At 47.4% G+C, this 143,434-nt stretch overlaps 2 protein-coding genes and 2 long non-coding RNA genes across 12 annotated transcripts in view; 1 reads left to right on the top strand and 3 right to left on the bottom strand.

Annotated features, from left to right (window-relative positions):
- URI1 (URI1 prefoldin like chaperone) overlaps nucleotides 1–11,895 on the bottom strand; it is an 88,015-nt gene extending 76,120 nt beyond the window's left edge. Inside the window, exons 1-2 of one of the 3 annotated variants that reach the window (XM_082711211.1) lie at nucleotides 11,749–11,895; nucleotides 9,162–9,273 (exon numbers count right to left, since the gene is read on the bottom strand). In XM_082711211.1, coding sequence (XP_082567337.1) covers nucleotides 9,162–9,215 — 54 coding nt within the window. In that variant the 5' untranslated portion in view covers nucleotides 9,216–9,273; nucleotides 11,749–11,895. Of the gene's footprint in view, nucleotides 1–5,217; nucleotides 5,305–9,161; nucleotides 9,274–11,655; nucleotides 11,729–11,748 lie in introns of those variants that run through there. The other 2 variants (XM_082711210.1, XM_082711209.1) reach the window with 2 other exon arrangements.
- Nucleotides 11,896–38,523: 26,628 nt separating this feature from the next.
- Nucleotides 38,524–85,948, bottom strand: LOC309853249. The gene is made up of 3 exons (XR_014305598.1): nucleotides 85,820–85,948; nucleotides 39,958–40,827; nucleotides 38,524–39,233 (listed from the first exon to the last, which is right to left on the bottom strand). It is a non-coding gene; the product is annotated as an uncharacterized lncRNA (long non-coding RNA).
- On the top strand, nucleotides 85,701–100,147 carry LOC309853248. Of its 5 annotated transcripts, XR_014305596.1 has the most exons (9): nucleotides 85,701–85,962; nucleotides 89,478–89,575; nucleotides 90,058–90,138; nucleotides 91,001–91,170; nucleotides 91,553–91,848; nucleotides 93,305–93,513; nucleotides 94,830–94,935; nucleotides 95,703–95,769; nucleotides 98,703–100,147. It is a non-coding gene; the product is annotated as an uncharacterized lncRNA (long non-coding RNA). The 5 variants fall into 5 exon arrangements; XR_014305593.1 differs by lacking the exon at nucleotides 93,305–93,513 and having other exon boundaries at nucleotides 85,701–85,824; XR_014305595.1 differs by lacking the exon at nucleotides 93,305–93,513.
- Nucleotides 97,841–107,917, bottom strand: CCNE1 (cyclin E1). Of its 3 annotated transcripts, none has more exons than XM_082711093.1 (12): nucleotides 107,607–107,917; nucleotides 107,089–107,140; nucleotides 106,890–106,977; nucleotides 106,596–106,664; nucleotides 102,639–102,784; nucleotides 102,385–102,520; nucleotides 100,098–100,244; nucleotides 99,627–99,722; nucleotides 99,268–99,402; nucleotides 99,053–99,164; nucleotides 98,816–98,973; nucleotides 97,841–98,521 (listed from the first exon to the last, which is right to left on the bottom strand). In XM_082711093.1, the coding sequence occupies exons 2-12, from the start codon at nucleotides 107,109–107,111 to the stop codon at nucleotides 98,399–98,401; spliced, it is 1,233 nt and encodes a 410-aa protein (XP_082567219.1). In that variant the 5' UTR covers nucleotides 107,112–107,140; nucleotides 107,607–107,917; the 3' UTR covers nucleotides 97,841–98,398. The 3 variants fall into 3 exon arrangements, with proteins under 3 accessions (XP_082567219.1, XP_082567221.1, XP_082567220.1); XM_082711095.1 differs by having other exon boundaries at nucleotides 107,547–107,839; XM_082711094.1 differs by lacking the exon at nucleotides 107,607–107,917 and adding an exon at nucleotides 107,467–107,486.
- Between the last annotated feature and the right edge of the window lie 35,517 nt (nucleotides 107,918–143,434).

Below are 143,434 nucleotides of genomic sequence, written 5' to 3'. Positions count from 1 at the left end.
TTCACAAAATTTGCTAACGGAAGTCTGCTGAAATAAAAGAACACTAGACAATAACAACTCAGTCATATGAGAAATAGAGAACACTAGAAAAGTAGTAGCTACATAGGTAAATATAAAAACCAGTATTATTGTAGGTTTGATTTGTAATGCTTTTTACACCTAGAATTTAAAAGATAAGTGCATAGAACAATCATTATAAATCTATGCTCATTGGGTACACTGTGTATAGAAATGTGATCTGGGACAATAACAATGTAAAGGGAGAAGGGCAAAAACTGTAGAGGATCCCAGTGTATACCATTGAAACCAAGTTGGTTTTATTCAAACCAAGGTGTTACTAGTTTAAGATGTTAATTGTAGTTCACAAGGCAAGTACTATGACAATTACTAAAAATATATACAAGACAAGGAAAGAAGGGAATCAAAATGATATACTACAAAATAATAAATACAAAAATGTACAAAGTGAGGAACAAAAAACATAAAAGGTACACAAAAACAAATTGCTACTTGGCAGAATTAAGAATTAAGTCACACCTTATCAATAATTTCTTTAAATGTAAATGGAGAGGTTCCTGGGTAATGCAGTCACTTAAGCATCCAACTCTTTGTTTCAGCTCAGGTTGGGCTCTCAGGGTCATGAGAATTGTTATGCTCTGAATGTTTCTCCAAAACTCTTACATTGAAGTCCTAACCCTCAATGTACTGAATTTGGAGATAGATCTTTTATGAAAGTAATTAATTTTAAGTATGATCATAAGAATGGGGCCTGATCCAATAGTATTAGTATCCTTACAAGTTGTACACCAGAAAGCTCATTCTTGCCACATACATGCTGAGGAAAGGCCATGTTAGGACACAGTGAAAAACGGTCATCTCTAAGTTAGGAAAGATCTGTCACTAGAAACTGAACTTGCTTGATCGGGAACTTCTTGCTTCCCAAACTATGAGAAAACAAATTCCTGTTGTAAAGCACCCAATCTATAGTATTATTATTATTATTTTATGTAAGACACCATACAGTATGTCATTAATTGTTGATTTGGTGTTCCAAGATTCATCATTTATGGGTAACACCCCGTGCTCCATGCAATACGTGCCCTCAATATCCATCACCAGGCCAACCCATCCCCCCACCCCTACTCCCCTCTAAAACGCTCCGTTTGTTTCTCAGAATCCACAGTCTCTCATCATTCTTCTCTCCCTCTGATTCCCCCCCTTAATTTTTCTTTTCCTTCTCCCAATGTCCTCTGTGTTATTCCTTATGCTCCACAAGTAAGTGAAACCATTTGATAATTGACTTTCTCTGCTTGACTTATTTCACTCAGCATAATCTCCTCCAGTCCATCCATATTGATGTAAAAGATGAGTATTTGTCTTTCCAATTCTACCAAACATTCAAAGAAGAAATAATATCTATTCTCCTGAAGTTCTTTAAAAAAAAATAGAAACAGAAGAAAAACTTCCAGACTCTTTCTATGAGGCCAGCATGACCTTGATCCCCAAACCAGGCAAAGACCCCATCAAAAAGGAGAATTTCAGACCAATATCCCTGATGAATATAGATGCCAACATTCTCAACAAGATCCTAGCTAATAAGATCCAACACTATATTAAAAAGACTATCCACCATGACCATGCAGGATTTATCCCTGGGAATCAAGGGTAGTTCAACATTCACAAATCAACCAATATGATAGAATAAATTAGTAAGAGAAGAAAGAACCATATGGTCCTCTCAATTGATGCAGAAAAAACATTTGACAAAATACAGCATCCTTTCCTGATTAAAACCCTTCAGAGTATAGGATTAGAGGGAACATTCCTCAACTTCATAAAATCCATCTATGAAAAACCCACAGCAAATATCATTTTCAATGCAGAAAAGCTGAAAGCCTTTCCCTTAAGATCAGGAAAACGACAAGGATGCCCGCTCTCACCACTACTGTTCAACATAGTACTAGAAGTCCCAGCAACAACAAAAAGAAATAAAAGGTATCCAAATTGGCAAAGAAGAAGTTAAACTCTCTCTTGCAGATGACATGAAACTTTATGTGGAAAACCCAAAAGACTCCGCCCCCAAATTACTAGAATTCATACAGCAATTCAGTAATGTGACAGGATACAAAACCAATTAACAGAAATTCATTGCTTTCCTATACACTCACAATGAAATTCTAGAAAGGGCAATTAGAGAATCAATTCCATTTACCATAGCACCAAAAACCTTAAGATTCCTTAAGATAAACCTAACCAAAGAGGTGAAGGATCTATACTCTAGGAACTACAGAACACTCATGAAAGAAATTGAAGAAGACACAAAAAGATGGAAAAACAGTCCATGCTCATGGATCAAAACACCATAAGCATTTTTCAAAGTGCTGGAACAAATAATCCTAAAATTTGTAGGGAACCAGAAAAGACCCTGAATTGCCAAGGAAATGTTGAAAAAGAAAAATAAAGCCAGGGACATCACATTGTCTGATTTCAAGCTCTATTACAAAGCTGTGATCATCAAGACAACATGGTACTGGCACAAAAACAGACACATAGACCAATGGAACAGAATAGAAAGCCCAGATATGGGCCCTCAACTCTATGGTCAAATCTTCAACAAAGCAGGAAAAAAATGTCCAATGGAAAAAAGACAGTCTCTTTAATAAATGGTGCTGCGAAAATTGGACACCTACATATAGAAGAATGAAACTCAACCCTTCTCTTATACCATATACAATCTGTGGTATTTTTTAATAGTAACCAAAGAAGATTAATAAAATAATACTCCTCAAAGCAATCTATCGATTCAAAGCAATCCCTATCAAATCCCAATGACATGTTTTGGAGAAGTAGAAAAACCCATCCTAAATTTCACACGGATTTGCCAGGGACCCTCAATAGCCAAAAAAAAAATCTTGAGAAAGATCAAAGTTTAAAAAGACCTCACACTTGCTGATTTCAAAACTTACTGCAAATCTATAGTAATCAAAACACTGTTATTAGCATAAGGATAAACATATAGACCAATGGAATTGAATAAAGAGCCCAGAAACGAACTCTCCCATACATGGTAAATTGATTTTTGACAGGAGTTCCAAAATCATTCAGTGGGGGAAAGAAAAGTCACTTCAACGAATGGCACTAGAGAAACTGGATATCCACATGCAAAAGAATGACATTGTACCTTACACCATATACAAAAATTAACTCAAAATGAATAAAATGTAAACATAAGACCTAAAACTTTAAAACTCTTAGAAGAAATCATAGGGGAAAATCTTCACGATTTTGGAATTGGCACTCTCTTAAACAAGAAACCAAAAGCACAGACACAAAATATATAGGTATATTTGACTCCATCAAAATGAAAAACTTTTATGCATCTAATGACATTATCAAGAGAATGAAAAGATAAATAGGGGGGAGATATTTGTAAATCATATCTTATAAGGGTTTAATATCAAGAATATCTACCCATACCTATATTTATCTCTATATATCTCTCTATATAATTTTATATGTCTCCTACAACTCAACAAGAGAAATCAATTCAAAAATTGCCGAAGGACTTGAAGAGACATTTCTCCAAAAAAGATGTACAAATGGCCAAGAAACACATGAAAAGACACTCAATTACCCTAACCATTAGGGAAATGTACATCTAAACCACAATGAACTACCAATTCAAGGTCACTAGGATGAATTCTGTGAAGGAGGAGGAGGAGGACGATGAAGGAAAGAAGAAAGGAAGGAAAGAAGAAATAAGTGTTTGCAAGGATGTAGAGAAATTGGAACACTCTTTCATTGCTGTTGGGAATATAAAATGTTATAGCTGCTATAGGAAAGTTAGGCAATTTCTCAAAAAAATAAACGTAGTGTTACCGTATGAACCAATAATTTCACTCCTGGACGTATACCCCAAAGAAGTGAAAACAGATACTCAAATACATCTATGTTCATAGCATTACTCACAGCAGCCAAAAGGTGAAAAAAAAAAAAATCAAGTTTCCATCCATAGATAAATGATTAAACAAAATGTGGTGTATATATTTATACTGTGTATGTACATATGCATATGAACATTATTTAGCCATCATAAAGAGGAATTAAGTTCTGATACATGCTGCAACATTGATGAATCTTGAAAACATGAAATAATGTCAAATGAATGTGAAGTTCATACGTAAATGAACTAACCCAGATGCAAAAGTACCAATACAGTATTATTCCACTTATATGAAATATCTAAAGCAGGTAAATTCATGGAGACAGAAAGTAGATGAGAGATTACCAAGGCCTGCAGGTAAGGAAAGTGGGGGTCATTGCTCAGTGGTTGCAGAGTTTCTGTTTGAAGTAATAAAAGAGTTCTGGAGCTAGTGGTGATACAGCATTGGTTAAATGTTGTTATGCAACATTGCAAATGCAGTCAAAGTCACTCAACTGTATACTTAAAGATGACTAAAATCATGCATTTTATATTTTCCCACTGAAACAAAGAAAGGAAGGAAGAAAGAGAGAAAAGCTGAAAGAAAAAAAGAAAGAAGGAAGGAAGACAGACAGACAGACAAGGGGTGCGTCTGTGTGGCTCAATCCCTTAAGTGTCTGCCTTTGGCTCAGGTCATGATTCTAGAGTTCCAGGATGGAGCCCTACTTAGGGCTCCCTACTTAGCAGGGAGTCTAGTTCTCCCTCTGCCCATCCCCCACTTGTCCTCTCTCTTTGCTCTCTGTCTCTCTCCAATGAATAAATAAATCTTTAGAAAAAACAAAAAGACAAAGGAAGAAACAATGGGCTTTCTTGCCTCGTGTAACTGAAAAGTTCAGTGATAGTTGTAGATAAGGCTAGACCCAGGAGCCCAATATACAGCATCATGGATATATCCCTCTGCTCCTCCTTGGACTTTCTTCTGCATTGCTTTATTCTGAAGCAATTTCCTTAAACATGGAGGCTCCCAACATTCTTTTTTTTTTTTTTTTAAAGATTTTATTTTTTTTATTTGACAGAGAGAGAGATCACAAGTAGGCAGAGAGGCAGGCAGAGAGAGGAGGAAGCAGGCTCCCTGCCGAGCAGAGAGCCCGATGCGGGACTCGATCCCAGGACCCCGAGATCATGACCCGAGCCGAGGGCAGCGGCTTAATCCACTGAGCCACCCAGGCGCCCCAAGGCTCCCAACATTCTAAGTCATCAATGTACGTACTGAGCAATCTTTGCGAAGAACGTACTTTTTTCTTCCTAGATAGGCTGGCTTCACTGTCCACAGCTCCAGCCCAAGAGGAGGGGATGGTCAAGTCCATTCCAAACATAACAACTATGGCTATAAGAAGGTGTCTTCCCAAAGACAATCTGAAGACATGGGAGAAGATGTTATCAAGCAAAGCCTCAATTGCCTACCACAAGCTTTAGGACTTCAACAAGGGCTGCTGGCCCTCAGGAGCCTGGATATTTCTTCCTTTTCAAAATTTTTATTTTTTAACCTACTCTTTTCCCTGGTGTAGAAGTTAGCCAACCATAAAATGGTAAGTAATACCAGAAGAAGAAAGATGAGAGTCCTAAATGATCCACTTAGTGGATGATCAAAAGCCTGTGTCAATTAGGATTTATTAAGTTGCAAATGTGTTACAAACTGCCTTAATTTAAAAGACAATTTATTGGCTCTTAATACTGTAAAGTTCAGGAGTGGGTCAGCTTTCAGGTGTGGCTTGATTAAGTGGCTTCAACAACAACAGCTGGGCTTGCTTTCTCTTCTCTGAGCCCTGCCTTCTGCTGCATCTACATCTTTCTCAGCTGTCTGGGAGCTCCAAGCTCTCAGCCTCTAGGGTACAGGGGGTAACTCTGCCTGCTCTCAGTGAGAAAGAGAAGCTTCAGTATCCTGGTTTTCCCAGAAAAAGTCTCAGAGCATCCCACTGACTCTGAACCGGGTCACATGCCCTGTTCTGAGCCAATAAGGTGTCGGAAGGACATTGAAAGTTGAACTAGTCCCAATGCCATGTACCCCCAAAGCTCAAGCCCTGGTTCCAAAGGAAAGGGAGGGATCCTGGGTGACAGAAAAATCAAGCAAATGTCTGGGATACCTCATGTGCTCACAGGAGCTTGGTAAGGATGGTTAGTTGGGGCATTTAGTTAGCAAATTGGGACTTTAGGCTTCATGGTGGTATATCTCCCTCTCCTGCCCACCTCAGGCCCTGAGGTTTCTCTGAGTCTTTCCAACTCAGAATGGTATCAGCATGGGGAAGAAGAAAAGCCAGGGCAGGGTGGGGGAGATCTGTGGTCCAATCCAATTCTATCCTTTACCAGTATACGATGGGGTAGAATGAACCTGTTGGTCAAGGTCTCTGCATTACTCACACCCACAGCTCCTTCTCCAAGAACCCGCTTCTGTCATACCTGTCAAGTGATCCCTGACCCTTGTTAAACCTGGTCCTCTGAGAAACAAATGCCAAAACAAGACCAAGATGTGCAAGATTTATAAGGGAAACACCTGTGAGGGCAAATGGGGAGGGAACCGGAAGAGGCCGGCCGTCAGGACGTTGGCCCACAGTGTAGGCCTTGACACCAAAGGAAGGAGAAAGGCTTCCTTCTTAATTTTTCTACCCAAAACAGAAATTTGGGCAAAAGCACTCAAGACTGCAGTGCAGTTCTAAGGACAGCTCAGCAAGGCTGTTTTGAGGAGTCCTCAAGCCAAAGAGGACCATCAAAGGAATCCGATGCATCCTAGAAACAAGCCTAACTCAGGATCCCCACCAGGCCCAGTGATATTTGGGAGGCACAGCCTTCACAAAGGCCTTCAAACACACTGGCACCTCTGGCATTGCAAGGTCCAGAGTCAGAGACCTGAAGGCTGCACTCCACTGCTCAGTTACTCTACTTGGATGTCTGTGTCAGACAGGAACCCTGAAACCTGAGGCCAGAGGCTGCACACTCAGGGCTGCAGCGGACAGACCCTTCCTTAAATGAGCAAGGGCGGAGGGGGGAGGGTTGCTGGAGGAGGTGGCAGACTAGAATTCCTGCTCATCTCAGGGACCTACTGCTACTTAGCCCAGCGTGATCCCATTCTCCGGGAGAAGCCAGATTCCTGAACTTCTTTGCAAATTCACCCAATTTTTTAAAATATTGGCTATGAATTCAACTTTAAGAAATAAAACTGTATGCTAGCCAAAAACACAGGTTGTGTGGGGTTTGTGAGAGGTGGGTCTGTGTTGAGGGCGGTCTGGGGCTCTGGAACCAGAGGTGCTGAGACAGGCCTGCAGAGAGTGGAGAGTGATACAAAGGCAGGGGAGGCTGTAGGGATGCTGGGCTATGAGGCTCAAAAGCAGCACCCCCAAGAGGACCAGCTGGTGTTGACTCAGCCCAGGACCAATCTTGGGAGAGGAGGTGACCCCTCGCTACAGCCATCTGAGAAGTCCCTCGTTCCTTTCAATCAAATCTTCTTCTCTTCTTGAGCACACTTAAAGTGAGTCCCTCATCCTGACGACTATTCACACTGCTGAGTTCAAAGATACTCTACAGGAGTATACTGTTCCTTAAAGCTACAGTAATGCCAACAATGGGGAGATGGCAAAGGCATAGGCACACAGATCAGTGGGGCAGACAGAGAGTCCAGAAAGAGTTTCATACAAATACAGTCAACTGAGTTTTTACAAAGGTGCAAAGGCAATTCAGAGGAGAAAGGATAGGTGTTTTTTTCCCCCCAATTAATGATGCTAGAACAGCTGGGTGTCTATTTGCAAAACAAAGAAACAAAAGTATACCCACCTTGTATTTTACACAAAATTAACTCAAAAAATTAAATCATAGACTTATATCCAAAATACACAACTATAATACTTCTAAGAGGAAAACATACCCCCAAATCCATGTGATCATGATTTGGGCAATGCAAACATGGATGAATTGTGCTTTATCAAAATTAAAAACATTTGTTCTACAAAATACACTACTGAGAGAATGGGGGGAAAAAACAAGCTATAGACTAGGAGAAAAATATTTTTAAATCATGTATGTGATAAAGGACTTGTATCTAGAAGGTATCGAGAATTCCTAAAGTTCAGCAATAGGAAAACACACAATCCAGTTTAAAAATGGGCCAAAGATCTGAATGGACATTTCACCAAAGATACACAGATAACAAAGAAGTACATAAAAAGATGCTCGACACCATTTGTCCTTGGGGAAATGCAAGTTAAAATATCAAGGAGACACTACTGCACACCTATTAGAATGGCTACAATCCAAGCAAGAGACAATACCAGTTGCTGGCCAGGATATGGAGCAACAGGAAGTCTCTTTTATTGCTGATGGGGACACAAAATGGCGCAGCCACTATGGAAAACAGTTTGGCCCTTTTGTACAAAGTGAAACACAGACTTAACATACAACTCAGCAATCATGCTGCCAGGCATCGCCCAGCAGATCTGAACATTTATGTCGACATAAAAACGTGGATGCAAATGTTTATTGCAGCAAAGCAAGGACACAGAGCCAATATGTGTGGGTTTAGTTAACACTATATTGTGCAAATCAGGAACGGCCCTGTTTTGGATTTATTACTTATTACTTGGGGTCTCACCATCCCCCAACACGGGGAGTGACCTGAGGATTTCCGAAGTATAGCCTACCCTTCTGTTGAGGGACTCAGGAATCTATAGACGTCCCCAGGAGAAGCCTGAATATCACCTTGACCTGGCTTCACACTTAGGGTTGCCAGATTTCACAAATAAAAATATAGAACACTCAGTAAAATTTGAATCTCAGGTAACAATACATAATTTTTTACTACGTCCATGCACTATTTGGAACCTACGTACTAAAAATAAATTCGTCGTTTATCTAAAATTCAGCTTTAATTGGGTCTCCTGTATTTGATCTGGCAATCCCCTTCATACTACCACCTGTGGGAGCCTCCCCGCTCTCCCTCCACATCCATTTACCTATGTCACTTTTAAAATAAACACCTTGGGGACGCCTGGGTGGCTCAGTTGGTTGGACAACTGCCTTCGGCTCAGGTCATGATCCCGGAGTCTCGGAATCGAGCCCCGCCATCGGGCTTCCAGCTCCATAGGGAGTCTGCTTCTCTCTCTGACCTTCTCCTCACTCATACTGTCTCTCTCTCAAATAAATAAATAAAATCTTTTAAAAAAAATTTAAAAAAATAAAATAAAATAAACACCTTGGGCACCGGAGACTGAAGCACTGATTTCAGATCCCTGCCGCGTAACAGCATCGGGTTTCCATGTGCCAGGAACAGACGATGCAAACCCGGGCCCAAGGACGAAAGGAAGCTGGGGGCGGGGAAATGAGAGAAATAGGAGGGCATCTTCAGTTTGGTCTTCGGTTAGATTCTCAACTTCAGCTGAACACTGAAATACTCGAAACGTTAATACTCACAAGAGTATTAATGCTTGGATCTGGCCTGGGTGCTGGGGATTTTTTAAGCCCCCCTTCAGCCACAGCCATGTCATCCCAAGTCCCTGAGGCCACCCCATGGGAAAAAGGTGGATGATTAGACTCCCTCTCTTGGTGGGATAAATGTCAAAGAACTTGTCATTGTATGTTAAAACCCCCAACGGTGCCATTTGAAAAAAAAAAAAAAAAAGAGGTCTCTGGGATTTATTCCCTATTGTACACTCCACCAGCCCCCCTCCACCAGCCCTCTACCATCACTGCTCACCTAGAAAAGTCTGGTGGCCTTTCCAGCAGCGAATCCCTGCCTCCCAGTGCCCACCTCATCTATCCCACCCCTGCTACTGGAGCTTCGAACTCACAACCATTCATGGCAACCCAAACATCCTAGGCCTCCAGCAGGGGCAGAACCACTCTTACCCACAAGCCCATGCTCCCCTGAGCCATCCATTCCTGAGCTCCCAAATTACAGGCATGTCTCTCCTTTGCAAGGGACAGCCCCGCCCTTCCCTCTTGCTCCCTCCTTCAGGACTTACTTTGGACCCTCCTCTGGGAAATCTTTTCTGAGCACCCAAAGGTGGGTCAAACACAGCACCCTATGTTTCCCTTTACTATACATAGGCCCTTTCACAGATTTTCTCTTAACTTGGTATTGAAGAATAACATTCATGCAGAAAAATGCACAAATCTTGTGCATAGTTTGATGAATTTTCAGGAAGTCAGCATACCTACATAACCAACTTTTGGATCAAGAAATCAAAACATTTCGGGGCGCCTGGGTGGCTCAGTGGGTTAAGCCGCTGCCTTCGGCTCAGGTCATGATCTCAGAGTCCTGGGATCGAGCCCCGCATCGGGCTCTCTGCTCAGCGGGGAGCCTGCTTCTTCCCCTCTCTCTGCCTGCCTCTGCCTGCTTGTAATCTCTTGTCTGTCACATAAATAAATAAAATCTTAAAAAAAAAAACAACATTTCTAGAACCCCAGAAGGTGAATTTCCTCCCTCCCACCGTGGGAACAGGGGGACGAGGCCCTCCCTCTTCCAGCTCTAGGACAGCCCAGAAGTGGGACCTTGACCTGCTCCTTTAAACAGACTCTGTCCTGGGCCTGTGAGTAGTGACCTTGACCTTGTGCTTATGTGAGCCAGGCTGGGGTCCCATTCTTCAACCTTCAGCATGCTGGCAACATCTGCCTGCCCTTAGTCTCTTGTCCCTACAGACCTCCCCAACTGATTCCTATTGTTCGGAGAGACAAGAGAGCACCTGTAGTTCTTAAAGCTACCAGGCCCCCTTGAAGGAAGAAATGTTTTGGTTAATAATTTTCCATGCATGTAAGTCCTTTGTTTTCCACTTAGATTGTAGGTTCCAGTGGGCAAGGAGGCTTTCTTCCCTTTACCTTGAGTCCAGCACTTGGCACATAGCAGGGTTTCAAGTAGCACTAGGCGTGACTTAATGACAAGAGGGGGCTCTGGTGTCAGAGGGAGGAAGGTCCTGAAGAAACCCTCACTTTTCTATGCTCTGTTCACAGCAGCCACACCATCCCCATTGGACCAGCTTCCGCTCCCCACGAGGGGATGCACAAGCAAATAGATAGGCCAGCTTCGGGGCATGAGGCTTAAGAGGTCCCACGGACATCAGAGGGGCCCCAGGCTTAATGTACACTCCACTGTCACCCTTCCCAAATTCTTAATTTTCAAACAAGGGATCCTGAATTTCATTTTTCCCTGGGTCCCACCAATTCTATAGCCAGCTCTGAGGAACGTACCATCTGAGGTAACGTGACACTGGACGAGAGAAGCCAGACCCAGGGGTACATCTTGTGTGGATCGATCTTATGGAGTTTAAAAGGAGGTGACGCCCATCTAAAGGGTTAGAAGTCAGGATAGTGTTATCGGGGCTAAGTGGGATCGGGGGACTGAACAGAAGGAGTGAGTCCCCCTGGCTCACACAGGCATGGTTTGGTCCCCAGTCCAACACCATCCACTTCTTGCCCCTACAGTGTCTGAGTCATTAGCTCCCAGTTCCAGGACAAGGTCGGATTAGTGGAACTGCTCAGGAAACCAAGCCCTGGCTGTCCCAGGACTGGGAGAGGGAGGCACTGACCCCTCTGGTTCCCACAGTGGCATGGAGGTAATTCACCAGAAGGAAATCAATGTCATTAGGACCAGGGAGTGGAAGCTGAGTGGCTAAAGTGTGGCAAATATGGCCCGCAACGTACCCCTTTCCCTACAAAGCCGGTACTCGGAATAAGAGCGAGGAGCTCCCGACCTTGCATGAAACTTTGCCTCTGTCTGTGGAGAAAGGAGCGGAGCCGTGACAGAAGATGGGTGCAAACACCCCACTGTTTGGAGAAGGACTCACGTGGTCCTCTTGCCGAGGAGAAGCTGTAAGGCAGGTACGCTTCAGCTCACCAACGCACAGGCTGAAACCACCTCAGGGGCATGGCATCCCAGGGAGAAGGACCACATTAACATCCAGGGCTGATCTTCGAGGAGCCCAGAGAAGAACTGGACGGTCGCCTAGAAAAAACCTCCTGTGATGCAAAGAGGGCTCTAGAATCCGGCAGACGTGAGGATTCCAGTTCTCTGTCTCTCCTGTCACCCGGCCTCACCTAACATTCCCAGGACACCTCACTGCCCCAGACTCTTATCCTGCCCCGGGCTTAGTCCCCACCAGTAGGACTGTCTGCCAAGAAGCAGGTGGTGAGGGACCACGGAGGTTGTGGAAGACAGCTGCCTCTTATTCCTGGGACTGAGCCAAAAGGGCTCCTTTTAGCCTCACTGTTCCCGCTCACCCCCGCTGGGCAGACTAATGCTGGCTCAGCCACGGGGCACGTTTGTGAAAGTATGGACATGCTCGATTCCCTTATGGAAGCATTTCCTGCCCTAGGTCTGGGTGGAGCATGGCCACTGAAGAGGGGGCAGGGGGAGGCAGCCAGGTCCTCCGTATCCAAGAATCAGTTAGCTTGTGCTGCGTGCCAAGACACCCGAAGCTCAATGGCTTGAAAGAACAGTAATTTTAATTTCTTGTTCGTCAGGAGTTTGTGGGTGAGCAGGGGCCCTCCTATGGGTCGTGCCTGGCTGGAGCGCCTTAGGTGGGTCAGGTCGGCTCAGGTGGCTCCTGTCTCTCACTTCCTCCTGGGACCAGCATCGGCAGAAGTGCACAAGAGAGCAAGCAGACAGGCAGGACCCCTAGAGGCTTGGGCTCAGAATGGGCGCACTATGATTTCAGCCTAATTCTTTTGGCCAATACAGATCTTGTGACCCACCGAGAGGCAGCAGGAGCGGGCACTGCAGTTATGGGGCAGAAAGCGTGGTAGAGAATGGGGTGATGAATGCAGTCTCCCCGCTGAGTGATCGGAGCTTGAGAGGAGACTAGGAAGAAAGCTTGATCTAAAGTGGGTTGCACAGGCTGGCTGTGGTCATGCACAGAGGAGCAGTCCCAGGCAGGAAGCAGAGACCAGGGAGGAAAGAGGCCGCCAAGCTGGCTGGCCGAAAGTGGCCTGAAGCAAGCATGGAGTGCGCATGGACCCAAATACCTTCTCATGCCGGGGTCGCGCTTGTGACAGGGGCCCCTGACTTACAGAGGAGACGACCGGGGTCAGGACTATTCCAAAAACCCAGAGCAGTCTTAGATGTATCTGTCTTTACTTAAAACCATGTTTCCTGAACTTTATTCACATTCCAGTGGGATCAGTAATTTTTTTTTCTGCCATAACCATTTGCCACCTGTACTAATATTTACTTGATATTTTTTCAATCTAACTCAGCTCATATTTTTAATGCAAAGATTTAATTTAGCAAAAATGTCCATGAAATCATGAGCTCATGTGCTAGTTATGTATATTTCTATCTAATGCCACAGTAAAGTAAGCATAGAACCTCTAGGATACAAAATGTATTACATTGTTGAAGAAGGAGAAGTCGTGGTAGAGTACCGAGAGCGGGAATCCATTTCTAGAAATCAAAACCAGCCCAAACTGAACAAGATCTCTATCTGTCCGAGGCGACGTTCAGAAAAGTCAGCCCCATGAGAGACGCACGATTCAGGAAAGCGGACACTGGACATGGGGTCAGGGGAGTGGAGGTGGGGCAGCCACACAGTGTCGTATTCTCTCTCCTAAGCAGGATGGCTGGTACACAGTTCTTCACACCCTTCAAATCTATGAGAAGGAGCGGTTTCAGATGTTCAGTATTTAGAAAGAAGGAGCAAAACATTATTGCTGCAAGAGTGGTTATTAAGCAAAAAGCAGAACAAAACAGGGACAAAACCTGCCTTTCTATAGCACACACAAAATCCTCTATCTCGCTGCACTTGGGAAGGCTCAGTCTGAAGGGCAAGACCCACCTGTGCAGACCCTCACCCAGGTGCAGAGTGTCTCGTGGGAAACTGCTGAGTTTTCTGCATGGAGACTTCCAGTGCTGGGCCCCGTGAAGCGTGGGAAGGAGGCACATGCGGAGCTGTCCGGGAACGGCGGGGGACAGGCAGTCACATCTCCTGCACAGCATCGAGCTATCAGGGGAGAAGGTGTGAGCAGCTTGGGGAAGCACATGGGTTTCCAGAGGAGGCTGTTTGTTTCCCAGATCTGTGTCTCCCTTTTCTAACGGGAATTGAGGTCCCTGGGTTTCAAGCAGGTGTCGCAATTCCACGGGAACTCGCCTGTGGTTGCTAGCACGCTGAATCCTCGGGCTGGACATATTTCTTTCCAGGCCCTACTTCCCTTACGTGGGCCTCTCCTGGGCAGCACTACACTTAGTAGAGCTGCCTTTGGGGACTTATCACACAAACCCCAGGCCCTTTGTGAATGAGGATTGTTGCATCTTCTGCCAGGTCTGGGTAGCTCCTCTTAGAAACCCATCCCTCAGGGGACAGTGAGCCCAAGAATAAGCCAGGATCACAGATGCTAGTGTTTTGATGGCCTTCAGTTCTGATGGGGTCCTGACTTCACAATGGGGGCACTTGTAACTCCCAGAGTAGTGGAAAAGGGAGCTGGCCCAAAGGGTCCTTTCTTTTCTAGAATAATGAAGCTATCCATGTATGCCTGGGTTGGGGGTATGTCTGTGTGTGCTTGTGTCTATGTTTTATCTGAACTGTTGTGTCCAAAATGATTTAGGCTCTTTCAAGGCACAGAGGGCATACACTGATACTGAAATGTACCAAAGAAGGAAAGAATGAGTGGGAAGCCCATATGACGACCTTCAACTCCACGGGAGCCAGTCTCCTACTCTAAGACCAGAGCATAAGTGAAGCCCTGGAATCAGACAGACCTGGCATCTACCCCTTCCTAGCTGTGGGACCCTGCAAAAGCTACCAGACCTCTCCTGAGCCTTACTTTCCTCATATGGAAAATGGCTTGATAGCAACCACACTCATCTGCCAGAGTGACTGTGAGGAGTCAGTGAGATGATGCATGGGAAGAGCTTTGAATACTGCTCGGCACAGCAGAATTGTGATGATGCAGTGGTGGGTGGCGATGAAGATGTTGATGACAATGAACATTGTTTCCAGTCCTTTGCCTCCTTCATCTCTGTGTTTCCGTAGAGCAGCATTCTCAAATCTATCAGTCTGAGCCCCTTGACGTGGTTAAAACGAGGATACCAAAGACCTTTTGTTTACATTGGTTTATCCATTGATATTAACTATAAATTGAAACAGAGAATTTATATATATATATAATATGTTTATAATTCACTCAAACATAATAATAAACCCACAATATGTTAGCATACCAAGGATATTTTTATAAAAATATTACTTTTTAAATGTATTGTTTCACTTTTGCAAGTTTCTGTTATGCCTGGCCTAAAAGAAGACAACTGGATTCTTATATCTATTTCTGCATTCAATCTTCTTCCATCTGCTATTTCTGTTAAAGAATATGAAGAAAATCTAGACTCACCCTGATAAATAATTGCAAAAGGGAGAAGTATTTTAATAGCCTGTTCAGATCATTGTCAATAGTCTTTAATACTGTACGAAAACTCTTAATTTCTTTTTTTAAAAAATATTTTATTTATTTATTTGACAGAGAGAGAGATCACAAGTAGGCAGAGAGGCAGGCAGAGAGAGGGGGGAAGTAGGCTCCCTGCCGAGCAGAGAGCCCAATGTGGGGCTGGATCCCAGGACCCTGAGATCATGACCTGAACCGAAGGCAGAGGCTCAACCCACTGAGCCATGCAAGCGCCCCAAAACTCTTAATTTCTTAAACGAATTTCTTTAAGGAAACTTACCATGTGGAATTTGGAAACACACTGATAAACTTTTTCATGGAACTCTGCTTTACCTTGTGCTGTGGATTTCAAGTGGATTTATTTTCAGATAGTGTATAATTAATGTCTTGCTTTTTTATCCAATCTGACAATCTCTGTCTTTCAGTAAATGTGTTTGGATCATTTGCATTTAATTATTAATGTGATTAGGTTTAAGCCCACCATCTACTTATTTTCTCCTCTTTCCATTTGGTCTTAGTTCTTGTTTTTTTCCTCTTTTTTTTCTGCCAACCTTAAGCTTGACTATTTTTTATTCCATTTTTCTTTATTATTGAGTTATATATTATACTTCTTCTAAAAATTTCATTTTGGGGCACCTGTGTGGCTCAGTTGTTAAACATCTGCCTTCAGCTCTGGTCATGATCTCGGGTCCTGGGATCAAACCCTGCATCGGCCTCCCTGCTTGGTGGGAAGACTACTTCTCCCACTCCTGCTTCCCTCTTTTGCTGTCTCTCTCTCTGTCAAATAAATAAGAGCTTTAAAAAATAAGAAATAGAAAAATAATAAAAATTTCATTTAGTAATGCCTGGGTGGCTCAGTCAGTTATGTGTCTGCCTTCATCTCAAGTCGTGATCCCAGGGTCCAGGGATTGGGTCATGGGATGAAGTCCTGTGTCCAGGTCCCTGCTCAGCAGGGAGCCTGCTTCTCCCTCTGCCTGCTCAGCCTGCCACTCCCTCTGCTTGTTCTCTATCTCCCTGACAAATAAATAAATAACACATTTAAAAGATAAAAATAAAATTTAAAAAATTCATTTAATGTTTTCTTTAATGCTTATTTACATATGCATCTTTATTTACTTAAAAAAAAAAAAAGATTTTAGGGGAGCATGGGTGGCTCAGTGGGTTAAAGCCTCTGCCTTTGGCTCAGGTCATGATCCCAGGGTCCTGGGATCAAGCCCCGCATTGGGCTCTCTGCAAAAGCTACAAGACCTCTACTGAGCCTTACTTTCCTCATATGGAAAATGGCTTGATAGCAACCACACTCATCTGCCAGAGTGATTGTGCTCCGCAGGGAGCCTGCTTCTTCCTCTTTCTCTGCCTGCCTCTTGGCCTACTTGTGATCTCTGTCAAATAAATAAAAATAAAATATTTTAAAAAAGATGTTATTCATTTCAGAGAGAGAGAGCAGTGGGAGTAACAGAGGGGGAGGTCGAGGGAGGGGAGAGGAGGGAGGAGGGGAGAAAGAAAATCCCAAGTGGACCCTGGGCTAAGCATGAAGCCTGATACGCGGCTTGACCTCAGGATCCTAAGATCGTGACCTGAGCTAAAACCAAGAGGACACTTAAAGCGACTGAACCATCCAAGCACCCCTACCTACCCTAATTACCAACAGTCCTCCCCTTAAATATTATATCATTTTACTTATAATGTAAGAACCTTACAACAATGTTCCCTCTCACATTTTGTACTATTATTATACATTTGACTTTCCCATATGCTCTAAACTTTTAATAAACTGGTACTGCTTTTACTGAAGATGGTTAATTATCTTCTAAGTGACTACAAGTAAGAAAAAATGTCTTCTACATTTATCTTCATTTTAATCTTTCCCAGTGATATTTATTGCTTAGTGTAGATGGGAGATTCTGTTTGGTTCTGAGCCTCTGAGGTTCTTTCTGACACTAAAAGTGTGGTATCTTTCCACACCAACTTCTCTGCCACCAACTAGGTGAATAACAATTGAATTTAATTCTGATGCTAATTCCTTAAGTCAACAAAGATCCCACAGATTAAGGCTCAGTTTCCACTTCATAGGCCAGCTGCAAAAGCAGTACTGAGCCTACCCACACTCTACCAACTACAAATTTGGGGGTTCCCATGACCCCCCAGATTCTATAATTTCCTAGGACGGGTCACGTAACTCAAGAAAATATGTACATTTGCCGATTTATGGTAAAGAATGCAACTCAAGAAGAGCCAAAGGAAGGGTTACATAGGATGGGAGATGATGGGGGGAGGGTATGAAGATTTCAAGCCCTCTTTGGTGCCGTCCCAGCATCCTGATGTGTTCAGCACCCAGGAAGTTCTCCAAATCTCACTGCGCAGGTGTGCTGTAGAGCTCAACCTCCAAACCCCCTCCCCTGTTGGAGGTCTGTGGATGGGGCGGGAAATTCCAGCCCTCTAACCACTCAGCCTTTCTGTGACCAGCTCCATCCTGAGAATTCCCACAATGAAGACATCTCATTAACATAAACTCAGATGTGATCATAAGAGGTTCAATATAAATTAAAAAAAAAAAAAAAAGAAAGGGTTTAGGGAGGTCTGTGCCAGGTACTAAGGATAAAGACCAAATTTTTAAAAAAAATTTTTAAGACTTTATTTATTTGTGAGAGAGAGAGAGAGCACAAGCAGGCAGAACAGCAGGCAGAGGGAGAGGGAGAAGCAGGCTCTCTGCTGAGCAGGGAGCCCCACACGAGGCTCGATCCCAGGACCCTGAGATCATGACGTGAGCTGAAGGCAGACGCTTAACTGACTGAGCCACCCAGGCACTCCCAGACCAAATATATTTTTTATTACACCGTGATGCTATGTTCCTTTTGCTTAGAGAACTTTCTTTCACAAGTCTTCTGATGAAGGTCGGTGGGAATAAATTCCCTCAGCTTTTGTTTGTCTGAAAAAGCCTTTCTATTAGAATAAAATAAAAATACTGGAAGATTTTTAATGAGTAGCAAAAAGCTGATTCTGTTGATAGTTTTGTATCTTGATGGTGGGTCATTTTTCTCTGGCAGTTTTTTTTTTTTTTTAAGATTTTATTTATTTGAGAGAGCAAGAGAGAGTGTGAGCAGTAGGACTTGAGATAGAGCATGAACGGGTGGAGGGGCAGAGGGAGAGGGAGAAGCAGGATCTCCACGGAGCAGGGAGCTCAGCGTGGGGCTCTATCCTGGGAGTCTGGGACCAGACCTGAGCCAAAGGCAGATGCCTAACTGACTGAGCCACGCAGGCATCTCTCTTCTGGCATTTTTATGTCTCATAATTATTTATTTATTTATTTATTTATTTTATTTTTTAATTTATTTATTTGTCAGAGAGAGAGTGAGCGAGAGCGAGCATAGGCAGACAGAGTGGAAGGCAGAGTCAGAGGGAGAAGCAGGCTCCCTGCGGAGGGCAAGGAGCCCGATGTGGGACTCGATCCCAGGACGCTGGGATCATGACCTGAGCCGAAGGCAGCTGCTTAACCAACTGAGCCACCCAGGCGTCCCATGTCTCATAATTTTTTAAATCGAAGCTGGACACCTTGTACAAGATAGGGGAGGCTGAAGAATGAGCAAGCCTGGCTGGAGATGGGTACCCCTCTTCTGCTCGGCCGTTATGTGGACGGTTGAGGCAGTCAGGTCTTAAGTCAATCTGGGTTTGGGTTTCCTTGTTAAGGTGTGTGTTCAGGCTCTGGTTCTGGTTCCTGAGCACGGACTTGTGCTTAGGGCAGGGGTGGGTTTCTCAGAATCCTGGCCTCACGCTCCGTCTTTGGCCTTCCCCGTGTCCCCACACATCAGAAGGGCTCCCTGCACTCTGATCCTTCACTGCTATGACTTGTGATTTGAAACTTCCTGCATTCTCCAGTCTCCGAAGGAGAGCTTTCACAGTGATCCTTCCCCACTCCCCCGTGGCAGCTTAGGGTTTTTGTTCCACAGGGAAGTCAGGAAGAAGGATCTGGAAGGTGTTTTATGCCTTTTCTGCAAGAGTAGCCAATGCTCTCCTCCAGGCCTGTGACACCAAGGACAGCATTCTCTGGAATGCTCAGAGCATTTGCTCTGCCCTAGACCTCATAATGACCTCCTGAAGCTCTGTAGGTACTTCCCATGGGTCTCCAGTGCCCAGGGTTCTACATTCCCACAGAGTCCACACTCGGGCTCTAGCAATTTGCTAACAGTGATAGCTGAATAGTTTTTCCCTCTTGTGTGATACATGGAGCTTCAGGTGAGTTAATGTTCATTTCCCAGATCTGGCGGTTCTTTTCTTTCCTTCGATTTCAGGCTACTTTGTCGTCCTGCGACCTCAGCTCTCTGACTGATCAAGAATGTTGTTGTCTCGTGCGCCTGGGTGGCTCAGTGGGTTGAGCCGCTGCCTTCAGCTCAGGTCATGATCTCAGGGTCCTGGGATCGAGTCCTGCATCGGGCTCTCTGCTCAGCAGGGAGCCTGCTTCCTCCTCTCTCTCTCTCTGCCTGCCTCTCTGCCAACTTGTGATCTCTCTCTCTGTCAAATAAATAAATAAAATCTTAAAAAAAAAAAATGTTGTTGTCTGTAGTTCACCAGACTTCTTCTTGTGTTAGGTTGGGAGCGATGCTATTTCTCACTTTTCTATATTCCAGGTAGAAGCAGAACTCCATAATATCCATCTTGCACTTTGAGTTGTTTTTATAACATCATGCACCGATGATTGGGAAAATATGGGTTCATTCACTTATTCAGACCTTCCAAATTTGATGTGATTATATGATATCAAAAATCAAAAAATTTTAAAAGATTTTTTTATTTATTTGACAAAGAGAGAGGGAGAGCATAAGCAGGGGGAGCAGCAGGCTGAGCGAGAGGGAGAAGCAGGCACCATGCTGAGCAGGGAGCCCATTGAGGGGGCTCGATTCCAAGACCCTGATATTATGACCTGAGCCGAAGGCAGGTGCTTAACCAACTGAGCCTCCAGAAGGTGCCCCAGAAGTCAAATTTTTTAATATTATTACTGATCTCACCAGAAAAGCCTTTAAGTATTTAGAAGTTGTCAAGCTCATGGTTTTCCCAAAATTCCAATATTTAACTTGAAATCTTGACTTTTATTCTCGGCCACACATACTGCCAGTTCTTTTTTCTTCGATCTGACAGGCTTATTTTATTTACTTCTGAGGAAATGTCTGCCAAACGCCCCAGTCTGAATAACCGTAGTTTTTTACATGTCAGGCTCTCCACAAGAAGGAAGCAGCCAGTGCAGCTCATGATGTAAACGTTTGCAGAGTGCCTTAGCTGGAGACCGTCATCGTCATCCTGGCGTGGGCAGATCGGGTCCGTAGTGTACTCTGTGTCTGTCACACAAAATCTTCAAAAGGTGAGTCCTCGATGACTGAAATTTACCAACAGTGTTCACTGCTTCCCTGGAGACTTTCTTAAGTAAAAGTGGATTATAGTTGTTGTCGTTATGAGCTAGGGGCATGAGGAACACAGTGATCGCCTGTACTTTGGGTATTGAGGGTTGGTGAGTGCCCAAGCGTCCACAGCTTTATGCACTTGGCTTTTGCCCTCATCAGCACAAAGATCAAAAGACCGTAAAAGGCAAAAACCATCTCAGTATTACCATAAATCGTAAAATAGTTTTTTACCTTGTAGACCCCTTGACAATACCTCCGGGAACCCTCAGGGATCTACGGGTCACACACGGAGAACCATTTCAGTCGAGCTTGGCCCCGTGTCTGGCACAGAGTAGGCATTCAACAGATAGCTGCTGAATAGAGAGGTGAACTAGTAAGAATTTTTTATTTATTCTATTTTTCAAAATAAAACATGTCTTTCAAAATAAAACTATCATTTTATGGGAAAAGAGGCCATTTATTTAAGGAACAATGGAACATTGACCCAGAATGCCAGCCCCAGTTGAATGAAGGTCAGGTGAGAGCAAGGACCTATGTGTCTGGAAGTTTTCCCCCAGATCCTTTTCTTGTGGCAGTATCTCACGACTCCTCCTCCAGGCTTCCTCCAGCTGGGGCACGCCCAGGTCTGGCTCATTACCCTAACTCCTGCCCTACAAGGGTCAGAAAACAGTGAACCCGGAAACACATCAGCCAAGCCGGGGGTTTCCATCTCAGGCTGATCATCAGAATCACCTGGGGAGGTTTTTTTTCTTTCCTTATGGAGCATTTCAGATCAGTAAAGCAGAACAGCATAATGAACTCCACATTCCCTTTACCCAGCTTCAACCATCAGCTCATGGCTGATTTGTTTCATCTGTGCCCTCACTTACTGCCTCCCCACCTAGTTCTTTTGAAACAAACCCCTATGTTACATCATTCCACCAGCAAATAGTTCAGCATGTATCTCTGAAAGGGAAAGACTTTGTAAAAACATAACCAGGGGGCCCCCTGGGTGGCTCAGTTGTTGAACATCTGCCTTTGACTCAGGTCATGATCCCAGGATCCTGGGATCGAGCCCCGCATCGGGCTCCCGGCTTGGCAAGGCAGCCTCACTTCCCCCCGCTGCTTGTGTTCCCTCTCTCGCTGTGTGTCTCTCTCTCAATATAAAATAAGTAAATAAAATCTTTTGAAAAATAAAAAATAAGGGTGTCTGGGTGGCTCAATGGGTTAAAGCCTCTGCCCTCGGCTCAGGTCGTGATCTCAGGGTCCTGGGATCGAGCCCCTCATTGGACTCTCCGCTCAGAAGGGAACCTGCTTCCTACTCAGTGTCTCTCTACCTACTTGTGATCTCTATCAAATAAATAAATAAAACCTTAAAAAAAATAACCAGAATATCATCACCTCTAAGGAAACATAGTTATAATCCCTTTTGATAGTAATATTTAATAGTAACATTTATTTACAAATATAAATTTACATATTTATAAATATTATTAATTATAAATTATTATTCTTTTATTATCTATTGTTATAAATAATAATATTTAATAATAATAATAATTCCTTTTTAAAATTGTGGCGAGAACATTGAATACAAGCTCTGCCCCCCAACAGATTATTCAGTGCACAATACAGTACTGCTAAGCAGACGCACTGTGTTACACACGGCTCCCTAGAACATAATCGGCTTGCACAATTGAAACTTTATACCTGTTAAAGAGCAACTTCCCATTTCCTCTTCTCTCCAGCCCCTGCAACCCCCCCCTTGACTTCCTGCTTCTACATGAGGTTTTTTTTTTTTTTTTAAGATTTTAATTATTTATTTGTCAGAGAGAGACAGAGAGAGCACGCACTGCATGGAGGAGGGATGGGCAGAGGGCGAAGCAGACTCCCCGGTTGAGCAAGGAGCCTGACACAGGACTGGATCCCAGGACATCATGACCTGAGCTGAAGGCAGGTGCTTAACCAGCTGAGCCACCCAGCCCCCCCCCCCCCCCCCCCCCCGCTGCTGTGTGTTTGGCTGTTCAGATCTCTCATATACGTGGGATCAGGCGGTATTTGTCTTTCTGTGCCAGACTTACTTCTCTCAGTACAATGCCCTGCAGGTCCATCCAGTTGTTTCAAACGGCAGGACCTCCTTCTTTTTTAAAAGCTGACTATTTGGCTGTATGAATACACCACAGTTTCTTTATTCCTTTATCATTAGATGGCCACTTAGGTTATTTATGGATCTTGGCTATCGGGAAACGTGCTGCAATGAACATGGGCATTATCTCCGTTCTCTCTGAGATCAGATCTCGAATTCAATTCTGTTACAATTTTTGCGGAAGCTTCATACTGTTTTCTATAGCAGCTGTACCATTTACATTTCCACCAACAGTGCACAAGGGTTCCTATTATTCCACATCTTCACTGACACTTGTTATTCTTCATTTCTTGTTTTGGGGTTTTTTTTTGAGAGAGAGAGAGAGTGCAAATTGGGGCAGACGGGCGGAGGGAGAGGGAGAGCAGAGAATCTCAGGCAGGTTCCGCGCCAGCATGGAGCCCCACGTGAGGCCCCATCTCGACCCTGAGATCATGACCTGAGCCGAAATCGAGAGTTGGACGCTTAGCTGACTGAGCCCCGCAGGTGTCCCTGTATTTTGATAATAGCCATCCTAACAGTCCGGAGGCAACACTTCATTGTAGTTTGGATTTGCATTTCCGTGATGATTCGTGATGTTGAGCATTTTTTCATACATCTGTTGGTCGTTAGTAATGTCCTAATATCATCCAATATCCAATCAAGATGTAAATATTATGAAATTTTTATTTTTATTTTTTTTAAGATTTTATTTATTTATTTGACAGAGAGATCACAAGTAGGCAGAGAGGCAGGCAGAGAGAGAGAGAGGAGGAAGCAGGCTCCCCGCTGAGCGGAGATCCTGATGTGGGACTCGATCTCAGGACCCTGAGATCATGACCTGAGCTGAAGGCAGCGGCTTAACCCACTGAGCCACCCAGGCGCCCCAATATTATGAAATTTTTAAAAAATCTGCTGGGCCCTCCTTCACACCTGGTAGGCCATGATTTCTGTATTTCAGTGAGCTCCCGGTGGTTTTTCCACTGTCCAGAATGGGTAATTGTGCTGTGTGCAGCAGCTCCAACCGGACACATCTCCAGTGAGAGAGAACTAAACTCCAGTGAGAGAGGCTAAAGTGTCCTTGGACCACAACTCCTTAGTGCTGGCCCCAGCCCCCACCCTCAGAGGTATCAGCATTTGGTGAATACCTTTCCATACTATTTTCTGTACTTTGAGCATCTTTCCTGAAGTTATGCACCAAATTTGTCTCCCTGGAGTTCCCAAGCTTTTTTTTTTTTTTTTTTTTTTTTTCCTGTTCCTTAATTGTCTTGCTGAAATTTAAAGATGGCTCTTGCGGCTTCTCAGGTTTTTCTTCTCTAGCCTGGTTTCCCCTTGTTCCCTTGCTTTGACGAGTTTATGGTCCTGTCATGACTCAGGCTTGGCTCTCTGGGTTCTGGAATCTCGCACATGGTGGGATTTCTCCCCAAGACACCCAATTCCCCAGTCCGTGACCATGGAAAGAGGAAGAGGTACAAGTAGAAACGGGATGAAGCAAACTGGCCATGAAGGGAGAAGGGAATATCATACTTTCCCACCTACTCATGTATATGTTTATTGTTTCCATAATTTTAAAAAAAAAAAAAAAAGAGGAAGGTGAAGCAAGATACCACTACATAGCATTAAGATGGCCAGAATCTGAGAGCCGGACAGCACCAAATGCTAGCAAGGATGTGGAGCAACAGAAGTTCACCTTCCTTGCTGGTGGGAATGCAAATGGTAGAGCCATTCCAGAGGACGATTGGGCAATTTCTTGCAAAACTAAAGATATCCTTGCCATGCAATCCAGCAATCATGCCCCTTGGTATTTGCCCAAAGGATCTGAAAACATAATTGAAAACAAAACCCACACACAGATGTTGATGACAGCTGTATTCATAATGAACAAAATTTGGAAGTAACCAAGATGTCTTTCAGGAGGTAAATGGATAAATAAACTGTGATACATCCAGATGATGGAACTCAGAAGAGGTGAGCTATGAAACCATGCGAAAACCTGGGAGCAACTTAAGGGCCTGTTACTGAGCAAAAGAAGCCAATCTGAAAAAGCCACATACCATATGATCCCAACTATATGATGTTCTGGAAAAGGTGAAACTATAGAGATGGTTAAAAGACCAGTGAGTTCCAGGGGTTTGGGGAGTGGGGGAGAGATGAACAGGGGATCACAGAGGATTTTGTTTCATATGACACTGCTAACAAGGGATAAGTGTCATTATATATTCGTCTAAACCTAGAAAATGTGCAACACCAAGTGCAAACCCTAAAAAAAAAAGACTTTGGTGTTTGTATGTCATCGATTTGGTGTTCATATGTTCATCGATTGTAACAAATGTACTACTCAGTGGGGAACATTAATGATAGGGGGGATGCTGTGTGTGTGGGAGGGAGGCTCGGAGCAGGTGGGAAATCTCTGTACCTTTCCCATTTAACTGTGGGCCTAAAACTGCTCTAAAAATTGTCAGTTAAAAAAAAATTTTTTTAAGTGTCAGGGAAAGCATCCGTGGAGGTCATGATCCTGCCCTGGCCCTGTGCTCTGACCTAGCATGGGAAATACAGGGCCCACAAAGGGCTCTCTGTCCTTCACGTGTTTGAAAAAGCAAACCAGGAGCCTTCAGGTTCAGCCGGCCCTAGGTTGCTGCTTGTAACCAGGCTTAGAGAGAAAGCCCAACTTTGCCGAGTCACACACCCTCGGGGGCCTTCCCCAGGTGCTCCCAAGGGGGTCAGATCATCCTGGGGTGACAGCTTCGTGCCAGACAGGGTTGCAAAGCGCTCCATTGTCAAAAGCTGTAATCGATGCATCAGTCTTCCTCCTGAGAAGCTTATTATTAATTTTTCATTACTTGATAATCATCATCTCAAGAATTTTTTTTTTTCCCTACCTCAGGTATAGAAACATGGGAATACTGGACTGTGTTTCTAGAGAAAGCAAAATTAAGCTGATGAATTATCCTTCTTTGCACAGATCTATAAGTGGTGCCCTCATATTTTTCTAATTTGTCTTTCTCGCTCTTGTCTCACTCTGTCCTGAACGATGCAAGCAGCCAAGTGGTACCCTGGCTCATTATTTACATGCAAACCAGGACTCCAGGGTCATAGCCCTCTATTCTCGGGAGGAAATGGGGTCAGTGTTCTCCTCTGCCAGCTGCATATATTACAGACCTGGGGGCCCTGCCGGCCCTCAGAGCTTCCTGGTCTATCCTCCCCATGAGTGCACCCTGGGCATTGTAGCCGCATATACCATATATCATTATAATATAAAAAAACCTCAGGGACTGAAGAATTACTTTCCCTAGCTCCCCTCTGATGCTTCCTGACTGTGCTGGCCCCTGGAGCCCAGCACAGGCAAACCCAACCTCATACAATCTGGCAGGATCAGACACAGGCAGAGGCAAAGCAAAAATAAGCCCATTTTTCAGATGGCAAGACCAAGCCTCTAAAATCGGAATGACCAGTCATCTGGAGGGGTGAACCACCTGCCTCCCTAGCCATGTTTAGAGTCTACACATTTGCTTCTCTTTTCTAAATTTACAAGTAGTGTAACAGCTCCTTCTAGGAGCTGTCATTTGTAAATATCTTCTACCATTCAATAGGTTGTCTTTGCGTTTTGTTGGTTGTTTCCTTCACTGTGCAAAAAGCTTTTTATTCTGGTGTATTCCCAATGTTTATTTTTGCTTTTATTCTCCTTGCCTCAGAAGACATGTCTAGAAAAAATGTTGCTACGGCCAATATCAGAGATATTATGGCCTATGCTCTCTAAGATTTTTATGGTTTCAGGTCTCACGTTTAGGTCTTTAATCCATTTTGAGTTTATTTTTTGTATATGATGGAAGAAAGTTGTCCAGTTTCATTCTTTTACATGTAGCTGTCCAGTTTCCCAACACCATCTGTTGAAGACTTTTTCCCATCACAAATCCTTGCCTTCTTTGTCTAAGAGAAATTGAATATACAACTGTGGGTTTATATCTGGGCTCTCTGTTCTGTTCCATTGATGTATGTGTTTTTTTGTGCCAATACCATGTTGTTCTGATTGCTACAGCTTTATAGTATATCTTGAGATCTGGGGTCGTGATATCTCCAGGTCTATTCTTTCTCAAGATTACTTTGGCTATTTAGGATCTTTAGAGGTTCCACACACATTTTAGGATTATTTGTTCTAGTTCTGTGAAATGCTGTTGGCCATTTTGATAGGGATTGTGTTAAACACATAGATTGCTTTGGGTGATATGGACATTTTAGCTCAACATGATTCATCATCAGGGAAATGCAAATCAAAACCACAATGAGATGTCACTTCACACCTCTCAGAATAGCTGAAATCAAACCCATAAGAAAGAAGTGTTGGCGAGGACATGGAGAAAAAGGAAACCTCCTGCACTGTTGGTGGAATTGTAAACTTGTACAGCCCCTCTAGAAAACAGTAGAGAATTTGTTCAAAAAATTAAAAATAGGGGCACCTGGGTGGCTCACTCTGTTAAACTTCTTCCTTTGGCTCAGGTCATGATCTCAGGGTCCTGGGATTGAGCCCCACATTGGGGGAGTCTGCTTCTCCCTCCGCCTCTCTCCCTGCTCATGCGCTCACTCATTCTCTCACTCTCTCTCTCAAATAAATAAACAAAAGAATATTTTTTAAAAATTAAAGATAGAATTATTATGTAGTCCAAATTCCCCCACTGGGTACTTACACAAAGAAAATGAAAACGTTAATTTAAAAAGATCTATGCATTCTTATATTTATTACAGCATTATTTACCATAGCCAAGATATGGAAGCAGCCCAAGTGTCCATCAGTAGAGGAATGGATAAAGAAGATATGGTGTATGGGGCACCTGGGTGGTTCAGTGGGTTAAATCTGCCTTCGGCTCAGGTCATGATCTCAGGGTTGTGGGATTGAGCCCTGCATCGGGCTCTCTGCTCAGTGAGGAGCCTGCTCCACCCCCCACTTCTCTGCCTGCCTCTCTGTCTACTTGTGATCTCTGTCTGTCAAACCAATAAATAAAATCTTAAAAAAAAAAAAGATGCAGTGTATATATACAATGGGATATTACTCAACCATAAAAAATGAAATCTTGCCTTTTGCAACAACATGGGTGGAGCTAGAGAATATTATTAAGTGAAAGAAGTCAGTCTGAGGGGCACCTGGATGGCTCAGTGGGTTAAAGCCTCTGCCTTAGGCTCAGGTCATGATCCCAGGGTCCTGGGATCGAGTCCCGCATCGGGCTCTCTGCTCAGCAGGGAGCCTGCTTTCTCCTCTCTCTCTGCCTGCCTCTCTGCCTACTTGTGATCTCTGCCTGTCAAATAAATAAATAAAATCTTTAAAAAAAATATTGTATTAACAGAAGACTATGAGAGATCAGCGGAACTGGATGAAAATTCTAGAAACAACTCATAAATTTAGTCTTAACTTGACATTCCAAATTAAAGAGGAAGTAGTAATGGAGTATTTGATAAAAACAATCGGAATAATTACCTGTTCTTTGGAAACAGAGCCTTGTGTGTAACTCAATATAATAACCCCAAACTAATGTCTTTATGACTTAAAGATGTAAAACAATAAAAAGTATTATAAAAATAACAGAAGTAAATATGATACAATTTTTAAAGTACTTTTTGGCTGGGAAAGTCATTCCTAGGGAAATCTAGTAGATATAAAGAAAAAAACTGAGCAGATTTAACTGCTTTAAACTTCTCACCAGCAAAAGATACTATATAATTTTTTAAAACCCTCAAATTAATGTTTCTGTAATATTTTTAACAGATAAAAGGGTAATATGAAGAATATATAAGAATATCTTTGGGGCAGCTGGGTGGCTCAGTCAGGGAAGTGTCTGCCTTTGGCTCAGGTGACCCCAAGGTCCTGGGATCGAGCCCCACTTCCAGCTCCCGGACTAGCAGGGGAGTCTGCTTCTCTCTCCCTCAGCCCATCCCCCTGCTCATGCTCTCTTTCTCTCAAATAAATAAATGATATTAAAAAAAAAAAAAAGAATATCGGGCGCCTGGGTGGCTCAGTGGGTTAAGCCGCTGCCTTCGGCTCAGGTCATGATCTCAGGGTCCTGGGATCGAGTCCCCGCATCAGGCTCTCTGCTCAGCAGGGAGCCTGCTTCCTCCTCTCTCTCTCTCTCTGCCTGCCTCTCTGCCTACTTGTGATCTCTCTCTCTGTCAAATAAATAAATAAAATCTTTAAAAAAATTTAAAAAAACATTAAAAAAAAAGAATATCTTACAATTCAGGAAAGATGAAGTATTTATTATAGAAGTGAACAAAGAACATGAAGGGGCAATTCAGAGAAGAAATGTAAGCAGCCAATGCATACATGGAAACTATTAAGCCTTTGCAATGTTCAGGGAAATGCAAATTAAATAGATATTATATTCCATTTATTAAGGCTATGAAAATTAAGGATTTTAACCTTTAGTGTTGGAAACTATGAGGAAACACAGATGCTTATAAACTGCTGGAGGGAATGTGAATCAGCATAGCTTTGATGAGCATAATTCAAGAATATTATTTAAAATGTTTCAATGTGGGGCACCTGGGTGGCTCAGTTGGTTAAGTGTCCTACTCTTGACTTTGGCTCAAGTCATGATCTCAGGGTCATGAAAACCAGCCGCAAGTCAGGCTCACGCTGAGCATGGAGACTGCTTAAGATTCTCTCCCTCTTGGGACACCTGGGTGGCTCAGTGGGTTAAGCCTCTGCCTTCAGCTCAGGTCATGATCTCAGGGTACTGGGATCAAGTCCCGCATCAGGCTCTCTGCTCAGCAGGGAGCCTGCTTCCTCCTCTCCCTCTCTCTCTGCCTGCCTCTCTGCCTACTTGTGATCTCTCTCTGTCAAATAAATAAATAAAATTAAAAAAAAAAAAGATTCTCTCCCTCTCCTTCTGCCCCTCTGCTGCCCCCAACTTGACCACATGTTCTCTCTCCCTAAAAAAATAAATTAATTAAATAAAAGTTTAAATGTGCAAAACCTGTGACTGTACAGTTCCTCTACAGATAAGTCTTACAGAAGTGCTTTCTAAAGATGAGCCAAGCTTTGTTTGGAGTAGTTCACTTTGTTTCATCAGTAGGGAACTGGTTAAACAAAGGGCAATACCTGTAAACTGTATCAGCCAGCCATAGCTGCTTGACAGACCACCTCCAGAATTCAGTTACTGGAAACAGTCATTACCTATTCTCACTCCTGTATCTGTAGACTGGCTGGCAGTTGGCTGTCCTGAGCTGGGCTCCGTTGGTTTGCTTTGCATGAAGCTCCATGGCCACTGAGCCTGGAAGAGCCTGGGCTCTTCTCTGTTGGTTGGGTTCACGTCTGCTCCGTAAGAACTTCTTTTGGTTCTTCGGAAAGGTCAGCAAAATTGATAAATATTTAACAGACTGATCAAGATAAAAAGAGAAGTAGACGAACAGCTTTGAAAATAACAACTTGCCAAAATTAACACAAAGCTGTAACAAAATCTGAATAGTCCTAACCATCTATTAATGAAATGGAATTGGTAGTTAAAAACCTTCCAACAGAGAAAACTCAAGGCCCAGATGGTTCACTGGTGACTGCTACTACAATTGAAAGGAAGAAATAGCACCAATCTTACACAAACCCTTTTGCAAAATAGAGGAGGTTAACACTTCCCAACTAATCTTCTAAAATCAGCAAAATCTAATAAAGACATTTGATTTAAATTTAAATATCAATCACTGTAATTCTCCATAGTAACAGAATAAAGCAGAAAAAACTAATGATAATTTCAACAAATGTAGAAAGAGCATTTGGCAAAATTTAATATTTATACATGATTTTAAAAAAAAAAACCTTTCAGCATTCTTGCCCTCTACGCCCCAGTTACCTGAATTATTGCAGGAGCCAGTTCTAACATTATCCATTCACCCTGCTAGCAACTCCCCGCTAGCAACTCTCCCTCATTTCCCTGCAGAGCCACTGCAACCCTCCACCCAACCTGTACACCTTTGGCAGGTGCCTCTCTGAAGTGTCTACTACCAGGCCACCCTGGCAGCAGCCCCCATCCAGTGCCTCTCCAAAGCAACCCCTACCCTGGGGAAAGAACCCACAGTGTACCCATAATTCCTGCAGCCACAACTCTTAGCCAGCTACCCATGGAGCAAGCTCTTCCCTTTGGTGCCCTCACAGCTGTGGCATTGGCTCATTGCAGACATCCAGGAAGAGTGCCAGCTCCACCCACTACCATGCCCATGTGGCTGCAGTTCTCTCAAAGCTCGGAAGACTCTAAGACTTTGGTGAAAGAAATTGACGATGACATAAACAAATGGAAAGATATACCATGCTCATGGAGTGGAAGAATTAATATTGTTCAAAGGTCTACACTAATCAAAACAATCTACAGATTTCTGCTTTTAGATTTTATTTATTTATTTATTTATTTATTTATTTATTTATTTCTGAGACCAAGAGCATGAACAGGGAGAGGGAGAGGAAGAAGCAGATCAGGGCTTGATCCCAGGACCTTGAGATCACAACCTGAGCCAGAGTCAGAAGCCCAACTGACTAAGCCAACTAGGCACCCCAAAACAATCTACACATTTAGTACAATCCATATCAAAATACCAACAGCATTTTTCACAGAACTAAAACAAATAATCCTAAAATGTCTATGGTACTACAAAAGACCCTGAATAGCCAAAACAATCTTGAGAAAAAAGAACAAAGCTGGAGGTATCACAAACTCAGATTTCAAACTATACTATAATGCTGTGGTAATCAAAACAGTATGGCACTGACACAAAAATAGACACATAGATCAATAGAACACAATAGAGAACCCAGAAATAAACCCATGTTTAGATGGTCAATTAACCTGTGACAAGGAGGCAAGAATATACAATGGAAAAAAGACCGTCTCTTCAACAAATGGTTTTGGGAAAACTGGACATCTATGTGCAAGAGAATGAAACTGGACCACTTTCTTACACCACACACACACCCATGCACCCACACACCCCTCAAAATGGATTAAAGACTTAAATATAAGACCTAAAACCATAAAAATCCTAGAAGACAGCAGAAGCAATAATGTTTCTGACATCAACTATAGAAACTTCTTTCTAGATACATCTCCTGAGGCAATGAAGACAAAACAAAATATTGAGACTGCACCAAAATAAAAAGTTTTTGCACAGCAAAGGAAACCATCAACAAAATGAAGAGAAAACCTACTGAATGGCAGAAGATATTTGCAAATGATATATCTGATAAATGGTTAATATCCAAAATATATAAGGAACTCACACAACTCAGAAAAATATATAAAGAACTCACCCTTGTGTGTTTAAAAATGTGAAACAGGAATCCATCAAAATCCTTGAGGACAGGGGCGCCTGGGTGGCTCAGTGGTCTGAGCCTCTGCCTTCAGCTCAGGTCATGATCCCAGGGTCCTGGGATGGAGACCCACATCAGGCTCTCTCCTCAGCAGGGAGCCTTTTTCCCCCACTCTCTCTGCCTGCCTCTCTGTCTGCTTGTGATCTCTCTCTCTCTCTCTGTCAAATAAATAAATAAAAATTAAAAAAAAAAAAATCCTTGGAGGAGAACCCAGGCAGCAACCTCTTTGACCTCAGGAGCAGAAACTTCTTCCTAGAAACATTGCCAAAGGCAAGGGAAGCAATGGCAAAAATGAACTATAGGGACTTCATCAAGATCAAAAGCTTTTGCACAGCTAAGGAAACAGTCAACAAAACCAAAAGACAACTGACAGAATGGGAGAAGATATTTGTGAATGACATATCAGATAAAGGGCTAGTTTCCAAAAGCTGTATAGAATTAATCACACTCAACACCCAAAGAATAAATAATCCAATCAAGAAATGGGTGGAAGACATGAACATGCAATTGACCAACAGACACATGAAAAAGTGCTCAACATACTCGACATCAGGGAAATAACAAATCAAAACCACAGAGAGATACTACCTCATACCAGTCAGAATGGCTGGTTGCTATTGAAAAGACAAGAGAAAATAAATATGGGTGAGGATATGAAGAAAAGGGAACCCTTGTGCTCTGTTGGTAGGAATGTAGAAAACAATATGGAGTTTCCTCAAAACGTTAAACATAGAAATACCATATGATCCAATAATTCCACCACTGGGCACTTACCCAAAGTAAAGGAAAACACTAATCCAGAAAGTTATGTGCACCCTATCTTCTATGTTTATTACAGCATTTTTATAAGATATGGAAATATTCCAAATGCCCATCACTAGATGAATGAATAAAGAAGATGTGGTATGTACATACAATGGAATATTACTCAGCCATAAAAATGAGATCTTGCCATTTGTGACAATATGGATGGTCCTAGAGCTTATCATGTTAAGTGAAATAAATCAAAGACAAGTATCATATGATTTCACTTAAATGTGTTATATGTGGAATCTAAAAAACAAAACAAATAAACAAGCACCTCCCCACACAGAAACAGACACTTAAATACAGAGAACAAATCGGTGATTGTCCAAGGGTAAGTGGATGGGCAAAACAGGTGAAGGGGAAACTTCCACTTATAAAAGGTACAAACTTCCACTTATAAAATACATAAGCCACAGAAGTGAAAAGTACAGCATAGGGAATATAGTCACTAATATAACATTGTATGGTGGCAGGTGGTGACTCCAGTTCTTAAGGTGAGCCCTGAGTGATGCATAGCATTGTCATATTACTATGTTGTGTACCTGAAACTAATATAACAGTGTATGTTAACTGTACTTCAATAATAAAAAAAATAATTAAAAAAAACCTTCCAGCAAACTAGGAATACCAGGGAGCTTTTTTAAAGTTCCCTATAGAAAATCTACATTTAAAATCACCCAGGGACACCTGGGTGGTTCAGTCGGTTAAACATCTGCCTTTGTCTAGGGTCATGATCCCTGGGTCCAGGCATCGAGCCCCATGTTAGACTCCCTGCTCAGTGGGGAGTCTGCTTCTCCCTCTCCCTCTGCCCCTAACCCCACTTGTGCTCTCTCACTCTCTCTTTCTCTCAAATAAATAAATAAAAACCTTTTAAAAAATAAAACAAAATAAAAATAAAATCATTCTTGATGGTGAAACAAATAGTGAACACTTTCCCCCAAGACTGGGCAAGAATGATTTCTTCTGCCACTTTTATTCAACTACACTGGTAGTTCCTGCCATTGCAGTAAGATAATAAATAAATAAATATAAAGTAAAATAAAATACAAATAAAATTAAAATAAAAATGAAATAAAATACGTAAAAGGAGGAATAAAACAATTTGTATACAAATTTATATAATTGTTTACATAAAAAATTCCAAGTAATCTACAAAACAATTGCTCAGACCAAGAAGAGAAGCTAGCAAGGTCAAAGGATAGAGGAATAATATATAAAAACCAACTATATTTTGAGAACGAATAATTAGAAAATGAAAAATTTTAAATCTCACATAAAATGGTGTTGTTAAACATAAAATACCTTGGCATAAATAGAACAAAGGACAGCAAGTCTTCTGCAATAAAGACTACAGAACATTGATTAAATCGAGCCATATACCATTTCTGAATTGAAAGTCTGAATACAAACTTGAAATGTCAGTTGTCCCCAAACTTATCTACAGATTCAAAGCTATGCTAGTAAAAATTCCAACAGGATTTTTTTTTATAGAAATTCACCAGGTAATTGTGAAACACATGTGGAACTATAAATGACCTACAATAGCTAATGCAATTTTTTTAAAGATTTTATTTATTTGCCAGAGAGAAAGAGAAAGAGAGAGAGCAAGCATAAGAAGCAGGAAGGGCAGGCAAAGGGAGAAGTAGGCTCCCTCCTGAGCAAGGAGCCCAGTGTGGATTTCCATCTTAGGATCCTGGGATCAGGACCAGAGCCAAAGGCGGATGCTTAACTGACTGACCCACTCAGGCATCCTGAAAGCAATTTTTTTAAGATAAACAAAATTGGAATATTTGCACATGATTTCAAATCATACTCTAATCTGCAGTAATCACACAAGGAGGTGTTGGCAAAAGAATAAACAATGAAACAGGATATACAGTCCAGAAATAGACCCACACATATATTTTCAACTGCTTTTTTACAAAGATGGCAAAGCAAATCAGTAAGAACAAAGGAAGTTCAACAAATGTAACTACTGGGCATCCATTAGAGAAAAAGAACATCAACCTTACACCATACATAAAATTCACTTGAAATGGATCATGCACGCACCTAAATGTAAAGTTACAAATGCTAAAAATCTACATGAAAACGTAGGCGAAAAATCTTTGTAACTTTAGTGCGACCAAAGATTACTTAGAATACAAAAAATATAAATGTTAAAGAAAAAATGATAAAAAAATTTATCATAATTAAAAAGTTTAGCTCTTGGAAAGTTAGAGTTAATATAATAGAAAGGCTGAGTCATAGACTGTAATAAAATGTTCTTAATACATATATCTCCCAAACCACTTAATCCCAGAACACAGAAAGTACACTTAGAATCAGACATAAGGAGATAAAGAACCTGATTTTTAAAAATGGACAAAATATTCAAATAGTTTATAAAAGAATATATACAATACAAATAACCAATAATCACATGAAAAGGTTCTTAACACCACATGTCATCAGGAAAATGCAAGTTAAAACTACATATTTAGAATGGCTAAAATAAAAAATACTGACAATTCCAAGTGCTAGCAAGGGTATGGAACAAATAGAACTTTCACATACAAACTGACATATTTCTTTTTTGTAAAGTTAAATACACACCTACCTTGCAATGTAGCCATTCCACTATGGTATTTAACTCAAGATAAGTTAAAACACATATCCTGTGGTATACAGAATGACCTACTCAATGTTCATACTCAACATACCTGAGATGTTCATACTCAAATGAACATACTTGAGATGTTCATACTCAAATCCCTTGGAATCTATGAGTACGGCAAGAAGGGTTTTGCAAATGTAATTAAGGGAGATCATTCTGTATCATACAGGCCAAGAATAAGCAAATGAGCTCCTCAAAGCAGAGAATTTTCTCCAGCTGGAGAAGAGAAGTCAGAGAGATTCTGACTATAAGAAAGATTTGATGTGCCTTTGATGCTTTGAGATGTAGGTGACCATGAGTAAGAACCAGAGATCAGTCTCTAAGCCCAAAGACTGGCCTGGGCTGGGAGCTTCCCTTAGTCCTACAGCTGAAAGGAAACAGATGAACTTGGACTCTCCCCAAAGAGCTTCCAGATGAGAGCCAAAGATGTCCAACACCTTGATTTCAACCTTATAAAACCCTAGGCAGAGGATCCTGGTGAGCAATGCTGTATATCCAGACTTCCAGCATACAGAATTGTGGGGTGATAAATGACTATTGTTTTAAGCACTGCATTTGTGGTAATTTGTTCCAGCAGCAATAGAAAACTGATGTACACCCACAAAGACTCATACACGAATGTTGTATTGTAATAGTCAAACCCTGGAAGCAACCTAAAAGACACAACAACTGGTGAACAAAATGTGGTTTATCTGGACAATGGAAAAGTACTTGGTCATAAACATGAACAAACCACGTGGATAAGTAACAAGATAATTGTGCCAAGCAGAAGATGCCAGACACATAGAATGCATCCTGCATAATTCCACTAATGGAAAAATCTAGAAAATTCAAGTTAATCTCCAGTGACAGAAAATAGATCAGTGGCTGCTGGGGCTGGGGCAGAGTGATGGGGGACTGCAGGGGTCCATGAGGAAACATCTGGAGGTGGTAGAAATACTCTGTAAGTCAATCGTGGTGCTGTTTCCAGAGGTGCCAACATCCACCAACTTCATCAAAGTGTCTGCTTTATGTGGATGCAGCATATATATATATATTTTTTGGAATGGAGATTATACCTCAATTAAGTAGATTAAAAATGAAATTCAAAGGCATTAAGGGGTGTCTTCTAGGAGTTTTTAAAAGAAAGGCATAACAATCCTGACAAAACAACTTTTCCTTTGATTGGGATTACATTAAATTTGAAAACTAATCCAAAGGGAATGACCATAAATTCAATAGCAAGTTTTTCTTTTTAGGAACATAGTAGGTCTATTTTTTTGTGCTCTGGGACAGTAGGCAGCATGGTTATGGTCTGGTCCTTAACGATTTAACTGAGTTCACCCACAAAATAATCTGGGCTGGATGCCAGGGAGAAGGGCTGGATGGTGGCTAGGACGAGCAGGTGTAATTTCACTTTTTTTTTTTCAAAGATTTTATTAAAGATATTTACAAAGCAATATACAGACTCCATATCCAGCTGCCAAGGAGACACTATTATGCTGTGAGTACAGGTTGCAACATTGCAGGTGGCTCTGGCTTCCCCCACTTCTGTTCCAACATGGGGGTGGTGGGCAATGTCTCATCTTTGGGTTCCACAATGCTCATGTGCTCAGGCAGGGGCTTCTTGAGGCCAGTCTTGGCACTTGGGTCCCAGGGAAGCACGATCTTCGCTTTGATGCCCAGCAAGCCCTGTCTGAGTAGCACATGGCCCACAGCATTGTCAACAGGTCCCCACTGTGAATCATCAGGCCATCCTCACACTTCCTGGATTTAACCCTCTGGCCTTGGAATTTCCCAGACATCAGGACATTACAACACTTGGCCCTACTCTCCATGATGCACCGGACTCACTGGAGCAGGCCCTCTGCACAGCAAGGCCTTCTAGGAAGGAGCCTGTGACATGAAGACTGGGCCTGGGTGATAGCCCCCAGACCTCTCATGGCCACCTTTTCAGCATAAAGCTCTCCCCATCATCAGGGAAACCAAACCCCTTCTGAACCACAGCAGTTTCCAGATCTGCTAGCCCTTCTCACCAAGAGCATTCTGTGTACTGGTAGCCAAGATAATGATTTCTGTCCTGGCTGGTGTAACTCAGACCTCAAGTCTGGAGTAGCCATCTTCAGCCAGCTCCCCATCGGCCACAAACTTCCTCTTCCTGGAACTCTGCATTGCCATCTTGCTGCTGTGCACCATCCCAAGGAAAGCAATGCTTTCACGGGTAATAACAAGGGTAGAGTTTGGATTCGGTTATTCCCAGTCCCTGGGTGATCCACACCCTCCTGAACAGCCTCCAGGTTAGTCATGTCCAGTCAGTGTCAGCACATTTTCAGTCAGACATTTACAAACACAGACCTCCTAGCGAACACTGTAAATGGTCACCCCGCATCTCCTCAGCTCACGGCTAAGCTCAGTGACAGTAACTGTGGCTCCTTCCCACACAGGTGAGAGCTTCCGGCCACGGTGTTGACTCCTCACTGCTTGCTAGACTTAAGGCTTTTTCAGTGCCTTCCAATGCCTTTCCAATGTCCAACATTGGCTTAGCCAATGTCCAGGAGAGCCCAGAAGTGGTGGGAAGTTGACATCCATGGGCAACTCCCAAGCAAAAGAAGACAAGTGTCCCAGTGGAAATTTTCCTAGCTTCCCCCTCCCTCAATAGGACAATCGGAACACATTCCACGTGATGCCTCATGTACCCTCTGTGGGAGTGAGCCAGACCATCCCTAGTGTACCCCTGTCTCCCTCCCCAAGGCTTTCCACCTGCTTCCCCAAACCACCTCCCTAACCAACAACCTGCATCCAAGCCCTTGCCCACGAGTCTGCTGTATCCTATGGTATTATCTCACTGTGTCTATTATAAGACATAGACAAAACACACATTTTACAAGGAGAAGATAGAGATAAACAATATTTAAAATAACTTATTTATTAACAACATAATCTTTTTGCTCTCATCCACATATTAATTATGATATTCTTTGTGAGTGGCAATGTGATTAAATGTGCTTCATTATTTTTGAAAGTCTTGATTAACACTTTGTGAGGCAACAGTTCAGAAGCCTGGTTCTTGATCCTCGGTTTAATGACTATAAAGACACTTCAGACAGATATGTGGATCCAAGTGGGGAACAGGCATTACTAAGTCACCGGCTCACTTTCCACTCTATCGGCCAACTATGCAAAGGTTTTCTGTTAAAATCCAGCCAGCAGACACCGGTCTTCACTAATGTGGGTCAGAGTTCTCGCTCACTGATTAGGAAGACTTGCAGTTTTGTATTTTCTACAAATAGGTTCAAAATCCATGGAAATGATGCATTTTGGAAGGTATAAGTTTGCTTAGACAAGCGTGGATGTTTGCCAAAACTCATCAGATTGTACCCTTGAAACCGATGCTTTTGAAGGTGATTTGATACTGCTTTCTGGGTAACTCAAAATTTAGCTAACTTGATGGGGACTTGATGGCTGACAAATTGCTTCATGGTGTTCCCAGGGAAATTTTCCAAGGAAATTCAGGCAGTCACTTAGATGGTTCTCTCCTGTCTTGAGTGGAGCAGAGTTTTTCTGCTTTTTGGGCCCGGGAGGCCTTGCAAAGCAGAGATAAGACGGGGCTTTTGGGGAACCTAAGGCAAAAATAAATCACCTGTCACATGCACTTCCCACAGCAGGTGCTTCCTTTTGGTGATGTCAGCTGACCTGACCCTGGGCCCTGCCTCCCCTTCACAGGCCTGCCAGGGACCCCGAGTAGGAGAGGTCAGTTGCCTGGGCTTCATGGAGGACAGCCTGCTGCCAAGAGGCAACAGGAGCCTCTGCAGTGCAAGTTCTCCCCAGCCCCACAAAATGGAGCTCTGAAGGTGGCCCTTGTGCTCCTCCTCCACCCCTACCTTCTCCCCAGCCTCCTCCGGGAGATGGCTCACTGTTCTCTGCCACCCCAGTTTACGGAGAAGCTCCGCTTGAATTGAAATGGCACTCTGGACTCACATCTTTTGGACAAAAATGAAAGCATCATCCTAGGCCTGATTGCTGAAAGAGCATGTCTGCATGGTCTAAAACTCATGAATGAGCCATTACTTGGTGCTTTCTCAGACAAGGACATGAAGGCTAAGTTGCTTACCCGAAACCCCCAATGGCTGCTGTTGCCTCCAGTAAGGACCCGATCTTGGGAGGGAGGCCAGCAACCTGATGACAGGGGGGGGATGAAAAATCACCTGAAAAGGCACATGGGGCATCTAACAATTGGGGAGATTTGCCTTAAATCAACCATGACCTACTATTCACACCCATGAGAAAAGAAAAAAAAAATCAAGTCATAATACCAAGTGTCAGAGAAGATCTGGGAAAACTCACCCGCATGATGGTGGAATGAGAATTTGGCAATGAAGAGCAAAGCTGCTTCCACATGTGCCCGAGGAGACGTGCAGAAGGACACTCAAGACACGCCGTGCCTGTCATTGGGCAATGAATACACCACATCATGTCGTCTGCTACTTTTTGTATTTCAAAAAAAAAAAAAGTCCAAGGAGGAAATGGCAAAAATGTTAACTAGTGTTTATGATTTTGCATGATATCTGATTTTTTAAAAAATATTCAAAATTATATGCAGTACTTTACGAAATTTCAGCTTAGCCTGGTGCAACAAGGTACCAATGGCCCATAAATGTGGGCCACATGCAGACCCAAAACTAAATGTCAATTAGAGCCTGGTCTCAGAGGTCTAGAGGGGTCTCAGAGCCTCCAGGAAGTCCTCAGAGTCCAGAATTGTCCACCAGCCAACTCTTCCTATGGTACTGGGAGGCTGAAGAAACAGGCCAGCTCCCCACTTGCCCGTGGGAGCTTGTGGTCTGGTGGGGACCCAGGTCACAGCCCTGGGTCAAGGGCATCGCCCCCTCCCTGGAGATTAGAAGTGTATGGTGTGAACAGCACTCCCATGTCCTTATGAGGAGTCTCATGGCCCTGCTGCTGATTCTCCTGCTCATCTCTGGCGGAAGTATGTCAGTCTAGCCCTTAGTTTCTGCTGCTGCCCCCATCCAAATGTGGATGTAGCTTCTGCACCAAGATATCCCCTCCCCACTCCAATGCATGGAAAGCCGAGGTCATGAAAGATCCCAGGGCATCTGGGTGGCTCAGTGGGTTTGGTGTCTGCCTCTTGATCTCATCCGCTCAGGTCTTGACCTCAGAGTTCAAGCCCTGTGTTGGTCTTCACGCTGGTTTTGGGGCCTATTAAAGAAAAAAAAAAAAAAAAAAAGAATGAGGAGAAATCCAGCAGAGCTAGGAAGAACCACGGCAGGCTTCATGGAGGAAGTAGCAATGGATGTGGGACTTGCGAGAGGAAATGACAAAAACTGGAGGCTTCCAGAGGCTGAGGAAGGTGCTTGAGGGCAAGCAAATTGAAGAACAGCTGGACCAGGGGAACTAAAGCCACAGGTGTAGAAGCTACCCCCAGGAGGGCCATGGTGCCAGGCAAGAGGGAGCTTGTCCGAAGGAGCTTGCATTTTCAGGACTAGTGCAGCATGGAAACTTGCTGGAAATCTATCCACCTGCGCACATCTGCAACTCCTCATTGAGCCACATGCTGGGCGTTGCACCCCACCATGATGCTCAGTGTGTCCACATCCTGACCACCTCCGGCAGGGTGACCATTGACTCCAACTGCCATCTGTCACGGGTGACAAAGGGGCAGCCGGGGGTGAAGACGCAGCCCTGCCAGTGCTTCGAGGGCCAGAGGCAGATTTCTGTCCAGCTTCCTGTCGCAGAAGCGGCGAGGCTGTGTCCTGCTACTGACACCACCACCACCCCCCGCCCCCGTCTCCACATTGTCTCTCAGAGTCTAGACTGTATCTCTTCTGTTTCTCTCCTATTAGCCATGACTCTTTGGGTTGCAAGTGACAGGAAACACAACTCAAACTGGCTAAGGGGAAAAAAAGAGAGAAAGAGAAAGAGGGGAGATTTATCGGCTCAGGTAAGTAAAAGCTCAGGGCACAGCTGGATTCAGACTCAAGCAATGTCGTAAGGATTTTCTCCTCTGTGAACACATCTCTGTTCATGCTGTGGCCTCAACCTCTGCTCCCAGGACACCCCAGCAGAAAAGGGGTGTCTTTCCTTGCACTTCCAGAGAAGCCCTCAAGATTACCCTCCGCTCACATTCCCACCTACGAGCGGATCACAGGGATGAAGGGATGGAGTATTGCTGCCAGGCCTGGGTCACCTGCCCCACTGTGAGTCCCAGAAGTAGAGCAGCCCCCAAGCCTCAGAGGCTGAAAGTGGGGGTGGGTGCTCTTTGAAGGAAAACAGAGGTGCCATTATCTGAAGTGGGAGCTACATGATGTACAGGAAAAAGCAACATGATTTACATAATTTCTGCTCATTTCTATGCTCCCCAAGTTTAGAGCGGAAGGTCTTGCATGCGGCCTGGGATGTACACATTCTTGGTAAGTGTTTGTAGGATAGATGGATGGGTAGATGGATGGAGGGGGCGGGGGTTAGGGTTCTGGGACTCTACTTGGGACGTTTGGCCAGAGCTGGGCCCTGTGCCCTAGGACCACTCTCGCCCCAGAGCTGAGACTCCAGCATGAGAGGCAGGAGGACAGTGTTCTAGAAAGAGGATAGGAGAGGGGAAAGCAGAGGTCTGGATGGGATACTAGGATAGGGTAAGGGCCAGTAAGGTGAAGTGTGAGGCTTGACAGCCTCCTTTATGAAGGGAAGTACTGGGAGCCAGCCCGCGGTGAAACTGTCACACAGGCATGCGTGGATGCTGGTCTGGGACCATGCAGCCTTGCTTGAAATAACACAGGATGGGGGGAGGTCTCTGCAGGGGGGATTCCCACATCCCATGCTGCCTTCCTGCTTTGGCCCAACTCCCAGGCCTGGAATCTTTTCCCACCAAGATCCCTCACAGGCCAAGACCAGAACTTCCCTGGGCCTTTGAGCATCCTTTCCTGAAACCTCACCTATGGGAGGATGTGAGGAGGAGGACACCCACCAGCAGTAGCTTCCCTGCCTCATCCTGCCTGGCTTTGCCCTGGGGATGGTAGTGAGGAGGGAGGGTCCTGCCTGGCCCCAAAGGGCTGTGTCTACCTCTCCATCAGCTTCCCCAAGGCCTCAAGACTCCAGATCTACCCTTCCAGCAGGCCCTGAAAAAGTCAGAAAACAAAAGAACAAAAAAAGTCTCTGGATGCAAGAGTGAAATCCTGGGTCATGAATATGGTAAGTCATCTTATTAGAATTTGCTGATTGATTGATTATAGACTCGCTAATCCCCTGGATTCAAATGTACCTGAAGAATAGGTGAAAACTTGTGAATTCCAGTCAAATATTGTAGGACACTGCCTAACTTGTTTTCTTTAAAGGGACTTATCCGACAATTTTGGGCTTTAAATTCCACATGAATATTTCATAAATATCCCATACATTTAATATTTTAACAATTTTACATCATATCTACAGTACTTTAGTACCTGACTTGTATATTTATGTGACTATTGTTAGAAGTGACTAATTGGGTTTGATTAGCTCCATCATTAATATTCTGTCCATAATTTAACATGCTTCAATAAAATACCCTAAAGCAGTGTAATGATTAGATTTCAGGAATATGTGTTTTGCAATTAAGTCCCTCTTGATTTTGATATGCAGATGAAGAAATGGTGGTCTCATTTAAAAAAAAAACTGCCCTTATTAACTCAGCAGTATACTCTGAAGATTAGGTAAGAAATCCAAGATTTTCTCTTTGTATATGCTAGTTAAAATGTATTTCAATCAAGCCTATGTGGGCAAATCAGATTTGATTAGTTTAAGTTCACAGTCATTCTATCTAAATGAATAATGTGTCACCTAACATTGCAAAAATTTGATTAATAGTTTATCAGTTAATTAAAAACGGGGTTTAATTTTTCTTTTTTAGGAAAATGCAAGGTAGATATTCCTTGTGTTCATCATAAATGCAAATTATTTCAGCTTGAATCTATTGTTCCTTTTTTGCTTCTTAACCAACTGGCAAGAAAAATAAAGCTCTTGGAAAGATCTCTGGGAGAGAGGAGTCACGAAACTTTCTTCGCTTCCACCGGTGGCTGTCGCTTTTTTTGTCCCAGCTGTGAAGTTTGTTCTGGATGGAGCTGGTTCCCCGGCCTTTGCTTCTCCCAAGCACTTCAACTCCAGCAACCCCTGCAGCCTATGGCCACAAGACTTTTTTCCAAATGACAACTTTTTTCACGCTGTTTGATTTAATTTGTCCGTGGGGCAGGAGCCAGGAAACCAAAGGAGCCATTTTCCCCAGGAGCCAGAGATCTGACACCAGGTTGAAGGAAACCACCTGCTCTCTGCTGTCCTCTTTGGGGCATGATATCCACATCCAGTAATTAGAGCCTTAGGGCGCCTCCTTTGCCCCAGGTGGATTCATCACTGAGAGGCTGCTGGGCAGACTGAGCAAAGGGGGGGCTTTTCCAAACACTCTGGTGGGCTGGGGGAGGAGGCTGGCATCATGAGGCCAAGGTTTGCGGAAGGAACCCAGTCCAGCGTGGGGGAATGAGCCGGGGCCGCTGCAGGGACCCTCACCCCTGGGACCTGGGACACACATAGAGCAGTTCTCAGACCCCCGCGAAGGGCAAGGGACCTGGGCTGTTGATCCACAACTCCTCTTGTCATCTGCAGAAGGCTAGTGCCTGAGACGCATGCAGGCCCCCTCGGCCACAGCCCGTCTCCAAGCGGAGCGCCGGGCACCCACTCCGGGGCACCGTGGAACATGACTACCGTGTGCTGGAGTTTGGGAACCTCCACGCCATTCCAAAAGATGTCTGGGCATTCAGTTCCCTGAGAGCAAGCGGAGATGGAGAGACTGGAACCCCAGGCTGCTCCTGCTGGCATCACGCTCCCTGTCCCTCTGGGCCCAAGACCATGAAAAGATGTGTACCTTGTTGCAAGAAAGGAAGGGAAAGAACGCCTGAGCAGGCACTCGGTCCACAGTGGTCCACAGGCTGGCTTCGGAGCTAAGTCTTGCTCCATCCGACCCACAGCCTTCACTGTGCAAAGAATCTCCGGGCCCTGACGCCCGTTTTCCCAGGCTAGCATTTCTCTCGTGGCTGCACTGGAGAGTGGCCTCTCTCCACCTTAGTCCTCTGCTCAGACTGGCTCCGGGAGCAGCCCCTAGCCTGGGCTGAAGCTCTGTAGTGGGTCAGATTCTGCAACGGAGCCACACCTGGGCCTGACTGGTTTAGCAGGTGCCGCTGCTCTGGAGTGGGGAAAGGAGCAGGTGTCCGCATTTTAAAGTCCGCCCCCTCCCCAGGTGACAGTCATGCACAGCCAGGATTGAAAGACACAGGAGCTAGGTGGGGGTTCTGGGAGGAAGGTGAGAACCAAATTCTCCCCGTCCTGCCAGCCAGGTACTTCCTGGAGGAGCCCTGAGACACCCGTAGGGCGGGTCACACAGGGGGAGAACTACCCGGGTCCTGTGGGGTCAAGGAGAGAGCCAGGCGGCGAGGGAAGCTGGAGCTTCCTGTCCTATTCTGAAGGCCGTGTGTCGACTCGGCTGCTACAGCTGAGCTCCAGCCACTCAGTCCCAGGGAGCGTGGGGACACACCAAGAACTGAGACTTTTCAGAGTCATTAAAGCTACAGGTCATTTTAAAACATCCTGCACGGGCTCTTGGACCACCCTGGGATCGTTGGGGAGCAAGCATGTGTCCCAAGGAGGCTGGTCCCGCAACAAGACCCTGGCTGGCCCCGTGTGGCTGTCCTGGCTGGCTCCCCATGGTCCCTGGGCGCACACCTGTGTGGGGCAGCCCGCTTGCTTCCCCTCTGTGGCTGCCCAGCATGTTAGCATGCTCCAAAGAACTCCCTTCATCTCTGCCTCTGCCTAGGCTGGGAGCCAGGCTGTTTCTGTTCTTCCTACCTCCCCCCAGAAATGCCTCCAGGCAGGCCCTGTTCTGGGCAGGCTAGGGCAAAGGGAGGGCGGGCCATTTTCCCCAGGCCACTTGTTCCTGATGAACATGGAGTGCAGACTGTTGTCACTGTGTCCACAGAGGGTTTCCAGGGAGTCTCCGTCGTGTCTGTTGAAAGCCATTAACTTGCTTTATGTAAATGTATTCAGTTTACCTTAACTTATGTAACCTTGCCGTGGCATTTTGTTATGACTTAATATACTGGAGGCTTCCACAAGGGGAAGTAAGCTTGGGCTTCTAACCCTTGGGAGGCCTGGTCTTGAGGGCAAGGGCTGTGTGCTAGAGAAGAGTCTGGGTTGAAATAGGACCCCGCTAGAAGGAGGCTGTCCTGGTGGAGCTCCGGGCCCTGGGTGTCAGTCAGTACCTCTGTGTATGAACTCGTCTCGTCCTAACCCAAACCCAATGATGTCGTATGATCCGTCCCCACTTTATAGATGAGGACACCAGGGCATGACAACTTACAGAGCTCCACCGAGGTCACCCGGCTGGCAGTGGGCAGGGCAATATTCAAGCACAGACAGCTGGTTCCGGAGGCCACGTGCTTATTCTGGCTGCTCCCCACCTCCCAAGTCAGAGCCGCAACCTCTGTTTCCCCAGTCCTCTGCGGAGATTTCCACCTCTGGCCAGCAAGGGCACAAATACCATTCCCAGTTTCCTGATGGGCAAGACAGGATGAAGAGACTCCCAGCATCCCGCCTGGGCTGTCTGTCTAGAGCCTGTCCTGGCTCCCCGTCTAGGGTTCCTGTCTCCCAGCCTCGGGCTGTGTGTCCTCTGCTCACGGCCCTCGTGGACACTGATGCCTCATTTTCCAGCATGTAGCAAAGGCCCATTCGTATTCAAGGGCCAGACCCCCCTGCTGCTGGGAAGAGAAGAAGAGACAAATTGTCAGGGGTGTGTGTGTGTGTGTGTGTGTGTGTGTGTGTGTGTGTTTGAAGAAAGCTCTCTAAAACTCACCAGGAACAAACACCAACGACGCCATCTCTCCCGCAAGTTCAGGAAGGGCCCTGAGCATTTTGAAAGTCAGGATTTCATGTGCAGGGCGTGGGGCATGTGAGTGTCTGTGTGTAGCTGTGTTTTTCAGAGCAAGTTTTCCTGTATGAAAACAATATCAAGAAACCCCATATGTCAGTGTCTAGACACTTAGAATTTGGGCTATTTCTGCTTCCACGGGAACTATCTGGAAAGATGGCAGACTGAGCCAGCTTATCTCTGGGGAATGGGACTGGACCGACATCAGAGGGGCCAGATTTAAAGTGAGAATCTCAGCCCTCCGCCCCCGGGGCCCTGGCTGTCAGGGCTGCCCAGCTCCGCGAGTGGCAGAGACTGGTTCCCCACGGGCAGCCTCGCTAACGAAGCCATTCTCGGGCATCATGGATGCTGATCGTTGGTCCCACATGAGCAGGCGTGGGAGCTGTGCCGGTGGCTGCAAACCTCCCATCTACTGGATGGTCCGCAAGCGGAGGAGGCTGGGGGCCTCTGCAGTCTCCAGGCTTCCCCAGAGCCAGGCCGAAGGTAACTGCTCACAGGAGGGGCCCAGGGCGCCCCTGTGGGAGCATCTGGGGGTGGGTCCTGCAGCTGGGGCTCCAGGTGTGGGGCTCCCTGCCTCTCCTGGTGGGGAGTAAGGGCCCCCTCCTTGCTGAGGGAGGTGGCAGATAGTTTGGGGGAAGTTAGAAGATAGTTCAGTAATTCCACAACATCAGTTGAATTCCTGTGAGTCATTCACATGTCGTTCATTCATTGAATGCCTTGTGGGTACCAAAAAGGCACAAGGCCCAGTGCTGAGCCCTCGACAGTGAGGAGGGAGGAAGAAGAGCAACCAGGGGTACCAGGTCCTGCCTCTCAAGACATATGACCAGACAGGGAGGTAGAGAAAGCAGCGGCTCCCTGTTGCACTAGGGGCTGGAGCTGCGGATGCTGTGGAGGCCATGAGGTGGCCACGGCCAGATGGCCTCACAGGGGAAGAGGAGGTCTCCTCAGGGCCCCAAGTGTCCATAGGCTCCTCCTTCCCCCAGGGGTTTCCTCAGGTGCAGGAAGTGGATGAAGTCAAGGGACTCGTCCACACCGCTCACCACTAAGTGGTAAAGTTGGATTCAAACCAAAGCCTAATGGTCTACACCTCTCCTCTAGTTAGAACCAGCCTCATGTCGGGGGACCCTGGGGCCAGCCGTGAGGTGTGACTAGTGCAGGGACGAACGGCTGAGGTGGCCCCTGCACTCCTTGGTTGGGTAGAGTCTTGCTCCATTGGGCTGCCCTGCCCACCCCCACTCACCACAGGCCTGTACGTGGGCACTGCACACGGGACACTTGGACATTATGCAGATGCTTTCTAAACACTCACAAGCCAAGTCCTGTGGGTGACGGGCATGGTTAGTCACCTGCCACGCAGACCAGCCCTGAACCAAACGACACGGGACGGGCGGGGGGCATCGCAGCCGGTGTCTGTCCCGGGGAGCTGACTTTCTACTCAGGGAGACGGGACCCAGGAGCAAAGTAGCAGGTGAACACGAGCCAGGAGCGGATAGGATTCCCCCTTCTCTCGTTTCTACATTTCCCTTCAGTCCCCTGTGTTGCAGCCACAAGAGTTTGCCCAGGGAGCATTTCACCCAGCAGGCTTCCTGTCTTCTTCTCAGAGCCCTGGGCTCTGAGTCGGGCCACCCTGGCACTCCACATGCTCTGCCTCCTGCCGTGGTTCTCTGGAGGCCGGGGTCCGCCTCTCAGCCCTCACCGCTCCAGGCCCCGGATGCCCGGCCTTCCGCTCTGCTGCCCTCCAGCACCAGGCCCGGGCCCTGGCCCACTCGTGCCCGCCCACTCGGTCACTCCATGGATGTTTCTCGAGGGCCCACGGTGTGCCAATCCCCGACTTCGGTGCCGACACACATTAGGAGAAAACCAATAAAAGTTTCCATCTTCTGAGACCTGAATGATTACTGGAGAGACAGTGGTGAGTCCAGTAAACAGGACAACCACTGAACAATGATAAAGGGTGATCTCTGCTGTCTAGGAAAGCAGCAGGGCACCCCGCGAGAGAATATCAGGGAACCAACAGCCCATGGGAAGTGGGATGTCAGGTGCCTACCCGGTGTGGACAAGTTGTTGTCACCTAACAACTGTCGGTGATCTCACGTCACCCCTAAGCCAGCCTGGTGAACGGGGCTCAGGCTGTGCCCACCCGGTGTCTTACAGACGCTCACAGTGACTATGGTGGAAGGTCAGAAAGGAAAGGGGACGACTGCAGCTCACACCCTGGGTTCTGAGAGCACGGGGGTGGGGAGGGGGCGGCAGGGGACAGGACGGTCAACCCCCACCTCACACCGGGCAGGAAGTGGAGGCTCAGCCCACTGAAGCTGCTAGCTGGTTGTGCCATTTGGGGACGACCTCCGGGGGGCGGGGGTGGGGGCGGCAAAACAGGAAATCAGGGCGTTAACAAATGCTCCTGAGCTGCAGCCCTGAGCCTGTGCCCTGGTGCCCGCTGCCTCCTCTGGCAACGGACCCACCAACCAGCTACCTGAGCCATAGGCAGTGGCTGGGCCCAGCGAGAGGGAGGCGAGGTGGGGGGCCCTCATCCCGACTTAGCATGCCTGTTTGCTAAGTCCAGGAGCCCTGCACCCAGGGCTCGCAAGGTACGCCAGATCCCAAATTCTCCTGAGAGGCCCAGCTGTCCAGCTCCTGCCCCTTCTTCTCCTTTTTCCTCTTCCTCCTCCTCCTCTTCCCCCTTCTTCTCCCTCTACCTCTCCTTCTTTTTAAGTAACCTCTACCCCCAGCATAAGACTCCAACGAAGACCCGAGATCAGAGTCGCATGCTCTCCCGACGTAGCCAGCCAGGCATCCCCGTTTGGCTTCTCTCTGAAGACAATTTCTTCCTAATGTCAAAATAGTTCGGGCCCTAGGCTGAGCTTCAGCCCAGGAGTATCTCAGGAAGCAGTTCCCGGTGAGCCCCGAGAAGAGTTCTGACTGTCCAGGCTTGGCTCCCCGCTGGGGCACAGACTGGGTCCATCCAGACGACCTGGGCTTCCCAAAGAAAAGCAGATACCTCAGCCCCAACAGGTCAGGAAGGAGGTCGTAGAAGGGGTGACCTTGGGATGGTCCCCCAAACCGGGGAGTTCTTGTGACGAGTAACCGCTTGGCCGTTTTCTGCCCTGTGCTTTCTCTCTCCTGCAGGTGTCTCTTTCTTAATTACACCCAGCGAGCACAGGAAAGTGGATGCCAGCGATATTTATTTTCCGCTCTGAACCCAGCACAGGTAACTCACCAGGGGCATCTTTCTTAATGAGGGAAGAAAAATGTCAGAACAGCGATCAGCCGCGATGCACCCAACGGACTTAAAAAATAAGCAAAAATAACATGAAAATTCATTTTGCCTTAGCCAGCTGTCTATATCATCCTCAGATTGGGAGAGTAGAATATTCTTTGTGCCATGGTGAGATCCATTAGTAGGGGTGCCCTCACAAGGGGACATGCCTCGTAGAGACGATATTCATTCTGGGAGTTATTTTATCCCATTTAAATCCAGAGACACGGCTGGCCATCTGGGCCCACATCCGTTCCTCCCCTGGCTGTCTGAGGTCCCACATCCTCCGTTACTCTCTGTGTGACATCCTCAGCCTCCTCCTGGGAGGTCCCACCTTTCATTTGAGGTTTATGGACAAGTTGCTGTCACCTAACAACTGCCAGTGATCTCACATCACCCCTAAGCCAGCCTGGTGACAGGGAATGTCAATCCTATTTAACAGAGAAGAAAGCTGAGGCTTCGAGGAGTTTATCCACTATGCCATGGCCTCCCTTTCTGTATCTGTCAAGAGTAGACACTAAATCCTTCCCTGCCGTGTACACAGCCGGGGTCTCACCCAGAGCCCAAGCACCGGGGCTCTGGGTCCCTTACGCCAAATGTCAGAGTGAATGGGTGGTGGGTCCAGCCTCCCCTGACCCGTGCTCCCGGAGCACAGACACCCCACCGCCTGTGTACAGGCCGGGTGCCCAGGAGGGGCTCTCACTGGGGGCTTTGTGGCAGCTAGAGGTTCGGCAACTCCTCCTCACTCGGTCCAAGCCAGCATGGCACACAGGACAAGAGGAAGCAGATGGGGAAGTCCTTGCAGTGATACATGTTAGTAGTCCTGATCGGCCTCATTTAGAGCAGTTTAGAGAAGGAAGAGACGAATCCTCTGACGCCAGTGTCCAGGGTACAGAGGCTCTCCCTGCCCTGGAGGTGGCCAGTGATAGGGGGTGAGCTGCTGGGCCCACTACAACCCCATCAATCAGGAAAGGGGCATGGTGCCCACCGCCCCCATCCTGCCTCAGGGCACGGGCAGTGGAGGAGATATCGCTCAGGGGAACCAAAGAGAAGGGGAGTTAGGAAGAGATGCAGATGGTGAGGTCACGAGAGCCATAATGACTGGGTCAAGGAGAGCCAGGAGGACTCTCGGGAGGTGGAGAGGTCCCAAGAAAGGGACAGGAGGCTGAACATCTCATCCTCTGCACCCTCCCTCCCCTGCTCTGTGTACCTCCCCCTGCAGCACCCCTACTAGATACATCGACATGCTGCTCTGCCTTCTGGGTGGGTTTGAGTTTGGGGAACCATAGCACAAGACTGGGGCGTGCTTGGGTGGCCATGCTTCAGGCTTTCCCCTGCCCCCAGATCACTACTGTGGTCAGATGCCCCACCCCCCACAGCCATCTTGGCTTCCAGACTCAGGTAGCTTCTCCCCTCTGGGCCCTGTAACCTGGGGGGATGAGGGGGAGAGCCCCACTGCTGCTAGGCGCGGGGTGCTGTCCCTCCTTCCCGGGACCCCTTTGAAAATAAGTCCCTTTATTAAGCTCTCCCCAGTGGCCCGAACCAGCATGCCACCTGCTTCTGGCCTGGTCCTGGCTGCTACAGGGACATCCTGGGCTTCTAATGTTTCGGAAGAAAAGGACCTGTATGTGGAGCATAAAGGACCTTGCACTTACTTCCCTCAGGGGTCAAAAGCCAGGCTGGGTGCGGCATCCTTACATGTGGATCACAGCCTCCTTGGGAAGGCAGGGGCCAGAGCAGACATCCCGGGAGGACCCCCACCTTCTGCACACACTGGCTGTCTCATGAGTGTGCCTCTGGGCTGTCGCAGCTGCCCCCAGAGGACAGCCCTCAAGATAAACAAAACAGTGCCCGCTGACCGTGCATGCCAGTGTCCGGACTCCAGGGCCTATTTTTAGAATGTAGGACAACTTTCTCCCAGAATAGACGAGACGCGCTAATCCAGGAGGGAGGCCTGGGAGAGATGAAGACATCGAGTCTCGATATGAATTAGCCGTGAGTATATTATTTGAAGAAATGTTGAACAGCTAGGCAAATATTTGATACCTTTGAATTGGAGCGGGCGCTTTCCCAGGCCGAGTGGCGGCGGCTGGAGACGTGCCCCTCCCTGTGGCGTACCTGGCTGTCACGCCCGGTTCTGTAGGCCCCTTCTGGCTGCTTGCTGAGAAGTAATTAAAGCTGTAGCCTACTGGAATGTGTGTAAGACCCGGCGTGTACATACGCACCAAACCCAAGTCTTACGGACAGTTCCCCGTGTGTGAATGGCTCCAAACAGCCTTTTCTTTTTTTTCAAGGGAAGTTTATTTTCCTCAATTACTCCACCGTATTGTTAAAGGGGTGAGGCAGCTGCTTCAGTGAGGCCTTTGTGAAAGGGGGTCAGAGATCATGACCCCTGATTTGGACCCCCAGGTCTGTGATCTGGGAGGGAGCGAAGAAAGTCCCCCAGATCCCCTTAGCTCAGGAAATAGGCCCTGTCCTCAAGGCTCTGGACAGAGCCTGCAAGTTTAAACAGCAGCTGGGAGGGTCTTTTCTTTTTGGCGGAGAATTAACCTCTGGGAGCTTAAAAGTAGAGCCTCCAGAGACCTCTGAGGCCAGGTACACCTGTCCGCAGAGAGGTGGAGCCATTTTTATACCCCTTACCTTATTTGGGAGTGGGAGATCGGCATTGGCATCCCCAGTTTACAGATGGAAAAACCGAAAATCCATGCCATGGCCAACTTTGCGCCCTGGTGAGAGGCAGAGAGAGATCTGGGGGTAGGGAGAGAAGAAGGAGTCTGAGAAGCTGAGAATCAGTTTGGGATTTTATCAGAGTAACATCTAGGATTTACCCTGGGCAAGGGTTTTACAAGCATCTGCCCAGGCTCCTTGCAAGGCACACATTTGGCTCAGCCCCTTTTACGCAGGACAGAACGATCCAGACACTGAAGAGCCCTGCTGCACGATACCCAGCTGGGATGCCAGCCGCGGGCACCAAAGCTCCGGCGCCAACCATTCGACCACACTGCCTCCGTCCGGACACCGTTTCGCTGGGGAAATCTGGAGCAGCACTGAGGGCGGAGGCGGGAGGCCTCCTGGCTACGGGGCGCGGAGGTGCGAGGCTCCAGGGACAATGGCAGATCCGTGAACCCTGGCCCCTCGCCCCTGGCCCCGCCGCCCGGCGCTGCGCACGGCTGCCCAGGCGCCGCCACCAGATGGCAGCAGACGCTTTGTGATCGCGCCGCTGGAGGGAGCGCACGCAGGGGCCGGGACGCAGGCCCGGGGATCCCACCCGCGACGCAACTTTGGAGCAGGGCCCTCTCAGCCGGGGGCCTCTGCCCTCTGTGGCGGGTAACAGGCTGCTGAGGGGTTGGCCCCGAACCCCGTGCCCAGTCCTCGGGGCGCCCCCTCGGGCGGCTGTTCCAGGCAGAGGCCGTTCCAGGGGCGGGAGCACTGATCCGCTTGGAAGAGGCCCGGGACGCTCGGCAGCAATCAGGCCTCAAGGGCAGCGGGCGCCGGGGACCCCCAGGGCTGAAGGAAGAGAGCGAGCCCTCCGGCCAGGGGGTTCACAAGCTGGCCGCTCTGTCCTGAGCGGAAGTGGGAGGGGGTTGTCACCTCTCCAAACTGACAACTCCAGGGTCTGATGGCAGAGCTGGAGCCTGCGCGGCTCTCCCGGCTGCAAGGGCCACGCCAGACCCCACTCCCGAAGGCGTCCATCACACCCGAAGGTGCCCAGAGCCTGGTTGGAATGCTAGACATGACGCCTTTGGCAAGGAGTGGGTGCAAGGCCTCATAAGCAAGTCACGGGCGCTTTCTGAGCTTGAGCAAGGTGGGGTGCAGTGGCCAGGGGGCTGTCGACAGAGGGACAGAGGGCTGGGCTCCCCACTCAGAGCTATTGGAGAAAGCCTCAAGTCTGCCACCAAGAGCAATGCACATTTGGCGCCTAATGGGCTGTAGGGTCTGCTAGGCCAAGGCCATAGTGACCAGGGAGCCAGAATCCTCTTCCCCAGGGAAGGGGCTGCAAATCGGGGTTCCCAGGGCCATCACTTCCTGCGCACTCTTCAGAGAGCAAAGACCCTGGGAGAGATCAGCACCAGGGACTTGAGGAGAGGTGGGAGGGGGGTCATAGTGGAAGCCAGGAGGCCGACTCCCGCTGAAGCCTTTAAGGAGCTAGAAATAAAGTGTGTGATCAGTGTAAAAGCCACTATTAAGAATGACCTCCCTGGGCCACGCTATAAAAAGTGTGACTTGGCCAGTCACACTTGTGCCCAGCCCTCACTGCCCTTTGCTGCCGGCCCCCCACCCACCCACCCCGGGCCTGCAGCCAGGATGTCCAGCTAGGGAATGTCCCGCAGGCGCCAGGGCTGGGCCAGCCAGCCAGCAGCTGCCCTGTGGCCCCCGAGGGTCTCAGCTCAGGCCCTCGGCAGGGCGGCAGGTTGGGATGGGGGCGGAATGAACAGTTTCGAAGACCTGTTGACTAGACGCCTCTGGGTCAGTGCCTGAGACAGTGATTAGGCACCTACTGTGTGCACATTGCTGAGCCACACATTTCTTTGGGAGTCCTTAAAAAAACAAAGACAAAATATAATGAAGTACAACAAAAACAATGAAGGGAAATAAGAGAACAAGTACTTCTGAGTGATGTGGAGGGCAGCCTCAAACCCCATTCCTGGCTCTCCCATCTACTTCTCTGCAAGTCCCTGCATTTCTCCAGGCCTCTCTGGATCAACCACTCAATGGGAAAATGATTTCTCACGGAGAGGACTGCCGTGCGCGTTAAAAGGAAGTGTGGGAGAGGGTGTGGGATTGGGAAGGGGTTGTGGACTGTCCCAGAGCATCACTGGCTTCTCTTCTCTTCTCCCTTTACTTGTGTTTTATTGGACCTAATGCACTGTTTTGTTTTTTGTGTTTTTGAGGTGGGGGAGGGGCAGAGGGAAAGGGAGAGAGAGAATCTTAAGCAGGCTCCGTTACATGGGGCTTCAGGTCACAAGGCTGACATCACGACCTGAAATCAAGAGCTACTCCCTGAACCCACTGAGTCCCATGGGCGCCCCCAATTCATTATTTTTATTCTTTCTAAGGATGTTAGTGTGATGCTGGTCCAGCCCGCTCCACCCCACCCCCGCCACCCCGTTCACTACCGTAGTCCTGTACATTCTGTATGCATTTGGGATGCGGGCTCTTGACCTGCTGCATCTTTCAGACAACCCGGTGTACCCCCTGGGGAGAACCCTGATCAACTCTATTTCCCAACCCTGCGCGACCTGAGGTTAAACAAAAGCCTCCTGCAGATGGGAGAAAAAAGCCCGATTCAATTGAAAAATGGGCAAAGGTAGGACACAGTTCACAGAAAAGGGGTTGCAGCTCTTGAAAGACTCAACATTTCTAAGTGTCGGTACATTCGGATGAGAACAGCACCCACTAGGGGGACAAAAATCCAAAAGAACAGTAGCATTTGGAGCAGGTGAGGTTGGAGGGAAATAGACAACTATGGAAGTCGCTGTTGGTGGGAGGGTGAATTGCTATATATTTTTGAACAGTTCACTATTTATTACAATGTATAAATGTCTGGAGCAGGAGTTTTTTTGTTTTTGGTGGTTTTTGTTTTTGTTTTTGTTTTTTTTTGTTTTTTGTTTGTTTGTTTTTTGTTTTTTGGGTTTTTTTTTTTTTGGTTATTGCGTGCTTTCTTTCCACTTATTATTCCCTCCCTCCCCCAGTTCCCTCTGTCCTTCCTCCTGCACCCCCATCTGAGGCAGGCACATCACCATTCTCCCCTTATTAGCTCAGGAGAGAAATTGGGGGTTGGGGGGAAGCCTACAAGTGTTTTTACAGCTTTGGGTTTTTAAAACTAAGCCCTTACATAAATAGGGAAGGCACGGGGCCCAGAGAGCATGTTGGAGAAATATTAGGAGGGCAAGAAGAGATTTAAGGAGAGGGAAGCTTCCCTCCAGCCCTCCACCCTCCCTTTCAGAAAAGATTGCCCTGGACTCGGGTCCAGATGGGGGGCCTGCAGGGGACAGAGAAAAAGGCAGAGGATGTGACAAAAGCCAAGCCCTGAGAAAGCAAAAAATACTGCCAGGTGTCTGTGCCTTTCTGTGGGAGGCAGGCCCTCTCCTGAGATGCTGGGCTCTGTTGGTAAGGTGGCAACAGGCCCTCGGGACTGCCGTAGCCCAGCCAGAGAACTGCCTGGACTTCCCAGCTAATCCCAGTCCCCCATCCCTTTCCTCACCCTCCCCTTCCCCAACACAGAGCCAGGAGAGAGAACTACCTGGGCATTTTGGGGGACTCAAACTTAGACTCACACCCAGAAGAAGGGGAATCCCAAATTAACCAAGCTTTCTTATCTACATGACATTGAAATAAAGTTTTAGTAGAAAGATCTTTTTCTTTCTTGTGCATCCAAGGGTCTCAGACCCAGTGCAGATGTCTTCTTAACCCAGTAACCCTCCTCTCCAGACTCTGCTGAAAATATCAGCATATCTTGATATCTGGGCAAATATGTTTCCTGAATCATTACGTGTAAGGTGACAGAATTGGAAATAATTCAAATGTCCATCAGTATGGGGAAATAAATTATAGTGCTATCAAGAATTAACTTTACATGAAAATGCTAATTTTTTAAAATTTAAATGAGATATTCATAGGTTCTCAGATTCTGGATAAATAGATAAAAAACCAATGGTTTTCTCAATATCCACAATAAATGATTATAAATAGAAATGGAGGGGAGGGGAAATAAAAGTACAATGTTCACAAAATCCAGAAAATAATATGGAATAAATTTAACAAGAAAAGTTCAATATTTATAAACAGACAGCTTTTAGATCTTATTAAAAGGTTAAAAGCATTATTTGCACAATATATCATGTTTTTAGATAAGAAGGTTTACTATAATAAAGTTATATTTCAAAGTAATTGGAATTATATTTGTCTCTTCTGTGTTTTATGTATACCACTTGTTTCATTTTCTTCTCTTATTGCATTAGCTTGCATTCAAAACAATGTGGAGTAAATAGGCTACCTTCCTATGGCAGATTTTTGTTTATGCTACTTAAATCTTTATGATTTTTGGTCAACATAGATTTCTTTTTCTATGTATAATTGAATAAACTTTGATGATCAGTCCTTTTCTAGAAATTATCCATTTTTCCTCTGAATTACAAAGTTGCTGCCATAAAGTTGCATACCATGAGGTCTGTACTTGGAACTACTTGCTAATTTTTAATAATATTTTTTGCTTTTATCTTTTCTTTTCGTTTTTCTTTTTCCAAAATTTAACTTGAAAAGAATTCATTTTCTTAAAGGCCATATTTGGGTTCATTTATCTTTATATTGTTTTCAGTTTTCTATCTTATTATTTATAAATTTACCTTTAATATTTCTTCCTACTATGTGAATGTGTGTAGTATGGTCTTTTGTATTGTTCTTTTTCTAATTTCTTAAATACTTAGGTGGGTTTTTTTCACTTCATTTTATAATACTAAAAAAGTTTCTTTACTACAAACATCTGATTTTAACTCAACCCCTAGATATTGGTGTGAAATGTTCTTCTTAATTCCTTTTTGGTCCTGATAACTTGGAAAAGGTTATTTAGTTTCTAAGTATTATAGATTTGTTTTCCTTGGTGATTTTTTTGAAGGGATTATTTTTTTTTAATTGTGTTTTTTTTTTTTTTTTCTTTTTTGAGAAAGCCAACACGGGGCTTGCGCTCACAACCCCGAGATCAAGACCTGAGCTGAGATCAAGAGTCGCATGCTCAGCTGACTGAACCACCCATGCATCCTTGCTTCATTTTCAGTGGGATATAATCAGAGAATGTGACATGTAAAAATCTTGATTTCATTGAGATTGCCTAAGGTTTTGCTGGTGGCCAAGCACATAATTGATGTTCACAACTGTCTAGGAGACATGAGAGAAGTTCTCATGGAGAAGTTCTCATGGAGAACTGTAAGTTCTCCATGTACAGAGTAAAACCTATAACAATGAACTTTATTATAAAATCTTCTACATCTTTATCTACAATTTCCTGAAAAATATACAGGACATCATCAATATTCAACAACTACTGTACTGGAGGGGGAAAAAAAAACACTTAAAGTGAATCCACTTTGGAATATGGGCAGAATTTCATACAAAAAGTAAAAAGAAGGTTTTATTGGCATTATATTGTGGGAAATAACACCAAGTATTATGAAAAGGGCATTTATGTTATGGGGTATTTACCAAAATGTAGGTTATAATTGCAATAGTAATGTCATAATTTTAGAACAAACAAATATAAATCAAGTGTACTTTCCCATATGTATATAGTACTTGGATGAAAAGTTTGCTTAAAAACAATAAATCTAATGTTGACTTTTTGGAAGTATAATGTTTCTAATAAAATTGTGTGATAGCATGACAAGACACCCTTCATTTCACATTTGACGTCTGCAATGCTATTATGTTTTGCAAAAGGTAATTGATGGCTTCAGCTATCGTCCTAAGGGTCTCTCTTAATCCTTTGCTATTTGTATCAGTCAGGATTGCATTTGACAGAAACCCAATTTAGCAACTTAAACAGGCTAAGAGCTTATTTTTCTCATATGACAAAAACTCCAAGGGCAAATAGATGTGCTAGGGTGCCACTGCTGAAAGAAAGCATTGCCGATGTGTCTCCTCTGGTTTCCTGCTCTGTCATCTTTGGGGTACTGCTTTCTTCCTTGCATTCTCAAGAAGGCTGCTGCTGCAACCCCAGGCATCATACCCATGTCTCAACTCAAAGAAGGGGGGCAGGACACAGTGGAAGAATGTTCTCACTAGTTTAGGCTATCCCTAATTAATCAGGAAGACAATAACTTCCACAGAAATCCCACAAGTAGACTTTCATATCCCATTGGTCAAAATATCACATGGCTATTCCTTGTATCATAGAAATCTGGGACGTAAAATTTTTAACTGAGCACATTACGCTGAACAAAATTATGTTGCTGTTGATAAGAAGAGAATGGCTATTAGGTGGCCATTAACAGCTTCTGTCACAATAATCAGAACATATTCTTTCTCTCTTTTTGTTTTTTGATAAAATTTCTCTTGTCGGGCGCCTGGGTGGCTCAGTGGGTTAAGCCGCTGCCTTCGGCTCAGGTCATGATCTCAGGGTCCTGGGATCAAGTCCCGCATCAGGCTCTCTGCTCGGCAGGGAGCCTGCTTCCTCCTCTCTCTCTCTCTCTCTGCCTGCCTCTCCATCTACTTGTGATTTCTCTCTGTCAAATAAATAAATAAAATCTTTAAAAAAAAAATTTCTCTTGTCCATTGTTTACTACTCTTACTCGTTCTGCATGTGATTCTTGTAGTTCTCCAGTATCACTTTTTAAAACAAATTTTGAATGTTTTAAAAAAATTAAAATCCTATATATTTGTCCTATTGCATAATATCCTATATATTTTTTGTGTATTTGTATATGCAAATATATTTGTAGTTTCACTTTGCAATTGAATGGCATTGTATTCTATTATAGCATTTCTAAAACCATCAAAAACGTTGGTGCGTTTGTCTAGGATAGATGGAAACTGCAAATTGAGAGGTATGTTTGAGTGGGGATTAAAATCTTATAAAAGCTCAGTTCATTGGTGCCTAGATTCAAATCATGGCTTAACCTCATAACACCTGTGAAAATTTGGGCAAAGCACTCAACTTCTCTGTGCCTGTTGTTTCTTTACTTGCCAAATGGTTTATCAGTTATCTCTCTATATAACATAAGCCACTCCAAAAAATTTTAACCAACTATTTTATTTTCTCATGATTCTGTGACTGAGTAATTTGTGTTAAACTGGATGGTTTCTTCTGCTACTCTTGCCTGAGGTTACTCATGCAGCTACAGCCATCTGGTAATTCATCTGAGGCTGGTTATTTGAAAAAGGGCTCACTCAAGTGCCTGGTGACTGGTGGTTGGCCACAAGTCTTCAGAAGGCTAGTTCAGGTTTCTTCACATGATGATGGGAGTGTTCCAAAAGAGCAAGAGTGAAGCTTCAAGGCCTAGCGCTTGAGGCCTAGCTTAAGTGTCACAAAAAGTACTTTGGCCACATTCTATTGTCAAAGCATGTCACAAAGCCAGATGAGAGTTAATGGACAAAAAAAAAAAAAAAAAAAAAAAAAATTAGACCATTCCTCTTTAAAGGGGGAATGGTAAAGTCACATTGCAAGGCTTATACGTACCAGGATGGGAGGAATTATTACAGCCATTTCAGCAAACAGTAATAATCATGGCATGTATTTTGTGGTAAGGATTAATATATACAAAGTGCTTAAACCTTAGCTGGCACATTGTAGGTGCTTAATGTCTGCTGCTTTATAAAAAAGCATTATTCCTGTTGTTGTTGCATTAAGTCTACTTTTGTTTGCCAAACAATCACTTAACTACAGGGATTTGAATGATGGATATTCAGAGAATTAATCTTTTGTATTATAAATGATAGTATTTGTGTATTTATCATGCTCTCTGTGTATTCCTAGGAATTTTGCCCTATGTGTTTGACTATTACATTGTTTGTTACATATGTGTTTATGAAAGTTATTTTTTCTGTGAATTGTACCTTCACATTTCATAATTTCTTTGTCCTTCAGTATTTCGCCCCTTGGATTATATGCTGATTAACGTTCATATCATCACTATGCTTTCTTTTTGTCTGCATCTATCTGATATCTCTTTGCTCAATAATTAACTTTCAACCTTCTTCCGTATCTTTGCTTCAGAGCTGTCTCATGCAAACAGTATCTATTTGGATTTTATTTCTATTCCTCACATTTGTGAGGAAAATTCATAATTTATTATGATAGATGATATATATTGGGTTTAGCTTCTTTAATCTTATTCTATGTTAACTAATTTTATTAAATGTTTTTCTAGTTTATGTTTACCTTATTAATTGTTATTTTCCCTTTCCCATTTTGTTGCCTCTGTCGATTTGCTTGGGTTTTTAATCACTCTTTCCTCCTATTAATTTGGTAATTCTGTGATGCTTTTCACTTCCACTAATGGCTACCTTCCCATCTCTAACAATTCTAGAAAGCTGTATTTCTTAACAGATTGCATTAGTTAACTATTGATAGCTAACAAATTATCCCCAAACTCAGCAGTTTACAGGGAAAGACAATCATTATTTCAGTTTCTGTGGGTCAGGCATCTAGGAGTGGCTGAGGTGGGTGGTCTGGCTCGGGGTTTCTCACAAAGCTATAATCAAGTGTCAGCCAAGGCTATGGCCATCTGAAGCTTGACTGTTTCCAGAGAATATTCTTCCAAGCTCATTTGTGTAACTACTGGCAGGGTGTTTCAGTTCTTTGTCACATAGACTGATGTCCACAGGGCTGCTCTGGATACAGACAGTCGGGGCAGGAAGTCCAGTGCCTGTGATGGCTTAGTCTTGGAGTCACACCCCATCACTGTGTTGTCTGTCGGTTAGAAGTCAGTTACTAAGTCAATTCCACACTTCCTGGAAGGGGAATTAAGCTCCATCTCTTAAGGGGAAGATGACTAAAGAATTTGTGGGTATTATTTTTTAAGCCACCACATAGCCATATCAGTTTCAAGTAACTATCCCTCTATCTAAATGTTTTCTCTCCTAGATGAAAGCCTTCGAGTCACTTTATTATGTGTTTTCTTCTCACCATTCTCCACCTTCTTCCTCAGCTCCAATGTCTGGATTTTGTTGAGATCATTCTGTATTCAATTTCCATGCCATTTTTTGCTTTCCTGATCCATCCGGTTTGGGCTGAGGCATCTCTCCAGCATTCTCCTCAGATGGAGGGCACCCTGACATGTGAATGATAAACTTGTGTGGATATGGGATTCTTGGGTCATTGTCCTTGTCCAGCAAGACTCTGAAATCACAATTGTCATTGTATAGCAAGGAGGCAGACAAGAAAGCCAATACCAACCTGAGCTTTCCTTCCTTTGTCAGTAATCCGTTTTTTTTTTTTTGGAAGTTTATAATTCAGAAATTACACTAGGGTCTAAACTAAGTATATGTCTTTTTAATTAATCCTTCCTAGAACTCTATGAGCCCCTTTAATCAAGGCTTTCTTCAGCTCAGAAAATGTTCTTTAATTAATTGTTCAATTATTGTTTTTCCCTTTATATGTTCTTTTTTTTTTTTTTCCCTTTTCTGAAACCCCTCTCCTTTGAAGATTAGATTAGATTGCCCAGATTTGTCCTCCAAATCTCTCTCTGGTTTTGCACTGCAATGAGATTTTCTTCCACTTGAACTCCCAGGGCACTGACTTACTTCTCAGCAGTGATCATTCTTTTTCTGAGCTCATTGGTTGGATTTTTACATTAAGAAATCTTTTTTTTTTTTTTTTTAAGTTCCTGATACTGATAGTCCTCTGGCACTTCAGGCTACCCCCAGTTCATCTCCTTAAGAATTTTAACTGTTTTGTTAACACTCTCTCTCTCTCTCTTTTTTTCTTTTTATTTTTTTAACCTATTTTGTTAAATAGTTAATTTTTAACTATTTTGTTAGCTCTCTTCCTTCCTCCCTCAGTAGAGCTCGCTGTTCTTTTCAGTTTGGACCACCTCCATCATGGTCCTGAATTCTCTTGGAGAGAGTCAGTGGTCCTGGTTCTGCTTGGCTGGGTGTTCTTTGGGCACTGAGAAGGATTTTTTCCTCAACCCAACTTGACTTGGGCTCCCCTGAGAGTTTTTGTAACAAGGCTTCAACTTTTGGACTTCTGTGTTTGTCTCTGTATTGTCCGATTTTAGCAAGAATCCTGCTGAGTCAGTTTAACCAGAACCAGCCCCCTCAATACCCGATCCCCCTTGAAATCTGCTTCCTCATCCTCCGCCATCTTCCAGGTGATGTCTCATCAGCCTTCAGCAAGAATCCTGTTAGGTCAGTCTAGCCAGAATCCTTGTTAACCCCCATGGTCAGTAATTTTCCATCTACTGACCCTTCCCTTGCTCTCCTCCAGGTCAAGACCCCTTTTACAGGGCTCCCTATGTCTATTTCTATGCCCCACCTTGAATAAAATCCATCTTGCCATTTTTCACAAGTGTCATGAATAATTTCTTCTTTAACAACAAGCATCTGGGGGCCAGGCTGCTGGTCCCTTCTGGGCAGGGGCAAACCAGCCCTGTAGCTTCAGCCCTTGAGGGAGGCAGTGAAAGACTGCTATGGTGTTACCCTTCCATGGAGTGCTGGCAGTGTTCTCCCGGGCCATGAAGGAACGCAGCCTCCCAGGCCTCCAGGAGGTCAAGTTCCTGATTATGCGGGTGGAAGGGACTCAGGACAGGGGAGGGCAGAGAGGCTCCCACAGTGATGGGAAGCTGTGGGGTGCCAGCCTCCTCACTCCCCAGTGCTCCACAGCAGCCTGACTTCTCTCGAGTGCTTCTAGGTAGGGGAAGGGGATCTTGGAAGGGAAATCAAGGGGAAAGGGCTGGACCTGCCTTTAAGTGTGAGCTGGGGAGCCGAGGGGAGCCTGGGAGTCCAGGCTGGAAATCCGAACCAGAGGGCCTGAGGCGTATTAGAAGAGCCTGGGGGAGCTTCTAACATAGATGAGACCCCAGGCTGTCCTTCAGGCCAATTAAATCAACTCTCTCTGGAGGCTTCAGCATCAGCATTTTAAAAACTTTGCAGGTGGATTCTGCTGGACAGCCAGGAACAGAAGAACTGGTTCCAGAATGTTATTTGAACCAATCTGACCTACATGTTGAGGGTGGTGTGTCCACCCTCCTAATACACAGGTCACATGTCCCTGTCTATGGACATGCCTGTCAAGTCCCTGACTGTGTCTTACAGAAAAATCTCTGTCCCCAGCACTTAGCACAGTGCCTGACACTCAACGTCAACTGTGAATGAATAAGTTCATATTTGAACGTGATCATAGAACTACAGATCTAAAAGGCCCCTCTGTCCCATTTAGTCAAGGGCCCCCTGCACACACTTGAGAGAAAAACCAAGGGGTGGACCAGGGGCTCCCCGAAACTTCAGCAGCCTAGAGCCCAGGCCAAAGGGCTGCCATGGCTGCCTCTTTCCCTGCTACGCCACTTGCCTTATTCTAGGCTTCCAGCATGTTCTTTCTACACCTGTGCACACGTGAGGAGAGGCACACAGGTTGTGCCAGAAGCTGGGAAGCACAGTCCTTTCTTCTTGCATGTCAGATTCATTCTCTGCTTTCTGCTGGGCCTCTGTCCCAAGAATGGATCTGGATAGAAACTCTGTATTGGCAAATTGAGTTCAATCCATTCAGCAAATATCTGTGGAGCATCTCCTATGTGCCAGGAACTGTTTGTGGCCACTTTGGGGATACATAAGTGAACAAAAGAGAAAAATCTCGGCCCTCGTGGGGTTACATTGTAGTGTGTGTGTGGTAGATGGTCTCCAAAGATGGCAGCCAATGATTCCACCATACCCACAGACACACACTCCTCCTTTAATCAAGAGGGGTCTAATTCCCCTGCCCTTGAACCTGGGCCTGCCCTGTGACTTGCTTTGACCAACAGAACATAGCACAAGTGAACCTGTGGCCGCTCTGGGCCTAGCCATTGAGAGAATTGGCGGCTTCTGATTTTGGTCTCTTGGAGGCTCAGAGTCCAGTATAAGAAGTCCAACTACTTGCCCAGAAAGGATCCCAGCCTGCCCTTCGCCACTCCAGACACTAGACACACAAGCCATGCCATCCTGATGTTCCAGCTCCAGCCGAGCTCCCAGCTAAACGCAGCCTGAATGACCCAGCCAGCATCACCCGGGACAGAAGATCTGCCTCTGCCCACTCAGCCCAGCACCCATGTAGTCATTAGAAATAATAAACTGATGTCGCTTTAAGCCACTAATTGATGGGGTGGCTATACCGATAACCGAGGGGGGACAGATCATAATAAACAGTAAGCATAATGAGTAAACATTATTTATTATTAATGATTTTATTTATTGTCAGTTTTCAGTGCTTTGGCTTTATGTCCATGAATACCCTCCATCCTTTTCTTGGGGTTAAACAGCCTCATATGCAGAACCTTCCTCACCCGGGACACTCTTTTTTGGGGACAATTAGATGGTTGAAGAGTCCCCAGCCATGTGGCTCCAAGACGTGTCCCAAAGTTCTCTGCGTATCTGGTATATAGTAGGTGCTTTCTCGATGCATTAGGCTGGCTTTGTCAGAAACCCTCCTCCATCAGCTAGGGTCCACACTGTAGCTATCCTCCCTGGCTCTGCTCCCTCAGAGGAAGGAGACATGATGCTAATCCCGGTCTCCAGGCTGTGGATCACACCGTTTACTCATGTTCCTCCCTCCTGTGCCAGCCTCACCACCATTCCCCATAGCCCAAGAGCACTGTCCAGGGTAAGGTCTCCAGTGAGACCTTAGGGACCTTGGCAGTGAAGGTCCCCAGGCACAGTGTCACCCTAGTCTAGGGTGCCACTCCTTTCCACCCACATCCACTCACTCGTCTTGTGGTAAGAGCCCTGCAAATTTTCTTGGGGACCCACCCTCCTTCTCACTTGACTTCATTCCTCCTCTGGGGCAGGCACATTACTCCACTGAGCCAAGTAGTATATTCTAACAGTGGCCACAGTGATTGGCTCAGCCATTGGCACATAACCTAAGCTCATCCAATCAGTAATCCTGGAACTTCTGTGTTTCTGGGAGGAAAGATTCCCTTTTCCACAGGGCTTTCTCTTTGTAAGGGGAACGTAAGCTTGGAGCTCCTGGGCTATTAAAGGAAGAAGGCTTGCTGGAGAATAAAATCAGCATTGTAGAATACAGAGGGAAAAGACAAGGAAGGAAAAGGAAAGAGGAGGAGAGAATTGACTGAGAAGGGGAAGACAGAGAGCAATAGAGCCCCTGGATGCAGCAGTTCCTGAAGCACGCTGATCTTTTTGGCAGATGTAACAGTTGCCAGAGGAACTCATCCTTTTAGGAGGTAGATGCTTCCCTTCATTCTGAAGAGCAGAGGCCATATTTAAGGAAACCCACATACTTTTCTGGAAGGTTTATGACCTACTAACAAATATCATTTACAATTAAACAATTAAAAGTCATTTTTATCTGGATATGAGTGACTTGATGGTATTGGTTGGGGATGTTGGTCAAGCCTCTTTTGGTTGTGGATGACAGAAAACGGATTTTAATTGCCTTAAATAAGAGCACTTACTGACTCATCTATCCTACCCGAGCGAGAACGGGTATGGTTCTATCTTCAGGAAGAACTGTGTCCAGAGACTAGAACACTGTGGGACGGTCTTCCACTTTCTTTTCTCCTCGCATGTCAGATTCATTCTTTCAATGGTTTGACTTTCTCTGGGTGTCACGGGACATGGCTTCCAGCAGGCCCCAGCTTACTCTCTCAGAGCCTAGAGCCAGAAAGAACAAGTCTTTCCCTTCTCACTGCAGGTGGATGAATCCTGGTGAAGGATTCAGAATGGCCCAGCCTGGATCACTCATCTGGCCATGGGGCCAAGCTCAGAATCTGTAATCGCCCACAGGATTGGGGAGCCCGGGAGCAAGTCCACTGTGTCTTCATGGAGAGGAGAGGAGAGGAGAGGAGAGGAGGTAGGATGGGACCCTGGATGGTGCTGGGGAGACTCCTCTGGAGCACAGCCAGCCCCGTGCCTACTCAAACAAGTGTTCAGGGCATGGGCTGCCCGATTAGGTTTATTTCCCACCAGGCAGGGAAGGGGACTGGCAGCAGTTTTAGGAGGGAGGTAGCCCGGAGAGAAGGCCAGCTTGCCTCTGAATCATGCGGCGTAGAGTGTCATGGTGGCTTTGATGGTGTTTAATTAAATATCTGTCACAGTTAATTAAACATTTAAATGTTAAATACAAAATTTAGTGGACACTACATCTCCATAGCCCTTAGCCATTCAACAAACCCCTGAATGGAGCCTCTGCAGCCTGGGCCTCCCCTCCTGTGTGGGGAAGCCTCCCGGAGACCCCCGGGGAGCATCATTAGTGAGACTGCACTGGGCTTTGCTGTTTCAGAATGTTGTGTGTCGCCCAGGTGGGGGTCTCTCCTGTTGGGTGCCAGGGAGGTGGAAGTGGCAGGATGCACCCCCAGTCTGCACACACACCTGCACATGCTGCCACCTCCTCTCTCTGAAAATTGTCCAGATGCCCCAAATCCACCATTAGAGACTGGCGCCTTAGTTTCAGGCCCCTTCCCTTGACCTGCCATTACCCCAGGCACTGGGAACCCCTGGACAGCTTCAAAAGGGGAAAAGAGCTCCTTGCAAATGGCCCAGCATGAAGCTTCCCTTGGTTTAGTGGCCCCCTGGCACTCCCCAACCCTGCCAGCTAGCAGGGGTGGGGGTGGGGGGGTGCGGGTGGGAGAGGTTCCTGTAGACAGCTTCTTCTGGCCCAGCCCACGGGGACTGTAAGGCTGGTCATTCCCCCATTGTCCTTGGGGTTGGAGGTGTGTAGCTCTTCCCTGTCCAGGTGGAGGAGCAGGCACAGGGATGGGTGCGCCCAGGGTTGGGGGGGGGCGGTGGCTCTAAGGACATGTCAGGCTGCAGCCACAGTGATCTTTTCACAGGACAAATCTGATGGTTTGGGTGAGCTGGGCAGTTCCCCGCAGTTCTTAAGATCAAGTCCGGACTCTTCCCTCAGGCTGCCTGCACAAGCATTATCTTAACCCTCCAGCCCTGATCCCAATATCCCAACATCCCAGCCCCACCAGCCTCCACTCGGGTTCTGAAGGCGTCAGGCTCTGTGTTCTCTCTTGAGAACTTGGCATATTCCATTCTCTCTGCCTGAAATGCTGTATTGTTCTCCAGATTTCATCTCAGGTGTCAGCTCCTCCAGGAAGGCCACTTGCCTTGAATGTGGACTCAGGATGGGCAAGGTGAGTAGGCAGATCCAGGCCAGGGCTACTGGACAGCCCCTCAGCTGCCCTGTCTAGCTTCCCAGGCAGGGCCTGGATGCAGGGACCTCCCTCCAGGCACTAAGAAGCCTATGCTCAAAGGCCTGGAACAGGCTGGAAGGAGGTGGCCAGGAGGAAGGCTCCCAAGTGCCACCTACTGGCCACTGGAGAGAGAAGGCCTGGGGTGCTGCTAGGAAACCCTGAACTTGCAGGGTCTCTGAAAGCTCCCTCACTCCCGCTGGGGCTCCCCAGAAAGGCATGGGAAGGGGGAGTGCGGCCCACTCAGTGGCTGCTGGGACATTCTTTGGAAAAGAATGAGAAAGAAAAGCCACAAAGAACTTACAAGATCCATAGTCCATTACAATGTCTACAATGAACAAAATAGCAATTTTTAACACCAAGACACACACAATGCAATGCAATTATGCTTTTCACAAGATAACTGAGGAATGTATCTACAAAATCTTTGCTCGTGGAATACTCCAGGTGTTGAGTGGGTGTCCGGTTTCTCTCCCTCCTCTCTGACTCAGTGTGACCTCATTTGGAGATGGCAGTCGTTCTGGGACCCTGAGGCCTGGGCAAGCAGCCCACAGGTGCCTTGTATGGATGGCAAACGGAGGCCCAGAGTGGGGATGAGGCTGGCCCCAATCTGCCTGGCAAACCAGCCCGCCTCCCCTCACCTCAGTGCAACCCCCCCACCCCAGCAGTTCTTTTTCTCCCGGCCCCACCAATCTCTGCACCATCTCCAAGCTGCCGGCCCTGGCATAAGCCGGGGCTCTGGGGCTTCGGGGTCCAGCCAGCCCTCCCAGCTCCTGGGGACGCAGTGCCATCTAGACTCTTCTGCCTTATTTCCCTGCCCTTTATAAATATGCATGGGGCCTGAGAGATGGGGGGCCTCTTTTTGAGGGGAAATTAACCACAACGACAAACTTAGTTATTCATGCAAACCATCAGCCTGTTATCCCTGATTATGCAGGATGCAAACTGTGAGTATCTGAGTGACGGAGCAGCTCTCATCAAAGGCGCCATCGGGCAGCGGCCCAGCCCACCTTGCGGCCGCCTTTGTACTGTCTTCTCAGCCCCAGCGCAGGCCAATGGGCCGCCTCCCTCTGACAGCGCCTGTTCCTGACGCAGGGACCCCTCCGCACTGTATTTTAAAGGATTAATTAACCTTGTGAGATTGGCGGGGAAAGCTCCACCTGGCTATCTACTGCATGAAAGCATCCGCTCACCAGAGTATTTTAAGCTCACAGTGCAGACCATATGGTATTTCAAAGAACAGAAGTTGAAAGTACAGTACATATTTATTCCTTCCACAGAGAGCATTAAAGGGGTTTAAGTATTTTATTAAAGCCTATATGTGCGGGCATGTGTGTGCACGTCTGTGTGTGTGTGTGCGTGCGTCTCTGTGTGTGTATGTGTGTGTGAAGCGAGCGGAAATATACTCGCTGTACAGAAAAAATAAATTACACAGATTTATTTTCATCTCTCTGCCAACCCACCCCATAGCAACAGTGAAAACTTGGTCTATGTAAACTTGAGAAAACAAGAAATATTTTATCAGATCATCTCAACTCATGGCTATTGCCAATTTCTCCTCTCTGTTTGGAAGCAAGAACTGTCTCCTTGGTGTCCAGGCTGCAGGGAGAGGGGCAGGAGTGGGGTGGCAGGTCTGAGACAATCAGGGGGCCAGGTCAGCTGGTCAGCCCCAGGTTCTGCCTTCAGGAGACAGGAAGTTCAAGCCCGGGGCCACCTCACTGGTGGGGAGGTACTTAGTCTCTCTGAACCTCACATTCCCCATCTGGGGCAACCCTGACCTCCCAAGGTGGGTGTGATAATCAAATAAGAAATATCTACACAGCGCAAGCACACCAACAACGCTCCCTTGAAGAGCCCTCAATCTGGAATTTGGAGAAAAACTTACGGTAGAAGCCTTTTTAAATTTAATTTTATTTATTTATTTGACAGAGAGAGATCACAAGCAGGCAGAGAGGCAGGCAGAGAGAGAGGAAGAAGCAGGCTCCCTGCTGAGCAGAGAGCCTGACTCGGGGCTCAATCCCAGGACCCTGAGGTCATGACCTGAGCTGAAGGTAGAAGCTTAACCCACTGAGCCACCCAGGTGCCCCTGTAGAAGCTATAGGGGTGATCAGTGATCAAGGCTGGGCAACCAGACCCGTTCATCTCCCTAGCTTCAGTGCGGGTTCATGGATGGTCACATGGCCCCAGACAGACCAATGGGGCTCAGCCCTGAGATATCTGGGGAATTACTAGGTAAGTGGCTCTCTTTTCCAGACAGACTTGCTAGGCTGAGAGCTTGGAGCTCACTGTTGACCTACTCTCGGTAAAAACTTACTGACAGTAGAGTCTGAGGCAGATGTGGACGCTGTCTTAAGGATAACTCATCTTTCCTGGGAATAGGTAGAAACTGAAATCCTAAAAATAAATAAAAAGTTTAAAGGGAAAAATAGGTAGAGTAGGCAAGCTGGTCAGGTTCAGCTGCCCAAACATCTGAGCGTTGTCTCTTGACAAAGCCACAGGTTTGATCCAATCTAGAGAGGAAATTGCTCTCCCCTATGCTGCTCCATGCTTGAACACCTCCGCCTCTACTTGTAATCTTAAATCTTCCCTGATGGGGGCAGCAGAGAGTCAACCGAACCTGTGACCTGAGAAAGGGGAGGACCTCAACAGCAGTGAGGAGGACCCTCTACTCTCGGATACATCCTTTTTGTCACAAGAAGAGACTGTCAAGAAAACAGGTCGTGAACTCAGAAATTCATAAAAACCACACTAGGCCTCCCCTCCCCCACCGTTCTACTGATGAAAACTCTGCATACTGGGAAGATAATAACCACTTTCCACCCAGCTTCTCCCTCACACCATATTGACCATCTTCAGATCTTTCCCTTCATAGCTCCCTGGAAGATATTTTCCAGCTATAAGATGCAAGTGGGAAAATGCAATTTTCTCTAATATTCTATAACTTAAAATTGAACCTCCATTTTACCGGATGGCAGAAAAGTCAGTCAAGTCAGCGCCGGGGTTTCTCAAACACTTGGTGTTCTGTTCAGCCATTTCAAATTTACACTCAATCAATTTAGACTTTCTTCTCCATCCTCCTCCTCACCTAGTCTCAGTGACTAACAGAACGATGGCACTGGGGACACTGGCAGGGAGAGAGTTTTTCTTGGTTAGCTGGTATCATTCCTCAGAGGTTCTGCTCTGCTCAGGGCAAAAAATCTCCCATCTGACCAAGTCTTCCTTGGGTGACAACCACAAATTCTACACTAACTGAAGGCACTGGAGAGGGACAAAATGGCAGATACTGAAAGACAGTCAATACCAAAGGAAGTGAAGAGCACTGGACAAGTTTTCCATTAGGGGTTTAGCCTGATAGAAGGTTCCGGTCTGCCCCATGCAGGGCACCTGAAACTTGCACAGAAAATTTTGGATAGAAAAGTACTATTGGTTTGAAGAACCAGGGGTCAGGGCAACTACAACAACTAAAAAGTTATTTAAAAAGTAACAAAAAAGAAAAAGCCATAGAAGGGGGGGGGTCTCAAAATTTGTGTATAAAATGCCTGAATCTGTGGCCAATGTCAGATGCACAGATGAGCAAGGCAGTCACAAGCAGCCCAGCAAATGCTGAAAGAACTTAACTGACATTTCAGCTTCTATCACCTGCGGGGAACGAGTTTATGGTTTCTGTTCCACAAAGTTAATTGCCTGCTTAAATAAAAATGAACATTCTTCAGAGGACTGTAATGAAGCCACAGTCTCTATTAACATATCATCGCAACATCCAGGATAAAATCCAAAATTATATGACATATGAAGACACAGGAAAACATGACCCACAGTCTGGAGAAAGGATAATCAATGGCTGCAGATCATAAAGCGACCTTAGATATTGAAATCGGCAATAATTTTAAGGCAGTTATTATAAGCATGCATATGAACTTAAGGAAAATATGGTAAGAACAAAAAAAAGATAAATATTCTCAGGAAAGAAATAGAAACTATAAGAAACCAAAAAACTGATGTCACACCTTCCTATGTGTGGAGGAAAACCTACTGGTTATAGTCAAGACATCTACACTTGCTGGCATCAGCAGAGTAGGCCATTCATTCACTGATCCACAGTTATCCAACCATATTAGCCCCTCTTCATCCTCCTCTTCAAAAATAAGAGGCCCTATGAAATCTACAAGCCTTCTTTTTGAGAAACATCTCCTGTACCCACCTCACTTGGGTACAGGAATATGTGACTGAAGCTTACAAAATCTGGGGCCAAAGAACACACACACACACACATACACACACACACACACACATCCCTCATGAACAAAGACCCCAAACCCATAACACTTCAGCAAATCAAATCAAGAAATACACAAAAGTAGGCTTTCTTTCAAGAAAGAAAGTAGAATTCTTTCAAGAATTCTAGGTTTGTTTAAAAATCAAAAATTGGGATGCCTACATGGCTCAGTCAGTTAAGTGTCTGCCTTTGTCTCAGGTCATGATCCTGGGGTTCTGGGGTGGAGCCCTGGGTCGGGCTCTGTGCTCCACAGGGAGTTTGTTTCTCCCTCTCCCTCTGCCTGCTGCTCTGCCTGCTTGAGTTCTCTCTTTCTCTCTGACAAATAAGTAAATAATTTAAAAAAAAAAAAGTCCAAAATCAATAGATTCTCTATACAATAACAAAGACGTAGCAGAAAGAGAAATGAAGAAAATAATCCTATTTACAACTGTACCAAAAATAACAAAAGACCTCTTCTCTGAAAAAAATGAAATACTGATGAAAGAAATTGAAGATAACATAAACAAATGAAAAGACATTCCATGCTCATGGATTGAAAAAAAAAAATAGTGTCAGCATGTCCATGCTACCTAAAACAATCTACAGATTTAATACAATCCCTATCAAGATACCAATAGCATTTTTCATAGAACTAGAACAAAGAATCCTAAAATTTGAACCATAAAAGATGCCAAATAGCTAAAGCAATCTTGAAAAAGAAAAACAACTGGAGGCATCACATTTCCAGACTTTGAGTTATGTACATTGTTACAAAGCTGTAGTCATCAAAACAGTATGGTATGGGGTGTCTGGGTGGCTCAGTGGGTTAAGCCTCTGCCTTCAGCTCAGGTCATGATCCCAGGGTCCTGGGATTGAGCCCCACATCGGGCTCCATGCTCACCAGGGAGCCTGCTTCCTCCTCTCTCTCTGCCGCCTGCCTCCCTTGCCTACTTGTGATCTCTGTCTGTCAAATAAATAAATAAAATCTTAAAAAAAAAACACCGGTGTGGTACAAGCACAAAAAGATACACAGACGAATGAAACAGAATAGAGAACCCAGAAATAAACCCATGATCATATGGTCAACTAACCTTTGACAAAGGAGGCAAGACTATGCAATGGGAAGAAGACCATCTTCAACAAATGGTGTTGGGAAACTGGACAGCTACATACAAAAGAATGAAACTGGACCAATTTCTTACATCATACACAAAAATAGATTCAAAATGGGTTAAAGACCTAAACGTGAGACCTGAAACCATAAAAATCTTAGAAAAGAGCACCAGTAGTAACTTCTGTGACATCAGCTGTAGCAATATTTTTCCAGATATTATGTCTTCTGAGGTAAGGGAAACAAAGGCAAAAATAAGCTGTTGGGACTACATCAAGATAAAAATCTCTGCACAGCAAAGGAAACAACCAACAAAACGAAAAAGACAACCTATGGAATAGGAGAAGATATTTGCAAGTGACATATCCAATAAAGGGTTAGTATCCAAAATATATAAAGAACTTATACAACTCAACACCAAAAAAAAAAAAAAAAAATCCAATTAAAAAATCGGCAGAAGACATGAACAGACATTTCTCCAAAAAAGACATCCAGATAGCCAACAGACACACAAAAAATGTTCAACACTATTCATCATCAGGGAAATGCATGCCAAACTACAATGAGCTATCACCTTACATCTGTCAAAATGGCTAAAATAAAAAATTCAAGGAATAACAAGTTTGATGAAGAAGTAGAAAAAAATGAAACTCTGTGTCCTGTTGGTGGGAATGCAAACTCATGCAGTTACTGTGGAAGACAGTATGGAAGTTCCTTAAAAAGTTAAAAATAGAACTGCCATATCATCCAGTAATCACGCTACTGGGAATTTACCCAAAGAATACAAAAATACTAATTTGAAGGGAGATATGCACTCCTGTTTACTGAAGCATTATTTGCAAAAGCCAAGATATGGAAGCAGCCCAAGTATCTATAGATGAATAAAAAAAGATGTGTGTGTATACACATAATGGCATATTATTAAAAATTAATTAGTAATAATATATCAATTAATTGGTAATGGTTTAATATCATTAATAATTAATAATAGAATGGTCAAGATGTGGTATATACACACACAATGGAATATTATTCTGTCATAAAAAAGAATGAAATCTTGCTATTTACAACAACACACATGGATTTAGAGACTGTAAAGCTAAGCAAAATAAGCCAGTCAGAGAAAAACAAATACCATATGGTTTCACTCATATTTAAGAAACAAAACACACAAAGAGGTAAAAAAGACAAACCTAAAAGCAGACTCTCTCTCTTTTATTTTAAGATTTTAGTTATTTATTTGTCAGAGAGAGAGAGAGCACAAGCAGGAGGAGCAGCAGGCAGAGCGAGAAGCAGGCTGCCCGCTGAGCAGGGAGCCCAACTCAGGACTCAATCCCAGGATGCTGGGATCATGACCAGAGCAGAAGGCAGACGCTTAACCTACTGAGCCACCCAGGTGTCCCTAAAAAGCAGACTCTTAGCTACAGAGAAAAGATGGTTACTGGAGGCAAAGTAGGTCAGGGAAGGGTAAAATAGGTGACAGGGATTAAGAGTACACTTATCTGGACGAGCACTGAGCAACGCATGGAATTGCTGAACTACTATATTGTACACCTGAAACTCCTATAGCATTGTATGTTAACTGCATTGGAATTAAAATTTTAAAAATTGATGGATACATCATCATAACCAAATAAAGGAAGAATACCATATCCTCATGTCAGTGGATACAGAAAACATATTGCCAAAATTCAACACCTATTCATAATTTTAAAAGATAACTGACAATCTCAACAAGCAAGAAATAAAAGGGAATTACCTCAATCTGATAAAAGCATATTTGAAAAGACTTTAACATAGTCCTTAATGGGAAAAGAGTGAATGCTTTCCTCTTGAGATCAGGAAAAAGGAGATGTTCCAATATTCATCATTATACTAGAAGTCCTGGTCAATGAAATAAAACAAGGAAAGAAATAAAGAAATAAAAGGTATGGGGCACTTGGGTATCTCAGTCTTTAAGCATCTACTTTTGGCTTAGGTCATGATCCCAGGGTCCTGGGATCTAGCCCCACATCACATCGGGCTCTCTGCTCCCTGCTCAGCAGAAAGCCTACTTCTCCCTCTCCTACTCCCCCTGCTTTTGTTCTCTCTGTCGCTGTGTCTCTCTCTGTCAAATAAATAAATAAATAAATAAACTCTTAAAAAAAAAAAAAGAAATAAAAGGTATGCAAATTGAAAAGGAAGACCTAAATTAACTTTATTAAATTTAGGAAGATCTAAATTATCTTTATTCATGGCAGATGACTATGTAAAAAGTCACTAAAAAATACCAAAAAAATTTAGATTAGAAACTGTATTTTATAACCAATGCCACTTAAAATGGCATTAAAAAAGTTAAACATTTAGGGATGAATCTATAAAAATATGTTTAAGGTTAGTATGCTTAAATATTAAAACCGTATTGAAAGAAATTAAAAGACCTAAGTAAATTAAGATACACAGTGTTCATGGATTGGAAGATTCAGTCCTGTTAAGATATCAGGTCTTCCCAGATTGATCTCCGTGCAATCCCAATTAATATCCCAGCAGGCTTTTCTGTAGCAAATGACAAGCTGATTTCAAATTTTATATCGAAATGTAAGAGATTTAAAATAGCTAAAGCACTTTAAAAAAGACAAGCAAGTTTGAAGGAGTTTCACTGCCTGATTCTAAGACTTATGAAAAAGACTTATTCTACAGTAATCAAGAAGTGTGGTGTTGGTATATGGATAAAGAAATAAAATGAATGGCATAGAATAGAGTCCAGAAATAAACCCACAAATACATGGTGAACTGATTTTTGATAAATATACCTAGGGAAAGGACACTCTCCACAACAAAAGATGTTGGGAAACATAGGAGATCCATATGGAAAAAAGCCTAAGCTTTGATTCCTACTTCATACCACATAAAAACTTAACTCAAAGTAGTTCGTAGACTGGAACATAAAAATAGAACTATAGAACCACTACAAGAATACATAGGAGAAAATATCTGTGACCCTTGGGGTAGGCTAAGATTTTAAAATAGAATACCAAAAAAAAAAAAAAAAGCATGAACCATTAAAGAAAAAAATGATAAACTTAGGCTTCACCAAAATTAAAACCTACTTTTCAAAATTTCTTGCTAAGGAAATGAAAGGGCAAGCCACAGACAGAGAGAAAATATTATCAGTACACATTTTTACTGATAATATGAAGGACTTTATCACAAATACAAAAAACTTTCACAACTCAATACTAAGAAGGCAAATCACCCAGGTAAAAACTAGAGAAAGACCTGAAGAGCCAGTTCACAAAAGAAGATATAGAAATGGCTGCAAAGCACTCGGAAAGATGCTTTGCTCATCCAGGAAACAGGAATGAAATCCATAAGGAGATACTACTGCAAACTCACAAGAATGGCTAGAATAAAAAGACCACCAGTGCCAAAAGTTGATGAGGTTATGGGGTAAAAGATTAAATAGAGACTCACCATACAACCCAGCAGTCTTATTCAAGGAATTTCTAAGAGAAATGAAAACATGTGTCCACACAAAGCCTTCTACATGAATGTACATAGCTGCTTAGTCACAATAGCCCCAAACTGGAAACAACCCAAATGTCCATCAACAGGGGACCAGATAAGCAAATTGTAGCAGAACCATACAATGGCATAAGACAAGAAAAGGCAGAGAACCACTGCTACGTGCAACAGTGTGGACAGATCTCAGACTTCACGCTGAGTGAAAGAAACCAGACACAAAGTGGTAGTGTAGGTGGTTCAGGAAAGACAAATTTAATTTATGACAAGACAAAAAGAATCAGTTATTGCTTGGGGCTGACAGTGGAGGGTATGGAACCTGACTGCAAAGTAGCCTGAGAAAAATTGTTGGGGCAACACAGAGGTTCTGTACCCTGATCACAGTAGTGGTTACACTGATACGACCCTTTAGAAAACTTACTTGAAATGGATATAACTCATTGTAAATTATGCCTTGATTTTATCTTATTTTATTTTATTTTTATTTTTTTAATTTTTAAAAAACATTTTATTTATTTGACAGACAGAGATCACAAGTAGGCAGAGAGGCAGGCAGATAGAGATGAGGAAGCAGGCTCCCTGCTAAGCAGAGAGCCCAATGCGGGGCTTGATCCCAGGACCCTGGGATCATGACCTGAGCCAAAGGCAGAGGCTTTAACCCACTGAGCCACCCAGGCGCCCCTCCCTTGATTTATTTTTAAATATACCTATGTTACTTTAATCTTTAAAATAAATAGACTTGGGGCACCTGGGTGGCTCAGTGGGTTAAAGCCTCTGCCTTTGTGTGTGGTGTAAGGAAATGGTCCAATTTCATTTTTCTGCATGTGGCTGTCCAATTTTCCCAGCACCATTTGTTGAAGAGGCTGTCTTTTTTACATTGGACATTCCTTCCTGCTCTGTCGAAGATTAGTTGACCATAGAGTTGAGGGTCTATTTCTGGGCTCTCTATTCTGTTCCATTGATCTATGTGTCAAAATGGATGAAGGAGTGCAATATGAGAAAGGAATCCATCAAAATCCTTGAGGAGAACACAAAGCAATCTCTTTGACCTCAGCTGCAGCAACTTCTTCCTAGGAATATCGCCAAAGGCAACAGAAGCAAGGGCAAAATGAACTACTGGGATTTCATCAAGATCAAAAGCTTTTGCACAGCAAAGGAAACAGTTAAAAAAAAAAAAAAAAGACAACTGACAGAATGGGACAAGATATTTGCAAACGACATATCAGATAAAGCGCTAGTATCCAAAATCTATAAAGAGCATAGCAAACTCCACACCCAAAGAACAAATAATCCAATCAAGAAATGGGCAGAGGACATGAACAGACATTTCTGCAAAGAAGACATCCAGATGGCCAACACACACATGAAAAAATGCTCCACATCTCTCGGCATCAGGGAAATACAAATCAAAACCACAATGAGATACCACCTCACACCAGTCGGAATGGCTAAAATTAACAAATTAGGGAATGACAGATGCTGGCAAGGATACGGAGAGAGGGGAACCCTCCTACACTGCTGGTAGGAATGCAAGCTGGTGCAACCACTCTGGAAAACAGTGTGGATGTTCCTTAAAAAACTGAAAATAGAGCTACCCTATGACCCAGCGATTGCACTACTGGGTATATATCCTAAAGACACAAAAGTGGTGCTCCGAAGGGGCACGTGTTCCTGAATGTTTATAGCAGGAATGTCCACAATAGCCAAATGATGGAAAGAACCTAGATGTCCATCAACAGATGAATAGATAAAGATGAATGGAGTACTATGCAGCCATCAAAAGAAATGAAATCTTGTCATTTGCGACAACGTGGATGGAACTAGAGGGTATTATGCTTAGCAAAATAAGTCAATCAGAGAAAGACAACTATCATATGATCTTCCTGATATGAGGAAGTGGAGATGCAACATGGGGGGCTTGGAGGGTAGGAAAAGAAAAAATGAAGGAAGATGGGATCGTGAGGGAGACAAACCATAAAAGACTTGATCTCAAAAAACAGACTGAGGGTTGCTGGGGGGAGTGGGGACAGGAGAGGGTGGTGGGGATATGGACAGGGTATATGCTATGATGAGTGCTGTGAAATGTGTAGACCTGGCGAGTCACAGACCTGTACCCCTGGGGATAAAAACACATTATATGTTTATTAAAAAATTTAAAAATTAAGATTAATTTTCCTGACAGTCCAGGAATGGGGGGAGCCTTCGGCTCGGGTCATGATCCCAGGGTCCTGGGATTGAGCCCCGAGTCGGGCTTTCTGTTCAGCGGGGAGCCTCCTTCCTCCTCTCTCTCTGCCTGCCTCTCTGCCTACTTGTGATCTCTGTCTGTCAAGTAAATAAATAAAATCTTTTAAAAAAAATAAATAAAATAAATAGACATGAAAATTGCGAGAGAAAAATTAAACAATAATGCAACAGCCCACTATTGTGTAAATCTGATGCCTTTTCCATACATGTGTATCAGAGATCTCTCTGCAGAAGTGCTAAAGGCTAACTAGAAGTGTGGCTGGCCAGTAAGGAAGGGGGATCCTTGTAAGAAACGTTCTTTTTCCGGGCGGCTATGAAGGGAGCAGAACCGGGCCACTGAAGCTTGAGGGGGATGGGGGTGTTGGTGTGCAACATTTAAAGGCTTCAGGGCTCAGATACTGTGCAGAGAGATACTAGCAATTTGCAAAACCGTCAGAAATCGGATTGTAATTTATCTGGTGTCAAGAAGGTTCACAAGTGCTTGCCCAAGGCTGCCTTAAATGAGCATCCAAATACTGAAGACAGGCTTCCAGGCCCCAACTCTGCACTAACGTGCTGACTTCCCTTCTCTGGGTTTTCATTCCCCATTTGTGCCAGAAGGGGGGTAGGCCTAGATGGAAGTCTCCTCCTGTGGTGACACATTCCAGGAGATGTCTGCCCCTTCACTTGTAGCTCCAGGGCTGTACTCACTCACACATTGTCACACTCCCCCCCCCCCCCTGCTCAGCTGGAGAACCGCCCCCCCAGGAGTTTGTGTTCAAGCTAGGAAAGTGGTGGGTTTGTCCTTGTCCTGCACACAGCTCCCCCCACTCCTGGACTGTCAGGAAAGCCCCATGCCCTGAGAAAACCTCATTTCACACCAAAAAAGTTCTCCCAAATCATACACTTTGGGTGGTTTATCACAGAAGTATTTTTAAAAGCACCAACTTGTAAATAACTTAATGACCATCACTTGGGGATGGAATATATAGCCTTTGAAGACTATAATAACAGCAGGAAATCTCATGGTATAATGTTACTTTATAAAAGCAGGATAACCACAGCTAGATTATGGAAAGAGCCGTGTCCACTGACCGATGACTAGATAAAGAAGATGTGATATATATAGATATAGAGATATAGAGGAGATATATATCTCTATATCTCTATCTATATACATACATACAGTGGAATAGTACTCAGCCACAAAAAAGAATGACATCTCGCCATTTGCAACGACATGGATAGAACTAGAGGGTATTACGCTGAGTGAAATAAGTCAGTGAGAGGAAGACAAGTACCATATGATTTCACTCATTTGTGGAATTTAAGAAATAAAACAGATGAACATGGCAGGGGGAGGGGTAAGAGAGACGAACCAAGACACAGACTCTTAACTGTAGAGAACAAACTGATGATGAGCAGAGGGGAGGCGGTGGGGGCTGGGGGAAAGTGGTCATGGAGATTACGGAGGACACTTGTGATGAGCACTGGCTCTTGTATGTAAGTGTCGGGTCACGAATGTCTACACCCGAAACAAATACTGCACTGTATGTTAACTAATTGGAATTTAAATAAAAATTTGGGGGGAGAAAAGAGGAACATTTCTTAAGCAGGATTTAACATTGCGAGCCTTTTGCCTACAATTTAGTGAATATGCATAGTAAGACAGAAGGAAATGCTCCAGGCATCCTGATTCTTGACTGTAGCAGTACATTTGAAGCTTAGGAAGGAATGAAATGGCTTGCTGCCTCTGAAAGCAGTAGCTCAAGGGTCTCATCTTACCAGAGGCCCACCTCCTTCTAGACTAGGTTTTCCTATCAAGGGCTCTCCTCCCCAGGGAGACAAAGAGGGCAGTCAGCAGCTCCAGGTTTCTATTTTCACTGACCTAGCAATCTTAGCAAAAATGGAGAGTCTCTCTGGCAAAAGTTTTGATTCTCACTGGTGAAGCCTTGGTCACACATCCTGAATTAGGATTAATGCTCTGCTGTCCCTCTACCTTGCAGTTCCTAGTAATTTTTGAACGAGGGTCCTTGCATTTCCATTTTGCACGGTGCCCTGCAAATTACTGGTCCTGGTAAATTAGCTGGTCCTGGGTTCAACCCAGTACAAACCCACAATCCAAGAATAGGAGGGTTGATCCCCAGTGGAAAATAGGAAACTTTTATTAGGCAGAAGGGACGGAGAGGCAGCAGATGTGCACCGTAGAAGCGAACGGCGGTGGGGCGAGGGTCATTGAATTTACTGTGAGGTCTACTATTATTACCAACACTATGATTGTTACAGGATTTTTTTTTCTCTATCAGTGCCCACCAGTCTTGGTCACGCTGCTTCGAAGAATGAAGAGGTAGACCCAACCCGACAGAGCAGTGGGCAGCAAAGCCACGTTCACTGACTGACAGCAAAGCAAGAGCATAAAGCTCCCAAGGAGGGAAGGGACCCAAAGGGGTTGCCACCTGAGTTTCTAAGTCTAGGGGTTTTCTAAGTCTAGGGCTTGTTGGCAGATTGTTTTAATCTGATTAACCCTTCCCGTGCCTGTCATCTGATCAGATTTTGAAATCTATCTATCATATGGGAAAGGGCGGAGGGCTCCTTCCAGTGTGGTGTAAAATCCTTCCAAGGGTGACTTCCTCTTAGGGTGGGGCCCCCCTGCCCCTGCCTGCCTGCCTTTCAACTACCCATCATTATTATTTTGCAGTGTGGTACTATTTCTCATTTAAATACAAAATAACCCTAAATAAAAGAAATGTAGTCCTCTCTCTTGAAACCAGAGTGAGAGCTGTCAGAACTGTGGTCTGGGGTCTGGGGTCTCCATCCCAGCTCACCTCCACAGAGTGCAGCTCCACTGTTTCCAGAGCTGGCTCAAAGCACCCCCTAGTGTCTGCAGCTAGGAGGGGTCCAGATCTGATGGACGACTTCGTTTGCAGCTCATGAGGTACATAACCCGGAGGTTGGGGGAGGAGTGGTCTCAGATATCATCTCTCTTTTGACTCCTAATGCCAAGTCTCTGAGTTAGGCCTCATTTTTATTTCCATCTCACTGGGAGGAAAATCAAGGTTCACTGTGGCTGGGTTTCCCATCCAAGTTCACAACTCCAGAAGGTAGGAAGGGGATTAGAACATACATATATAAACTCAGAAGTCCAGGATCCGCCCTTTGAATCCTTTCTGCCTTGACACCAGGACAAAACCTTGAAGCCTCTAATCACGGCTTCCTTAATATGAAAGTGAAAATACACCCAGTCCTTCACGAGGGAACTTAGGGCACCTTCCAACTTTCTCCCCTGCCTAACCCAAGTGCCTGTCCCGGTGGGGGAGGCAGAGGGTTCATCACAAAGGCTCAGAAACCTACCAAGCCCTCCCTGACACAGATCTCACGCCTGGTCTCCACTCACTCCCAGGAAGGGGACAGAAGTCCTTCTGGCTTGCCCAGAGCTCTCTTCACCAGGTTTCTACCCTTCTTTCCAGAGGCCCAATGCTGGACAATTCTCGTTTGCTGTGAAAGTCCCTGTCATTATCTTCATTTTCCAAATACTAATCCAGTTTCTCGTGGGAGATACCTCCAACTTTGCTTCCCTGAGCAATACCAGAATGCATGTCCTGTAGGCCTCTGAGGCAGTTTCCCTAGGCGCACACCCAGAGCGCTACTGTTGGCTCCACAGGTACAAGGCAGGGACTAAGGGGAGGCAAGGGCCTCCCGACATTTGTTCCCTAGGGCTTCGCTTGCTTGGCCTCATCAGAGCCTTGCAAAGGTATGGATGCATTGCATTCCTCTGCACCTGTCATGTGCTCTGCCATCCCTTAATACTACCTGACCTGCTCATGATCCCAGGGTCCTGGGATCAAGCCCCATGTGAGGCTCCCTGCTCCGAGGGAAGCCTGCTTCTCCCTCTCCTCCTCCCCCTGCTGTGTTCCCTCTTTCTCTCTCTCTCTCTTTCTCTAATAAATAAATAATATCACCTGACCTGCTCAACTGTGTCAGTTCAAGGGTACTGTGGCTCTCGCTCCTTTACTCCACCTTCCTCTGATCCCCAGTGGGGATGAGCCTTGTTTGTCCGTCTTAGCCATTCTGAGTCTCCCTCTGGGAAAGGCCTATACATACCCTTTGCCTTTGTTTTGCCTTTTTTAGATTTCTTTTCTATTTTGGACTGGTTTTCAGAAGTTCGTTGATTATTCTAGCTAGAGCCTTCTGTTGGGTTAAGCCATGGAGAACATATCCTCCTAGCTTATCACCCATATGTTGATTTTGTTTGTAAGTTAAGCAACATTTTCTATTTTGCTGCAGTCAAATCCATCATATTTCTCCTCATGGATTGAGCTTTAGAGGTAACGATAAATCCTTTCCTATTACAGAGATATTTCCTACATTCTAACTTATTAGCTTTATATTTTTACCTGTAATAACTAGATAGTTAATCTCTTTGGAGTTTATGTATATGGTATGAGGTAGGAATCCAATTTTTTTCTCCATTATGGAAAGTCAATATTTCCAGTGCCATTTACAAAATAATCTAGCCTTCCTCTAATAATTTGTGATGGTCTCTATTACATGCCAAGTTATCATGTTTAAACGAATTTATTCTGGACCCTCCAAACTATTCCACTTACTATCTGTTTCTGTACCAGTATCACATTATTTCAATACTATGGTTTTATAATATATTTTCATGTCTATAAAGTAAGACCTTCCTTTCATTTTTCTTTTTCAAAATTATCTTAGCAGATCATGGGCTTTTATTTTTCCATATATATCATGGAGTCAGTTTCCCCAGTTTCAACACCATCAGGCTAGAATTTTTACTGGAACTCATTGAATACCCTGATCACTTATGTTCTTTTAAAGTTAAGGCATTATACCACTATGTATCTGCACATTTAGGTCTTTAAAAAACATCCATATATTTGAGTTTTAGATTAAACTCCTTAAAGGTCTTGTGGATTTTTTTGTTAGGTCCCTAACAAATTTCTAAATACTTCAGTATTGTGCAAGGTATCTTATTTTTATTACATTTTCAAGAAATGTATTCTTATTGCAGAGAAATCAATTATTGACTTTACATTCTGATCTTATATAAGCTACTCTTATTCAATGTTATTAGGTTCACTGATTCATCTGTTGATTCTCTTGTGTTCTATGTTGATGATCATTTGACCAAAAAACAAAAACAATGTTCCATAACATCGGTGGACCTTGAGAGCATTATGCTCAGTGAGATAAGTCAGACAGAGAAAGACAAATACTATATGATATCCCTTATACGTGGAATCTAAAAAATCAAAACGAACAACAAAACCTTGGAAAACAGTGTGGAATGGGAGTTACTAAAAGCTGCAGGCGGGGGAATGAGAGTTTAAGAGTATATACAAAATGGGACCAGGGAGGGAGACAAATTATGAGACTCATAATCTCAGGAAACAAACAGGGTTGCTGGGGGGTGAGGGGAAGGGGTGGGGTGGTGGGGTATTGGACCCTGGGAAGGGTATGTGTTCTGGTGAGTGCTGTGAATTGTGTAAGACTGATGATTCACAGACCTGCACCCGGGAAGCAAATAATACATTACATGTTAATAAAATAAAATAAAAATAAATAAATAAATAAGTAAACACACAATACCTTAAAAAAAAAAAAGTACATATTTATCAATAGTAGATAAATAAGTCCTGGGGATTTGATACACACTGTATGAATTAGGCAACAAAACTGTATTATAAACACTGAACTTGCTAAAAGACCAAAATAAGAAGCAGGAGAAGCAGCAGAAACCGCTGCTTTTTTGCTTCCCATCCTTTATCTGCGTGTTCTCACTTTACTGCACTGCCCAGTACCATCAAGGACCATGTTCTGGCCCTGCCAGAAAAACATCCTTGTCTTCTTTCTGACTTTTTTTTTTTTTTTTTGCTTGATTGATTGATTGACTTTAAGTAATCTCTACACCCAAGGAGGGGCTTGAACTCACACCCGGAGATCTAGATTGCATATTTCACTTACTAGGCAATTCTCCTTCTGATTTTTAAAAGTCTAAGAAGATTCGGATTTTCGTCTAGTATTTCGTCTAGTATTTGAAGGCAGCCATTAGAAATTTGCTCTTGAGAAGGAAGGCTGGATGGAGGAGAGCGAGACAGGAGGCAGAAGGATGGATCCCCTAGAAATCCTTGAAGCTGAAGCCGGGCAGGCGAGTGTAGCAGAGAGAGGTGGGGATAGAACTGATGGGATTCTGGGACAGATTACATTCCTGAGTGAGGATCCAAAATTGAAGCCCTATTTGGGGGTTGGCTGCCCCCAAACAGGGCTGGAAGAGATGGTGATGCTCTTCACTGAGGGGAGCTTAGGGGAGAAGCAGATTTGGGGAAGGAATTTGGGTTCCACTTCTGACGCGTTCGCCCACTTGGGGCTGTGGAACATCCAGTGAGGGGTCTACCAGACGTGTGACCAGAAGTATATAGAACCGAGGGCAATGGTCTGGGAGAGGACAAAGATTTAGGGTTCTAGGCTTAACAACTTCAAGCGGTATTAGTGAATTTCACAAAGCGCCCGGCACATAGGGGTCAGCCGCTAGTAGAACTGCCAGGATTACGCTCACAGCGGTGGGAGTTCAAACCAGGGATGGACAGACATCCTAGGGCCAGCCCAGAAGCCAAGGGGGCTGAGGCAGGAGCCCTGGGCGACACCAGAACCGGAGGGTCTGAGGACGCCGAGGAGAGACAGCAGGAAGGGCGCACTGGGGAAGCCTAGGGGAGAAGGACCGAGAAGGGAGTGACTGCAGAGTTTATCCGGGAGTGAACGCGCCCTCTCGCGAATGGCCAAGCTTTACCTGGGCTTGCCTCTGGAGAGCCGGGGCTAGCACACTGTGACGCACGCACCTCCCCTCCCACCGCTCTGGGGTCCAGTGGTCTCAACCCCGCGGCGCTCGACAGCGGCCACGCCCCCGGCCCGCCCCGCCCCCGGCCCCGCGGAGCGCCGGCGCGGAAACGGCCACGCCCCCATCCCCGCCCACAGCTGCTCCGGCCCCGCCCCTGCCGCGGGGCGCACCCCGCGGAGCACCGGAGCCCGAACTGACCCAAGGTTCGCCCCCTCGCTTCGCGCGCGCCCGACTGGCCTGGACAGGGGGCGGCCCGCTCAGTCTTCACGGCCGGCGTCGGGACGGCGCGAGGCCGCGCTCGGGGACCTCAGCGCCTGGCGGCCGCCGCCGTCATCACCAAGGTTCCAACCGCGCTCCCGCGGCCGCGGCGGGGCGGGGCGAGGCAGGGGCGGGGCCCGGGGGACGGCGGGCGGGGCGGTGTCACGTGGGTAAACACGCTGCACGTGGAGCAGAGCCTGAGCGCTGTGGGCGGTGCGGGCTGCCGGCTGGCTCCGCGGGGCCAGCAGTCTGCCGCGCGCGGCCGGTGCCGGTCCTGGAGGCCGCGGCCTGGAAGGGCCGCGCGAGCTAGGCTGAGGTGCAGGTCCCCCCATTCTGCTCCTGGGCGGCACTGAAGTCGGGCTTAGCCGCTCCAGGCCCTGCCCCCTAAAGGACGTAGCAAACCTGTAATAGCCAGATGGGGTGGGCACGGTCCCATCTCACAGATGGAAGAAGCGGCACCGGAGCGCCTAAGAAACTTTTCCAAAGCCACGAGGCCAGAAAGTGGTGCGCCCTAGGTCCTGAGCCTCCTGGCTCCTTCGTGCGTCTTGTGAGGTCTTGTTCCTCACGTCCTGTTCCCACCCGAGGAGTTGGGAGTTGGCAGGGACACTCGGGGAAGGCCTAAGGTCCCCCGTTTGTGCAGCAGGGTAGCAGCGGTGCCCGCCTCCACCGGAGGCTCAGAAGCCGCGTTCGCCAAATGGGGGCGGTAGCTTCCGCCCAAGCGTGGGGGGGGGGGTGGACCTTGGGGGGGGGTGTTTCTGGCCCAGCGTCGCCGCAAGACCCTTCTTCTGGGACCCACCTGTTTCTTCAGGGAGCTGGGGGTCGTCAGCGACCCTTGCATTGGGCAGTGTCCAAGACACTCGTGGGCTCATTCCCGGAGCCGCCTCCTACCCTGGCCGCCCGTTCTCTTCTCTCCTCCTCTTCCTCCTCCTCTTCCTCCTCCCCTTCCTCTCCATCCTTCCCCTCCTGCGCCCGCCCCGCGCGACCCCGAGGCGCCGTATCAGCACTGGGCTGCCGCCTGGAGTCAGGACTGGCGGAGGCCTGGGAGGGGTGGACAGAGTGTTCAGGATTCAGAGGAGAGCGTGTCCTGGCCCAAAGGCGGATCTACCTCGCTCTACGGGCAGTACCCAGCGCTCTGGCAAGTGCACGCGCGACTCGGGCTCCCTAGGTCCGGTGGTCCCTGAGGGAGTACTGGGCCTCCCTCAGGGTTGGGACCCTGGGTTGGCTTTGGGGGTTCACCTAAGCTGGTTAATAGGATTAACCAACCCCGGGCTTCTTATGCAGTATAGACACCTGAAACAGCCCCCTACCTCCTTCCATTTGACCTTGGGTGAGAGGCTGAACCTGAACCGTCCTGTCTCAATTTCTTATTCTCTAAAACGGGGTGGTGGGAGACTTAAGTGACTAAATAAAACCTTGGGGACAGTGCTATGCACGCCGTGGTGCGCACCCATACTCTGGCTGGGAACTGTGTTTTCCTGCTGCTGGAATCCAAGCCCAACCCCTGTTCTTTCCTCAAGATCTGTTTCGTGGAAGGCTCCTGGCAAGCACCTTCGAACAGTGACTTGCCCTGATGCATTCGCTGACAGGTCAAGACAGTGACACAGGCCTGTGTGGTGCCCCAGCAGCTGAACCCTCCTTGTTGCCTCCTTCCTACTCACCTACCTACTGACCAGCCTCAGCTTGTCTCCCTCTGATAATGCCGCTTCCTCTGCCCCACCCCCATGGGAAGACCAGAGGTCTAGCATGTTTGGCCACACCCGTTCTGAGCCTCCCTGAACTGCAGTGTGAAGCTGGATGGGGCACCTTTATTCTACTGAAGAGGGAAAGTCTAACCACAGTGGTTTTCTGGGTAGCAAACAGGCTTTGTGCATGAGAGGCCCAGGACTGGGGCTTTGGCTAGTGAGGACCCTCGGGATCTCTGTCTTTTTCCTCCTGGCTAAACTAGGGGATCACAGGTGTTGGTTTAAGGAAGGAAATGGAAAACAGGGAGACCTAGGAAAAGCCAGAGGGAAAATTGGGGGAGGGAGCGGAAGGTAGACCTCAGTGGGGTGTTGCTGCCACCCCTGAGGCAGGGTGTTGGGGCAGGCATCCTTACATGAGTGTCTGGAACCTTCCCTGCATGCTGGGCTGGCACAGGCCGTGGCCACACACCTGCAGCAAAAAGGATCCTGAAGTGGGATTTTTGCAGCAGCTTCAGATCTTTGCTGTTTCAGAGGGTTTCTGGTGTTTGTTTCTGTATTTGCTGCTTTCTCAGAACAGTATCCCTTTGCTTCCTCCATGGAGTCAGGTAGTTGGGATGGGACTGACTCCAACCCTGCCCCAGGGCCTGGCTACAACCCACATTTGGCCAGTCAGAGCACTGCCTCCCTCTGGCCACAGTGATGAGAGAAAATATGGTCATGTGACCCATGCTGGACCAATGAGTGTCATCCTCAGACTCTGGCTAGAGGTTCTGGGAAGGAGGTGCTTGCTGGTAGGAATATTACCCTGGAGATAATGGCAGGTGCCATCTGGAGGAGGAGGTCAACACAGAACAAAGCAGAGCTAAGCAAGGGAGAGAGACAGATTCCTGATGATAGCATATGAACACCCAGATCCAGCCATTCCTGAAGCTATGTGTGCCCCTGGGCTATCTAGTTAAAAGTAGCCGTGAATTCCTTGTTTCTCCTGTTTGAATTGTGTTTCACTTGCAGCTAAACATCTTTATGTCATCTGGCCATCTCATTTCTTGATGAGAAGGCTGAGACTTGGGGGCTCCAGGCCACATGGCTTATCAGAGGTTGATCTGAGCTACAGTTATCTGGAGAGTGTCTCTGGCAGGAGGCTCCTGCCTCCTACAATCTCTCTCAGTCTCCTACTCTGGCCTTCCTGACCAGTGAATCTGTAGCCTCCCAGCCCACAGATAGTCTTGACTGAATATTCTCTGGCCAGTGCTCCCTGAGTGTGTCTTGTCCATAACCGTACCTCAGGGCCAGCCATAGAAGCTTTGGGCAAACACTGGGGGAGAGAATTAATGAGTCATCAAAACCCCTGTGCCTATTTGTGGTTTGGAGGAGTTTAGAAAATCAGGAACTCCCAGAGTTTCCTCTCTTCACTCTGCCCCCTGCCCTTGGCATGCATGACATCCCCTTGTCCCTCTTTCATTGATGACTTTACCCGAGTCCTTGCTCTAGTCCCTCAGTTCTTCCTTGGACCATCTTGTGGACGGCCGTATGGCCCGTCTTGGGCAGTGGAGTGAGGGATGGGCTTTCACTCTAATTTCCTTGCCCCATACCCCTTTGCACCACTCCAAAGGCTCAGGAACCCCAGAATTGCATCCAGGAACACCCCCGGAGTGGCCATGGCTGCTCCCCCTACTCCTCATCACTCCAGAAGGGGCGAGCGAGAATACACAGGAGGAGAGGGCTTGTTGCCGGGCCACAGGCTGTGCGCCTCCCGAAATGTGCCGCGGCACATCTGCCCAGAGAAAAAGGGAGGCCTGGAATCACAAGCTTTGTTATTTTTACTTTTCGGTGTGAGGGGCCATCTGTGCAGGTTTGAGCTTGTCTGGAGGAATGAGGATTTGCAGATGAAATTCAAATGTAGGATTACTTTGCAGGCTGTCACGCTGAGACTTTCTGCCCAAGCTGGGGTGGCCGCAACAAGACTTCCAGCAGCAGAGTGTACCAGGGTCCAGCACCTGTTCAAGGTGAGCGAGTAAGTGGGGCCCTCCACCAGGGCATCATCAGCCCCCATGGTGACAATGGGTTTTCTCAGTGCCACCAAGGCTGCCCGGAGGGGCCTGGTGCACTGGCTGAACACACTGGTCCCCGTCGCCTGCCAGGAGGCCATCCGGAGGTTAGGAAGCCAGGTGGAGGAGGAGATGGGCAATGCCAGCGTGAAGAGTTGCCTGTTCCTCCCAAACAACCTCCATGAATTTGCAGCAGCACACCCACCCTCGACTATGCCCACGGCCCCCATCGTCAGCTGTAGGACACCATCATTCCCCTGCATGGAAACCAGAACTTTGCCATCCAAACGGCAGGGGGAGCTGGCCACTTGGGCCCCCGCTCTAGGACCTTCTCACAAACCAGGGCTATGGTGGGGAAGGGTGGGCAGGAGGGTCATCCCAACCCCATTCTAGAAGCTCTTTCTGAGCCATTGCAGCCGAGAGTCCTCGCATGGGGGTCTCATTTTAGCTCCCAGCTGCTCACAGGTCGTGCACCAGCCCACCTCTCCTGCGAGAGAAGTTAATCTCCACACAGCAGCCTAAGTGCCAGGTAAGCACATTTGTCTGGTTAATTTGTGATAGGAAACATTGTTTCTGCGCTAGATGCTTTCCTCGGACCTGTCCGGGGCCAGATGTTGGCAGCCCGTGATGGGGAGGCAGCCGGAAGGAGAGGACCGTGAGGTTCAGCACTTCTCCGCTTGGAAACTTCGATGCCATTCGAGACCACTCCTCCCAGGCTTGGGGGAGCGGGGGAGGTGGTGACAGACAGGGGCAAATGCTCTGGGGCCCTTTCAATCATCTCTGTGTTCCAGCACACACACCCTTGCCCAATTTATGCCAAATAGTGAAATGCAATACCAGTAGCCGGGGATTGCGGGAAGAAAGCAATCCATAACCTCTATTTTTTGTTCTTCAAAAAGAACCCTTGGGTGAGGAATGTGATTCGAGGTGCACCAAGAAGGGTTCTTGGCCCTGAGATGCTGCTCCAAACATGCACACTCCTACCCACCCAGCCACCCACGTCAGCAAGGGTACCTGTCCACTGGATTATGGCAAAGCAGGAGGCTGGCAGGGCCTGGGGACAGGACAAATGGCCACTGCCAGTGCCGTTGCCATTGCCCCGGTACCAAAAGGACAGGGGGAGGGGCCCAGAGGAGAGCTTCCCGGGTCCTGCTGGGCTCCAGGCTCACTCTGGGCCTGACTTGCTGGGGCAAACAGACCTTTTTTTTTTTTTTTTTTAGACACAGAAACAAAAGGATGAAATCATTAGCATCAATTGGGCACATTCAGTGAAGATTACTGACATGCCATTGTTAGGAGGATAAAAGAAATATAATTAATAAAACCCGCCCAGCCCGCCTTTTGTGCTCCCATGAATTCTTTATTGGCACCTGCATCTATCTCGTCCACAGACGAGCCCTCTCCTTCCACTGCCCTGGACGTCGCTAAAATGAACGGTGCAGAAAATCACTCCCGGGATCTGAAAACTCATCTTTTTCTGCTGCAATGTGTCTTCTGGTGCCTCCGTGCTCTCCCTCCCAGGGCAGAAGTACAAAGAGCATTTTGTAGCCTGACAGCACAGGTTCTATTCAAGGAAGAACAAAGCTGGACCCCAGCTGCCCCCACCCCCACCCTCGGGGACCCTGTCCAGGGCCACCCTGCACAGCCAGGCCCCTTTCAGGCACCAGCCTTTGGGTGGGGGTGGGAGCATTTTCTGGAAGCAGCCCCAGAATCACACTTATCCCCTGTCTGGCCTTGACATGCCTGAGATGGGCCGAGTGTCAGAGGTCACCCTGAGGGTCATCAGGCCTCCTGGAGGACCTGGGGGAGGTGGGGCAGCCCTCTGCCCCTGGCCAGCTTCCGGCCCACCTGCTTGCCAGCCTGTCCTCTGCCCTGTGCACTGTCGCCCTCGTCCCCCACCCACCCTTGATGTCAAGAGAAATGAAACCTCCTTTGCATGACAGGAAGCAGGGAAGTTCCCTGAAGTGTACTGCAAACCTAAAAACACCCCAACCCCGGCTTTCATCACCACCTGGAAGACCAGCCTTTGAAGAGAAACAGAAACCCACTCTTAACCCCTGAGAGCCTGGGCTTCCACTGAGAGAACATGCTGTGGCCTCCCACTCACTGGTCCCTTGAGGGGTCTGAAGCCCAAAATGGGTCAGTGATGAGCCGGAAGCCCCACAGCATCGCGCGGGGAGCCGAGACTCTCCCGGAAGTCCAGGAATCTGAAACTCCAACGCCTGTGGGAGGCAGACAGGTAAAGATGTCTTTGGACACCACAATGCTGATCGTGAACATGCTCAAATAGTCTGGTCTCTCTGTCACTTTCCTTGAACCTTTCTGCTCTCTTTCTTTGTACTCTTTGCTTGCTTTTCACAGTTCGGGGCACAAGCATTTGTCTTCTCTGGGAGGTCGGCAGCGTGTGGATGAGAATCAGAGGCAGGGACTCCCGAGCCAGGGGCAGGGGGCCGTGGGCACTTTGACGGTCTGCACGTTATAGGCCTTGCCGGCCAGGCTGTCAGAGCCTGGGGGGTGGGCACAAGCCTATGTGAGCTCTCCCACCTTTCACACATCGGCTCAAATGTTTCAGAACCTCTTAGCAGCCCAAACACAGAGCCCCCCACGGTGGCAGCAGCCCCGCAGCCCAGATGGGCAGCCTCTTCTTCTCCCCCTGAGAGCCCCAGGGACCCTGCACAGAGTCGGGGAGGGATGGAGGACACCGAAGTTCAGGGGGAGGGCTTCAGACCGAGTCATCATCTCACACGATGACGGATTGCTCGTTGCTCCTCTACAACAAGGTAATCACTTGGTTAGCTTGGCAAGAGGGACACAACGAACCATCTGGAGGACTCAGAGAATGGCTTTGCCTCTCTGCTCTCTGTGTGATGATGCACTGGAGTCCGGGCTTTTGTGTGTCACTCCACTCTTGTGACCCTTCCAGGAACTGGAATTCAATGGTGTGGGGCTCCTTTGCCCAGAAGAAACACTAGAACAGCAGCAGCATCTCTGTTCGGGTCTTGCTTCTTGCTTCTTAGTTTGCATGTGGTCTTTGCCAAGTGGAAGATAGCATGTATTCTTCTGGGCATGGAAGAGTAAGAAATTTAATGAAAACGACTACATATCTAAAAACCAATCCATCTCCCTGCTCATCCAGGGAGTGAATATTTAATAAGCGCCTATCATGTGCCAGGCCCTGAAATGATGTGCTAAGCAATGAAATCAATTGCCAAGCAATCACTGAAAAAGAAAAATGGGAGGGGGTGGGTGTGTATGGGTATGTGCGTTTTTAAGCAACTTAAGAGATATAATTAGATGAAACAGCTCTGTATAAAACCCAGCAAATGTTTTGTCCATGCATATGTTCGTGTCTGCATAGAAAAGGTTCTGGAGCCACGAACCCTATTTTAACATACAAACTGTTAAGGATGGCACCTCGGGGATTTTTACTTTCTCTGTTGTACATGTCCATAGAAGTCTAATTTATCATATCACACATGTTCTGCATCCACAATCAGAGAAAAGCCAAGGAACTTAAATAATAGCAATTTTCACAGGATGAAAAGATGGCCTTCGCAAGTGCTGGAGCCACCGCGGGAAGGCAGGCTCTCTCCTGCTCCCTGGCTGGGAGGATTGATCAGCATAATTTGGAGAATTAGCTGACCACACCTAGTAAAGCCACAGGAGCACACGCCCTTTGACGTGGTGGTTTTCAGGTCTGGGGACATGCCCAGGAGAAACCCACACACATGGCCCACGCGTGTGCAAGATGTTCATGGCAGCGTCGTCGGTGACGGTGACGGCATTGCTGACCTACTCATGGGCTGGCCTGGGAGGAACTTTATACCTCGTGGGACAGTCACAGAAGAGAAAACTCGACCACAGTTAAAAATAAATAAATCCAACCCTCTATATGTTCACGCAGGTAAATGTTGAAAATAACTTTGAAAGAGAATAGGAAGTGGTATTATTATTTTTTTTTAAATATTCATTTATTTGACAGAGAGAGATCACAAGTAGACAGAGAGGCAGGCAGAGGGGGAGGGGGAAGCAGGCTCTCTGCTCTCTGCTGATGCGGGGGGCTCGATCCCAGGACCCTGAGATTATGACCTGAGCCAAAGACAGAGGCTTAACCCACTGAGCCACCCAGGTGCCCCAGGAAGTGGTATTATTATAGGTAAGGATGGATGCCACTCTTGCTGATTTTTAAAACACCCAAGAGGTGTTTTTCTAAGTCTATTGCTTATGGAGCCAAATATAAAAGATAAAAGTCTAAAAATATGTGTGGGAATCATTCACACTGATCCCGGGGTGATTATTTCCTCTGAGGAGGAAAGACAATGGAACAGGGGAGGGAGACAAGGGGGCCCTTTGGTGGCATCCTTAATGTTGTAGTCCTTTAAAAAAAATGTGACGAGAAATTGGGGATGGGTCTTCATGTAAGTTACTGTATTGCTTTCTGCACTTAAACGTGTTTGCCTGTCTGATGCGTGGGAGCTGATCTCACTGATGACTTGGGAATTGAGTGGTTTTCCTATGTGTATTGTGTATTGCTAGTTTCCATTGTATTAACAACGGGAAGTGGTGTAAGCAGTTTCTCTAGAGGATGCAAAGTTTCTCTAGAAGATGTAAAGTGCATTGCTAGGAGGAGATGTGCAGGTGGAGAAACCCTTCAGAGGGGAGGTTCTGGGGACAGCGGTGTGGGACAGGCGGGGCTGGTCTCCTATGGGAGCTGAGGATCTAAGTGCCTGTGGATGAGCAGACAGGCCGAGATGCAGGTGCAGAAGTCACTGTGGCCTGGAAGGACAGGTGGGGTAGTCACAGAGGCAGGGCCATTTAGAAATCACTGATGCATGAAGCACACGGTCCTTTTCCCAGGACACTGAGAGGCAGAACTCTGGGCTTGTTTCTTCAACTTCTGCCTCCAGACGCAGGTCTGAGCCCATCACCGTCCCCTTCACAAACACCAGCTCCCTGCTGCCAGGGACACTGGGCCCATGTGCAGCCTGACGTGTAAAAGCCCATTATGACGTGGGCTCTGTCACCTGCATTGCCTCATCTCCTATTTCCTCTACTGAGTCATGACTGTGACTCCTCTTTACTGCTGCAGACACAGCAGCACCCTCTCAAACAGACACACCGGCTCTGCTCCAGGCCCTTCCCATGCCCCCATGCTCCTTCCCGGCTCCAGACAGGCTCACCTGAGCTCTAGGATTGCATCCCGTGTGCTTTCATCTCTAGGACTGGTGGTGCCCAGTGCACAGCAGGGGCTCAGGACTGAGGCCACCTTACATACCACAATGAGGAAGCCAGCATCAGACCAGAACTGACTGCAGTCAGATGCTACGTGAGTTTGGGAATTGGCATTGATCAGGAAAAATGATTTAAGAGACAGGCGGGGGGTTAGGGTGTAAAGGGAGTCGTTATTCAATACAGGACAGCATTGGCCTCCCGTCTGAGGCTCCTGGGAAATGGTACCCGGTAAGCCTGTGAAACTGAGCACATCAGCGTCTTTGGGAGTTAAATTTGGAATTGGGATGAGGTAGGGAAAAGTCTATGCTCATTGAATACAAAATGCAATTGTCTGTCAGTGCGGGAACTGAAGTATCTGCAGCAAATTATATTTAAGACTCTATTGTCACAGGCAGATTAGCTAATGCTTGATTTTAAGTATAGGCTTCTAATGCTATTACTCCTGGTTCGCTCTGCCTGGCAGGTAACCTTGTGGAACAAATGACTGCATTGCTTGAATAACATATTTGATCAAACAGGACAATTCTTTCAAAAATTGAGTTCTCTGTGGCAATTTGAGACCTGTAATCAGCAAATTAGATGATTACAGCAGGGATAAAAATAGTCTTCTAACAATGTCCAAGGTATAAATGTGATTTGAATTTCAAAATGTTGAACATGTGGTAGGGAAATGCACGGTTGGGTAAATATGACTAGACATTATCAGATTTGATTTCTCTTTCCAACCCTGCTCTGAGCTAGAGCCTAATTTTGCCCGAATAAACGCCAATCTCCTTTGCATCTGAGTTAGAGGCTAGAAGTCTATCTTGCTCTGTGCTCCAAATCTTAAAGGGCTCACCAGCTTTACTTATCTGCCTTTAGGAACTTCAAGTCCCTGTGAACCTCAACATCATTTATCCACTTGGTGTGAAATCCTTGCAGTAAGAAGGTGAGTTCCATGAGGAGAAGATGGCATTGGAAGGCCTTGCATACCCACTACCTGAAGGCCATGGTTTTCTTTCTTCCGCACGGGGGACAGAGACACCAGAGCAACTCTGGGGAGGTCTAGCGAGTGAACTGTGAGCTAGGGCGTGACATGAGGATGTGGTTTGCTCTACCACAATCCAATCAGCCCTTATGGTTGGTCAATAAGTTATTCTCTTAGCTTCTCCTCTAGCACAAGGAAGTCAGACTAAGGGACCACGTCACGACCTCCTCTGGGTCCTCCTGCTCACCACCTCTGCCTCAGAGCATTTACTCATCCAAGGTGGACCAGAGCTGGCATTTTCCCCTCCGATGTCTTGTTTGGCATCCCCTGGCCTCTGCTGGGTTTAGCTGAATGGCAAAACAAAAATGATTTGGCAAATGAATATGCAGAGCCAACCAGCAAGGCAGCAAAGTTGGTGCCGACTACTAGAAAGGGAGGAGCTCCTTAGAGCTGGGAAACTTGGATGTTACTTACTAGTGGCTCTTAGTGTTTCTGGCAAAGTCACAGAAAATATGGGTTCCTATGAATTTCACTTTCCCACCTAGGATCCACCCGGGACACATCCTTCATTAGAGCTGCCTGTGGTTAACACTGCTATTTGATAAAAACAAAAAGCACCAAGGTCCAGAAATGCAGCACTCTTGAATTTGCATATAAGGCATTCGCATTTCAGCACGTGGGCTAGACTGTCTATGAAGTAGTGTTTGCCTCAAAGGTGTGTTCAGACCAGTGTTAACTCACCGGTCAAGCCCTAAGACTTATCCATAGCTTTGAAAATAGTAATGTTTCTGGTGCCCAAAAATGCATAGAAAATGCCAAATATGAATTAACCACTTAGGATTTTTCCAACAAGTCACTTATGAATGATCGCTGTTAAAAATCCACTGCTTTTTAAGCTGGGAGCATCTCTGCCTGAGATGAAGAAACAATTAGCTCGGAGTACCATTTGACTACCAGCACATGTAAATTTATAATGCATTCATTCAGAATGCTGTATTAAAACGTGCCAGAACTATAGCGTCACAACAGGAAGGAGTAGGGTCTCTCTCCAACTTCATACAAATAGGATACAGATTTTTAAATGGCTGTTTTTCCACTTCTGACAGGGTTTTGCAAAGTGAGATAAAATACCAAGTTAAAAATAAGTGGGTTTGTTTGCTCATTTGCCCTTCCTTTTTCTGAACCCATTCACCAAAGCATTGCAAGGAAGTGAGACACACAAGACCACCACGATGAGGGACACCTGGGTGGCTCAGTTGTTAAGCACCTATGGTCAGCTCAGCTCATGATCCTAGGGTCCTGGGATCCAGGCCTGCATTGGGCTGGCTCCCTGCTTAGCAGGAAGCCTGCTTCTCCCTGTCCCACCCCCTCTGCTTGTGTTCCCTCTCCTGCTGTGCCTCTGTCATATAAATAATTAAAATCTTAAAGAAAAAAAAAAAAAAGACCACCACGATGAGAATGCTCCACAAAATGTGGGGTGACCTCTACATGTTAGGCCTTAAAATGGGCAGGGACTTCCTCCATTAGCATGGCACTTGGGGACTCCATCAACGGTCAGGGAACAGACTGTGCACTTGAGCTCTATATCACTTTATTATACATTTTCTTTCTCAAAGTATAGTTTTAGGCTATGACATTTTGTTACCAAGCTCTCCCAATGAAAGCTCTTCAGGTTAAGATGTGGGTAAGGATGAAAAGGGTGTGGAGGAACACTTACTAGGGATGCTTTATGACCTCTGGCGTGTCGTAGCGCAGACACCATCCCTAAGAATCCTCTTGCAGACTCGAGTTCTCCAGTCCTGCCACAGCCAGCCCGTGAGCCCCACCTGAGCAGCCGCTGTGCAGGGCTGGGACAATGTGGGAGAAATGCCAAATCGAGGCATTTGTGGCTATCCCTAATGCTCACTTCCGAAGTCTTCTTTTAAATATATTTGCTTGAAAGGTGGGAGCTTTAAGAGGTATGAAGCGAAAAAGGAGAACTTGATACAGCCACACTCAAAGACTTCTAACTCAAATGATCACGCAGAGCTCATAAAACCAGCTGTCTCAAAGACAGTGTTATCTTTATTAAAAAAACGGATAGACGTAGCAGCACTTACAAAATAACAGTTCATAAAAGGCATTGTACATTGTCAACTGATAGTGTGAAAAGGGCAGGCCCCCAGCACAGTTGGTTGTGGGCTCCACATCACAACGCTCACAACCACCTGTTCCCCTCAACGCGACACAGCCCAGCACACCCGAGAGGAGCCCACGGCAACGTGGCACTCCGCGACTTCAAGCCTTTGTTCCGTGCGTGAACAGTCAATCAAGTCAAGTATCACCCTCCTTAGCAGCATCTGGAGCACTCATTGGTGTTCTGGAGGTGGCTGGTGTACTTGACCCACTTATTTCAAAAACTCTAAGCATTCAATAAAAAACACTTGTCCCTGTCCAATGCCATCCACAGAAACACTTCGGTTGCAGAAGAGACATGCTCTTCCATTTAAATATCTGTAAAAGCTAACGCACGCCTCCGCCCCGGTGCGCAGCCAAGAACCTGGGGCGGGCGCTTCCGCACGACTGTCTTGGGTGGAGGAGGCTGGTGTGCTCACGCGGTCCCCTGCTCACTGCTCTGCTTCTTACTGCTCTGTGGGGGGGTGAGGACCCCAGTGGGGAGGGGAGAAATCCTATTTTGTTCAGACAATATGGCTTTCTTTGCTTGGGCTTTGTCCTGGTAAAAATAAAAGCGAGAAATGGTAAAAATGGAAGAATGCATCCTTTAGGCTTCGTGTCCTGTGTGCTCCTCTCTGCGGAGGGGAGGGCAACAGAACAGCAAAGAACAATCTGAAGTCGCTGGTCTGCGGTGCTATCTAGACATCACATCTATTAAACACAGTTTTTCTTTCTCAAAGGAATTAGAGGAATTGGAGGCTTTCGAGGATAGCTGGAGGCTGCCCAAAGAGGAGTGGAGAAGCTGCTCAGGTGGTTTCAGGAGTTTATCTGGGGAACAAAGAACACGACTCACCAGCAAATCCAAGCTGTTTATATGGGTCTGGATGTTGTGCGCATCTTCAGCAGGAACTCCCCTGAAGTGCTTAAGCTTGGAACTTCCTGTCTCCCTTATAACCATGGCAAATGGAACCATCCACTTGACACACTTCTCTATATCACACCACTGATACCCTGCAACCAAAGTAAATGTTAGGCTCTGTCGATTTGTAAGTTCAATACTTTTTGTGAGTGAACTGGAAAGCCAACATACCTGAAACCTTTTGCATCAATTCCGATGAGGAGAAATGATACAAGGCAGAAGCAGCAAGTACGCCGTAGGGAAATTCTAAGCAGCCAACATCCAGGACACAAAGATCTAAAAGCTGCGGAGCAGAAAAGAACACTGAAGCAGGCAGCCAGCCCCTATCCTGAGTTCCTCCGTCTCCTGGTGGGGTAGGAACCCCCAGAGGTAACAGAGCCACTCACCTCTGCAATCTGTATGAAGATGTGCTGGGGATACTGAGGCAGGAGCACTTCATATAAGTCATTTAGATACGCAACCTGCATATACACATTCAGCCAGGACACAATGGTCAGGGGACTTAAGTGCCACTTAAGGGCCTAGGGGAAAACAGAGAGAAAGGTCAGATCAATGGTTGAGGGGGGCAGAAAAATAGACATTTCTGCTCCCTTTGGGCCTCTAAAGGAGTTCAAAATCCAGCCACACTCCATGCCACAATGTGTCCAGCTGGAGAACACCTAGTCAGAGGCACTTCCACTGAATGTAGAAAAGATATTATGTATGCATTTAAAGAAAAGGACTGAAAAATCAACTTGTAACCTACCTTCATAATGATTAATTCCATGCTAAGAATTTCCTCTCCTGAACAAGCCCCATCTGTAACGTAAGCAAACTGGTGCAGCTTTGGAGGGTAGATTTCCTAGAAGGAAATAAAAGGGAGAAATGACTAGCAAATTTCTCTAATAGTTTCAGTTTACAGTGTACATCCACATTCACTGTTTTTAGTATACAAGCATAGAAAGAGAGAGGGAACATCATGGATTAAATACAGGAGCTACTCCACTGGTCAAAAAGTTCAATTTTTTGGCTTCAAGTAACTACATTCCCCTAAGCATTTTACATACTCACTACTTCCCTCACTTCTTGGTTAATTTCTAGCCCTTTCTGCATGTATCTTCACTTTAGATGACCTCAAATTAGAAAAATGTAGACAAACAGTTGGCCTCTTCCAGTAATCTCGGGGGATCTCAAGAAACAGTATGTGTTACATAACAAATATTTGAAAATAATTTACCTCAAGTTTGGCAGCAATAAATAAAGATGAAATCCCAATAAGCTGTAAAAGTGTTTTTACAATATTTTGTTGTGTTGCCATATACCGATCAAAGAAATCCTGGGCCAAGTAAAATGTCTCCCTGTGAAGTTTATAGACTTCGCACACCTGAAAAAAATATTTATTACATTTTAGAATAGTTACTTGAGGAAAAAAGAAAGACAAAAAAACTTGTCATGAGTTTTGGTGAAGGACAATACAACCAAATCAAGAGAGAGAACTTTGTTTTTCTGAAAGGACTGTTACCTGGCTTGTCCCTAAGTACAAGGACAGTACAAAGCTGGGACTCAGAAAGATTTAAGTGTTCTTAAGTGTAATAGTAAGAGCAAACGTGCATAGGCTGGTAAAGCAGCGTTTTCATGGAAAAACCGTGAATGATAATCTCTAACTCTAAAATTAGGATCCTCACAGGATTGCTGAGAGATTGGGTAAAATGGTGCACATGGGCGAGCTGAAGAGGAAAGGACCACGGAAATAGTAGACCTCCACTCATCACCACAATCTATAATGTCTGATTATGCATATAGACCTGCCATTCCTACACAGGCCTTCTCATGTGTGAGTGCAATTTATGGGGTTAAAAAGTAGAAAAAGCACGGGAGAAACAACAGAACATTGAGAGAATATTCCATCAATCACTGAAGAGTATTTCTAAAGTCCAGGTTGAGGCATATTTGAAGTCTGTTTTTATAAAGTAATACTATTATGATCTGATCAGAAGTGAAACTAGAGCTTCTGTCCTCTCAGGAACAAACTCTCCAACCTGTCACCCAGCTCACAATTAGGCACATGGCCTGAGCACTGCCTTTCCCATATGCACGCAGACTTTCTGGCTGGGCTCAGGGCTGAGAAACAGCATCACTGCAGACAAGCCTACAGTCTCATTCCACTGAAGACAAAAAGGTTACCATTCTTTTCTATCCTTTCAATGGTATTATATGACTTTTTTGATTTACTTTCAGAGAGAAACCTTCCCTAACGTATTTAGCATCACCTGCATTATACAAAATAGAAGTTCTCCATCACAACATCTTATGAGGTGAAGCCTGACAGTAAAGTATACTACATCTAATGTTTCGAGGCATGTCTTCTAGAAGATTTAAGAATCTTCATTCTAGAAGATTCTAGAATGTCTCCAAGGGCCCAGAAGGGCTATGTGACATTAGTGGGACTGCAGTGGGCAACGGCAAGGCCAAGAACTCAGTACAGAAAATGCAAACGTTTTCAGAGACCAATAAAGAAAAGCAAATCAAGGATGTTAAAAACAACTCTTTTCTTGCCTACGATTTCTAATCCCTATAAACTCTGAAAGGAAAGTACTGGTAGAAAATGTGACAGATGAGAAAACCAAGATTCTAAGTTCAGTGACTTGCCTGACCAAGAAGGATATGTGGTGAGGCGGCAGCAAGGGATCAGATTCTAGGCTGAGCGTAAGAGGGGGCCGCATACCCCTCGAATATAGGCTTTCCAAAGAGTACACAGCAGAGTTTGTTTTTAGGGAATAGACACTTAGCTTCCCCATGTCCTTCTTCATAAATATGATATCTTCAACATTACAAAGTGAGCCCATTTCTCATCACCCAAGGCTTCCAGGTGTCCAGGAAGCACCCCTTCATCGAGGCACCACTGAGTTACCCACACTGCCTCTCAGAGGGAGGTGCAGGCCCACACAGTATCATTTTTTATGTTTAACAATTACCCATCACAATTTGTAATACTTGTTCTTTTGATCAATTGTTGCAGAGAAGTCTGACAGTGCGACCAATAAAAGATTTGAACAATATATTCTGTTAGGATGATATTCTGTGGGGAAGGAGAAATGGATTCCAAGGTGTTAAAAAGGAACAATGCAAGCTTTCTAGCTGTTAAAGATAAGCCTGCTCATATATTTTTAAAATTTATGATAGTGGCTATCGAATAGCTGTTATCTGCATTCCACTGGATAATTTAAAAAGCAATTTAATTAACAAAGACCAAATATCAATATTTATAGTTAAGTGGAAAATAGAACTTTGGTAATTATTTGAACTTTGGAGAAAAAAACTAGAGGCCAACTTAAAAATATCTTCATGGTAAAGAGACTTCAGAAATTCTTCTAAGGAAGCATGCAAGCAAAATGGCAAAATACATACCACAGCTTCAGAGACACAGAATGTGTCAAGGGGATCAAACACAGGAAGGATCATAATAGCATAGAAGATTCTAGAAGTGGTCAATGCTTCCAGTCAGCAGGAAGACTCAAGCTCACCTCCATTAACCAATCCAGAAGAATTGCTCGCATCTTAGGCTGCAAGAGAGGGTGCCGCTGCATAAAGTGCTTATCCCTTAAGTATGTCTTCTCCTTGTTTAGCATAATTTTCCACACCTCGTCTCTATTTGCCCAGCTACAAAATACAAAAGAAGTGAAAGACGAAAGGTAGGTGTCAGTATGCGTCCACACTAACTTGGTGAGATTGTGCACAAGGAGTAAAAGATCTGGAAGGCACATGGTATGTGACTCACTTCAATATAGGCAGTGGTGAGGCTCTGGAGGGCATGAAACTCTGCAGTCCACACGTGGAACTTGGGGATGCTGGCTCACCCTCTTCCTTGTCAGGTGTGGGAATGAAGGAGCAGGGGTTTTCACACACAGAATTATCGTTCCATGGCTGTAAAAGAAAAAAGACATTTCTAAATATTTGATATGAACCAGCTATTTTTACACCCACTGATTTGTAGAACAGCCAGTAAAACAGAAAATGTCTTCATACTGAGAGCAATCCCCAGGCCTAAATACATGTTCTGTACTAAATTCAGATGACGATTGAACATGAAGTAAAAGCCACAGTAATGCCTCCAAACTTTCATTTCACTTGTCATTGGCTTAGGAGTCTATGCAGTAAACATCTAAGACAACTAGAAGGTCAGTAGCATTTTGTCCTCCACGTTGTCACCCTCGTGTTTGTACCGGAGCAGTAAGATGAACCCAAGAGGGGTCAAGACAAAATGCAAACAGCTCTTATATTACAAAAAATGACACTACCACCACCAATACAAATCCATCTGCAGCTCAGTGAGATACTAGGCATAACTTCTAAGGTATGCTGTGGGATTGCTTGGTCACAATTGAAGACTTGTTTTTTTTAACAAGTACAACTAATCTACTAAAATTTCTTAAAAAGTGAAAGGATTTCCAGTAAAAGTATTTACATAAGCACTCCACATTCACAGACCTAAAAGATCAAAATGTAAACTGATTACCATCTATATTTAAAAAGTCTCCCCATCTTAAAAACCCATCAAATGTGACATCTTTTGGTTCTAAGACTAGCCTAACATATTACATAATTGGGACCTTTTGTTTTCCTTAACTCAAAACAAAACAAAAAGAATATCTGCCTAGTTAAAACCAAATCCAGGAATGGTCACAGGCTATACCAAGAAGTCTGTGGAGATAGAAGCCAGATACCCCTGAAGACCTTTGAATCCTTTCCCCAAAGTCTTGCACAGAAGGATTCAAATAACTGATAAGTGAATAAACCATCGTTAAAAACCCAAATATGCTTTTCCTTGAAAAATTCCAGGTAGTTAATTTTATTCAATTTTCAATATTTGGAGAATACTAAGGTCATTTTGCCTTTTAGAAAAGCGTCTTTTTAAAGCTACTCTGTTTATCATCCTACTCAGAAAAGAAGCCTATGATGGATTTTTTTGAATTAGATGAGTGATTCTGGTGACAATGTGGCAGATAAATCCTGCCAGTATGGAAACCCTGTGGAAGTCTGAGACTCTTAGCATTTTTTTTTTTTTTTTTTAAAAGCAGACAGCTCATTAAAGTTGCCTAGAGAAGAAAAGGAACAATGGGGCAACTAGAAATGAGCATGGGGACATGGGCTCCAGGTGCTGTCTGGAGAATAGGGTAGAGCAAGGCTCTCATGACACACTGGTCACTTTCAGAGGCAGCCAGAGCACTTTCAGTATGCTGAGAAGAGCAAAGCAGGATAATGTTCTTCTCCACCCAGGGTGCGAAGAATTGGGCATGCAAATTAACCATGACAACTCCTGCCAACAGCTGTTCCAGAAGGGCAACCTCCCCTTCCAGCTCTAGTATCATGTGCTGGTAGCATTTCCTTGACGCAGAAAGGGTCACATAACTGCTTCAAGTTGTTCTTCATTCAAGAATGAATTCTAGCTGTGAAGGCAGGAGCTGGGTGCCACCCTCCGCAGCCAGATGGCTGAAAGAGCTGAAAGCAGTTTTGAGGAGAAAATGGCAGCAGTTTCCAACTCGGAGTTCACAGACAAACTGGATGACCCACAAGCAGAAAATGTGGTTCAGAAAGTTTTAGGACCCAGGGGGGTCCCTTCAAGGGGGGTCCTTGAAGTCTCTGTCCTTTCTCTTGAGCAGATACTGGGTTTTAAAGAAGCCCAAATCCATCTGACTTTAAGAAGGAAAAGGGTAAGAGTAAGATACCAATTTTGACTATTTCTAACCACCCCAACTCTTTATGTCATTTTTAATTAATAGGATGACCTATGCAAAATCAGGGGCTAAGAAGTAACAACAAAAAAAGGCCAGGATTCACTTCAGTAAAAAAGGTGGGTCTCATACAAAAAGTTAAACAAAAGAACAAATTATGTTGAATGGATTTTAGATAAAAGGGTAGTCTTGTTGGTAAGAAAGGCCTAAAGAAAGAATTCAAGGTTCTCTGTGGTCCTGATGAAGCAGTTATAAGGATTTAGGATAAAGCCCACAGGTAGCTCAAGGGTGTTGTACTGGGTTGAATTATAACTCCTGAGAAATTTCTGTGTAATTAATAGGCAAGAAGGTTGTGTTACCCCAAAAATCTAGGTTTATGAATCTACACAGAGAAATAACAAGATAACAACTACCCCCATAAGTAGATGGGACAATTTTCAAGCTATCTGCTCTACGAAATGTGCAGAAACCTGTTGTTGTTAATCTCGGAACAACCATGAAATTTCCTTCTAATTAGTGGGAAATGATACGGCTATTCCTATACCAGAGTGATCAACTAACTGTCCACAGTTTAGGGATAGGACCACAGCCCCATTTTAGGCACCTGAGCACTGCGCGGATCCTCCTGGAGAACAGAAACTACTCTGCAATTCTAAGAAGTCAATATGGATGCCTTTGTTTCATTTTCACTTGGAAATTTCAATTCAGAAACAGTTGGCAAAATAATCTTGAGTTTCACAAAGCAGAGATCCATTTTCATCATGTCCCACACAAATCACCCTGCTTAAAGTTTGTTCTTTATTTTTTTAAAGAAGAGGAAAAGGAAAGAAAGCGTTGTCTTATATCCTTCCCTTAAGTGAAATATTTCTTCATCTAACGAGAAGGAAATCATCAACCCCTTGTTCAATATTCAGTGGACCTCCCCAGAAATGCTATTTACTAAGATCTATGTACAATGACAACTGTTACTGCAAACCCACTGCCTTAAAGCCCCTCACTCTTCCAGAACCAACTACTATGGCTGTTGCTCACTGCCCAACAAAGTGATGTGCCGCCCATCGTTAACCTAGTTGGGACCATTGCCCTCAGCTCAAATTCTCTTCCTGCTCAGCTTTTCTCTGTGATAGGGTCAGAAGGCCTGACCCACTAGTTTGGAGATAGGCTGCTTCCCCTATTAGAGCCGTAACTACCGTCTCCAGCCATTTCTGGAAGTACAGAGATAACACAAGCTTTCTCTGTTAGAACTTCTGATATTGTAATGATATCATGAGCATGCGGGAAATTTGGCAGTAACTCCATTCCACAGCGACAAGAGAAATAGACTAGTCGGTTAAAAAACTGGGTTGAGACACATGTATCGTCACAAAGAATATTCCACTAATACTTTGGCTGAGGCCAGGTCAAGCCCCAGCCAGCAGAAGTCACTGTAGGTTAACTGCTGGATGGGCTCAGAACCCCCAGAGCAGGATTCTAAAGGGGGTGACCTAAAGGGAGTGGGAGGTCCTTAAGCACCATGACATGATGGAAAAATAGAAGAATAGAGAGGGAGAATTCGTGGTTGCTTACAAACACACACAAACCCTCATCATCACAGTTACCCAGAGATCTCTGTGTTAGGAGCCCTACCCCCCAGTTCAACAGCCCAGAAACAGGGTTCTAGGATGGACTCCGCCCCTGGATTGCACAGGACTCTGGGTTACTTTCTTCCTCTGAGTCTGGGTTTCCTCAAGGGCAAAAGGAGAGAACTGAGTTATTTGATGTCCATTCTGGTGTTTTCAGACATCAAAGATGTCTCAAAGGTGCTGGTAAGGAACCCAAGACCTTTCTGGAATCCCATGGCTGGCGGAGGTCAGTGCCACTAATGGGTACAGAGCTCAGCCATATGTACTGTGGTCATAGGTACAGAACAAGCCTTCAGCAGGAGGCAAGGGGGCTTAAGATTCAATCTAACCCACAAAGAGCAGGAGGCCCTCCACCTAGGCCCAATCAGCAAGTGTACCTACCTGACTGCCGCACTGACTTCTCACGGTCCTGTCCATTTTTGCAATTTCTTCATCTGGATCCTGCAAAAACTAAAATAAAGCAAACCCACCCCCAGGGAAACACACCAAACAGTTCAAAGACAAAAACAGAGAGAGAGAAGAAAGAAAAAGTTGGTTAGGTTGTGGGCACCACTTCTCCCAAATGCACTCCCATTAACCCCCTACAATAAACATGTGGCAGAGCCCAGTCTGGTTCTCAGGTAAGATTTTGGGGGGGGGGGATCCTCCTCCCCCACCTGTCTCCTTTGTACTCACAACAGCCACATTTGCCTTCCTTTTCCTGGAACGAACAGAGACATCAGTGCCACTTTCCTCCTTCATGGTGTCCCGTTCCTTTGCATCCCTGCAAAGTCAGGGTGGCACAGAGGTCAGGGTGAGTTCTCCCCAAATCTGGGTTCACCCCTCCCCCACGACTGAACACCCTTCCTGTCCCCACAGCGACAGGGCCACTCACCTCTCCCTCCTCTCCCTCGGCATGGCTTGGGGCGTGGGATCAGGTCTCAGGCCTTGAGGGTACAAAACGGGCAGTGGGGTGAAGACGACCGGCGGTAGGGGGCCAGGGCCGGCCAGCCCACCCCGGGCACCCCTCCCCCTCCCGCGCGGGCGGCGGCGGCGGGAGCCTCCCGGGCCGGTCAGGAAAATGGCCGATGGGCCCCGGTGGCCTGTCACCCGCGGCGCCGCCAACAGTCTGCGATGCCGGGTCCGAACCCGGTGTTGGGGGGTACCCAGGCGGCCCCCCAAATCCCCGCCGGCCCACCGCCTCCCTTGCGGCCCGGGCTGCCTCAGTCTCCCCCTCAACACCTCCTCCTAGTCCGTCTCTGAGCCACCCTACCGGGGCACCCCGCGCTGACGCCTCAGGGACCCGGTGACCCGGCCTCGCCCCACCCCCACCCCGGCCCGGCCTGGCCCTACCCGGGAGCTGTGGGAGTCCTCGCTGCCGCGCCGTCCCGCAGCTCGCGACAGGGCCCTTACCCGAAGCCGTCTCCGCGGCAGGCAGGCGGCACGAGCCGAGGTCGGAGGCAGGAGGCCGAGGCGAGCGGGAAGCCGGGAGGCGGGAGGCAGCGGCGGGCAGAGCGCGCGGCGGTGGCGGGATCCGCGCCTGCCCCCTACACCGCGCTGGCGGCCGAGCCGGCTGCTCCTGCGCCCGGCTAAGAGCGGGACATTTAAAAATCCCTGCGCGCGGAACCGGCCCCCGGCCCGCCCTCGCACCCTCCCGCCACCCTCCGCCCCGCCCCGACCGGCTCCGAGCCCCTCAGCGGCAGCCCTTGGGCCGGGGCCCGCCCAACTACAGCTTTCAGGACCGCCCCGGCCGCCGCGCAAGCCAGCCCAGGCGCTCGGGACCGCCTGGGGGGCGGAGCCTTCGCGGGGCGGAGCCTTATCGGGGGCGGGGCTAAGTGACAGGGCCTGCGCGCTGGAGGGGCGGGGCTGGGGCCGTGGCGGGGCCTGCGCGGCGCGAGCTGCGGCGCCGCGCGGAGCCGGACGCGGGAGGCCGGCTGGCGCGCGCGGTGGAGGGCGGGGCCGCGCCGGGCTGGCAGAACGCGGGGGAGGTCTGGCGCGAGCGCCGCGGAGGGGCGGGCCGAGGGGCTCTGTGGGCGGAGTCGAGCGGCGCCCGGGAGCCAGAAGGCCGCGTGGCCGGCGCGGGTGGAATGTAAACACCGCAGACGGCGAGAGTTCGGGCTTGGGCAGGGGTCGCGCAGGGGTCGCGCAGGAGCAAGCTGTAGGACCCGCCGTCTGTCGGTCTGTCGCGCGAGCGCCCTGTCCCTCCTTGCACGTCCACCCCGCCCCTGAGACGTAGGGTTCCGGCTGTGTGAGTTGGGGCGGAGATGTGCCCAAGGTCACAGCGCCTCCTCGCTGGCCTACAACCGGTGCCACTGGCAGCCCCAGCCGGTCTGAGACGCCGGTGGCATGGTGGTTGCTCCTGGACGTGCGTCTGCCCATCCTTCCAAGGGTGTATTCATTCATTCAATGAACAGCCCAGCACCTTCCCTCTCTGCCCCTCCCCCACAGACTCTTCCGGGGGGCCTTAGAAGAAGCTGATTTGGACCTTGGGATTCCAGGCAGCTCCCTCTAGCCGAAAGCCTTCAGAGTAATTCTTGTGGGGCTCAGGGTCAAATTCGCACTCTCTGTCCTGGTGTCTGGGGTTCCACTGGAACTGGCTTTCATATCATCACAGACCTCCCTTCAACCCTCTTCACGCTCAGCTTCTCACCACCATCTGCCCTTTCTCACCTCAGGTCCTTGGAGCTTGTGCCCTGCGAGGACCCCCATCGGGCTGTTCTTCCTTCCCTAGAACTTCAAGGTCTTCAGTGACCACTTAATCTGCAGCACCCCACTAACTAGGACTTTCTCTCCACCTCATTTGTCCTGCTGTGTTTTCTTCACAGAACTTGCCACCAGAAGACTCTTGCTTTTCATTTCCTTGTTCAGTGTCCATTCCCTACCTTGTCTGTCTTGGTCACTGCTGTATCCCCCCAGCTCTTGGCATAGTGCCTGGGTGAAGGAGACACTTGTTCCTATTTGTGGGTGAATTCCAGAAAAACATACGCCGACCAAGCCCTTGTGGTCCTGACAGGCTTATGAGACAGATACGGAGCAATTGTCACTTGAAAGTGCCTTCTCTACTAAACTTGTACAAGAAGCATGTAGTAGAGGGCTTTCAAAACTCCCAAGACCTTTCCTGATGCACAGTCTCAGTCTTGTTCCCTCTCACTTCTTCTTGAAGTGAGAGCCTGGGTCTTACTGAACAGTATGCCTTGTATCCTCCCCAGAGGTCCTTGCTAGCAGAGGTGACCTTCCAGGGTCTCTGAGGTCAAGGCTGCTGAGATGACTCACTCAGGTTGTCAGGGAGGCATGGATCCCTGGGTCCTGAACTCCCAGCCCTGTGTCCTTTGGTAATAACAATAAGAGGTACCATGAACAGCATTTCCAAAATGGCAGCTTTAGGCTAAGTCCTTCAGAGTGTTAGTTCAACTTCATGATAATCCTATCATGTTGATACTATGATGGTCTTATTTCAAAGATGGCAACTATCTACTTTTTAGGTTGATTGGGAGGATTAAGTGAGGTAATGCAGACTTAGTACAGTGCTTGGCACATACTAAGCACTCAATGAGATGTATATGACAAGGATAGATGATATATATGTCAACATATAGATATCAAATATATCATTGTTATCGATGGTAGACAAGACAAAGTTTTCCTTAGTGGTGGTAGCAACTTAAACTGCATCCAGCAAAGAGTGAGAGTTCCAGGTGTTCTGTATCCTAGCTGACGCGTTCATCAACAGTCAGGGGATACAGAAATATGGTATGTTCATTCAGTAGAATACTGCACAGCAGTACAAAGGCCAGACCATTGAAACCTGCAGCAAGAGGAATCATGGGGAGCACAAGAAGTCAGACAGAAAAGTATTACTGTGTGATTCCATTTATTTGAAGTTTCAGAAAATGCAGAACTATAGTGACTGGTCAGAAGACTTCTGGAGTGGGGTTAAAAACTAGGAGGGCACCAAGGGAAAACTTCTAGGCACTACCTATGTTTTATATCTTGATCTGAGTACACGGTTGTGTACATAAAAATTCCCAGTTATGATGTATGCACTTTATTGAACATATATTTTAAAAAATAAGAATTATTTTTAAAAAAATCATTTAAAACAAAGTCAGACTTTAATAATCCCTGCCCACTTAGAAATTTCCAGTTTGGAAGGGAGGCAGCTAAATGGGCAGTTGTGATACAGAGTGGTAGGGCTGGGATGGGAAACATCTAGGGTCTAGAAACACATGGAGTGGTGGCAGGAGAGGGTATCCAACCTATACTTGGATGCCGGGAAGGCTGCATGGAGGAAGCATCAGCTAGGCCAGAAGGATGAATGGGTTTGGCAGAGATGATAGAAAGGATATGTCAGTAGAAACAGCCTGCCACAAAGCTTGGAGTCTCTGGAAGGTACTAGTGGCCACTTGTCTGGAGTAGCTCCCCTTTGGCTGTTTGGTTTCATTTCATTTTATGCCAGCCTGCATCAGGGTCAGAGTGCCCAAGCATTGGCTCAGCCTTGAGGAAGACCGTCGATGGAACTAGGAAACCAGCTGCTGGGTAGGGAGGGTAGCACCCTGCTTCCGCAATGAGACTTTGGGAAAGTTCCTTGACTTGTTTGTACCTCAATTTCCTCATCTGTAAAATGGGAGTGATTCTACTTATCCTAACTTCCAGGGTTGGTGTGAGGCACAAATGTAGTAATACCCATAATGCATATGCAATAGTATCCAGTACATAGTAAGTGTTCAGCATGTGTTCACAGTCATTATGATTCATAAAGTAATTTGGGGGCATTAGTGTAGCTTCGTACATGGTAAGAACAGCAGCCAGGATGGAAGGATTAAGAAGAAGTAAGTCCTTCTGCGAAGTCCTTCTGAGATAAGATTCCTTAACCTGAGGCCCCCAGATAGCCTTCAGGGGCCCCGGGAATCTGCCTGCTGACAGTGTTGGCTCATCGTTTGCACTTGGGCCCCTGGTGCAGAACGTTCAACAGTTCCTTAAAGGCTCCTGTAGGAAGTTAAGGAGTACTGGAGTGTGTTGATCAGGGAAGGTGTGGGCTGTGCCCAGAAGCAGAGCTGGCCCAGGCCTTGCTATCAAGCAAAGCTGGGCACATGTGGCTACTTGGCTGAGCTATAGGAGGTGGGGAGGGGCATCTCGGAACACACATCTCAGCTACACATAGGAACCCCAGAAAAAGGGGGGTCAAACTGGCTGCACCAGTGTGAGCTGTGAGGTAGGGCCCAGGCAGGATGAGCAGGACCCAGTGCCAGGGAACCTGAGTGTGGGAAGGCCCCGGGGGCTTGGCTCCTGCCCTCTCTTAGGTGTGGAAATCTGTCTGCACAGGCTTGCCAGGTCAGCCCAAGTCCAGGGCCCCAGCGCATGCTCCCCAAACATAGGGGTCGTGGTTCAGAACAAGCTCACGCTGTTAGGGACTCCAGGGGGGAGAGTGGCAAACCAGTGAGTGGTCCCATAACCCTCTTTTACTCTGGGGATCAAGTGCAGTCAAACTTCTTCAGACAGAGGTTGTAATCAGTTTAGAAGTCCCAGTGAAAAGGAAAATTGACCTTTAAACTTAGTACACGATAAAGCCATGGTGGCAGCTGACATTTATGTATTCTGTGCTAAGCTCAGGGTTCCCAAGGACAGAAACTAATTAGAAGATACTTCGGGGACCGGGAGTGTCTGATCAGGTTGGGGGTGTGGGGGTCAGTTAAGCAACAACAAGCCCCTGTCCCCCTTCAGCATGGGCTAAGACACAAGCGTTCTTTGTTCTCGGTCAGACCACCATATTCCCAGATTTCACTCAAACCTCCCCATCTCCGCTTCTCCCTTGTGGGATATTTTCCTCCAAGCACTTCGCTCCACTCTTTGATGGGGGGGAGGCTTGGCCAATCAGAGAACCACAGTCCTGACCGTGTGATTGGTTCAGGGGTGGGCACATGACCTAAGCTGGACCACTAAAAATCTCCTGGAGTTGCTAAACTGCCCGGAAGTGGGTCTGGAACCAGGAAGTCCTCTTGCCACTCAGGGTGACCTTCCTTAGAAGGGGGTGTCTTGGGAGTAGAGGGAATCAGAGCCAGAGGTAAGGGGAGGCAGCCTTCTGGTTCATCGAGCTCCTGGGTCCAGTCTAGCCCAAGACCAGGCCACTAGGAACTTTACAGATGCTGGAGCCAACAATTTTCATGTACTCACTTAGCCTGTTGAGGTTGGGTCCCCCATCCTTGGCAACCAGGAGAGTCTTGGGTGTTAAAGTGTGCATGAAAGGGTGATAGACGGTCCTACTATGTCCATTTGTGGCCACCAGAGAGCCTCCCAGTGCTCGCCTGGACCCACCAGGACTGTTCTGTAATATCGTAAGTCCATACTGGCATGGCTGGTGGGCTCATGGCCCTGGGAGTGCCAGGCCTGGCTCTCTGTCTCAATTCCCCAGGAATCCTGACTTCCCAGGCAACATCCCTCAACCACTAGCTTACGTCAACCACATAAGAATCCACTTCTTAATCAGCCTGGCAGCCTTGGGATCCCCTGGGGCCTGCCCCCCACCAAGTGCCAGTGGGCCTGGGGTGCACTGCCTTGACCCTGGCCTCCAAGAGCTCCCAAGAACACTTCACACCTTCTGGGGGCCAGGAGTCATTAAGTGAGCAGGACTCAGTCCAAATGTGAGTGAACAGAGGTCACAAACCCATGGACTCGCCTGTAGGATATTAGCAAAGAAGTTGAATTCCTGTACATAGGAGGGCTCCTGACTCGCTGAGCAGTAGGATGGCTTGGCAAACTGGGCTTACATCTGCTCAGGGCAACAGCAGGCAGCTGACCTGGGGGATGGAGGTGAAGGGGGAGACAAGGGGGTCAGCTTCGCCCTATGCCTTTATTCCTTTATGTGTCAACCTGGCCGCATTAGTTCTCTGACCTTGGGACCCCCACCACCCAGGAATTCAGAGTTGAGTAGTGGGGTCTTGGATGAGGGAGGGTGTCAGGTGAGGGAGGGTCAGCATTACATAAACAAGAAGAACAGAAAAAGGTCCTAAGGAGGGGGTGGACCGGAAGTAACGCAGGCCCAGAGGCCTGAAGATTCCCCAGAGCCAGCACAGGGTCTGGACTGAAAATTTTGCAGAATAAATAAGTGGGTGAATGGATAGGGGCAAAGGTGAGAGGCACAGAAAGTGTTTCCCAGATGGTGACGGGAAGCTGAGGAGGATGGGCGCACGGAATGGGGCGCATTCTTGTGCTGAGGCCCTTGCGGCTGGCTGGGGCTGCGCCGTCCCCCGCCCCCACCCCACCGTCTCTCTCCTGCTCTGTTTGAGAGCCTCTCCGCCCTCAACCTTCCACTACACATTATATTTCCTTATCTGTTTGAAAAGAAAAACCTCCTCTAAGTGGAAAGCCAGCATCCCCAGCCCCGAATTGAAAGGAAGCCATTAAGGGTGTGAAACTATAGAACAGAGGCAGGCCAGGGCCCCGAGGCCCGAGCTCCTTCTCTTTAAAAGAAGAGATGATGGTCTAATTCCACTTCTGTGAGGAACGGGGGCAGCTGGATTTGTAGAGACCGAAAGCAGAAGGGTGGTTGCCGGGGCAGGAGAGAAGGGTGGTTGCCGGGGCAGGAGAGAGGGGAACGGGGAGTTTTGAATGGGTACAGAGTTTCAGTTTTGCAAGATGGAAAATTTCTGAAGACGGATAGTAGTAAAGAGTACGACAGCGTGAGAGTACGTAATGCCACGGAATGGAACTCTTAAGTGAAGATGGTACCTTTTATGGCATGTGTGTTTTGCCACAATTTTTAGGAAAGGAGACTGAGAAACAGCAGCCAGGTGTCCGCCATCTCAGCTTCAAAAGGAGCCTTTCTCCTCGATGAAGCAGAACACGTGAGAGTAAGTTGAAAAGGGAATGACTCACTCCCGGTATGATGTGTGTGGGCTATTATTTAAAACAAACGCGGCCCACTGTGGTCAGAGTAAGAAAGGGGCTGACTACGGGGCAGAGGTGTAAGCAGGCTGGAAGAGGGACAGCCCCTCTGCCATAAGGGCTTGTGGCCCACATCCTACAGAGCTGGAGCAGTTGGGGCTGGTGCCCAGGCCACGTTGGGAGGCATGGGTCTCGGCTGCTGGGTTCCAGCTCAGTGTGGTCCCAGAGAAGACATCTCCCCTCCCTGTGGGTCAGCTTTCTCCCCTGGCCCAGAGGGGGATGAAGAGGGTGTGTGTGGTGGGCCTGGCTGGCTCAGTCAGTTAAGCCTCTGCTTCGGGCTCAGATCTCAGGGTCCTGGAATCGAGGTCTACGTTGGGTTCTTATCTAGCACAGAGTCTGCTTCTCCTTCTGCCTCTCCCCCTACTCATGCTCACACAGTGTCTCTCAAACAAACAAACAAATAAATAAATAAAATCTTAAAAGAAAACAAAAACAACAACAAAAAAAAGGTGCATGTGAGGCTAAACTGAGTTTGGCCGTGGCAGAGTACTTGGGTCGGCTCAGTGCCCATGGACTAGGCGTCCTGGATGGCTGTCTTCCCAGGGTTTCCTGGATCTCATAAAGAGTCCCCTAGCTTGGGGCGCCTGGGTGGCTCAGTGGGTTGGGCTGCTGCCTTCAGCTCGGGTCATGATCTCGGGGTCCTGGGATCGAGCCCCGCATCGGGCTCTCTGCTCAGCGGGGAGCCTGCTTCCCCTTCTCTCTCTTTGCCTGCCTCTCTGCCTACTTGTGATTTCTGTCTGTCAAATAAATAAATAAAATCTTTAAAAAAAAAAAAAAAAGAGTCCCCTAGCTTGATTCAGATCGGGGAGGGGGGGCGGGGGTCAGTGAACTCAGTGTCCCGTGGGACATTTGACCCAGTTCCCTGTTTTCACATCCTTCAAGACATCAGATAAGAGAATTGGTGATTGTACCGTTCTGCTGAGCCCACGAGGTATGGGCGTACAGCTGGTGCTCATTAAGTGTCTGTTAAATGGTTACAGGGATGAATTCTGTTCTAGGGGTATGAAGGTTGAACCAAGCATCTTGTCTTCAAGATGCTCAGATCCGGTGGAAGAGAAGAGAAGCCCGTCCTTCGTTACCAAGCAGCGAGAGCAATGCAAGCGGAGGAAGCACCTGGCGGCAGAGGTCCTCATCCAGCCCAGGGAGAGGGGAGGGGGAAGAGAAGGGTCACCGAAGCTGCCTTTGCCAAAGACACCAGTGCCCCCCATCTCACCAGCTCCCCTGGGCTCTCTTCAGGGTTCTTTTCCTGGCTCTGTCAGGAGTGCTGGCCATGGTGGCCCTGTCCCTGTTCCCGAGGACACCACTGCAGTCTCCTGGTTGGTCCTCTTCCTCCTTCGCCTCCACTTCAGTGATGGACTGGTTTGTCCACATGCCCTCCTCCCTTAAGTGGTCTTTTCTTTCTACTTTCTGCCCACTTGATGTATCTATTTGCCCGTCTTTTGGACCTCTCGGCATAAGACGCCCACCGGTGGATTGTGGGTTCCCCAGCCTGTCCCACTGTCCTCTCCATCTGGGCCGCCATTCACTCAGTTGCTCAAGGCACAAACCTGGTTCTTGTTGCTTTCTCCCTCTCCTCATCCTCTGTACTGCGTGCATCAGCAAGGCCCAGACTCTCTGCCCTCCAGAGAGTGCCAGTCTGTCTCTTGTCCCTTTTCTGTCCTGGCCTGGAGGGAGCCACAGTCTGCTGCCTGCACAGGTGTATCCCGTCCTGAACTGCTTTCCCAGGCTCTTCCCCACCAGAATGCCTTTGTCACCAAACAGCCAGAATCATCTCTTTTCCCTAAAAGATAATTGACTTGTGTGAGTCCAATCAAACCTGCCCCTTCTGGAAACCATTTGACAGTTTCGCGCTGATCGCAAATAGTCACATTGCACGAGTGCCAGGCCCTGCCCGACTTAACTTCTGCCGCAGCCCTCTGGTCCTGGGGTCCTGGGCACGTACCCTCCACTCTCTGGGCTCCAGCCTTTCTCTGACACGTTGTGGGCTCGGCTTCTGGGGTGTGTTTGCACCTGTTCACCGGCTCCCTGCTCCCCCCTCCTTCTCAGGGGCCAACTCAGGCTGCAGCCGCTCCTCCCAGAGGAGGCCTTGCGGCCACCTGCCTACATCAGGGTCTCTCTGGCGGGGCTCGCTGATTTCTCTCGGCAGCCTGATTTGTTTTTGTTTTTGTCTTTGTTTTTTAACTATAAACATGTCAAACATACACTGGAGAAATGATAGTACACCTCATATACTTATCCTACAGATTCAATACTAAAGATTTTGTCCTATTTGTTTCGTGGACCTTGTGGCTCTTTTTTTTTTTTTTCTTTGCTAAAAGATTTTAAGGCAGATTCCAAACATTTCATTTTTACATGTCTGAGTATGCATCTCTAAAAGTGTGGCCATATTCTTCCATAACTACAATGCTAGTAGGACACCTAACAGAATGAACAATTCTTGGTAGCATTTAATACTCAATCTACAGTCACATTTTCCAGTTGTCTCCAATGTGTCTTTTAACCACTGGTGTGAATGACGCTCTGAACAGGCTCCCCACACCGCATCTGCCTACTGTGTCCTTCGCTCTTCACTCTGGAGTAGCCTCTTTGGTTCCACATTTGCTGCAGAAGGCAGCTCAGTCTCCTGCAGAATCACGTTGCTTCCTGCATTTGTCCCTTTTGCTTCTCCACGGAGTCGTTTGACTTGTTCCTCTCTCCCCTGTAGTCCTGTATGAGGAAGCCAGCTCTCCTAGCTGATTAGGTTCATGTCCATCAGTGATGCTGTGTGCGAGGCTGTGTGCTCCAGACCCCATGTGCCTGGCCGTCCACTCTTGTAAGGCTGGGACTGATCAGTGGGGTCAGGTGGTGACAGCCTTCTCTGTCCATAATACCATCCCCTGTCAGCTCTCATCTCTTAGTTTCATCCATTCATATTGTTTCCTGAATCAGTTATTTGATTAGGGTCTGCAAAATGGTGATTTTGTATTTCCTTCATTTCTTCCAAATTAGAGGCATGCATAACCAGGGGGATGGTGTGTGAGAGCCCTTGGCCCTGATGCAGGCGATAGGGGAATGCATTGTCTGTAAAGAACTTAAAAAAAAGAGAAATGGACTAAGAGTCATCTTAGTCACATCATTCCCACAGCCTTGCCATTCCAAACAATGTCTGGGATGGAATACTGCTCCTCCCCAGGCCCCAGGACCCCTGCTTCACCCTGGCCTCGACGCACCTCTGTTCAGTCTACTCACTGGAATCTTCTTTAAAGTAATATTCTATATCAATTAGGGTTATTTGGTTGCCCTGCAATGTGGCTACTATGGTGGCATGAACGCTTAATTCTGTCTTTTTAATTAAGCCCCATATTTTTATTCTTCATTGCATGTCCTGGAAGTGATAGTCATCAGGTGTGTCTGGGGCTGAGTGGAGGTGGGAAAGGAAAGCACAGAGGCCGAAGTAGACTCAGGCAGGAGCGCAGGGAGCACATTCTGTGTCATGCTTCATGAGGAGCTGGACCCTATCCTGGGGGCCGTGGGGCCGTAAGATCTCTGTGCTCGGCCCTACTTGGCTATGACCTCCTGGAGAGAGCCCGCCCTCCACGGGAGGCACACATAATTCTGGAGACTTGGCCATGGTCTCAGGCAGCACCCGCCTCCTCCCTCCCTCTCTAATTGCTCTGTTTTCCTCCCACTTCACAAGTGGGTTGGCTAGTAACACCGACGTCTGTTTTATACACATATAGATAGTCAGCAAACACAAAATGTGTGGTAAGCTATGTTCCATCTTTATGTTATTAACACACAAAAGCAAGAAAGCTCCAAGTTAGAGCATCTGCAATTCAGCCCAATGTGCAGCAAGCCATATGGCGAAAACATGGGACGGAAGGCAACAGAAGTGCATTATCTCTGCCTTCGTCTGAAGAGCTGCCTCTGCAAGCCAGGGCCATGGACTCCTCCAGCCTGCGTGTCCCGGTCGAGGCCAGCTCGCTTCCATCCATCCATCTATCCATCCATTTCATTCATTCATTCATTCATTCATTCATCAAATATTCTTTGAATTCCTGTCATGGACCAGGAAGCGTTCCCTCACCACGACAGAGGAACCAAGACAGGCAGAGGTCTGTCCTCAGGGAGGGAGAGGGAGTCAGGACATAGGTAAGCAAAACACATGAAAAAGACACGATGATCACCTCCAGTTATGAGAACTCCTGAAAAGTAACAGGGCAATGGGATAGGAAGTGGAGCAGAGGCTTGTCACTAAGGATAAGGTGACTGCAGGAAGACGTTTCTCAGGAGGGGGCAATAGAGCCAAGCTCTGAAGCATGATGAAAATACAGCAAGAATTGCTGTGAAGAAAGTAGCCAGGCAGAGGGAACAGTATGTGCAAAGGCCCTGAGGTGGGAATGAACTAGCGCTTTAGTGGAACTGCTAGAAGGCTGGAGTAGAGTGAGTGAGGGAGAGTGGGACAAGACAACAAGATAGCTGGGAGATGGGCAGTAGGGAATTACAGGCTTGTAGGGAGTTTTGAGTTTTACTCTGGTGCTATTAGAAGACCTTGAAGGGTTTGAAGCAGGAGAGTAACTCCTCTGATTTACCTGTTTATGGATCACTCTGCAGCTGAGGGGCATGTGGATGGGGAAGCAGTCATATCCTAGTGTCTAAGAGGCTGGTCACTCAAGCCAGGGAAGATGGCATCTTGGCCAAAGTGGGGACAAGGTGGAGGTGGACACAGAGGTCAGATGTGTTTGCAAATAGAGTGAGGGAGGGCTGCCCATGGCCTGTTAAGAATGAAGATCTGTGACCTTTGGTCCATGGTGGCTGACAGCACAGCTTCCCTGCTCTCTGCAGGTGAGGAGCCCCATGTGTGTCACTCCCCATGGAAGGCCTGGCTTTTCTTTCCTGTCCCTTCACCTCCATGGTCATAAGCATAGTGACACGTCACTGGCATTCTCCTGACAGGTGGAAGTGTAGAGAGAGGAAGTCACTGCCTAGGATCACACAGGACAAGAGGCACCTCAGGAGGACTCTTCTCCATAGACTGCATGAAGCTTTGGGGTGTTAGTCAGCATCCACCTGAGTATCCTTCATCCCGGCTGGCAGAGGAGGGTAGTTCCACCCATACCAGCAACAACACACATTCCCACGTAGCCCACAGCACGTGGCAGGGCTTTCCAACTTCGTTGTGAGAGCACCCTGTTGGCTTCTCCTAGAATAGTGGGAAACTGCACATGGCAGTGTGCAGACCCCAGAAGCAGAGTGGAGCATGTGGGAGACAAGGAAGGACTGCCGAGAAGCCACGACTAAGGACAGGGGAGTGTAGAAGTAGGAGTGGGAAGAGGGCCCTGGAGTGGATGTGGCCCAAGGGCTGTCCTGCTTTGGCCAGAGTGACCAGGCCTTTCTATCTCTGCCTCCATCAGCCACTGTGTGGCAGCATGTGGCCCTGGCAAGGCTGAGGCAGTCCAGGAAGGCTGGCAGCTGGAGGCTGAGTGCTGGTGGCACCCCAGCAGCCGGGGCACTAGCACCTCCTACAGGGGGCCTTGGGGGCTGCGTCTCCATGTCCACCGCAGTCCATCCCACTAACTCAGCCATGACCCATTTATAAACCAGCAGTTGGGGTTGTGCTAACGTGACATAGGGTTCTCCTAAAGCAGGAATAGCCAAAGGCCCAAGGCCATGAGCTGACAGCTCTGAAACTCAAAAGGGGCTCCCTTTATAGGCCACCAGCCCCTGGAGAAAGACACATGTCCTATCTTCTCCATCTAGACAGGTTAGTATCACACAGCCCTGTGTTCATCCAATCTGTTCCTTAATGTCCTTTAGGAACATGCACATGCATGTGTCTCTCCAGTGCTCAGGCTGGGAGGAGCAGAGACTCCCAACTGTCCTTCCCTGTGGAGTCCACAGGTTTGGGGGACACCAATCGAATGCCCACACAGAGGAGCTCATCATGAGTACTGGCAACAGCAGACGCTTCCTGTTTTCACGTGTTAAATCATGTCTCGGCAAGGACGAGGATAAGGCCATGCTGTCCCCAAACGCCTGATTCTGGGTTAGGGTTAGCTTCACTTCTAGTCATGACACAGCCATGGAGAGGTCATGGGCAGCCCTTAAGGTCACCAGCAAGGACACAGTAGAGTGCACAGGTGTGCTCTGAGATCAGGACCTGTTCTTTGGAACCTGATCTGGACTGGGGAGGGGGCGTGGGGAGGAGGTCACGAATGGTGCCCCTTGAGGAGTAGATGCTAGTGCGGATGGGAAAGGGATGAGAAGGAGTGACAGAGACGGGAGGCGTTGGAGTGGAAGGAAGGTCTTGGAAGAGGCTTTCCACCTTGGAAAGACTCCTCAAGCTGCCTCGTGGAGCACGGGCTCCTGGGCGGCCAGGTGCTGGAGACTGCCCCAGGCATGGGGAGAGCCATAGGGCAGGCGCAGCAGGAAGCGGCTGGATTCAGAGTTATTTGGAGTAAGATCAATGTGGCTAGAGTGGATTTGCAGTGGGGAGCAAGGGTCCGGGCAGGGTCCAGAGACCCAGAGTTTCTGGCCTGCAGAACTGGACTGGCACGAGACCTTTCACTAGAGTGAAAAGGGACATTCGGGTCCTGAGCGGTAACACAAAGACAAAAGCAACGTTTAGAAATTTTTTGTACCTCAAACATCAAAACACTGAAGGGATAGTAGCATCAGAAATATCTGTTGACTTCATCTAAACAAGCAGTTGTTAATACTTTGCTGTATTTGCTTTTCCGGATCCGGGAGGCTAAGTCTGCTGGGGAGAGGCTGCGGGAGCAGAATGCCAGCCCGACTTAGAGCAAAACCTCCCCTGAGGAGCACTGAGAAGGTCTGTATCAGAAAGTCAGAGAGTAGCAAGCACTGGTCAGGCTGCAGAGAAGTCAGCCTCATATGCCGCCAACAGGAATAGAAAATGTTTCAGTGGCTTTGAGAAGCCGTCTGGCAGTTCCTCCAACAGTTAAACATGAAGTCGCCCAGAGGGCACCTGGGTGGCTAAGCTGCCTTCCCAGGGTGGCTGCAGGGTGTGTCTGCTCCCCATGACTGGGTGAGGCTAGGGCAGGCAGCTGTTCACCCAGGCAGGGAAGGCCTCCCCTAAGGTTCAAGTCTCCCAGCCCACCTGCCCCAACCCTGTGCTTCTGGGACTCTAACCTCTTCTTCTGTTCACCTGTTTTCTTTCTGGCCCATCTTCAATTGTCGACATCAGATTCAAGGCCTGGCCAGATATCACCTCCTCTTTGGAGCAGTCCTGCTCTGCCCTTGTCTGAAGGTCTGTGTAGTAGAACATCTGTGCCTCCTTCACACACTGACGCAGCGTCCTATGGTTCTGTGTTCTTGGTATCAGGGCTGTGACCTCTGGTCTTAAGAGATACTCTGGGGTCTCCTTGAGGGCAGGGCCCGAGTCTGGCTCTCCTTTTCTTTCTTTATTGATTTGGTCAGAATTATTTTGGCCACCAGTAACAGACTGTTAGCTCAGATTGACCTAAGGAAAAGGATCCACTGGTGCATGTTACTGAAAATCCAGGAGCATCAGGTACAGCTGGGTCCAGGGCGCATTTGTTTTGGCTGTGCCCATCTCCTGGTCCTGCTGTCGGCAGGCTCTTCTTGGGTGCTGGCAAAGGTGGCTAACTCAGCTATCCTGGCAGGATCCCAGACTGAAGGTCCATTGGTCTGGCTTGGGTCATATGCTCACTCCTGCGTCAGTGGCTGCCCAAGGAGAAGCCAGCTCTGATTGGCCAGGTTTGTGTCATAGTCCCATTTTAGGATTAGGGGTGTTGTCATGGACCAGTTGTTGGGCGCGGGGGAGAGGGGTGCTTTCCAAGGCAAATCCTGGCCACTAGGTGGGCAAAACAACTCCCTGGAGATGATTTTCTTGGACTCCCCCCTCCCTCTCATCTGTAGGTCTTATTTACCTTCCTCCTGGATATTTCTCACCCCTGTTCCTTGTTCTCATCAGTAACTTGCCCCCGTTCCTCTCCTTCTCCTGGCCTATCACTGTTCACTCTCCCTGCAACAGCAAAGAAGGGTCTTCCTAAAACAAACGCGGATCATATCCTAATTAAAAACCTTGATGGTGCCCCATTGCCCCTTGGATGAAATCCATTCTTCTGAGAAAAGCATGTCCATCGTTGATGATCTGGCCCTCCAGCCCTCTCTCTCTCTGCTTCTTCCTCCCTCTGGGGCTTATGTTCCATGTTCTTCAAACCATCTCGAATTCCCCCATGCTTCTGCCTAGGATGCCCTTTCCCAGCTGGTCTGACTGGCAGACTCTTCCTTTTTAATACACAGCTCAGGTATCCCCTTATCCAGGAAGGCCTCCAGGACTTCCCTGAACACATAAGAGCACCTTCTGCTTGGTGCCCATATCTGTTCACCTCTCTGAACTAGGCTGATTCTAAGGATCATGCTCTCTGGCCCTTGCTTTCCCTTTAGGTACTTCTTCCCATCTATCTTCCTAGGGCTGATCCTGGTGCTAGGCCCAGTGATGTATTCTGAGCAGTGACTAAAGACAGGTCAGAGAACCCAAGGGAATGAGGATCCTGGGTGGGCCCTGCCTACCCTTGGCAAAACAGAGTTGCAAGCTTCCTGCCTGGATATATTCAGCCCTGGTCTTATATGCCCCTCCTCTACCTGCCCCACCCCCATGATGGGCTCCCTCCTGCTACCTTACTGTATTGTAGGACTGCTTTCACTTTCTTCCTAACCTTTAGCTTGGCTATTGTTCTTCTGTGTGTTTACTTACTACCTCTCTTCCAACCACCATGTCTATGACCTGTCAGCTCCACCAGAGCAAATTTTAGTACTGGCCATATCCTGGTACTGGGCACAGTACCCCACACTAAAAGGACCCAATAAATATTCACTAAATGAATGAACTCCCTGGCTGGGGCATTTGACCTATCTTTGGGGAGAATATTTATGGTTCCCAGGTTCAAGGGGCTGATGCCAAACCACCAATGTGGTTGGTGATTCTCCCCGCCAGAGACCCCTGTCTACTCCAAGCCTTTGGCTGAAGAGGCTATTCCATTGAAAGAAGAAATGATTCATTCCAGGTTCTTAATTCTTAAGTCTTAATCTTAAGACTTAATTCTCAGCAAAACCATCAATAATGACAAAGAAGATGAATCTGCAGGTGGGAGTGGGAAGGGTGAGCTTTCTCAGATCTGTCCTCCTTTTTGCTGAACTGCTAGGCTTGCTCAGTCATCCCCAACCTTACCATCCTGTCCTTGCAGACTTGGGGCTTGCCGTCTCTTTCCTGTCCTCTCTCCTTGTTCTTCTCTCTTTCCTTATCTTTTCCCCTTACTCCTTTCATCTTCCTCATCCACTGCACAGCAGGTGGCATACAGCATGTGCACCAATTATCTGCTGACTGATTCCACTTACAACATTTTCCTTTTCTTGGGAATGAAAAGGAAATGCAAACCCAAACCCTTACTGATTATTTTCTTCTAGCCCTGAGGTTCCTAATGCAGAGTATGTAGGTGTCCATGTACTCTTTCTGTTTCATTTAGTTCATCTATGCAACTACTAATCAGTCCATCCACCCATTCATTCATGCATCCACCTATTCATGCATCTGCTTATCCACCCAGTCATCCATCCATCCATCCCTCTGTATGTCCATCCATTCATCCATTCATCTATCTGTCCACCCATCCATGTAGTCATCCATCATTTGTCCATCCAACTGTCCATCCATCCATTCATCCATCCATCCTCCCCATTCTTCTATCCACCCACCCAACCACCCACTCATCCAACCATCTGTCTACCCACTCCTTTGTCCATCAATTCATCCATGCATCATGCATCCATTCAGCTATCCATCCATCCATCCATCCATACACTCATCCACCCATCCATTCATTCACTCATCCATCCATCCATTCATTCATCTATCTCCATCCATCTGTCTACCCATCCATCTGTTCATCCATCCATCCGCCCATCCATCCATCCCTTCATTCATTCATCTGTCTCCATCCTTCTGTCTACTCATCCATCCATTCATCCGTCCATCTATCCATACATTCATCTTTCCCATCCATCCATCCATTCATCCATTCAATTATATCTATCCATTTGTCTGCCCATCCATCTATCGACCCATTTCTCCATCTATCTGTCTATACATCCATCATTCATCCATTCATCTGCTTCCATTCATCTGCCCATCCATCCATCCATCTATGCATTCATCCTTTAATCTGTCCATATATCCATCTAACCATCTCTCTATCATCCATCTCCCCATCTGTCTCTCTGTTCATTTATTCATTCATTCATCTATTTCCATCCATCAGCCCATCCATCCACCCATCCATCCATCTCTTCATCCATCTACCCATTCATCCATCCATCCCTCCATCCACCCATCTTTCCATCCTGTAGTCCATCCATCTATCCATCCATCCACTAGGCATGGACTGGCCCTGGATCAATGTCACACAACAGGTGGGTGGTGGGTGGAGGAATAAGAAAAATGCACTCACAGATATAGTGTTAATTGGAGACTACAGGGTCAGGTGCTGGCAGAAAGAGACACCAGGCATGGTGCCTATAGTATATGGATCCTCTCAACCCACCAGGCTGATATCACAAAATATCCCCCTCTGCCTGCTGGCCGCCAGTTTGTGAATTTGACCTGGAGCTACTGCAGGAATCTCAGTGGATGGAGAAATCCCATGTGGCTGGGGGCAAGAATGAGGGTGCTAGGCAGGGCTTCTGAGAAGAGGGACATTTGAACTCAGCCTGAAAGCTGAGTACAGTCCATAAACCCAGGACTTATGGAAGGGGCTTTGTAAGGAGAGGGAATGGCCATATGTCATCCCATTTCCTGCATCTCTGGGACAGCCTACTTACTATTCTCCTTCTTTCCCCATCCTTCAACTCAAGGGTGAGGGACAACAACTGCCATTGTCCCTCAGACTATGATCAGGAAAGTGAGGACGGAAACCAGCTTATTTTACATTTCATTCCTTTTTAAATGATTATTAACTTTAATTACAGAAGCATGCATGAATACATCCTTGTCATAATGAGAGTAATGCAAATATTGCAGATAAGGCCAACGTACTCCTTTCTCACCAGTTCCCCTCTCACCCCAAAAGTGGGCATGGTTGATGGTGTAGAATGTTCCCTTCCACAGCTTTCTCTGTGCATTTCACATATTTATATGTGCACGTGTGTGCGAGTGTGTGGAAGCACTGATTGCAGTATATGGCGTAGTACTAGGAAAAGCCATTGAGGTCCCTGGATGGCTCCGTGAGTTAAACATCGGACTCTCGATTTTAGCTCAGGTTATGATCTCAGGGTTGTGAGCTCGAGCCCCACTTTGGACTCCATGTGGGGTGTCTGCTTCTCTCCCTCTGCCCTCCCCCCAGACTCTCTCTCTGTGTCATGAATAAATAAATAAATAAATATTTTAAAAAAAAAGATTAACAAAGAAGTGGAATTACATTCCAAGTATTGTTTGCATCTTACTTTATTTTAAACTTATTTTCTTTTCCTGGAGTAACATTTCCTGGAGCTTCCTCTATAGGAGAACACATCTCATTCTTCTCCTTGCTGCTGTTGTGGACTGAGGTTCTGTAGTTCTTTTAGCCTCTCCTGTTTTGCTGTCAATTTGGGATGTTCTGAAATATTTGTTCACAAAGAGAGTGCTTCAGTGAGTGTTCTTGGAACCAGCTTCTCACGTCCTCTTGACATTGCCCCATCATAGATTGGCATGACTATCCCTTTCCTGATGATTGCAGTGGAAAGAAGGCCCCCTCCCTGCCTACAGCTTGCAGCACTGGAGACCCAGGAGACCACACAGCCTGAATGTCAGCAGGAAGGGCCCACTCCCCAGAGAAGGAGTCTTCTGACCTGGCCTTAATTCAGACTTGAGGTACTTCCCCAGTACCCACGATGTGCCAGACCCAGGGTGAGGAACAGAGCATGTTAGTGGCCCCATTCCTACCTCATGAGCTCTCAGTCCACCATGTGTTTGTATCAGTCTTGTGCTGGAGGTTTGAGGGAAGGATGAGGTGGGGTGGCTGCCCACGGGTCCTGGAATGAGTGGCTTCTACAGGAGCACAGAGACCTAGGGCATGAGGGTACTGGTATCACCTGGCCCCTCCTGTGTAGCATCACTACAGCCCATGGCCAGCTCTGATGAGCTCACCTCTGCATGGCTTGGAGGCAGCCCTGCTTGGCCCTCCATGCCTCTGCTCTCCTCCGCCCCTCCTCTCCTCCAGGGCCAGAAAGCATCTCTAATTCCGGTGGGCACCACAGTCTGCAGCTCCTCCGCGGGCAAACTCGGCACAGGTGCCAACTGTTAGTGCACTCTCCCAGCTTCCATTTCCGCAGCTCAGCACCTGCAAGGCCCCCCATCAGAGTCGTGCCAACAAGAGGGGGCTGCGGCTGTGTGTGTGTGCGTGCCCGTGTGCGAGCCCACGTGCCCGGCTGCTGGAGCCTGTGGGAAGCCACGAGGGAAATTTCCAGCACAAAGACCGTATGCCTGAGAGCGAGGGGAATTGCTCAGCAAACTTCAGAAGCGATCAAAATGTCCTTTCCGTAAAGTCCCGGCTTAAAAAATGTTAGCAGGTGCGTATACAATAGCGAGTCAGTTGGGATGGATTACTATAGAATACCATTTCCGCTCATTCCGAATTATGAATTCAGGGCATAATTTTCTGTAAATTGTCATTCTTGTCTGGTAAGGAAGGCTAATTTTTTCCTCATATGGAAAAAAACCCACCACTATCCTGGGCCACTGCTCTTTAGATCAGGCTCTGCCAGCTTACCTCCCATGGGGACGGCGGGATGGGTGAAGCTGTGTCCCAGAGTGACTGCGGCAGGAGACACGGCAGGAGGCCTTTTCCTCCCCGGGTGACCAGGTTGCTGCCATGGGTTACTGAGACAGCTTGGGGGAAAGAAGAAAGACTCCTGATCATGGATGCTGGGCCTGCTTTGGAAGGAGGATGGGTAATGAGGTTGGGCTGCTCTGGATGTGTGGCGTGAAGATGAGATGTAGGAAACCAGGAGAGAGGTTGCTGGCAAGGCACTGGAGGCATTCATTCATTCATTCATTAACTCATTCATTCATTCAACAAGGGTTTACTGAGTGCCTAAGGGGTGGGGGAGGGGCCCTCTTCCAAGCCATGTCACAGCAATGCTAAGATTTTCTGTTCCAGTGGAGAGAAGCAGCCAATCAACAAAGACTAAGACAAGCATCCATCTTAGCTGCAAAGGAGTGAAGGCAGAGGGACTGGTGGGGGCTCATCAGAGAAGGCCCTGGGATGAGGGTGACTGTGGGATTGAGCAACACAAAGAGGAGGAACCAGACATGACAGGTGAGTGGCCTTCCCACTGTGCTAAGCCACTGCAAGTATGAGGCCTGGAGGTCAAGAAAGCTGGGCTTGAGAGAATAGGGCAGGAAGCCTGGAGCCCAGGGAGGAAGGGCGAGTGGAGAGGCTGGCCTGGGTTGGGGACAATTGAAGTGCATGAGAACTGGATAGTTTTGAGTGAGGGAGAGACGTGCCTGATTGTTGCTAGAAGCTTCTTCAGGCTGCCATGTAGTGGACTCTCAACAGAGATGCCATGGTAGGAGAGGGAGCCTCTGGGAGTCACTGCACTTCTGGTCCTTCATCCCGGCGCCCAAGGCCTCGGGGAGTGTGGGTGGCTCTGTGCCAGCTGCCACTTCTTCTCCTGATGGAACACAAGGAAGGACAGTCCTTCCAGAATAGCTAAGGCTGTTCGCTCCGTGTGATGGCTGGAGAATCCCGAGGGTGGGGGAAAGCAGGGGACTTACTCTAGTGTGGACCCGTATTTGTCCAGATTCATTCACATGAAAATGGTGGAAACCCAAGTCACCAGGCTCAAGTGAAACTTGAAAGAGTATCAACAAATTACTGGCCCTTGCTGTCAGAAAGTCTAGGGGTTTCAGTCATAGCTAGATCCAGGGGCTTAAACAATATCGACAGGAATCTTTTTTGCTTTGTCTCTACTTTCGTCTGTGCTGACTTCATTCTCAGGCAGAAGGTCCCCATGTGGTGGAAGAGATGCCGTTGGCACTTTCAGACTTAACCTCCTGTCAGCTGAGGAACAGTCTTTGCCCAAATGAGACTCCTTGTGGGAGTCCCAGAGGTAAGCCAGACCAAGAAGGAGGTGCCGTGGCTGAAGTTGGGGAAAATCCCTTCTGCTCACTGTCCTCTTCCCTTGAGACTTGGCAGTAGCTTCTGACAGAGCTCTGGCAACCACAGCTGTGCTCCCTGCCTCAGTGGTCACCCCCGCCCCCCCACTGTCTGTACTGGCTCCCTCTGGTGATGACCCTACAGTCCACACTGAGGGCTGGGCCAGAGTAGCTTTTGTCATCACACACACACCCTGCCTGGGGAGCCAGCCTAAGCTACATGACATCCTCCTTCTTTGTGGGGGACCAAGATTGTGCAAAGGCCCTCATAGTCCCATGGTAGAGGAGGTGTAATAGGGGGAAGTCACTTTATCCGCCTTCCCTTGCCTCTGTCCTACTTCTGCCTGCAAGACGCCAAGAAGCCACTGTGCTCTTTTGAGTCAGACCAACGTGCTCATCTAGAATGCAGGCTCTGGGGACAGATGGCCCGCGGTGCTCGCTGTGTGACCTCGGATGGGCTCCTTAACCTTTCTGTGCTTCAGAATCCTCATCAGTGAGGTGGGGCTACTGCTAGCGCTGCTGGAAAGCCCAACCGAAGTAACTCAGCAGGTGCCTGGGACGTAGCAGGTGCTCCCCACACACTAGCTCTGGTCTTCATCAGGTGTGACGGAGCGTGGGGCATGCCGGGCCGAGGTTTGGTGCCAGCTGATAGTAACCGACTCCAGCCATCTCAAACAACAAGGGCACCCGTGGAGATATCTGACTTCCCAAAGGACACTCCCTTCCTCACAGTAGCTCCTGCTTCAGACTCCCAGGCCTTGGGAACAGGTTTGTGATCAGCTATGCCTAGCACAGGCCCTGCCGTCTGGGTCCACCCAGGGGTGGGTGCAATTAGGCCAGAGCCCACTCTCATCTCTGTGGTGTGAAAGGGCAGGAAGGGGCCCTCTTGACAAGATCCCTTGTCGAGACTATACCCATGAGGAAATTCCCCTAAAGGGACAGATTTCTGAAATAAGGGAGACACTGGAAACCTAGTTCCACACCTGTGCACTCTGGCTGTTAGGTTCACAAGTCATTTTTCATCCACTGCTCAGCTCCTGCTGGCACTGGCACACACACACGGTGGCCTGCAGGGAGGAGCGTCGTGGATGGGGCAGCCTGGGGCTTGGTTCCTCCGGGCACCGACCCTGAGAGTCTCATCTGTGCAACCTGGGGCTTGGGCCCAGGCTTTGGAGCCGTGAGACTGTCTGAGGTCCTGGGGTCCAATCAGCATCACACCTGGGGTCCCGGATCCACCTCCTCACCCTTCGCTGAGCTCCAGGCTCCAGGCTGAGCGGCTCATCCTTGCCCTTGATGAAGGCACACCGCTTAAGGAGTATGCCCGCACGAGGAAGGGGAGAATACCCACCTTTCTCCTGGAGCGTTTAGCCTCTGGGAGACACGGCACTTAGGGTGACCCCCCCTTTCCACCCACACACTGAGAATGTGACAGCAGCTGGATGCTGTGGGGGGCCCACACACACCATGTGCTCCAAGCATCGTTGGAAAAGGCCCCAGAGACACTGAAGGTGTTATTACTATTATTACTGACCATAAAATACTCGACAAATGATTGCGGATCTGAGGGCGAGAAGGAGTCTTCCTTCCTGGGGAGAGATTTGAGGGCTGGTTTAAGAGCCTTTTGGAGACACTAGGCCCAGCAGAGGGAGCAGGCTCTGCAGAAGCCTTCAGGAGCAGAGCTGTTGGGGCTGGGAAGTCTTTGATTACCTACATCTGTTTTTATGGAAACTTCTGGGAGCTGCGGAGGGGAGAGGGAAGTGTAAACAGCCGGAGTCGGTGGCCTCCTCGCCAGATTGTTGATGGGGCATGGGCCACACAGACCTGGCCTGGGCTCTGCAGCAGGGGCTGCTAAGTGTTCCGAGAGCAGAGAACAGAGTGCAGGATGGAACCCAGGAGAGGAATCAGGGCTTCATGCCCTTGCTTGTGCACAGCAAGAGAAAATAACCCTGGGAAGTGTGAATTCATTGGCTTGGTCATTGGTGCATGGTACTGCCCTAGCCTTCTAGTGGGCTGGGGGAATCCAAGGCCTGTCCACGGCAACAGAGGCCATACGGCCCATGAGCAGGGTGGGAGTCTACGCAGGCCCTCTCCACTGACCGAAGCCCTTTCTGCTGTTCTGCACCCAGGCTGCCCTGAACAGCACTCACTTCTGGCAGGTCTTGTCTGCAGCTGGCTGGGGAGCTGCCTGCCTGGCTCTGGGCTTCTCGCCCTCTGCGGTGGGGGCAGGGTGGTGGGTGGTGTGATGTTCTTATTTCTATTGCATCTTGTTGCTGCAGGAGAATGGGTCCTAGCCAGGGCTGTAGAACATACACACACACACACACACACACACACACACACACACACCACACACTGTTCAGCTTCAGAAAGGAAGTCTCAGGTGGATTGCTGAGGTCCAGCCAGTATAGTCCTGACATTCTCGTCAGGGTTGTTACACACAGTTGTGCATGTTGTGCACTGCACAACCAGGCCCAAATCCATGCTGCTTTCCATTTGCCATGCCATGAACCCTGGGATTGTACTAGCTCAGAAGGGCACCTTTTGCAAAGGGCACCATGCCAGCTCTCAGAGACGTGGTTCTGGTGTTGTGGCTCCAACCGTACCCCAACACTGCAGCCACACCTGGTTACAGCCCCTGCCCCCACATACCAGCTCCTTCAGCTTGTATTCCTCACCTCTCTGTGCTGTGGACTGCTGCCCACCCTTTGAAGCCCAAGCAAAAGACACTTTCCGCCAAGTCCTTTGTGTTTTCTTTCTGGAAACAGTACCTCCTCCCCTCACTCCACCTCTGCTCACACACTTGCTCTTTTTGGGAAATGGCTTGTCCTCAGTCCATTCCCGTGGTCAGGCAGAGGCCACAGTCACCTTCCCTGCCCCGCCCCTCATGATCCCTGAAGCAGTTGATTGGCCCCAGTTGGGCCCAGGACCCCAGCCAGGCCCCAGGAAGCTGTTCCCTGGGCTGTCCTGAACCCGCAGCTGGAAGGACAGATTGGTCCTTGTGTGAGCGATAACGATAGAAGAGCCTCCAGGAGACTTGCTTCCTTCCCTGGTAGGGAGGTCAGCCTTAGAAAATATGAGAAATGCAAAGGCAGGCAGTCCTGACCCCTCAGGCTGTACCCTGGCCCAGAAATGTCTACTCTGCTCAGGGCCTGTCCCTGGACATTGCCCTCTCAGGCTCCGGAAATCATGCCTATCTACAGACTGGGGACAACCCAGGAGCCTGCAAGGGGTGTGGAGGGAAGGTGGGTCAAAGAGAAGAGCCCCGCTTCTCCCACCCTGACAGCCTACTGTACCCCAACTCTCCTCCTTCCCTTTCAGATGGGCACAGACAAAAACCATTGACGAGACCACACGGAATCTTCTTGCGAATTCCCAGGGCTATTGTCAGCCTTTCTCAGCCTATATCCAAGGGCTGGGCTGGAGCGTTCAGGAGTAGTGCTCCAGGTCCCGTGGACACGGGTGATGCCTGTGCTGTAGGTGTCCAGGAGTGGGCAAGAAGCCTGAGGTGCCAGGGCTCAGGCCTCTAGAGCTGGGCCCAGGTGGGGTCAGGTGACGGTTCTGCCACCTGTGGCTATGTGAGCTCATGCAGATCGCTTACCTCTCCCAGGCTCCGGGTCCCCTGACAAATGGGCAGGGGCAGGGCTGGGTCGGTAGGAGGCAGACTAGTGTGGGAAAACACCAGGCACTCGGGCACACTGTCCTCTCCTTCTGGAGACAGGCACTGTTCTTTTGGCCCTCGGCTCGTTCCTGACCATATGCACCCTCCTCTTGCCTGCCACGATGCCTCGACCCTCCTGGGAGTAGTTCTCCTGTGCACCCGCCTCTTACCTAGGAGCCATAGGAGGACAAGGGGACGTCTCCCCTCTTTCAGCCCCCGGCGACATCCCACCCCTGCCCTGTGCAGGCGGAATTAGATGCAGCCTGCGGAAATTATAGGCTAAGCAATATGTTGAAAAGTGTCCAATTGTGTCTACAATGTAGCAGATGTCTGCACCGCCTCACACAGAAGAAGTGTCAGAACTTTGCTCAGTGGCAGCGGGAGCCTGTGAGGAGTCCCATGTGTTTCCAAAGGCTGCAAACCGGGGGGCTTCCCACCAGACACCCACTCTCCCACTGCAGAATCTTGGCACCTCAGAGCCTAAAGGGCCTTCTCCTCCACTGACCACCCCCCCACCCCGATTCTCACAGCTCTTGGCATACAATCCAGCTCCTTCCCAGGGCTCCCGCACGGCCAGGGTCTGGCCACTCCAAACCTCTGCCTTCCAGAACTTGCTACACTCATTTCTACCAAAGGGTCTTTGCGTTGGCTGTTTCCCGTCGGGAGAGCTTGTCCCCAGGCGTTGCTATGACTGCCTCTTTTTCTTCTGGTCAGAACCCTTTCTGATTGAAACGAACTGCCCTCACCCCAGTCAGTCTGTCGTGCCCCCGCTCCCCGCTATGCTTTGGTTTCAGCAGCACCCTTCTTTCCACCTGCTTTCCGGGGTTCATCTGTGTATTGGCCATCGGTACTCTTGCAGCCAGATGTGGCCTCAGTGACAGCAAGGGCTGGTGCGCCCTTAGCACCCCCAGCTCAATAGTTGTCCACTGAGTGGAAGGGACCAAGACGCAAGCACCGCCACCCTCAGACAGGGAATCGGCTCTGGCACGGTGGGGGTGCAGCCTGGGCCCTCCGCAGTTTCCTTCCTGTGCCTCTTGATCGCTGCCTCTTGGCAGAGGCCCAGGTGTCATTTAGCAGCTCTGACCTGAGCAGGAACTGGGCTCTCTCTGTCCCTCCTGGCAGCTGGCCCACGGATACCTGTTTTCTACCCTAAAAAAGACCCTCAGCCCCACAGAGACATCTTCCCCACTTTCAATCTAAGTGGCTGATGGGGGGCTTTTCCCACGGTCCTCCCCCATTTCAAGGTGAGCCTGTGGTGAAGGCCTTGCTAGTCAGAGTTTTCCTATCCCCTGGATATAAGGTCAGCCCTGGACTGGTCCTGTGATGCAGCTTAGACCAACAAGGGCTTTCATTACCACTATCAGCGTGTAGTTGGGGTTGTGATAAATGTTGCTATGAAGAAGGTTTGGATTTCATGAGAGCCTAAGGGGAGATTTGAGTGGTTGGGCATGGGGGAGGTAAGAGGGCAGTCAGGGAAGGCTTCCAGAGGAAGTGAGCTATGACTTAGGACCTGCAGGATGTATAGAAATTGCTTAGGAGAAAAGGAAGGGGAGTGAAGAGGATCTAGTTACAGAGAGAACAGTGTGCAAAGGCCCTGTAGCAGGTGTGAGCATATTCTAGAAACTAAAGGTGGGTGTGGCTGGGGTGTGGAGCCTAGGGAGGTAGAATAAGGAAAGGCTGAGGGTTGGGTGAGTCTAGACTCTGCAGAACCTTGTAAGCTGGTCTCTTGGAAGGCCCTGAGGTTTCAAGTGTGTGTGTTTGGTGGCACAGAAGATGTGATGTGTGTCTTGCTGGCTACTGTCATCTGTGGCTACTATGTGAAGACTTGTCTAAACCCCAGCCTTCAAAGAGGTGGGCCAAGACTGTTGTGGCCCTGAGGGTTCTTCTAGAAGCCCTGACTACCCTCCAAGACCACCGACCAAAAGATTCCTCCTGTCCTCTTTGGCTCCTGGCCACCTTTCTGGATGATAGATGCCAGCCAGTTGGGCTCTTCACTGAGGACCCGGGACAGGGCCCTGGGCAGAGCTGGGATAGCGCCCCTTCTTCCACTACGGTCACCTGCACACCCCCAGCCCCAGCACACCTCCGAGGCGTGGCTTCCACGTCCATCAGCTGGGGAAGGAATCCCACCAGGTGGTCCTTACTCAGGCCTGGGAGACCCAGGAGAATCACAGGGCCAAAATGTATGTGTAGGTGCTTTCGACTTCTCCTAGAATAGGAGGGGGATGAAGAGAGGGAGTTGTGGGGAATGATGGGGATGAGGTTTTCCTGACCCAAGCCTGGGCTGCCCAGAGGAGGAGGACCTACAGGGCAGGACAGGAAGGGCAGACCAGGGAAGGTGGCACAGAGGGCTCTCCCTGCAGGACATCCTTTGGAGCAGGGAGGCCACCCTTGTGAGGCATGCTGAGCAGGTCACTTTACCAGGCTCGTGTGACCCTCTTTCTGGATTCTAGGGGCTTTCAGCCCCTTGCTGGAGTCCTAGGGCAGAGAACTGTATTGACACCTTGGGCGCAAGGGGATTTCATCTGAAGTCTCCAGCCTGTTTCTGCAATAGTGGAGGGAGGTATGGTCGCTTCCTGACACGTTCTGGGTATGAAGTGCCTAGAGTTGTTGGAACGAATGACCACAAACGTGGTGGCCTTAGAACAACAGATTTACTCTGTCACACTTACAGAGATTATCAGCCTGCAGTTGGGCCACACTCCCTCTGGGGGCTCCTGGGGGGCTCTTCCTTGCCTCTTCCAGTTTCTATTATCTCCCCAAATCCTTGGCATCCCTTGGCTTGTCACTGCATCATTTCCATTTTGGCTTCTGCCTTCTTCCCTATGTGTGTTTCCATGTTTCTGTCCAATCTCCCTCGCCTTATAGGGACACCAGTCATTGGATTGAGGACCCATCCTGCTCCAGGATGGCCAGGGATAAACTTCAGTACCTATGCAATGACTCTACTTCCAAATGAGGTCACATGCATAGGTACGGGGTGGGGGGATGGGTCTCTCTGAGGGACACAATTCAACCCGCAACATTCCCATCCAGAAATTTTCCATGTAGTCTGGGGAGGAGGTGGGGATAGCCTCGGTGTTTGCTAGAGAAGCTCTTATTACTCTTGAAACCTCATTACACAGAATCCACTAAAATTGGAAATGCACTACATGTGAGGCAGCATGCACACCTCTCGGTGCTCGTACGGAGGAACTCTCCCATGGGCACAAGGAGATGCCAAGGATGGGCACTGTACCAGGCTCATGTCCGTGAGCTGTGGAAGACCAGCTAGACACACTCCAGGCCCCTGCCTGCAGCGTAGGAAGGAGCAGGGACACTTCTAGTCTGGAAAGCAGGGGACAAGGTGCAGTGTTCATGTGAGCCTCTTCCTCAGGCTCATATGTAGGTGGGCACATTGAAATCAGGCTGGGACAGATGTCCCCAAAGATGCCAGCATCAGGATAATGGGCAGGGAGAACTCTCCGTGGCTATGACATTTTTGTTTTGCCTGGAGAATGTCTTTACAAGTAATTTGATCCACTAGTCACAGATGACTTCCAGTTGGGACCGGAAGTCCCATATATCCTGGGCATCCTGAAATAGTCCTGAGGTCCAGGTCACCCCACTGTGGAGTCATGGGCCCCAGGTGGATGGAGGAGGGGTTTGGTTGAGAAGGGTTGGTAAGAGGGCCCAGCCAGACATAGCATAGCCACAGATCTGGCCTGGAGTTTGGGCCCTATTTGTCTCACGTGGGTCAGGTTCCAGCTGAATAGAGCACACACACCCTGAGGGGCAGAAAGGTCAAGACCTAAGCTTGGTTTGGGAAAGGAGGTCTACCCCTCCTGGTTTCTGAGCTCCCACAGTCCAGAGCCATATAGGCCACTGCTCCAGAACATTTTGTCATCTACGGACAGTGGGATGGCCAACCTGGGTGGGACCTGGCCTGCTTGGGGTGGCTGCTGTGAGGAAGTACCCCGCCTGATCCTGAAGGAATATCTGGAGACGATCAAATATGTCAACGCAACTTTTGATGACTTCGACACTTTAACTTCCCAGCTACTGGAAAAAAGATGGTGTAGATGTATGAATCAAGAATGCCTCATCTTTGGATTCTCTCTGGCTAATACCTAGTTTAATCTGGTTGCATGAAACACTGGGAAAGGAGCGCATCTGAAAGGCCCGTAAGCAGAACTCCCAGTTATCCAGCACTTTCTCAGTGTCCATGCTGTTGCGAACGGCGTCGTGACCCCAGGGACCTGCAGGCTCATGGAGCTTCTGCTGAATTACTAACAAGACATTTAAAAAAGTTCCACATATGTTCAGTAAGCTATTGCTTATATCCCTGGTCAGTTGGTTTTTGAAACTGGTCACACCATCCAGACCCCCTAGAGTTGTGCTAACGCAGCAGCCGTGGGTGCCCAGAGCCGCTCCTTCGGGGAGACGTGTGCTCTTGTCCTCCCGACACTCCAGGATTATGAGTCGTGGCTGCTTCCCTGAAGGGACCTCAGGTATCTGTTGGACAAATGAAGACACACCGATTACGTGGTGATGAGTTCACTGATCCAACCATGAATAAGAATCAAGAGATGGCCTGAAACTGGCCTAATCCCAGCGTCCAGTTAGAGTGGAGAGGGGCCCGAGTGTGTGTAAGGGGTGAGTGTGCATGTGTGCATGTGTATGCGTGGAAGGGCCAGTGGGAGTTTGGGGTCTCAATGTGTGTGTGTGCAAGGGGGTCGTTGTTGGGGCTTGGTGTGTGTACACGTGGTCACTGTATTACCTCGGGCCACCAGGCCATGGCGCACAGAGTGAGTGGCTTAAACACCAGACATTGATGTCCCTGCAGTTCTGGAGGCTGGAACTCTGAGATCAGGCACATGGCTATCACCCATCTGACACGACCCTTTTGTCCCAGCTGGGATATGCATTGCTTTATTTTGTGTAAATTTAATTTTTGTGTCATGTGACTCTGGGTGCTCGTCCCACCTGCCTGTGAGAAAGTTTCTTCATTTTAGGGCTCCCCATCCTCTGTATCATGCAAAGTGCTCCGTGTCTTTATACAAACTTTTGGGGGCACCCTCCAGTCTTAGGGTAGCTCTGGTTACATCGAGATGCTCCCTGCTGGCCTTGGGAGTCTCCACTGCTCCCCCCAGACATGGGGCTTTTGGAGCTCGGAGCCTCCAGGCTGAGGCCCAGCAGCACCCACTCCTCGATGAAGTCCTGACAGGTGCTGAGAAAGAAGCTGGGCTCCGGAATCTGAGTTCTCCAGGCTTGGGAACCTCCCCCTCTGCTTCCTGTGCCTGAGGCTGGGGCAGGGGAATGATTGGGTGTGGGGGCTGCAGGGGTGATGGGGCGGGTGCTAAGCTCAAAGGACACCCCACAGAAGCCCCTCAACAACCCCCAGATGACACGGCAGCTGTGTGGACTTCAGCAGGGACAAGAACACCCAATCTTTGTGTTTTCCCAGAGAAGCAGGGAATCTTCCATTTTTAATGTCATTTCTCCCAATGTTTAATCGCTGTCAACTATTTTGAACTCTTCTAAAACCCTGTGTTAAAAGCAACAGGTGGGCCCCAATCAAATGTAGCCTTGACTGGGTCTGAGCCCCGGAGGAGGAATTCAGCCTCGGGCCTGGGAACTCCAGGAGGTTTTGGTGGAAATCTATACTTGCTTAGGAAAGCATTTGTGGGGAGCATGGGGAGTAAGCAACTGAGACCCCCCTCCACACACACACTCAGGAGCTTCCCTCCTGTCCCCAGGAGGGATCTGAGATGAAAGTCTTGGTGTGATTGTCATCCCAGTGTTGGTCCAGGTATGGCCATTGCTGAGCACACAGACCCCGGACCTGCCAACCCTCTGACCTCTCTGTGTCCTCTCCCTCACCACAGCTCAGCCGCAGAGATTGTGCCCCTCAAATGGCCTACACTGAGCGCATGCCAGCTCTAGACCTTGCACCTGCTGTTCCTCTGCCTGGGACGCCCTTCCTCCAGAATGTCACATGACTGGTCCCTTCTCCACACGCAGGAGGCATTACCCCACAGAATGTGCTTCCCTGATCTCCCTCCATCCCCATCTATTGTGTACCTTGTTGTGTTATCTGCATAAGACCTACTGGTCTGGAAATGTATCATGCTTGTTGTGACCTTCATGCCCCAGGAATATCAGTTCAGTGAATTCAGGGATCTTGGACTATCTGTTCACTGCTCTACCCCCTGTGCCTAGAATAGTGCCTTCTACATTGTACATACTCAGTAATTATGTGTTCTGTGAATGATGCATAACAGATGGATGGATGGATGGATGGATGGATAGATGGATGGGTGAATGTAGATGGATGGATCACAGGTGGATATGTGGATGGATGGATGGATGGATGAATGGAGATGGATGGAGAGATGATGGATGGATCAAAGGTGGATGGATGGATGTATGGATGATTGGATGGATGGATGAACGGAGATGGATGGACCAGAGGTGGATGGATGGATTGATGATAAGTGATAGATGGATGACGGATGATGGATGATAGATTGATGGGTAGATGAATGCATAGACAGGGATGAATGAACAGATGGACAGAGTTGGAGAGAGGAAGGTGAGTCCTGGGATGCAGGAGGGTCAGCTAGGTTGAGCTAGAAGCCACGGAAGCCATGTGCAGTGTTTCCAGGCTTGGGCTTGTGCTGGAAAGTAGGTATGTAAGTAGGTATGGAATGCTGTTGCTCAGAAGAGGTCCTCTGACCCTGGCTGCTTTCCTAGAGCTGAGGAGACAGCTGACCTTGGTGCCTGGGCCTTGGTCCGGTGCTACTCCTCCCTCACTAGGCGAGCTCAGGAACATCTCTGCTCCTTGGGCTCCAGCTCCTCCTCCATTGTCCATAAGTTACAGTCCCCAGGCTGCCTTCCTCAAATGGCAGAGGATGCATACAAGAGATCACATGTGTGGCCGCTCTGGCAAGCTCAAGGAGGGTATAGATAGTGACACATGTGTCTAAGGAGGCAAGGACATGTTTGCTCGTGATGGAATCACTTATGGCAAACCTTTAGAAATACCCTAAATGGTCAGCAATTGAAGCAATGGGTACCAGGCAGCCCCCATATGCTAGCCAGCCCCATGGCACTGTGTGGGTCTCAGAAAGGAGCCCCCTCTGAGCAGGCGAATTACAAGGAGACCCCCTGCCTCTAGGCTGACAGAGACTCATTTGGCCAGAGAGCAAGGCTGATTTCAGCCCTCACTCACCTGTATGTATATGTGTGTGTGTGTGTGTGTGTATGCATTCATGTATGTATGTCTGTATCTATGTAAACACATTGGGATACAGATCCAGCAGTGACACCCCCCACATTGGGCTAAGAGTGCAGAGGTGAGGGGTACGGTGGGCCTTATGGCAGTTTTCATTTGTCCTGAGAGAACACCAGATTCAGGTTTCAAGCAAGAGCTTAAACAGTAAGAAAACATCATGGGCCATCCCCAGCCCAGGTCTTGGTACCTTCTGGATCAGAGGAGAAAGCCGCGCCTTGCGGAATGTTCGGATGACACTACAAATGTCACTCCTTCCCCACCAATTGTCAGGGGGAATTCTGCAGAAGCCCATGAGGTTGGGGGCACTTAGTAGCTTCAGTGAGCTAACGGGAAGTTGGTGTGGAAGCCATAACAAGTTTGCTAGTATGATGCTTTGGGGAAAGAGGCTGTTGTTAAAAACACTTAGCAAAGTTGCTAAAAGTCACATTCATTATGGGGAGTTGAAAATCAATTATGTTGCTGGTGTGGAGTCACAACATTCCTGGAAGTCCAGGGAAGGAAGGCCTGAGTACTTACAGCCTTCCCCAAGCCAAGGCCCTTTGGACTGGAGTGTGGGGATAGACGTGACCCAGTGAGCTTCTGGTACTCCTCCTATCCCCTCCTATCCCTCTACTGCCCTGGAGACATGGAGGGGCACCCCAAGCCCAGGCCCACTGTGGTCCACTCTGACCCTCCTTCCTTTCTTCTGTCCCTGTCCCTTCATTTATGCAACAGTGTACAAATGCATTCTGGGAAATAAAGGGAGAGATTACCCCCAGGATGAAAGTTCTTTTTGACCAGTACCCAAACTTTGTACCAGTTTAATTTGTGCGCTTCCAGTTACTTTCCTCTTTTAGAGCAGGCTTTTCAACCTTGGCTCTACTGACCTTTGGGGCTGGGTGATTCTGGGTTGTAGGGACCGCCCCGAGATTTGTAGGATTTTTTTAGCGTTATGCCTGGCCTCTATCTGCTAGGAGCCGGTCATACTTCCTGCCTAGTCGTGATGACCAAAATATCTCCAGACACTGCTTCATGTCCAGTGGTGGGGTGGGTGGACAATATCACTTTCTGTGTGAACCTACCCAGTTCTATACCCAATTCCCAACATGTGAGTGTGTGTGGGTGGGGGTCCCCCAACAACGCGCAATGCTCCCACACCAGCCGAGTGCCCTGCCATTCAACCCAGCTCTGACACTACGTACTGGGAGACCAGAGTTGGATCCCATAGGTCAGGAGCTCGGGCCCACAAAGCTGGCGCGGCCCCTTCACCTTCAGAGGCCAGTCCCGAGTCGGTTGTCTCCTGCACTTTAACTTACTAGATCGCTGGTTTATTACAAAAGGATATAACTCAGGAGCAGCCAGATGGAAGAGATGCACAGAATGAAGTTCAGGGAAGGGGATCAGAGTTCCCTCGTTTTCTCCCAGTCCGCCATGCCCCCCACATCTCCACGTGTCCACCTGCCCAAAAGCTTTCCTAACCCTGTTCTTTGGGTTTTTATGGTGGCTTCATTACATAGTTATGATGGATTAAATAGCTGGCCATTGGGATTGGCGGGGTAGGGGGGCGCTGAAAGTTGCCCCCCTCACATCACAAGATTGGTGCCGCTTGGTAACCAGCTCCCATCCTTGGGTCACCCTAGGGGCTTTCCCAAGGTCACCTCCCTAATAGGAAAAAAGACACCTTCCAAGTTATCATCACTTGGAAATTCCAAGGGTTTTAGGAGCTCTCTGTGGAAAACTGGGACAGAGACCCAATATATATTCTTAGTATAAATCACAGTATCACAGAACCACTGCCCAGATGATCGGCAGTATTACTTTGTGGGATGGATTTGTTAAAAATAAATAAATAAATAAATAAATAAATAAATAAAAATAAGAATATAGTCGTACATATATATTTTTAAAGATTTTATTTATTTATTTGACAGAGAGAGAGGAGAGACAGAAAGGGAACACAAGCTGGGGGAGCAGGAGAGGGAGAAGCAGACTTTCCGCTGAGCAGGGAGCCCGATGGGGGATTCGATTCCAGGACCCCAGGGTCATGACCTGAGCTGAAGGCAGACGCTTACCGACTGAGCCACCCAGGCGCCCCGGAATATAGTCTTATTATAATAGGCATCGTCATTCTTTATTCTCTAAGATTTCTCCAGGGTAGATATGAAGAATGGAACTGCTGTATCATAGAGCACATTTGCTTAAAATGCTCAAATACACCCCAAAGTGCGTCAGAACAGTCCCAGTTTATACTCCCACCGTTGACAGGGGGCGTACCTCCCCACCACCCTCTTCAACATGTGAGATTATCATACTTTCACGTTTTTGTCAATTCTGTGGGTAAAACATGGTGTCCCCTTGTTCCATTCACTGGTATTTGTGCATTAATTTGTCCGCGTGCTCCTCACACCTGTCTGTCTCTCTACTGGATTCTCTGGAAACCAGAAACAGCTCCTGCCTACAGTGGGGGGGACAGAGAGGCCAGGCTCAAGGTCAGGGCCCACTGCTCAGAGGAGGTGGGGTGGGGAGGAGAGAGTGTCCAGGCAGAGGGAGCGGAGGCCCGGTCTGGCAGGCAGTGAAGCCTGCAGCACGGGGAGCCTGGGCCAGCTGAGCAGGGCAGAGTTTAGGGAACACTGGCAGACAGAGTTGGGGTCCTGAGGACCTGGCCACGGGAGCCTCCAAAGGGTCTTTGCCAAGGACATCAGGCACTCACAGAACCAGAGGGGGCATGTGTTGGAGCCACTCGTCGTTGAGCGTCTGAACTGCCCACCATGCCCAGATGAGTTTTCTGGGGCTGTTCCAACAAAGTACGGAAAACTGGGGGCTTAAAATGGTAGACATGTGTCCTTTGTCAGTTGTGGAGGCTGGAAGTCCAAAAGCATGGTATCAGCGGGCCTGTATTCCTTCCTTGCCTTGTCCGGCTCCCATGGGGCTCACAGCTGGTGGCTGCATAGCTCCAGTCTCTGGTCTGGTCCGTGTTCCTGGGCCCTTCTCCATGTCTTCCCTATGGTCCCAGAAATAACGCTCAACACTGTTTGAGGCTGAACTCATCTCCAAGACCCTTTCAACAAGCCAGGTTACATGCACGGCTTCTAGGACGTGGCCTGTCTTTCTGGGGAGCCACCATTCATCCCACGACAGTGCCCATCTGGCCCTGCTGTGGCCCAGTCCTTGTCCTCAGCCCCCTACTCTCCCGGATCACCATCCCCCAGGAAAGCCTGGTGGGTGGCCCCTGTCCTGTCCACCTTCCAGAGGAGCAGCCACCCCCCAGAAGCTTTGGCTGCTTGTTGCCAGAGTTTCTGAATGGGATTAAGACAAGAAGCGCTCGGGATCTTTAAGTGAGATCTCTGGCTCGTATACAGGGCTCAGATAAATAAATGATCATTGACCAGCTGTGTCTCCATGGCCAGTTTGCCGTCTCCGTTCTAGGCGGAGCATTGCACAGCCAGCCCTGCTCTCTCCCTCTGGTCCCGCTCAGCCCTCCCCAGACCCTGGTGAGCACTTTCTCCACATCCCCGTCGGACTTCGGTCACCCCTGTGGGAAGGGTCTGTTGTTCTCATCTCAGACTAAGCCGCGAATGCTTAGAGGGGAGGTCACCTGTCCAAGGTCAGGTCAGGTGGAGCTGGAATTTGAGCTCGGGCTGCTTGATTCCAAAGCTGATGGGTTTAAGAGCAAACACCGCAAGGCCGTTGAGAATTCCTTGGAACTTCCTAGCTGGATTATGGGCTCCATCTGTAACCCTGAACCACTTCCCTTAGGCATTTTGAGCCTTGGCCATCTGTTCACCATGGCTGAGTTCACCACCGGCAGTGTGGGGCTGATGCTCCCCAGCGTGCTCACCTCATGGGGAGGGTTCTTTGGGGACGCCCAGGGCTACCATGCCAAGAAGGCACCTAGAACACCACCCCCCACCCCTGGGCTGTGCACGGAGAGAGGCAGCATCAGCATGCATGTGGGATAGCTCTGTTCCTGCTGTTCCTGTTACTAATCCAGGAGACCTCGAAGGGCCGCACCGACACTTTCTCATCCTCCTTGGCTAATTTTCGCAAACATCAGGCACAGTAGGGGAAAAGCTGCATTTTCAGATGTAAATTTCTGCTCTGAACCGCAGAAGCTTTAAAACCACCAGATGAAGTATAGAAAGTGCTTGACAATGTCTTTAAGACTCTCTCATTCTCTGGGTTAGAATATCACGCGTGAGTATATGTGTGTGTTGTGTGTTTTTTTAATCCTG

The sequence above is a fragment of the Mustela nivalis genome, assembly GCF_964662115.1.
Source record: "Mustela nivalis genome assembly, chromosome: 18".
Taxonomy (NCBI): domain Eukaryota; kingdom Metazoa; phylum Chordata; class Mammalia; order Carnivora; family Mustelidae; genus Mustela; species Mustela nivalis.
Note: the sequence above shows the minus strand (reverse complement) of the source record. Positions and strands in the feature narration are given on the sequence as shown.

What these genes read in the sequence shown, in the direction of transcription:
- CCNE1 (XM_082711093.1), bottom strand. Translation starts at nt 107,111, where the DNA reads ATGCCGAGGGAGAGGAGGGAGAG. An exon ending in CCGAGGGAGAGGAGGGAGAG is followed by an intron (nt 106,978 to 107,088) that starts GTGAGTGGCCCT and finishes CTGACTTTGCAG; the next exon opens with GGATGCAAAGGAACGGGACA. An exon ending in TAAACAGCTTGGATTTGCTG is followed by an intron (nt 98,522 to 98,815) that starts GTGAGTCGTGTT and finishes TATTTTTACCAG; the next exon opens with GACAAAGCCCAAGCAAAGAA.